Raw genomic sequence first — 144179 nt, 5'->3', positions numbered from 1 at the left:
TCTCAATTAGTTCCTACATAAGTGCCTTAAGTCTAAGCTATTCTTTAGACCTCTTGTATACATAATAAGTAACTCATCCTTGATGTTTTATACATTACATATTGAACTCAAAAGTCCTTAAAAGTTTTAAATGTAAGTTGTTACCAAAAAGAGTGCACAGCTCAATTGGAGCTTTGTCATTAACATAACCTTAAATACATAATTTATTTAATTAGTCCCAATCACAATTTATGGACATACTAAAATAGCATTTTTATACAATCACCTATAAAATCACTTATAATATTCAAATCGTAACAGTTGCAAACTTTATATCCTAATTAAAAACCTATTGTTGAACATCCTCATATTGCATATATAAATAGCTTAAAAACATTTTTAAAAACATTTTTAAAAAGCTTTCTCAATATCTGCTAAAAAAAAATTGGCATAAAATTGTATAAAAAAACAATAAAAGATTATATCTGGAGGCGCATGCGCGAGGGCTAGGTACATGGATGCCTAGAGTGTGAGCTCCGCACCCCTCGGCAATTTAAAAGCACACACACAATACAAAATGTATACATAACTTTCTCAAAGCACACGACTCCGTTAAGGAACATCCCAGGATGCCAACGAGACCAAAATCGGGCCGTCAGGCCACGGTACTCACGAAATATTTCAACAAAACGGACTCGGTGCGCAAAGACAGAGCGGGAACCCGGTCGCCATCTGCAGATTCAGAATCCGAAGATGATCGGCTACCGGAGGAAAGAACTGACCCAGGAGACACAGAATCAATCACTAGAAGAGTGATGAGGGAGTTCTGTAACGAGATGAAGGCGTATATGCATAAAGAGTTGGAAGATCTGAAAAAAGACATTAGCAGTATTGGCGCCAGAACCGACGAAATAGAGACTAAACTAGACTCCACGATCAGGGCAGTCCGCAAGACAAAACTTCAGCCAGCCTTCAGGCTCAAATAAATGAGCTGTCTTGTAAACAAGAAGACGCGGAAAATAGGGACCGCCGGAACAATATCAGTGTGCGTGGCGTCCCTGAAGAGTTTACAGACTCTGAGGACTTCATATCAAGATGGCTGACAAGCCTATTCCCTGATAAGCCCGACACGGCCCTGCACCTGGATAGATGCCATAGGGCCCTCCGGTCCAAACCACATCCTAAAGACCCCCAAAGAGACATTATAGTACGGCTACATTATTTTCAAATAAAAGAAGCTGTCTGCCAAATCTCCAGAGCTTCGGGGTCAGTGGAATTTGAAGGGGTTAAGCTCCTGGTGTTCCAGGACTTGTCACCTACAACCCTTGCCAAACGAAGAACCCTCTTCCCCATCACCAAACTACTCCGTGATAAGGGGGTACGGTATCGTTGGATATTCCCCTTCGGACTTATGGTCCTAAAAAACGGAGCAGCCCACACCATTCTCTCTCTGGATGACAAGAACCAGTTCCTGAACAAATTGGGCCTCCAACGAGATTCTACTGACCTGGTAGAAGCGGATACGTCCTCCCCTGAGCCATCCTGGAGCAAAGTGACCAATTCGGCGCGAAAATCCCCAGATAAGTCCCTTAATTGATGCCAATTAAGGATCAATTGAGTCTTAAAAGGGCAATACCAGCGGACTGTCCATTTGTCCCCGGTTCACCTGAATAAAGTTGGACACTTCAAACCTGTACACCAACACGGCGGCCATCTTGGTACACCCGGAAGCGGAGCAGTATCCTGAACCGGAGAGACTCAATCCACCATCAGCGGAGGCAGCCCACAACAGAGGAGGTACACATCGGGGACTGTGCCCAAGATGGACTATACTCAACGGAGCCACCAAGCAATAGGGACATCCCCACACACACCTCTCCGCCCCCCCCCCCCTCCATCCATCCGACCCCCCTCCCCCACGAGGCACCCACCGAGATTAGATCTACAAAAAGGGCATTTTGAGGGGAACCAGCCCACTATATATATATATAACCCCAATCTTCAGACACCTCATCCACCTAACAATATCCAGGGGGAGTTGGGAAGATGAAAGAGGGGAAATTTAGGTTAAAAATAATTATAGAAGCAGTTCTAGACGGGATATTAGGGTATCTAGATGGAAGCTCCATAAGCCCTTAAGATACTCAAACAGGGTACCCAGGGTAAATAAGGTCCAGTACAGGTAAAGACAGTCCGAACATGGACACGCCTCAGACTGTTCACCATATATTTTTCTGGAATTGTGGAATACAGGTTTCTGTTCTTTTTATTAACGTCACAGTTAACGTTATTAAATAGATATGTGTGTGTTTATATATCATTGTTTATGCAAGGCCGAGGGAGGGAGACACCCACCCCTGGCCCTTGCCATGTTGCCGATTCAGAATATCCTGTGTAACCACAGGACACTCACCCAAGTCCTTTGGAGGGGAGAAGACCGATTTGACCTGGTCCATCGTACACCAGATTCTGGTGTATGGAATTCCAGCCTTCCTTCAAAGGCAAGAGATCCATTGGAGTCTCAGACCCCACAAGGATCTCCATTGTTAAGTTTCTGTATGTCTCATCCCTTGTTTTTCCTTCCTACCCCCCCTTCCCACCTGGCCGCTCGCCGCGCAACACGCTGAAGAACACCTCAGAGGGACACCGATGTCATGGACAGATGAAGAAAAGGTAAAGATCACCTACAATCACCACACACCAAACACTAAGGTTAGAGCATTCCGACTAGGTATGCCGTAATGGGGTTAATAATCATATCCCACAATGTGAAAGGCCTAAATAGCCCGAATAAACGACATGTAGCTTTTGCTGACTATCAGCGGAAAAAAGCTGATATCATACTACTACAAGAAACACATTTCAGCATAAAGAGCGCCCCAAAATATATAGACAAAAGATTCAGACAATTCTATTTCTCATCCTCCTCAAAGAAAACAAAGGGAGTAGCAATTATATTCCATAACAAGTGTCCTTTTAAAGCAGAAAAGATAATTAAAGATAAGAACGGAAGATATATAATCCTCATAGGTTCTATAAATGGTCAAACACTATCTATTGCATCTATCTACACCCCTGGCGATTTGGACCCCAATTTCTTCACAAGCGTTTTCAATAAATTAAACAAGGTTGCACAGGGCCCTTTAATAATAGCGGGGGATTTCAACACAGCCCTCGATCCTACCATGGACAGATCAAACCCTCAGCCCCGGCAATCCAAGCATGCGTCATACACTCTACGTCAGGGTCTGAAAGAGAATAATCTCCTAGACATCTGGAGGGAGCAACACCCCACTGATAGAGATTATACCTTTTTCTCACACCCCCACTCTTCATATAGCAGAATCGACTACTTCTTTATCTCTAGCAGACTGGTTCCGCAGATCTCCCATACAGGGATCCATGATATTTCATGGTCAGATCATGCGCCTATAGAGCTAAGGTGCACCCAGCTAATTCTGGACAGACCTAGAGCAAACTGGAAACTTAATGAAGCCCTCTTAAAAAACCCTGCCACCGCCCAATTAGTAGCCAACGAAATAGATCAATTTTTCCAACTAAACCACGGTTCGGTGGACTCCTATCTATCCCTTTGGTGGGCTCATAAAGCCCCGCTCAGGGGCATACTAATTAGTATTGCGTCTAGAAAGAAAAGAGAACGTGAATACAAAATAAATTTACTACAATCTAAATTGAAAACGCTAGAGGACAAACATAAACAATCCAATAACCCCAACCTACTCAAACCAATAAGAGATGCCAAAATAGAACTAAATCTTCTATTAACATCCCAGGTTGATATATCCCTGAATTGGTCAAAGAGGAAATTTTTCGATAAAGCAAACAAGCCAGATACTATGCTCGCCAACAAGCTGAGACACAGACCCCCTAATTATAGTATACAAGCCATTAAAAGATCCTCAGGCTCTATCTCTGGCAATCCAACTGTAATTGTAGAAGAATTCAAGTCATTCTACGAGAAATTATATAATGGGGATAAAATAGTACATAACCAGAATACCGAACGATCTCGTGAGTCATTTCTCTCGAGTTCAAAGCTGCCAAAGCTGACGGAAGAGGCGAGAGGGCGACTGAGTCTTGATTTTACCATGGAAGAGCTAGATCTAGTTATAGACAACCTCAAGACCTCGAAGGCCCCGGGGCCAGATGGCTTCTCGGGCCTCTATTATAAGAAATTCAGTAAAATTTTGGCCCCATACCTGCTCAAAATGTTTAACGCGGTGTTAGCAGGACAACCCTTCCCCGAAAACATGCTCCAAGTGTCAATCTATGTACAGTAATTCATAAATCTGGCAAAGACCCATTAGATTGTAAAAGCTACAGACCTATCTCGCTTATCAACACGGATATCAAAATCTATGCTAAATTAATTGCCAATAGATTAAGTCAGATCCTACCTAGACTAATACACCCAGATCAAGTCGGCTTCATTAATGATAGACAAGCGGGAGATAATATCCGACGAATCATTGATCTGTTAGAAATAGCCAAATCACAAAAAGTAAAAATTATGGTGTTAAGTCTAGATGCAGAAAAGGCTTTTGATAGGATCGACTGGGCATACCTAAAAGCTACACTTGGAGCATTTGGTTTCGAGAATAAATTAATATCAGCTATTATGGCTCTATACACTGGTCCGTCTGCTAAAGTTATGCATCAAGGCTACCCCTCGGACATATTTAAGATCAAGAGTGGCACGAGACAGGGTTGCCCCCTCTCGCCCTTACTCTTTGCCATGTGTATGGAGCCTTTAGCGGCACATGTGAGAGAGAATCCGGATATTTCCGGTCTCAAATTAGATAATCAAACCCACAAAATAGCCCTCTATGCTGATGATGTGCTAATGGTCTTGTCAAAGCCACTCACCTCTCTCACTAACCTCTTCAGCCTATTAGATAAGTTCAACAAAATTTCAGGATTTAAAATAAACCAGTCAAAGTCAGAGGCCTTGAATGTCACCATTCCAAAACCAGAAGAAATACTAATCTCTTTAAACTTCAACTTTCGCTGGCAGCCTAAGGCGATCAAATACCTAGGGGTATTTGTCACAAGTGAATATAAATCAATTTATAAAGCAAATTATCCCAAATTAATTAAAACACTGAAGGAGGATATAAGAAAGTGGGCGAAACTCAATATCTCCTGGATAGGAAAAATATATAGCATAAAAATGAATATTCTCCCACGCATCTTATATTTATTCCAAACCCTCCCAGTGCCGTTAAATTTGAAGGAAATTAGAGAACTACAATCCGCCATTTTTACATTTATATGGGGGGGCAAAAAACCTAGAATTACTAAACAGACCCTACTGAAACACCCAACAGAAGGGGGCTTAGCAGTACCTTGCTTGATTTCATACTATCGAGCGGCCCAATTACGTCAACTCTCTCAATGGCAAATACACCCTGATTTGAAGCGATGGGTAGCATTGGAAAGCAAAGCTTGTTCCCCATTGGAACTAAGCAACCTATTATGGACCCCAAAAATAGCAAGAAAATCCGCTATACAGCAGCCGCTATCCTCAATGACCAATTCATTAGCAATCTGGGATGCTATCAAATTTAGATGCGGACTTATGTCCAAAAAAACCCTGATGACACCCCTATGGGGTAACCCACACTTTGCTCCGGGTATGCCTAGCGCTAACTTTCAAATTTGGAAACAGCATAATATTATGAGATTACAAGATCTGGTGGTAGACAACAAACTCATATCATTTGCACAAATTAGAGAAGAGAAAAATATCCCACATTCAGAATTTTATAGATACTTCCAGATCAGAGCCTTCTACAATAATTCAACCCCTTACCCACCTTTGACAACATTCGAAAAGCTCTGTCTGAAAGAGACTAACACGAAGGGACTCACATCGCAGATGTATAGAGAAGTGATCGGTTCTGGAATTAAAGTCACCCACAAGCTAGGTTACATGCTAAAATGGGAAACGGACTTAGGGGAGACCGTAGATTTAGACGAGTGGACCCAAATAGCAACAGCAGCTGCTAAGAGCTCGATTTGCACAACATTAAAGGAGAACGCATATAAGGTCCTAATGAGGTGGTACCTCACCCCACTTAGACTATCCAAATTTGTAAACGGTAGTTCTCCACTCTGTCCTAGACAGTGTGGAGAACCCGCTGATCTGTTACATATGCTGTGGTCCTGCCCCCGACTGATCCCATTAAGGAAAAAAATCATTAATTGGCTTCAGAGGCTTTTAGGCCTCGACATCCCATTTGATCCCGGTCTCTTCCTTTTGGGAAAAGCACGACAGGGCTTCACAAAAGCAACTCTTAAACTAATAGCACATTTTGCTACAGCCGTGTGGTGCGAGATTGCAGCATTATGGAAACAAAGTGAAATTCCTGTTATCCCCAAAATCCGGAATAGAATTTGGTTCGTATGCCAGATGGAAAAATTGACAAGTTTAGTCAATGACACTGGCGAAAATTTCCTAAAAGTCTGGACGCCTTGGTTGGCCCAGACAGACATCCCTGGGGTGAAGAGATCCACCGTTTTGCTTTAATAGTAGTTAGATGCGTTCTCCGGTAATGGAGTAGCCCACCGAGCAGCAGCAAATTAATCCAGACATCGGTCCCTGAAGCGTTGATCAGAGCCGCGGCCTCCCACCCTCCTTTTCCCCTCCCCATCCTCTTCCTCTTCCCCCCCCCCACCTAATTTTACTTTATGATTATTTATTATTTAAGTTTATGTCGTTGCTTATAACTCTGTTTTGATGACAATGTTTGTGTTCAGTTACCATACTGTCGCGGCCGAGTTTATTTGAGCATTTGCCCGGTCTTGGCCGCGACAGTAACCTGGCGCGCGCCGGGATGTCCCGGGCGCGCGCCGAAGCCTCGGAGGAGAGGCCCGCCGATCGGGGCTTCCCCCTCTCCTCACCGGGTCCGCCGGGTCCCCCGGAACGTCCCACCGCCGTCCTCACATCCGCGCGATACCAGGGCTCCCTCGGGGAGCCCTGGGCACGCGTACAGGCGGCACAGGCACCCGATGATGCGTGACCGCGCATCGGTGATGCGCGGCACGCCGAGGGAGTGCGGCTCGCAAGCCGGGACATATCCCGGCTTGCGGAATGAGCCACACTCAAATAAAGTGTGCCGCCTGTGTACATAGGAGATATGAATAATGCATGTCACAGTACTGGAAATAAGATGTATATATGCTATATTTTCACAAAAATAAAAAATACAAGTTATAAAAAAAAAAAAGATTATATCTGAAAAAATGTAAACAAGGGAACAAATGAGTATTTATATATAAAACTTAATTTCTCAATCATATAATAGAACCTGTGGTATAACCAATGTGAAAACAGTAAAAACACGGTCATAGGATAATTATAAAAAATGCAGTTTCCCAGATGCATTTGTATGAACGCTGCAATATCTAGATCAACATTAAGACCGGTCGGGGATAGAGTTTTTAGTCGGTAAATCCAGAACGTCTCCCTTTGTCGGAGACGCCTTAGTCTGTCACCACCCCTCCAATTCTCAGTGACCAACTCTAGTCCTCTATAGAGTAATCCTGATGGGTCCCCCCCATGGTTTTGAATAAAATGTAAGGGGACACTGTTAGTGGTCAGGCCTCTCCTTATGTTGCCTATGTGCTCCAGTATGCGGACCCTAAAACTTCTTGAGGTCCGGCCAACATACTGGAGGCCACACGGGCACTCAAGCATGTATACCACAAATGTTGTTCTACAGTTTATAAGTTGTTTTGTCTTAAAAGTTTCTTTGGTAACGTTAGAACAAAAATGTAGTTTGTCTGTCAATGCGTGTTTACATGCTTAACATTCAAAACATTTAAAGAAGCCTACTGGTTTTGGTAGCCAGTTCTTACTCTGGATTTTTGTTTCTTTCCTATAAACACTTGGAACTAGCTTATTTTTAATGTTCTCGGCTCTTTTAAAAATAACACGAGGTGCCTCTGGTAGATGGTCTCTCAATACCGTGTCTTTACACAAAACATGTAGAACACCTTAGCAATATTAGAAGAGGCATACTGACACATAGTGTGTCAAAACATTTTGCAAAGTATCACAATTCAAATACAAAAGGTCTCAAATTCACTGCCATTGAAAATGTGCAGCAACATTGGAGGGGCCGCAGCAGAGACACGGATCTGAGTAAGCGTGAGATGTATTGGATACGCAAACTTAAAACCTTAATGCCCAATGGGCTTAATGCTGATTTCGAAATAATCCCATTTCTCACTTAATACACCCACTACTCGGATCTTTTCCCCTGCTGCGACCTCTCCCTTTTACACTGTTTTCTTATTAGTATATGTTCAGTGTGTCCTTTTGGTTACTATTGAGCTATATATTGGGTCGTTTATCTATTAATTATTAATTTTAAATTAATTAATTTTTAATTTAATTTTAACTCTTTGACGTAAAATAATTAGTGTGCATTTTAACTAAATTCTATATGTTGATAGTAACTCATCCTCTCTATTTCCTCTCTCCCCCCTGCTATACCATGAGTACGCATGATCAAGTCTTTTAAAGCTCTTAATTATTTTATAGATTGCTCCTTTTTATATTGTATTTCAAATTTTGTTATTTTATTATTGTATATTGTTGCGTCGTTTTTTGACCGCTGAGTTATGTACCGGTTAAAATCGGAGAACCAGTGTGCCTATTAAATTAAACTATTTATTAAATTGATTGATTAGTTAATTATTTACCCTATATATATCCTTAAGAACCCATTAGGGGAATATTCGTTCTCCTGAGGAAGTTGTTATTCACAACGAACTGCGTAGAGCCATTCACAGTTACTGCAGCTGCCCTTTCAACTGAAGGCTCCTGAGCTGCCGAGTTCCCCCACTGCTCCTCCCCAAAGCTCCAAGACCGGACGCCGTCACCCACACAGCGGACGTGACGTCAGACGCCATCTTCCATCTGGTCTGATGTGAGTCAAGGAGAAGATCAGCTGCTAGCTGTTCCACACTGGGCCGGCACTCCCTTTGCCTCAAGTAAAATCTTACGTTAACACTGAATATGTACCTATTGTGAGTACGATTCTTAAAGTTATATTGCTGTTTTTTATATAAATTTTATTTGTGATCTGCACCATGGTCTGCCCTTGTTTTGCATGATATTGATCCTACTACATCTCCTGACGTTTGAGCTGATCTGCCTACATCCCATGCTGTAAACCACTGCTGTTATTGAAGATCCTGACCCCTTTCTACCAGGTGTGTAGATCAATGCGGTTTATTATCTGACCTGCTGTAAGTAGGCACTGCTACAGAGCCAAGATTCGTTTGTTCTATCCAGATTGTGTTGATTTGTTGCACTATTATATGTTCTTTATTTTTAATTTTTTATGGTGTATCCCTGCTATCTTCGCTCCCTTCCCACCTTGGACAAGCTTTACACAAAACATGCCAGTGTTTTTTTAAAATATTGCTAATCTTGTAAGCTTCTTCATTGTATTTTGTTATGAAGGGCACTACATAACTTATGTTGTCCTGTTTTTGTTTAGGCACCATTAATTCATCTTTACTAAGATGTAAAGCTTTAGAATGTGCTTTTTCAATCACATCGTGTTTGTAGTGCCTTTCCTCAAATCTTGTTTTCAGAATTCCTGCCTGCTCTTTGAATACCTCCAACTCTGTACAGTTGCGCCTGATTCGTCTAAATTGACCATATGGTATTTTGTTTAACCATCTGTGGTGGTGGCAACTGTTGTTTAACAGAAAGTTATTGGCATCAACCTCCTTGAAATAGGTTTTAGTTTTTATGCTATTGTCTTCAATGTAAATATTTAAATCAAGGAAGTTGATGCTCTCAATGCTCATCTCCGATGTGAAGCTAAGGTTCACGTCGTTCTCATTAATGTGGCTTAGAAAGAGGTTTAGGTCCTCTTTGTTCCCTTGCCAGATGATGAGCACATCATCGATGTACCTCCTCCATAGGACCAGGTTTGCTCTATATGGGTTGCCAGACCAAATATTGGTCTCCTCCCAATTAGCCATAAAGATGTTAGCATAGCTGGGAGCAAACCTTGTCCCCATTGCTGTGCCGCACCTCTGCAGAAACATGGACCCATCAAACCAAAAAAGGTTGTGTGACAAAATGAACTTTATTCCATCTAGCAGGAAACGCTTCTGTTCCTGTGGAATTGAAGAATCGTTCTGCAGAGCAAAAGCTACTGCTGCACAACCGTCCTCATGTTTAATTGAGGTATATAATGACGTGACATCACAAGTTACCAATATATAATTCTCCTGCCACTGTACTGTGGATAGAATGTTCAAAACCTGTAATGTGTCTTTTAAATACGATTTGGCGCTAGTGGCATATTTTTGCAGATATATATCTACATACTCTGAGAAGTTTTGAGTTAGAGACCCAATACCCGAGATAATGGGCCTCCCCGTTGGTTGTAAGCGTTTTTTATGAATCTTGGGCAGGAAGTAGAACACCGGTCTAACTGGTTCTGATTTCAGCAGATAGGTGAACTCTTTCTCTCCCAAGATTCCTATATTCCTTGCCTCACTCAGAATACATTTCAGCTCCTCTTGATAAATTTTGAGGGGTCTTTTTTGAGTCTCTCATATGTTGTTAAATCACCAAGGATACGTTGGGACTCTAAGAGGTAATAACTAGTGTCCATTACTACAACCCCCCCCCCCCCTCCTTTGTCTGCAGGTTTTATTGTATGCTTCAATCTTCATTCAGGGTTTTTAGTGCCTGACTTTCTTCTTTGTCCAAATTTTCTCGATGCTTACTCCCCTTATTAGCTAATTTGTCCATAATGAGTCTATTAAAAACTTCCAAGTATTGGCCCTTGCAGTGACTAGGGTAAAAACTTGATTTGTTTCTTAAATTTGAGTGTACAAACCTATCTTGTGTGGTCAAGTCAGTCTCTGTTCTGTCTGTTGTTTGTACAGGTTGCTCTATACCGTGACCCACTGTGTTTTTGTTGAGGAAAAAACGTTTAATTGTTAGTTGGCGCAGATATTTCTGCGCATCTATAAAAAGGTCAAAGCCACTCGGGCCCCGTGAGGGTGCAAAATTCAGATCCTTGGCTAATACTTTTGTCTATACCTCATCTAGGGCCTCATGCAGTAAGCCCCGATAAGGCTTTTTCGGTATTTTATAGCCATTTTTTGCCTTCCAGATTCAGTAAGCGCCGATAAGTGGGAATTTTTTATGGTGTATCCCTGCTATCTTCGCTCCCTTCCCACCTTGGACAAGCTTTACACAAAACATGCCAGTGTTTTTTTAAAATATTGCTAATCTTGTAAGCTTCTTCATTGTATTTTGTTATGAAGGGCACTACATAACTTATGTTGTCCTGTTTTTGTTTAGGCACCATTAATTCATCTTTACTAAGATGTAAAGCTTTAGAATGTGCTTTTTCAATCACATCGTGTTTGTAGTGCCTTTCCTCAAATCTTGTTTTCAGAATTCCTGCCTGCTCTTTGAATACCTCCAACTCTGTACAGTTGCGCCTGATTCGTCTAAATTGACCATATGGTATTTTGTTTAACCATCTGTGGTGGTGGCAACTGTTGTTTAACAGAAAGTTATTGGCATCAACCTCCTTGAAATAGGTTTTAGTTTTTATGCTATTGTCTTCAATGTAAATATTTAAATCAAGGAAGTTGATGCTCTCAATGCTCATCTCCGATGTGAAGCTAAGGTTCACGTCGTTCTCATTAATGTGGCTTAGAAAGAGGTTTAGGTCCTCTTTGTTCCCTTGCCAGATGATGAGCACATCATCGATGTACCTCCTCCATAGGACCAGGTTTGCTCTATATGGGTTGCCAGACCAAATATTGGTCTCCTCCCAATTAGCCATAAAGATGTTAGCATAGCTTGGAGCAAACCTTGTCCCCATTGCTGTGCCGCACCTCTGCAGAAACATGGACCCATCAAACCAAAAAAGGTTGTGTGACAAAATGAACTTTATTCCATCTAGCAGGAAACGCTTCTGTTCCTGTGGAATTGAAGAATCGTTCTGCAGAGCAAAAGCTACTGCTGCACAACCGTCCTCATGTTTAATTGAGGTATATAATGACGTGACATCACAAGTTACCAATATATAATTCTCCTGCCACTGTACTGTGGATAGAATGTTCAAAACCTGTAATGTGTCTTTTAAATACGATTTGGCGCTAGTGGCATATTTTTGCAGATATATATCTACATACTCTGAGAAGTTTTGAGTTAGAGACCCAATACCCGAGATAATGGGCCTCCCCGTTGGTTGTAAGCGTTTTTTATGAATCTTGGGCAGGAAGTAGAACACCGGTCTAACTGGTTCTGATTTCAGCAGATAGGTGAACTCTTTCTCTCCCAAGATTCCTATATTCCTTGCCTCACTCAGAATACATTTCAGCTCCTCTTGATAAATTTTGAGGGGTCTTTTTTGAGTCTCTCATATGTTGTTAAATCACCAAGGATACGTTGGGACTCTAAGAGGTAATAACTAGTGTCTATTACTACAACCCCCCCCCCCTCCTTTGTCTGCAGGTTTTATTGTATGCTTCAATCTTCATTCAGGGTTTTTAGTGCCTGACTTTCTTCTTTGTCCAAATTTTCTCGATGCTTACTCCCCTTATTAGCTAATTTGTCCATAATGAGTCTATTAAAAACTTCCAAGTATTGGCCCTTGCAGTGACTAGGGTAAAAACTTGATTTGTTTCTTAAATTTGAGTGTACAAACCTATCTTGTGTGGTCAAGTCAGTCTCTGTTCTGTCTGTTGTTTGTACAGGTTGCTCTATACCGTGACCCACTGTGTTTTTGTTGAGGAAAAAACGTTTAATTGTTAGTTGGCGCAGATATTTCTGCGCATCTATAAAAAGGTCAAAGCCACTCGGGCCCCGTGAGGGTGCAAAATTCAGATCCTTGGCTAATACTTTTGTCTATACCTCATCTAGGGCCTCATGCAGTAAGCCCCGATAAGGCTTTTTCGGTATTTTATAGCCATTTTTTGCCTTCCAGATTCAGTAAGCGCCGATAAGTGGGAATTATCGGCAACTTTTCATCCCGATAAGAAATTATCAGGAAACGGCTGCCGATAAGCCACTTATCGGCACTTTTTTAACCCGGCTGAATTCAGGTCGCCCCGATCAGGTTTCGGTGCTGATCGGCACCCCAGATTGGAGAGTTTATCGGGAATCCAGCCCGCCAACTAAAGTTGGCAAGTTGGTGGAGGAGAAGCATCAGCCGGGGCGACACTTAGAAAAAATCAGCCCTTTTTCCTGCCTGTGATTGATGCCGGGGGTCTCCGGAGCTGATACCCGCACCGGAGCCCCGAGACAGGAAAAAGGCATTTAAAGGCCACTTCATTACCTTAGCGGCTAACCGCTAAGGCAATGAAGGGGTTAACCCACCGTGCCAGCTTTATTGTGGGTAGCGGGTGTGGGTGAAGGGGGTATTTGGCCCTGGGTGTGAGTTTAGGACTTGCGGGGGGGTTGCGGGTGCACTTAACCCCTTCACGACCGTAGCAGTTAATACCGCTACGGTCATGAAGGGGTTAACCCCTCCCGCTACCCCCCGTAAGGCCAAAACAAACACCGTTGTGGCTAATACCCCCTTCACCCACCCCCGCTACCCACAATAAAAAATAATCACACACAGCAGCCCCACACTAAATAAATAAATAAATCTAAATAAATAAATATCTCTATATATATAAATAAATAAATAAATATAAATATATATATATATAACCCACCAAACCCCTAACATACACATATATGCACATCAATGATACTATAGGCCGGCGGGGGCCCTTGGGTGTTACCCGCAGGCCTACAGTACCAATTATGTGCCCCCCCCAAATTAATGTCTAAACACATACATACTTATAAAGAAATACCCCCCCCCCCTTAACACATACAGTATAGTAATGGCCACAATTACTATTATCCACAAAGGGATAATAGTGAATGTGGCCATTTTAAATACATAAACACCAATCAATACATTAAATACATATAGCACTTACCACCCATGTCCGGAAGCCACGATGAAGGCCATCCTCCTCTTCATCCTGCCCATGGCCCCCTCCGCTGCTGCAAAACAGACACAAGAATGAAAACATCTAAAATAATGTCCCCTAACCCCTTAATCACCATAGCGGTTATTAACCGCTACAGTCATTAAGGGGTTAACCCACCCTCACCCACCACTCTGGACACCTACATACCCTCCCACACTAACACCCACCACATGAGACCTAACCCCCCTCACCCACTACCCACAAGGGAGGCCTACCCACATACCGTTGGGGACCCCCCCCCCCCACCCCCAGTACCCACAATAAAAACAATGCAGTGACCCACAATAAGCATCATAATATTTATTAAATACATTACCCACCCCCTGTGCCCCCCCATAAATACAAGATTTATCCTTTTACAAACAGGGTTCATAATGCAGCCCCACGCGAGTCCCCGTTGGGCTGGCGGGGCACCTGACAGACCTACAGGGTACCAGCAGCCCTTTTCAAACAGGTTCTGGAGGCCTGCTGGTGGGTCCCGCCAGCACCATGGCCCCCAGGTGGTCTCCTTGGGTCACCGTGGGCCACAATTGTGTCCCCACGGTAGGCCCAAGGATGTCTGGGAGCCCCGGGTCAGACCCACAGGTGTCTGCGGGGCCTCGGGTGGTTCCCACGGGGGTCAGGGGAACTCACGAGTGCTCACTACGGGTCCGCGGTGCCCCCACAGAAGTGGGACCACACATCTTCATCCCTGCACCTACGGGTCGGCGGTGCCCCCACAGAAGTGGGACCACACAGCTTCATCCCTGCAGACTATGGGTCCGCGGTGCCCCCACAGATGTGAGGCCACCGCTTCATCCCCGCATGTGTCACCCGTGGAACCACCAGCCTGGTACCCGTGAGATACCCGAGGAGACCCGCAGGTGGTCTCCAGAGGTCCCACGCAGAACCACGGAACAAACCCTGAATGTAAAAAAAATAAACCTGGCCTATACATTCAATACATACACCTCCCCCCCCCCAACACCTACAGAACAATAATGTGCAAAATAACTATTATCCAGATAGGGATAATAGATTATTTGCCCATTATTAAAAACATTAACTAGCATATTCAAATAAATAAAGTACTACTGACCTCATCAATAAGAAGTCTCCGTCGCCAGCAACATCCTTGTCTTGCCCACAAAATACATAGCCAAAACAAAGCCAATACATTGTAATTGCATTCAGATATCAATTAACCCTTTAAACACCTTGTATTGGGGTGTATGTTGTTTATTGCAATGTTTATTGGGGGCATTTGTCCCCAATAAACATGCTTTTCTGCCTTAACCGCTTCATTGCCTTAGCGGCTATCCGCTATGGTAATGAAGCAGCATTTATGTATTTTTAATACTATTGTGCGGGAGCAGGGGGCCCCCTGAGCTGAACCGCATTGATTTGTGGCTCAGAGACCCCCTGCTTTCCGAGTTACAGGCCCCGGTTTGGGGCATCGGTTACAGTGTCGCCGCCATATTTATAGCGGGCACGTCGCGCATGGGACGCTATAAAGATGGCAGCGACACTGCCACCCGATGACACATTCCGGGGCCTGTAACTCGGGAAGCAGGGGGTCCCTGGTCCACAAAGTGATGCGGTTCAGCTCGGGGGACCCCCTGCTCACTGTACAGTATTATTAAACAAATATTCATGCTGCTTCGCTACCATAGCAGATACCCGCAAAGGTAAGGAACGAGTCTTTATTGATATGTGTGTTTTACTCATAGTGTAGATGTGCAGAGGGTCTCCAGAGCTGAACCGGTTTGGTTTTAGGTCTGGGGACCCCCTGCTTCCCGAGATACAGGCCCAGGTATCCCTCTGCTTGGTTTACATGCCGTGGTCACGTGATCGGGACCTTTAAATGCAGAAGGATACCAGCACCTCATAAAGGGGGATGTATCTCGGGAAGCAGGGGCTCCCCCAACCTGAAACCAATGCGGTTCAGCTCCGGAGACCCCCTGCACATGTACACTAGGATTAAAAGTTGTTTAAAAATACTTTATTTTTTGCCGATGTTTGCGGTGAGAGAGCGGCTTGTCTCTCTCTGCTGCAAACATCTATCGGCACCAAAGGCCTATCGGAAGGCTTATCGGGAGCCAGGCTGTATCGGCACAGGCTCATCGGCAGCTTTGCTTTCGCAGTGCTTCGGCAGGGACCGGCAGGGACCGGAAGGATCCGGCCCTTACTGAATACTGCGAGGGTAAATCGCCAAAAAAAGACCTATCGGCCACCTATGCGCCACACTTGGCGAAAATATTTTATCGGGGCTTACTGCATCGAGCCCCTAGTTTTTTTGAGCTTATATTAAAAACACCACTCAATGTGCTGGTCTTTTGCTCCCTACATTTCATTCTTCCCCTTTTCCCTCTCTGCCTCTTTTCTTTCCCTTCCCTTCTGGTGTTCCTGACACCCCCGGGTCGTCTAGGCAGGAGAACTGATTCTTTAGCTCTACTGGTGACTGGGGTGCCTGATCTAAAAAAGAGACCCCAGCCCTGTTTCTATCTGTCCGCTCCCAAATGGGGTTTTTTGTGCGACATAGTCATTCCTCCTATCCCTATACTCTCTCCTCTCTCTCCTGTCTTCATATCTCTCCCTTGATCTTTCCTCCCTGGATCGCCTTGGTGATTTATCCCTCCTCGGTAAACGATCCCATCTTGGTGAACGTTCCCGTCTATCTCGCCAATCATCACTAGGATGTCTAGAGTCCCTCGTATAATAATATTGGTCACCCCCTCTTATGCTATAATAATTGGGGTGTCTCTGTTCCGTCTCCCCTGCATACTCCCTGTCGTGTTTTACAAAACTACCCGACTGGTGATTATTACTGGGATATTTCTCCCTACCCTTTTCCTTATATTGGTGGTGGGGTTTATGCTCTTTTACATTTATATTGGTTCTTCTCTCTTCTTCTATTTTCTTTGGGGGTGATGTGTTTATAGTCTTAATTGGGCTCTTCTTGTTCTGTGGTGGGTTAAAGGATGCTTTCTTTTCCTTCCCTGCCGTAGAATTACTCCTATTTCTTTTTTTATGTTCTCTTGTTGTGGATTTGTCCCACTTTCTCTGCTTCCCATCCCTGTAGTCTTCTTCATCCCTTGTAAATTTTTTGTTCTTATTTATGAGGATATTCCTCTCTAGGGTGTCCAATTCTGTTGATAGTTTTTTATTCAGAGTATTAAAAGAGGGGCAATCCATGAGGGGCTCTAGAACAGTTTTTATTTTGTTAATCTCCAAATCTAGGTTCTTCAATGTTATGTCATGATGTGATATAAGCAGGTTCATTAAATCTATGCTGAATGTGTCAAGTATTTTTCCCTTGGATGGCACCCACTACTATTATGAACCGCCCATTTTTGTCTTTTTTGGTGAGTTTAATATCTAGCGCAAGGCGGTTATGTACCAGGATCGCGACCCCTCTTTTCTTTTTTTTAGCTGCCGCTGATACCCAGGTTCGGTACCTAGCGTCAATGTATTTTGGGGAGTTAGATTCAGAGAAGTGCGTCTCCTGTAGTAGGATGATGTCGGGGTCGTGTTGTCTATAGTCATTCATAGCTACTCGTCTTTTATTGGGGCTATTGAATTCTTTCACGTTGTGTGAGATTACCGTGAAATCCCTACCCATTGGTGATGTCATGATATTGCCCTGCGATGGAGGCTGGTGTGTCGACCGGAGTTCTCTGGGGCCTCTGGGTCCAGGATGTTTCTTGTGCTCCTCTGGTCTGTGCGGGGGGAACACAAAGGGGTACACACACAGGGAACAAATAGAGAACAGTACAAAGACAAATAAAACCTCCGGTGAGCCCTTGGGACTGTGTTCCCAAGGTCATCTGAGCTGCCCCTACTGGGGGTCCAGCCTGGGCAAGTCCGCTTCTGGTCTCACCGAAGCGTTCCTGGCCCGCAGTTGCCGGCCCAGTGGGGTCTTGCATGGGTCTCTTGGAGGTTACCCCCCACGTACCCATGTGGAGTCCCATGACGACGGTGGGTGTGCAGCCACTGCCCCCCCGCGCCCCCAACCCGCCAACATTATAAACGACTACAACCAACTTAAGCAAAAATGTCCACATAGTCCGTGAAAAAACTCAACTCAGTGCATGTCATACCCTTGTCCGGTCCCTTAGTCTATTACCCTCTACAACTACTTGCCCCCTGTGTGAAGCCCTCCCTCTCGTCTCTTCCTTTACTTTCCCCTGCGGGTGGGCTCCCCTAATCCGTGTAATGCCTGGGGGAAGTGCTGTGTTATTTCTATAAATTTAAGGAACTACCGGTGCCCTGCGAATCCCTGTCTTGCCTACTTGGAGTTTGTCTGTGCGCCGGAACCTCGCCACATTCTGATTCCCCCCGCCACCCTGTGGCGTCCCGTGTGCTCCCCTGTGACTAATAGCACCGTGGCTGACTGTGTATGCTCCGCTCCTCTTTACTCTTGTGGGGGAGAACCCCCCCTTGCGCAGCCAGCAACGGGCTAGCTCTGCTGTGCACCGGCGGTGCACTTCCGGTTCTGGTCTGCCCCATCCAAGATGGCCGCTCGTCCGCATCCGGTGATGTCCATCCGGTTCTCATCAGTCGGCTGTCGGACATCTGCGGAGATGGACGTCTTCCTGCGCTGTCTTCCTGCGCTGAGCCCTTCTTCATCCGGTGAGGTGCTAGTTAGCCCGCGAAGACTAGGAGCGCCGCCATCTTCATGGGTGTGCGTTCCACGGCCCCCTTCCGGGTTGTCTTCTGCCACGCACCGACAGGATTTCAGGTAGGTGTTTTGCCCCTTTGATTTCGCAGGCTACCGTGTCTTTTGGGGACTTGGGTGGTACTTGTGAGGTGGTGTAGGGGCTTTTTAGGAATAAATAAAAATAAACCGGCGCCAAATGGAAAGAAAAATCTGACCAAATATAGTCCAATTCAAAGGGTTGGGATGAGTTCCATGGAAGTGTCCTCAATGCAATCTCAAACAAACAAACATATAAGACCACAACATAAAAGAGAAGATAAAAAGAGAAAAAAGATCATAGTGCAACTAAATACAAACAACAAATCACTGATATAGTTTACAAATATAGACAGTAATTTAATATATAAATTAAAAAATACACATAAAAATAAACAACAACAATAGCTTGCTGGGCAGGGAACACACTAATAAAGTGATGGCATCCAGTGGGGCTAAAACTGAAACCCTACTTACAGCAATGCTGAATGTATAAGCCTGTATATCATTCACACAGCCCTCCGTGGCCTGGATGGAGAAAGGAGGTTTCACCACACCGTCAGTGTGCTGCTGCACCGCAGGGAAGCTCCTCTCCCGTGGTATCACACCGCCAGCTGCCTCACTAGTCCACAGACGTATAGGCTCATGAATGGAGGAGCACCAGAGCTCTAAACCGCCGAAGTCCCACTGGGATAGTCACGCGGGCCTCAGGTCTCGCGATACCACGTGACGTCACTGCTGTGAGCCGGGACAAGGGAGGGAAGCTCGCAAGTGCCAGGCACTGAGACAGCCGAAGCTGCTGGGGATGGGAAGGCAATTGAACAGGAGATGGAAGCCAAATAGTCCTTGCCAATAGTAATAGTCCACCCTACACGTTTCGTGACGTCAGTCACTTCGTCAGGGGCATGATGGGACATGTAAAAGTGGCAGTACATCTATACTAAAACACTGATTGAAAAATTGTCTAATAACACAATATTAAAACACAATCATATACTGTACAAGCAGACCAATATCAGTGAACAAACATACATATACTATAAAAATAAAAATATATACATGGAAATAAACACTGTATATTTATACAAACTGAAAAAAATACATAAAAGACATGGAACAAATAACCTTCTCTTAAAGAAACAGTACACACAGAATACACTCATAGGATTGCATATAACAAGAGACAATCATGGATGACTACCAATACCAGTAAACAACATGCAGCAAAGGAGGACACAACACACAGGTGTCACATAACAAATCCCACATTATTTAACCAGGCAGCTGGCGGTGTGATACCACGGGAGAGGAGCTTCCCTGCGGTGCAGCAGCACACTGACGGTGTGGTGAAACCTCCTTTCTCCATCCAGGCCACGGAGGGCTGTGTGAATGATATACAGGCTTATACATTCAGCATTGCTGTAAGTAGGGTTTCAGTTTTAGCCCCACTGGATGCCATCACTTTATTAGTGTGTTCCCTGCCCAACAAGCTATTGTTTGTTGTTTATTTTTATGTGTATTTTTTAATTATATATTAAATTACTGTCTATATTTGTAAACTATATCAGTGATTTGTTGTTTGTATTTAGTTGCACTATGATCTTTTTTCTCTTTTTTTTCTTCTCTTTTATGTTGTGGTCTTATATGTTTGTTTGTTTGAGATTGCATTGAGGACACTTCCATGGAACTCATCCCAACCCTTTGAATTGGACTATATTTGGTCAGATTTTTCTTTCCATTTGGCGCCGGTTTATTTTTATTTATTGTGCATTTTTTGGTTTGTGTCACCTATTGTTCCTGGCAGCCTTTGCCTAATATTTTAGGAGTTTATATATTTATTAGTTGTTTAATATACACTAATTTTTGTAATTTAAGCATTAGCGCTGTTCCCACTGCCCTTTCCCTTTGGCTTTTTAGGAAGCTTCTTCTAGGGGGGGAACCTCGTACCTCCGGACATTTTATTACAGGTTGTCTGCGCTGTTTCAACTGCAACTTTTGCCTCAACATAGGTAACTGAGCCAGGGAAAGAGTCCTGCAGGCTTGACTGCTCATTCCTTCTCAGAATCACTCACTTCCCGTGTTTTTTTGGAGGCGGTGACCCGGTGCCATTCTGTGTCGGGCTCCGGTTCTTGCCGGGGCCCCGGCGCCGAACCTTCCTTCACCCCCAGTTTGCGGAGAAAGTCATCGCCCTCTTCTGGGTTTTTCATGGAGATGGCCTTCCCGCCTCTAATGACCATCAGGCCAAACGGGAAGGTCCATCTATATCGTATGGCTCTGTCACGGAGGACCTTCGTGACCGGCTGAAGCTTCATGCGCCGGGCCAAAGTTATGGGGGACAGATCCTGAAACAACTGGAGGGTGACCCCCTCAAACCGATAGGCTCCCTCTCCTCCTGCCTTTTGGAAGATCGCTTCCCGGGGGCGGAAAAAGTGCATGCGGGCGATGACATCCCGCGGCTGGGCATTTGCCACCGGTCTGCTCTGGAGGGCACGATGACACCTGTCCATCATTAGCTCCGCCGCGGGGATGTCAGGTAGCAGGGTCGCCATCCAGCAGGTGAGAAAGTCCTCCACCTCCGTGATCTCCTCCGGGATGCCGCGTATGCGAACGTTGCTACGGCGATCCCTGTTCTCGGCATCTTCTTGTCAATCCGCCATGTCAGAGATCTGTGCCTGCAGGTAGGAAGACCGCTTCTCTGCCTTCTTGATGTGTGCGGAGGTGGTCGCCATCTTATCCTCCAGGGCCCCTGTCCATTCACCAAAACACTGCACCTCTTTCTTAATCTCTTGAATCTCGGCCCGGAAGAGCGACTTCATCCTGTTATACAGGTGGTCGAAGTCACAGCGCCGCACTGGAAGTTGCTCAGGAGCCTCGTCCATAACCTCCTCGCGGTCGGACCCCGAGCCCGCGGCAGAGCCCGGCGCCATTTCTAGCTCGGCATCTCTTGCCGCAGAGCGGCTGAGATATCTTCTTAAATCCCCTGTGTTTTTCTTTTTATTTGATTGTGGAGCCATCTCTTCTGAGTCTTTATTGAGTGTGTAAAATCTCTGGTTCAAAATTTCGATTTTTTGGTGGTTGTATTTGCTTTTAATCAGTGGCGGGGGTGGGAGCACACGGCTTAAGCAGTTAGTCTCCTCACCATCGCGCATGTGCCTCCGCCATAGGCTTTTAATGGCGGGGCTCCGCCGTTGAATTCAATGGGGTTCCCCGCCATAGACTTTCAATGGGGAGACGCCGCCATTGAAGTCTATGGAAAAACCAAAAATCTTTACATTTGCCCACACTCCGTCTGGTTGTTCGGAGAGGACTGGGAATGGCCATGCATTCATGCCGGAACCTTGGCTACATGCCACCCAAATCCCAGCCCTCTGGTCCTCCCAGAACCGGAGATATGGACTTCCACTTTTCACCATTTCGGACTTAATAGGAATTTTATTCCCAGGTGCCCAAGAACCTAAGATTCCCATGCCAATTGTCATTGAACTTGAACCAAGTGATAAAGCTCTTTTCAAATACATTGTATCCGCTTTTGCGGTCTGCGGTTTGGATGGCTGCCAACCTGTTCCTGGAGATCAGCGTCGAGGAATCCCCATTGAAGTCAATGGCCCCATTGACTTACAATGGGAAACCGCCGCTCCTCCTCTCGGACGCCACCTGCTGGTCGTCGCTGGAAACAGGTCCAAAACCGCTACTTCTGTCATTGGAATGCATGGAGCTCCAATGGCGACCTATTGGACTCTGCAAAATGGTGCCTGAAAAGGCAGGAACATGGAACAAAGAGCTATAAACACTAAGTTAACCTTAACCCTTTCCCTCCCGCATCAATCCCAGTGTATGTGTTGGTGCAAACACTGGAACAGAAACAATAAATTTTTACAGGGGAATATACATTAGGATGCTGAAGCAAGGTAAAAACACAGTACTGGACCACAGTCCAGTTAACCCCTTGCTTCCCAGGTGAGAGTAGGGGGTGGCCAAATGGGGTGTAACCACTTTAATCCCGGGCCAAACCCCCTCTCCCATGACAATATCGACACAATATTATTTTTTATCGTCATTATATCAATGATCTGCTGTTAATTTGGAAGGGAGATAGTGCACAACTAGATTTATTTTTCAAATATATAAACAATAACACATATAATTTACAGTTTACTCATTCTTTTGATCAAAATCATATTACGTTTTTAGACATTTATTTGTATGTTGATATGAATCTTTGCATCCAAACAGATCTTCACCGAAAACCCAATGCCCGCAACTCTCTCCTTATGGCTAATAGTGGACACCATAGGCCCCTACTTAGGGGCATACCAAAAGCCCAATTTACCAGACTGAGAAGAATTTGTTCAGATCAAGAGACGTTTCTTAGACAATCTAGGAAAATAATATTAAGATTTAAAGCAAGGGGTTACAGTGACGAGGTGATCCAATTGGCATTTGAGAATGCATCAGATATGGATAGGTTAACCCTATTGCATTCTACAAAAACTAAAAATGATAAGAAAATGTATACTAATAAAGACAGCAATAAGTTTACACAAGATTCTGTACCTTTATTTATTACTAATTTTAGTAAACAGGCATATCAGGTTCGCAACATTGTTGAAAAACACTGGGGCGTCCTGAGATTGGATAACGATTTACAAAAGCTTACAGCTAAAAAAACCTAGATTTGTCTATCGTAGAGCAAAAACCATTGGTCACTACGTTTCCCCAAGCTTATTAAAGACTGAATGAATTCCCGTAAAAAACCAAGGCGCCTCGAGACTTCCATAAATGTGGGGGTTGTTCGGTCTGCAGATATGCTAAACCCATCACCTCAGTCAAAAATGTACACACTAATACCACACAAAAAATCAGTTCCTTTATTACCTGTAACAGTAATTATGTTATCTATTTATTAAACTGTATATGTGGTAGCATTTATGTGCGCCGCACAATCCGACCCTTAAAGATTAGAATAAATGAACATTTAAGAACCATTAGGAAGCAAGACCCTACATTTCCAGTATCTCGACACTTTGTCAATCAGGATCCACAAAGAATTTCTCCTTCAGTGCTGTGGAATATATTCCAGCACTTATTAGAGGAGGAGATAGGGAAAATATACTTAATCGTCGTGAGATGTACTGGATCCACACACTGGGGGCTATGGCCCCTTTTGGGATCAACACAGACTGGGAGCTGAAACATTTCCTCACTTGAAATCATGCTTCCTAATACTTCTTTCTCTTTGGAGTCACACTCTCCAGTGTTGAATATATATCATCATCTCTGTGTTACTTTTATATATATAAATATATATATATATATATATATATATGAGGAAATAATGTTGGGTGAGAGCTTATGTAACATATGATTATATATGATCGCTGCTAAATGCTGATGTATTTTATATTTCATTTCATGTATAGACTCATGGAGATTTACAACTTATAACCTACTATCTAATATATATATACATGTATCAATTATGACATCAATTACTGATAGTATAATAAGCTCATTACTGACTATACAACTATTGATATTTGCTCTTCATACATAGTTAATGTATATTCAAACATAGAGATCCAGTCAGGGTAAAGATCCTGGTTGGACAAGAAACCCACAATTGCACTCTATGAGGACAAAACAATAGGTGGGACGGAAATATAGTCCCAGGCTTGTAGCCTATTGTGCCAAACGACGCAAAACAAAAAAGCTTTATTAAGACATACTAGGGGACAAAAGCAGGGAATGTAGGGTATAAACACAAGTGTATTTAAAATTAGGTGGTGGTGACAATGAGTAGAGGAAGAAGGCTCCTCCAAAGCCCACCATGGAAACTCTCATAAAGGAGAATATGTCTCAGAATACATATATGGTGTCAACCATGAAATATATCCACAGAGATACACAGAGGTTCCTAGTTTGGAGCTCCTAATACACTGACAGTATGTCAAATAGCTACCTACAAATAAGTGGGAGTACTGACATAGTGTAGCAATTCATGTGTGTGGTAACATAGCCCAGGCTGCTCAAAATACTGCTCATGTAACGCGTAGCTCACTACAAACGAAGCGCGACCGAGGTGCTGAGGTAAGGAATTGAGAAACGCCAACCCACAGCCACGCGGGTGCGTCTAGGATGTAGATTGGTCATGCAAGCCGGATCAGGGTTATAGAGTGCAGAGTAGTCGTATATACTTGCCAGGTCAGGATTGGAGAATAGCGGATCGTTGGGGTACTTTGCCAAGTTCAGGATTGTAGAAGAGCGGATCGTCGGGGTACTTTGCCAAGGTCAGGATTGTAGAAGAGCGGAACGTCGGAGTACTTTGCCAAGGTCAGGAGCGGAGAGAAGCGGAGTCCAAGAAACTAGCTGGGTTCAGGCAACAAAGGGTTAATCAGGCAGACAAGGCAAAACAAGGTATCAGGAACAGTATGCAGCAAGGCACGGCATCACACTGACTATGCTCAGCAAAGGTAAGCTGAAAGTGCAGGGTATATATAGGAGGAGGCTCCAATAGCAAGCAGGAGTGGAACCAGGAAGTGAATCGTCATAGGCTGCTGGTACATACAGGTGCGTCCAATGATGCAGCCGATCAGGTAGGAGGTTGCTTGCAGCCTGCACGTGTCAAAGGGTTCAGATAGTGGGACTTGGAGTGTGTGATACTCCCACGCCGGTTCCTTGAGACATCAGAGCGGGGGCAGAGCCTGGAACGCGCGTCACTGCCATGCTGGTGTTGTTTACCAATAGAGCGGGGATGGAGCCTACTGCGCGCATCAGCGGGGAGACTAGACGAGCGCCCACGATGTACAGCCAGGTGAGGGACGCTGGAACGCGAATCCTCACAGTACCCCCCCCCTCTAGGAGCGACCTCTGGGCGACTCCATGAAGGCTTATCCGGAAATTTGGAATGGAAGTTACAGATCATCCTGGAAGCATGAACATGATGACTAGGAACCCAGGATCTTTCCTCTGGGCCGTAACCCTTCCAGTGTACCAAATACTGTAATAAGCCTCTTGAGAAATTTGAGTCCAGAATGGATTGTATTTCATACTCAGGTTGGCCTTGTACCATATGAGACGAAGTGGGAGGCGAATGAACCGAGTGAGTATTCTGGACCACTGGCTTAAGCAACGAGACGTGAAAAACGGATGGGATCCGCATAGAAGGAGGTAACGCGAGACGATACGCCACGGGATGAATCCTTTCTGAGATAGAAAAAGGACCGAGAAATCTAGGTGCAAACTTCATAGACGGTACCTTCAGCCTTATGTTCTTGGATGAGAGCCAAACCTTGTCGCCAATCTTGAATTCCTGAGCAGGTCTACAGTGGCGATCAGCCTGGGTCTTCTGCCTATTGGTAGCAGTCTTGATGTTTGCCTGAACCTTTTTCCAAAGATCTTGCAATGCTTTAATTCTGTCGTCTGCTGCAGAAACTCCTGATGCAGATACAGAGAGAGGGAGTGTAGAAGGATGGAACCCATAATTTACAAAAAATGGGATTTCCAGAGTAGATCCACTTTGTGCGTTGTTATGGGCGAATTCTGCCCAGGGCAAAAGTTCAGACCAGTCATCTAGAGAATCTGAAACAAAACATCTTATGTATTGCTCTAGGGACTGATTGGTCCTTTCAGTCTGACCATTCGTCTGTGGGTGGTACCCGGAGGAGAAATGTAGAGAAATGCCTAGTTGTAGGCAAAAAGAACGCCAAAAGCGAGACACAAACTGAGAACCCCTATCAGACACGATAACCAGGGGTACTCCATGAAGTCGAAAGATCTCTCTGATGAATACATCGGACAGTTTAGAAGAATTGGGAAGACCTTTGAGAGGTATAAAGTGGGACTGTTTAGAAAATCGATCCACGACCACCAGGATCGTATTCATGCCCTTGGATACTGGTAAATCCCCAATGAAATCCATGGACAGGTGTGTCCATGGTCGGTTGGGAACAGGAAGGGCTGGAGAAGTCCTGAAGGAAGATTACTGGGAGTCTTAGTCCTGGCACAAGTTGGCCACGCGGCTACGAAGTCCTTGACATCTTTCTGAATCCCGGGCCATCAAAACGTTCTGGAAATCAAATCTAAAGTTCTCCTGGTACCTGGGTGACCAGCAGCTCTGGAGGGGTGGCTCCATTGGAGAACTTTCCTGCGGTGCGTAGGAGAAGTATACAGAAGACCCTCTGGAATAATGAGATTTGCAGGGGTGTGATCTTGTTGTCGTACAATATCTTTGAGAACGTTGAAGGTGGTTGCAGAAAGAATCCACTTAGCAGGGAGAATAGGCCTTTGTTGGTCCTCGGATTTATCGTCCGAAGAGTTGTCGGGAAAGGGCGTCAGCCTTGACATTTTTTGTTCCAGGCAGATATGATATTATGAAATTGAATCTTGTAAAGAATAATGACCATCTGGCTTGACGGGCTCCAAGACAACATGCCCCTTCGATGTATAACAGATTTTTATGATCTGTTAAGATAGTTATGGGATTCTCAGTGCCCTCCAGAAAATGTCTCCATTCTTCTAATGCTAATTTCACAGCCAGGAGTTCCCGATTCCCGATATCATAATTGCACTCAGCGGAAGAATTTTTTGGGGAGAAAAATGCACAGGGATGCAATCTGGATTGAGGATTCTTCCTCTGGGAAAGGACAGCACCAACACCGACGTCTGATGCATCTACTTCTAGGGTGAAAGGCAGTTTAGGATCAGGATGGGTAAGGATAGGTGCAGAGATAAATGCACTCTTAAGACGAGAGAAGGATTCAATGGCCATGGGAGGCCAAGAAGTAGGGTCAGCTCCTTTCTTGGTCAAGGCAGTAATAGGAGCTACCAATTAAGAAAAGTTCTGGATAAATCTACGATAATAGTTCGAAAATCCGAGGAACCGTTGAAGGGCTTTGAGAGTGGTGGGTTGAGGCCAATCCAGTACCGCTTTGACCTTAGCAGGATCCATAGTAAGTCCAGTGTTGGAGATAATGTATCCAAGGAAAACGGTGGAGGCTTGGTGAAATTGACACTTCTCGAGTTTGGCAAAAAGTCGGTTTTCTCGTAGGCGAAGAAGTACCTGCTTTACATGGGACACATGTTCTTGTTTGGATTTGGAGAAAATCAGAATGTCATCTAAATAAATGATGACAAAAAAGTTGAGAAGGTCCCGAAAGATTTCGTTGACAAAATCCTGAAACACAGCTGGGGCATTACACAGACCAAATGGCATGACTAAGTACTCGTAATGTCCATCTCTGGTGTTAAAAGCTGTTTTCCACACATCACCCTGGCATATCCTGATGAGGTTGTAAGCTCCACGTAGATCCAACTTAGAGAAGATATTGGCGCCTTGTAGGCGATCGAAGAGTCCAGATATAAGAGGAAGAGGGTAACGATTCTTAAAAGTGATTTTATTGAGACCCCGGTAGTCGATACAAGGGCGTAAAGATCCGTCTTTTTTCTTCATGAAAAAGAAACCGGCACCCGCAGGAGAAGTAGAGTTACATATGAAACCTTTCTGGAGATTCTCAGTAATATACTCTCGCATGGCCTTGGTCTCAGGCATGGACAAAGGTTAGGAAGCCCTTCTGGGGGGAGAAGAACCCAGGAGTGTAAGGAAGCAGGAGTCACGCCGTGCACGGCGTGCTCCTTACTCACCCGCAGCTCTGTCTGGGCCTCCCGCGGCTCGCAAGGACTCCTTCCCCATGGCGCCAAGTTCCGGTCCTCCTATGCGCGCGCGCACGTCTACTCTCCTCTTCTGCCCTCGGTTCAGGGCGTGGGTCCGCGCACGCAGCTACAGATGCTGCCACAGGGAGGCGCGGCAACACAGGGGCGCACCAACCCTTTAAAGAGACAGTACCCCTTTTTCAATGCCACAATACAATTCACCAATACTTCTAGGATTTATAGCTCCTCCTCCAGGAACTCATCTAGACCTATCCCTGTCTCAGCCTGGCCCATTCGCACACGCCCACCTTGCTACTCGGCTATTGGTTCCTCATACCTACATATACCCTCCAGATTCATTAACTCGTCGGCTGAGCATAGAACCAGTTGTTTTCATCACTCTCTGCCTCCCTAGTTCTGTTTCACAGATTCCCTCGTGTACCGGACCGGCTTCTGCTACGTCTTCCTGCACCTCTGGCATCCCGAACTCGGCATACGGCATCACGACTCTCCTCATCTCTGGCATTCCGATTCTGGCTTACGGTAAATGACAACGTCTCTCTCTCTAACCCTGGACTTGGCTTCCGCACCCTCTACCATCCGTACCTCTCCTACCCCGATCCCGGAATCCCAGACCACTCTTCAATCAAGACGTGCCCTCGTAGCTGTGGGTGGCGTTATATCCTATCCCACCTCAGCACTGCGGTCCCGTCTCATTTGTGGTGAGCACATCCTGACATTATGCTCAGCCCAACAAACATGGACCCCGCTGAGGTGGAGCGCACTATTAATGCCCATACTGCTCTTTTTACCAGACTAGAGACTTATCTGGAACAAGCGGATAGACGGACGGATGCGTTGCAGCAAAGTGTTCACTCCCTTACGGTTCAAGTTCGAGCTCTCACTCGGCAACTGTCACCCGGAGCTTCCCCTGCACCTGCAACTACCTTTCCCACTCCTCCGTTTGCCCTGGAACCTCGTATTCCTCCTCCCAAACACTATGCTGGGGATCCCCAAGGATGTAGGGGCTTCCTTAACCAATGCCTCATCCAATTTCGTCTCTCTCCCTCTCGTTTTGTCTCTTCCATTTCCAGGGTCGGCTATATCCTGTCTCTGCTCACCGACCAGGCACTGGCATGGGCTTCTCCCATCTGGGAACAACAAGGGCCTCTCACACAAGACATCGATCTCTTCGTCGAGGAGTTCCGAAGAGTTTTCGATACCCCGGCACGGAAATTAACGGCAGCTTCGGCTCTTCATCATATAACCCAGGGAGATCGTACCGTCGCCGGGTATGCCATGGAGTTCCGCAATCTTGCTGGTGAGACGGGTTGGAATAATGAAGCACTATCTTCTGCGTTTTGGCAGGGTCTGTCTGAGTCCCTGAAGGATGAGCTCGCGGCGCGGGACCGTCCTACTGATTTGGAGGAGTTAATCGCCCTGGCGGTTCGAGTAGATCAGCGTCTACAGGAACGAAGATACGAACGCTCTCGTTACCGACAACGGGTGTCAAGACACCTTGCTCCTTCCTTCATTCCTCCGTTACCCCCTACCGAGAACATTCCGGAACCAATGCAGTTGGGGGGCAACAAGTTGTCTCCTGCCGAGAAACAACGTCGGCGCAATGCCGGCCTCTGCATGTACTGTGGCAACTCCAGTCACACTCCCCTGAAGAAGTGCGCATGCGCATGAAACGCGTTGGGCAGATTTGTATTTTGAGTGTGGCAGAGGACTGGTAGTGACTGCGGGAGCCTTGCAGCCAAGTGAAAGGAAATTCGGCGATTGCACCCACCTCCTAGCAGTGGATTTCCGGATTCAGCTTGACAGACAGCACCAGGAGCTCCACGAGATCCGTCAAGCCGCGTGGTGTGACGCGCTTCCGGTCACGGAGAGAGAGAGGTCCCTGGAGGTCTGAGGACTGAAAAAACGGAGCTGCTGCCGGTTACCATCTATCCTTGCACCCCTGCTTATGTCCTGTGGCAGTCCTGTAAGTAGGATTCCGGTTTTACCCACCGGATCCCACGTGTGCTACCTCATCATTTTCATTTTAACTGTGTTAATAAACACTTTATTGTAGGATTAGTCAGCCTTGCGTGTTTTATGTAGTGTTTGTCTTGTCCTGTTTGTCCTGCATGTTTGGTTGTTTGCATACTGCACTATGATATGTTTTCTTTGTCTATTTTTTCTCCCATGCACATACATATGGAGTCCAATCATTGAAGACAAGCTGTGAAGATACTACTGCAGCTATCTACTATTCTGAGACTCTTTCAGTGCTGGACATTAGTATCACCTTGGACTAATTGGCGCCGGTCTGTATTGTTTATTATTTGTTTTGTTTTTCCAACCTGTCTTGGAGTTGGTATCACCTGGCAGCCTAAGTTTATTATTATATATTTATATTTTATTGTGTGCACTATCACATTATAATATTATTGTCACTGCACAAGATTTTTTAGCGCTATATACACCCATTTTTTTCTTAACTCCAGTCACACGTTACCCCAGTGTCCTCACAAGCCGGGAAACGCCAACTCCTAATGAAATCCAGGAGAGTTTCGTTGGGAATTCTCACCCTTTCTCCTATTGTCAAGGACGTACTTCCCACCAGGATAATGTTGCCTATAACACTGTCTGGAGAGGGGTTTCACGCTCAAGCGCGAGTGTGTCACGGCTGTGCTCGCCACAAACCTGGGTCGGACCGCGTGGCTGAGGTGGGGTTGTAAAAGCACCGACCTTAGACCGCGCAGGCGGATCCGGATAGCGCAGTTCGTAGTCGTACGTAGCAGGATCAGGATAGGAGAAGACAGCATCGTCGGTGGACACGCCAGGGTCAGGACTGGAGACATCAGGGTAAACGTTGTTCAAGCAGGAGTTCGGCAACAGGTAGTCAGGAGAGCCCCGCTTCAGCTTAGGAGCGCGGGAGTGGCTTCTGCGTGTGCGGCGACCATGGCCCATGGTACTGGTCTCAGAAGGTGGTAGACAGACCAGAGTAGCACACCGCCTAGCTGCACTGGTAAACCAGTGCTTCAGCGCAAGAGTCCTGAGCGGGCTGGGGAATCCTCCGTTTCAACGCAGGAACCAGGACACGGCCTCTCTAGATTAGGGAAAGAGTAGGCCCCAGGAACCAGGAAGCTGAAGATACACAGGGAAACCTCCGCTTCAGTGCAGGAAACCAGGAACAGACCGCTGCGTGAATATAGCAGCCGATCACAGGAAACAAGGAGCTGAAGTAACAAGGAGAGTACTCAGCTTCAGCACAGGAAACAGGAACTGACCGCTGCATGAGACTAGCAGCCGGTCACAGGAACCAGGGAGCTGAAGACAACAAGGAGAGTACTCCGCTTCAGCACAGGAACAGACCGCTGCGTGACACTAGCAGCCGGTCTCAGGAACCAAGGCGACAGACAAGACAAGGCTTATGGCAGAACATAGAGACATCCAGGAAGGACTATGCTCGGCAGGGAGCATTGTGGGAAAGCAGTACTTAAAAGTCAGAGAACCAATGTCAGAAGGGGCGTGTGGCAGTATTGCTTTGGTGAGTGAATCCAGGCTGCAGTAAATATCCGGGAAAGTGTTCCAGGACTGCACAAGTCTGCAAGTTAAGGCAAACAGTAAACCGAGGAGCGGATTCCTTACAGAGTGTTCATTGATTCCGGGTCCGCTGGTAACTTCATCGATGAGACTTTCGCTAGGCGAAACAATATTTCGCTTATCACCAAGAGGACGCCAGTAGGTCTGGAGGCCATTGACTGTCGACCTCTACAACCGGCATTTATCACGCTACAGATGGTGCCTCTCCTAATGCAGTTCATTGATCTCCATACGGAGTTCCTTACTCTCGATGTGATACACTCTCCCTCGGCTGAGCTGATTGTGGGTCTTCCTTGGCTTCAACTCCATAATCCTCGCATCGACTGGACGGATCGGGAACCCATTCAGTGGGCCACTTCGTGTGCCAAGACCTGTACCAGGATTTCCCAGAGGATTGGTGGGTTGTCTACCCTGCCAGAGAAGATCGATTCTCTACCTTCTGAGTACTGGGAATTCCGTGATGTGTTCGACAAGGCATGTTCCGAGATACTACCTCTGCACCGTCCTTTCGATTGTCCCATTGATCTACTTCCTGGAGCACCTCTTCCTAGAGGACGATCCTATCCGCTCTCTCTCCCAGAGACGAAAGCCATGAGCACCTACATCGCTGAGAATTTAGAAAGGGGTTTCATCAGAAAATCTTCCTCCCAGTTGGTGCAGGCTTCTTCTTCGTCAAAAAGAAGGACGGTTCTCTCCGTCCATGCATTGACTACCGGGGGTTGAATAACATCACGCGCAAGAATCGCTACCCTCTGCCCTTGATTCCCGAACTATTTGACCGTCTCTAGGGAGCTACTATCTTTTCTAAATTGGATCTGAGAGGTGCCTACAATTTAGTAAGGATACGAGAGGGAGACGAGTGGAAGACTGCCTTTAACACCCATGACGGCCACTACGAATACCTGGTGATGCCGTTCGGACTGTCTTATCTTTTCCCAATCCACTCAAGAACACATCAAACACGTTCAACAGGTGTTGTTACGCCTTCGGGAGAACCATCTCTTTGCGAAATTGGAGAAATGTCAGTTCCATCTCCAATCAGTGGCGCTTTTGGGTTACGTTATTTCTGATTCCGGTTTCAATATGGATCCAGAGAAACTTAAGGCGATTTTGGACTGGCCTCGCCCGACCACTCTCAAAGCCGTGCAACGCTTCCTGGGTTTTGCGAACTATTATCGACGTTTGATCCGCAATTTTTCCTCTACAGTATCTCCCATAACTGCTCTCACTAAGAAAGGTGCAGATCCTTCATCATGGTCTGAAACCGCCATACGGGCATTTGATCTGCTGAAAAGGGCTTTTGTCTCTGCGCCCATCCTCACACACCCGGATCCTAAACTTCCATTTACCTTGGAGGTAGATGCTTCTGACATCGGGGCTAGGGCTGTTTTGTCCAAGAGGACATCTCCCTTAGCCAGACTGCACCCGTGTGCCTTCTTTTCGAAGAAATTTTCATCTGTAGAACGGAACTACGATGTCGGGAACCGGGAGCTTTTGGCGATCAAATTGGCATTAGAGGAGTGGAGACATTTCTTAGAAGGTACAGAGACACCCATAACCATTCTTACAGACCATAAGAACCTTCTCTATCTGGAAGGGGCACGTCGTTTGAACTCTCGGCAAGCCCGCTGGGCATTATTTTTTTCACGATTTAATTTTCTTATCTCCTTCATTCCTGGCTCCAAGAATCTTAAAGCGGATGCTCTCTCTCGACAGTTCCTTGCTGAGGACAAATCTGAAGAGCAGCTAGAGACAATCATTCCTTCTAGATGTATCTTGTCCGCCAACTCCTTTGATATTATGGGCAAGATTCAATCCGAACAATCCCAGACTCCTATAGGGCTCAAAGTTCCGGAGGGAAGACTCTACACGGCATTCCAACACCGCAAAAAGGTTCTCGAATGGTGCCATTCTTCTAAATCTGCAGGACATCCGGGGATACGGAAGACCAACGACCTGGTTCAACGCACCTTCTGGTGGCCAGAGAGGGCTAAGGATGTAGAGGAGTTTGTCAAAGCGTGTGGTACTTGTGCTCGCAACAAGGTACCTCGGGTCAAACCAGCAGGCCTTCTTCTTCCTTTACCCATTCCAGATCGTCCCTGGAACCATATTTCTATGGACTTCATTGTAGAGCTTCCAGACTCCAAGGGAAAGGATATGATTCTTGTGGTCATTGATCGTTTTTCCAAACAGACACACCTGGTGCCTTTGAGGGGTCTTCCGAATTCCTCCCGCCTTGCAGATATCTTCATTCAGGAGATTTTTCATCTTCATGGGGTGCCAGCAGCCATTGTTTCGGATCGCGGATCTCAATTTGTATCAAAATTTTGGAGTGCCTTTTCCCGAAAATTGGGGATTTCACTTCAATTCTCTTCAGGATACCACCCACAGACCAATGGGCAGACGGAAAGGGCCAACCAAAACCTGGAACAGTATCTTCGATGTTTTATAACCGATACGCAGCAGGATTGGGTGGATCTGCTTCCTTGGGCCGAGTTTGCTCTTAACTCTCTTCGCAATGATTCCACTCAAGAATCTCCATTTTTTATTAATTGTGGCTTTCATCCTTCCCGTTTACCCTTCTCCTCCCTATCCTCAGAAGTACCAGCGGTGGACAAGCGCATCTCCCGGCTGAAAGACTTATGGACAAGGATTCAGGAGAACTTAAAGGTAGCCACAGGGAGACAGAAACTCCAGGCAGATCGCCTTCCACGTCAAGTACCGGAGTTTGCTCCAGGAGACAAGGTGTGGCTTTCTTCCAGGAATATCCGACTAAAGGTTCCTACCATGAAGCTTGCTCCCAAGTTCCTCGGTCCCTTCCCCGTAGTTAGGAGGGTTAATCCTGTGGCTTACCATCTACGCCTTCCACCTTCGATGAAAATACCTTCGGTGTTCCATGTATCTTTACTTAAACCAGTATTTCAGAGTCCTCGCTTTTCCAAGAATACTTCTCCTCCACTTCCTCTTACGATTCAGGGTCAACAGGAGTACGAGGTCCAGTTTATCTTGGATTCCAGGATTTCTAGAGGAGGAGTACAATACCTGGTTCACTGGAAGGGGTTCGGACCTGAGGAACGTTCATGGATTCCCCATCGGGATCTTCACACACCTCGCCTTCTTCAGGCTTTCCATCATAGGAATCCCTCCAAGCCTTGTCATGGACGCCGGAGGTCGCCCCTGAAGGGGGGGGGTACTGTAAGGAAGCAGGAGTCACGCCGTGCACGGCGTGCTCCTTACTCACCCGCGGCTCTGTCTGGGCCTCCCGCGGCTCGCAGGGACTCCTTCCCCATGGCGCCGAGCTCCGGTCCTCCTATGCGCGCGCGCGCACGTCTACTCTCCTCTTCTGCCCTCGGTTCAGGGCGTGGGTCCGCGCACGCAGCTACAGACGCTGCCACAGGGAGGCACGGCCACACAGGGGCGCACCAACCCTTTAAAGAGACAGTACCCTTTTTCAATGCCACAATACAATTCACCAATACTTCTAGGATTTATAGCTCCTCCTCCAGTAAAATATTTCAAAATAGAAATGGCGTGGATCAAGAAAAAAGGCCATGCAAACTTAAATCGGAGTCTCAATTCTGAGCTTTTGAGAAAAAGACAGGAAAAGAATGTACTCTTAAAATTATCCTGTGACCTGACTTTATATGAGATAAAATGGCTGTCATTCCTCACACCCCTAAAAAGAAGCTGATAACTGAAATGCTAAATTATAAAAAGGTATATAAAGCACTCTCTGTTTCTGAGCCCCTATTAGTCCTTTATATTTGCGCATGAGAATATAATGTATTGAAGTCACTACATGCTGTTTGTGTATATTTGTGTATAGTTTGTATTCTTTTTTTTAATAATATTATGCGGGATTAACCACTTTGCAGCAGTTCTAGCATCAATTTTGGTATACTATGGTTAAAGCAGCAATACTACTTTCCCCCCATTTTTCTTCATTTTCTTTCTTATTTTTATATGTAAAACGTGACAATGTATAATTCTACATTCTTACGTAAACTGGCAATCATTTGGTGCTTCTGTTATAAATCTGTACACATCTTGATTGTGTGCCTATCAAAATTGCCGCTTCTAATTTTGTACTGCAGTTTGTGAAATGCTGCAGCGGCAATGTAACGTTATATTACTAAGTGTAACACATTATTAGTACAGATTTCAGAGGAATAGACAGTTTGCTGTTTGGAACACAGTAACAGATCTATTTGTGATACTTTGTTGCCAATGGGCACAACTAAAAAAAAGGTGTATGTCAGAGCTTGTTTCAAAAGTGTAAGTGGATGTGACTTTCTAAATGGTTGCTATAGCAAGGATTATCAGTACATTAAAAAACAAATAATAAAGAATAGCATTAGGAGTTAAAAAAAAAGTAAGACGGTATTATCTAATACTACAGAACTGATGTATTTAAAATAAAACAGGATCTTTAAAATTTTCTTCTTTAAAAGAACTACATGAGCTTTGCAAAAAGAAAAAAAAAAAGAATAACTTTTGTTTAAGGAATGAACACGTGCACAATATGTTTTCCCAAATATATGTACCAAAATATTATAATTTATTCAAATATTAAGTAAACATGGAATACATTTTGCAGGTGCTGAATAAAGGAGTGTCCAAGAGAAATTATTTAAAAGTTGCTTTTTAAAGGAAGAATACGAAAATAAACATTTTATAAATATGCAAAATATTAGAAATCTGAAATGTGATATGTTCATTACTGATATGCATTTAATGTTGCTGAGCTCAATAAAATATTTCTAAAATCAGGTATTGCTTGCATACTGTCCTGAGGCAGAAGAGTTTACAGCAAAAGCTAATTATGTCTAAAATATGGTTTCATTCACAATTATCAACTATGCTGAATGATTATAATCAGCCTTAAATAAGCTATTGTAAGGAAGCAGGAGTCACGGCGTGCACGGCGTGCTCCTTACTCACCTGCGGCTCTGTCTGGGCCTCCCGCGGCTCGCAGGGACTCCTTCCCCATGGCGCGCGCACGTCTACTCTCCTCTTCTGCCCTCGGTTGAGGGCGTGGGTCCGCGCACGCAGCTACAGACGCTGCCACAGGGAGGCGCGGCCACACAGGGGCGCACCAACCCTTTAAAGAGACAGTACCCTTTTTCAATGCCACAATACAATTCACCAATACTTCAAGGATTTATAGCTCCTCCTCCAGGAACTCATCTAGACCTATCCCTGTCTCAGCCTGGCCCATTCACACACCCCCACCTTGCCCATACTGCTCTTTTTACCAGACTAGAGACTTATCTGGAACAAGCGGATAGACGGACGGATACGTTGCAGCAAAGTGTTCACTCCCTTACGGTTCAAGTTTGAGCTCTCACTCGGCAACTGTCACCCGGAGCTTCCCCTGCACCTGCAACTACCTTTCCCACTCCTCCGTTTGCCCTGGAACCTCATATTCCTCCTCCCAAACACTATGCTGGGGATCCCCAAGGATGTAGGGGCTTCCTTAACCAATGCCTCATCCAATTTCATCTCTCTCCCTCTCGTTTTGTCTCTTCCATTTCCAGGGTCGGCTATATCCTGTCTCTGCTCAATGACCAGGCACTGGCATGGGCTTCTCCATCTGGGAACAACAAGGGCCTCTCACACAGGACATCGATCTCCTCGTCGAGGAGTTCCGAAGAGTTTTCGATACCCCGGCACGGAAATTAACGGCAGCTTCGGCTCTTCATCATATAACCCAGGGAGATCGTACCGTCGCCGGGTATGCCGTGGAGTTCCGCACTCTTGCTGGTGAGACGGGTTGGAATAATGAAGCACTATCTTCTGCGTTTTGGCAGGGTCTGTCTGAGTCCCTGAAGGATGAGCTCACGGCGCTGGACCGTCCTACTGATTTGGAGGAGTTAATCGCCCTGGCGGTTCGAGTAGATCAGCGTCTACAGGAACGAAGATACGAACGCTCTCGTTACCGACAACGGGTGTCAAGAAACCTTGCTCCTTCCTTCATTCCTCCGTTACCCCCTACCGAGAACATTCCGGAACCAATGCATTTGGGGGGCAACAAGTTGTCTCCTGCCGAGAAACAACGTCGGCGCAATGCCGGCCTCTGCATGTACTGTGGCAACTCCAGTCACACGTTACCCCAGTGTCCTCACAAGCCGGGAAACGCCAACTCCCAATGAAATCCAGGAGAGTTTCGTTGGGAATTCTCACCCTTTCTCCTATTGTCAAGGACGTACTTCCCACCAGGATAATGTTGCCTATAACACTGTCTGGAGAGAAATTTCACGCTCAAGCGCGAGTGTTCATTGATTCCGGGTCCGCTGGTAACTTCATCGATGAGACTTTCGCTAGGCGAAACAATATTTCGCTTATCACCAAGAGGACGCAAGTAGGTCTGGAGGCCATTGACGGTCGACCTCTACAACCGGCATTTATCACGCTACAGACGGTGCCTCTCCTAATGCAGTTCATTGATCTCCATACGGAGTTCCTTACTCTCGATGTGATACACTCTCCCTCGGCTGAGCTGATTGTGGGTCTTCCTTGGCTTCAACTCCATAATCCTCGTATCGACTGGACGGATCGGGAACCCATTCAGTGGGCCACTTCGTGTGCCAAGACCTGTACCAGGATTTCCCAGAGGATTGGTGGGTTGTCTACCCTGCCAGAGAAGATCGATTCTCTACCTTCTGAGTACTGGGAATTCCGTGATGTGTTTGACAAGGCATGTTCCGAGATACTACCTCTGCACCGTCCTTTCGATTGTCCCATTGATCTACTTCCTGGAGCACCTCTTCCTAGAGGACGATCCTATCCGCTCTCTCTCCCAGAGACGAAAGCCATGAGCACCTACATCGCTGAGAATTTAGAAAGGGGTTTCATCAGAAAATCTTCCTCTCCAGTTGGTGCAGGCTTCTTCTTCGTCAAAAAGAAGGACGGTTCTCTCCATCCATGCATTGACTACCGGGGGTTGAATAACATCACGCGCAAGAATCGCTACCCTCTGCCCTTGATTCCCGATCTATTTGACTGTCTCCAGGGAGCTACTATCTTTTCTAAATTGGATCTGAGAGGTGCCTACAATTTAGTAAGGATACGAGAGGGAGACGAGTGGAAGACTGCCTTTAACACCCATGACGGCCACTACGAATACCTGGTGATGCCGTTCGGACTGTGCAACGCACCAGCAGTTTTCCAGGATTTTGTCAACGAGATTTTTCGGGACATTCTTAACAAATTTCTTATTGTTTACCTGGATGACATCCTTATCTTTTCCCAATCCACTCAAGAACACATCAAACACGTTCAACAGGTGTTGTTACGCCTTCGGGAGAACCATCTCTTTGCGAAATTGGAGAAATGTCAGTTCCATCTCCAATCAGTGGCGTTTTTGGGTTACGTTATTTCTGATTCCGGTTTCAATATGGATCCAGAGAAACTTAAGGTGATTTTGGACTGGCCTCGCCCGACCACTCTCAAAGCCGTGCAATGCTTCCTGGGTTTTGCGAACTATTATCGACGTTTCATTCGCAATTTTTCCTCTACAGTATCTCCCATAACTGCTCTCACTAAGAAAGGTGCAGATCCTTCATCATGGTCTGAAACCGCCATACAGGCATTTGATCTGCTGAAAAGGGCTTTTGTCTCTGCGCCCATCCTCACACACCCGGATCCTAAACTTCCATTTACCTTGGAGGTAGATGCTTCTGACATCGGGGCTGGGGCTGTTTTGTCCCAGAGGACATCTCCCTTAGCCAGACTGCACCCGTGTGCCTTCTTTTCGAAAAAAAATTCTTCTGCAGAACGGAACTACGATGTCGGGAACCGGGAGCTTTTGGCGATCAAATTGGCATTAGAGCAGTGGAGACATTTCTTAGAAGGTACAGAGACACCCATAACCATTCTTACAGACCATAAGAACCTTCTCTATCTGGAAGGGGCACGTCGTTTGAACTCTCGGCAAGCCCGCTGGGCATTATTTTTTTCACGATTTAATTTTCTTATCTCCTTCATTCCTGGCTCCAAGAATCTTAAAGCGGATGCTCTGTCTCGACAGTTCCTTGCTGAGGACAAATCTGAAGAGCAGCTAGAGACAATCATTCCTTCTAGATGTATCTTGTCCGCCAACTCCTTTGATATTATGGGCAAGATTCAATCCGAACAATCCCAGATTCCTATAGGGCTCAAAGTTCCGGAGGGAAGACTCTACACGGCATTCCAACACCGCAAAAAGGTTCTCGAATGGTGCCATTCTTCTAAATCTGCAGGACATCCGGGGATACGGAAGACCAACGACCTGGTTCAACGCACCTTCTGGTGGCCAGAGAGGGCTAAGGATGTAGAGGAGTTTGTCAAAGCGTGTGGTACTTGTGCTCACAACAAGGTACCTCGGGTCAAACCAGCAGGCCTTCTTCTTACTTTACCCATTCCAGATCGTCCCTGGAACCATATTTCTATGGACTTCATTGTAGAGCTTCCAGACTCCAAGGGAAAGGATACAATTCTTGTGGTCATTGATCATTTTTCCAAACAGACACACCTGGTGCCTTTGAGGGGTCTTCCGAATTCCTCCCGCCTTGCGGATATCTTCATTCAGGAGATTTTTCGTCTTCATGGGGTGCCAGCAACCATTGTTTCGGATCGCGGATCTCAATTTGTATCAAAATTTTGGCGTGCCTTTTCCCGAAAATTGGGGATTTCACTTCAATTCTCTTCAGGATACCACCCACAGACCAATGGGCAGACGGAAAGGGCCAACCAAAACCTGGAACAGTATCTTCGATGTTTTATAACCGATATGCAGCAGGATTGGGTGGATCTGCTTCCTTGAGCCGAGTTTGCTCTTAAATCTCTTCGCAATGATTCCACTCAAGAATCTCCATTTTTTATTAATTGTGGCTTTCATCCTTCCCGTTTACCCTTCTCCTCCCTATCCTCAGGAGTACCAGCGGTGGACAAGCGCATCTCCCGGCTTAAAGATTTATGGACAAGGATTCAGGAGAACTTAAAGGTAGCCACAGGGAGACAGAAACTCCAGGCAGATCGCCTTCGACGTCAAGTACCGGAGTTTGCTCCAGGAGACAAGGTGTGGCTTTCTTCCAGGAATATCCGACTAAAGGTTCCTACCATGAAGCTTGCTCCCAAGTTCCTCGGTCCCTTCCCCGTAGTTAGGAGGGTTAATCCTGTGGCTTACCATCTACGCCTTCCACCTTCGATGAAAATACCTTCGGTCTTCCATGTATCTTTACTTAAACCAGTTTTTCTGAGTCCTCGCTTTTCCAAGAATACTTCTCCTCCACTTCCTCTTACAATTCATGGTCAACAGGAGTACGAGGTCCAGTTTATCTTGGATGCCAGGATTTCCAGAGGAGGAGTACAATACCTGGTTCACTGGAAGGGGTTCGGACCTGAGGAACGTTCATGGATTCCCCATTGGGATCTTCACGCACCTCGCCTTCTTCAGGCTTTCCATCATAGGAATCCCTCCAAGCCTTGTCATGGACGCCCGGAGGTCGCCCCTGAAGGGGGGGGTACTGTAAGGAAGCAGGAGTCACGCCGTGCACGGCGTGCTCCTTACTCACCCGCAGCTCTGTCTGGGCCTCCCGCGGCTCGCAGGGACTCCTTCCCCATGGCGCCAAGCTCCGGTCCTCCTGTGCGCGCGCGCGCACGTCTACTCTCCTCTTCTGCCCTCGGTTCAGGGTGTGGGTCCGCGCACGCAGCTACAGACGCTGCCACAGGGAGGCGCGGCTACACAGGGGCGCACCAACCCTTTAAAGAGACAGTACCCTTTTTCAATGCCACAATACAATTCACCAATACTTCTAGGATTTATAGCTCCTCCTCCAGGAACTCATCTAGACCTATCCCTGTCTCATCCTGGCCCTTTCACACACCCCCACCTTGCTACTCGGCTATTGGTTCCTCATACCTACATATACCCTCCAGATTCATTAACTCGTCGGCTGAGCATAGAACCAGTTGTTCTCATCACTCTCTGCCTCCCTAGTTCTGTTTCACAGATTCCCTCATGTACCGGACCGGCTTCTGCTACATATTCCTGCACCTCTGGCATCCCGAACTCGGCATACGGCATCACGACTCTCCTCATCTCTGGCATTCCGATTCTGGCTTACGGTAAACGACAACGTCTCTCTCTCTAACCCTGGACTTGGCTTCCGCACCCTCTACCATCCGTACCTCTCCTACCCCGATCCCGGAATCCCAGACCACTCTTCAATCAAGACGTGCCCTCATGGCTCTGGGTGGCGTTATATCCTATCCCACCTCAACACCGCGATCCCGTCTCGTTTGTGGTGAGCACATCCTGACAGGGAGTAGTTCAATGGGGCAATCGTACGGACGATGTGGGGGTAGTACCTCAGACTTAACTTTATCGAAGACGTCGCTGAACTCTGCATACTCGTCAGGCAAAAGTACCCTTTCCTTTGCCTCGGTCGGGGTAGTACCACAAATGCTACTGGATTTAATGATACAGTTCTTGGTACAAAAAGAGCTTCATTGAATGGGATCCTTATTTAGCCAATCCACCCGAGGATTATGAATCTGTAACCAGGGAAGGCCAAGGATTACTGCTACGGAAGGCGTATGAATCACATTAAATTGGATGTCCTCCAGGTGATCAGTACTTGTCTTGAGATTAAGTACCTGGGTCTCCAGTAAAATAAAGGCTGGATGAAGCAGTCTTCCATCAATGGTCTCAAGTCCAATAGGTTTTTTCCTAGGTATGAGGGGGATATTGTGACGTTCAGCAAAGCCTTGATCTATAAAGTTGCCCCCAGAGCCGGAATCGAGAAAGGCCTGGGTGGAAACACGAAACCCATTCCCAGAGAGAGTGATGGGAAGAAGGATTCTAGAAGGGTTATCAACAGAAATAGGAGAGAGAGAAATGGTTCCCAGTGAGACTCCCCTAATTCTCATGGGAATTTCGTGTTTTCCTGGCTTATTGGGACAAGAGTAGGCCAGGTGTCCAGGTTGTCCACAATATAGACACAGACCCGCATTCAGGCGACGTTGTTTCTCTAATTTGGAGAGACTCGTACCTCCCAGTTGCATGGGTTCAGAAGTATCCATTGAAGGAAATTCCGTCATGCTCACCTGGACCGGAGTGATTCTGGATGAGGATGATCTGTGGTGTACTCTCTCTGCTTTCCTTTCCTGAAGACGGTGGTCCACTCTGATGCAGATGGCGATAAGGTCATCCAGATCCGTGGGACGGTCGAAAGTCGCCAATTCATCCTTTAGGGTTTCAGAGAGGCCCCGCCAGAATGCAACAGACAAAGATTCATTATTCCAATCCGTCTCTGCGGCCACGGTTCTAAACTCAAGTTCATATTTTGCCACAGGACGATCACCTTGGGATATATAGAAAAGGGCAGAAGCAGCAGATACTTTGCGACCAGGCATGTCGAACACCCTACGGAACTCCCCGGTAAAGGCTCCGATGTCCTGAGTAATATCAGACCTTCGTTCCCAGATAGGAGAAGCCCAGGCAAGTGCGTCATCTGTGAGGAGAGAAATAATGTACGCCACCTTGACGCGTGGAGAGGTGAAGCGGGAGGAGTTTATCCCAAATTGAATGAAACATTGATTCAAGAACCCCCGACATTCTTGGGGTCCCCTCCATAACGGTTGGGCGTAGGTAACCGGGGTTCGTGGAAGGAATGAGGAACGGACATAACTTCCCCAGGAGTGGCAGAACTAGGAACAGGCCGGGATTCATGTACACTGGCGACACACTTTATTCGAGCTCGGCTAGTCCCACGAATTCGGGTATACCCGGGTGTATTGAGGTTTGTGACTGTTTTCTGCCCGAGTGCATTGAGTTATTTTCCAGGCAGGGATTGAAGCATTTTATTCCAGCTGGCTGCAATACTGCACAGTATATATATATATACTGCATTACAATTCATGAATTTATGCCATCTGGTAGACACGCGAAGCATTGCAGCCTATTAAATCCTAATCATTATCATTTAACAGATCAGCCGCCCATCAGCCAGGCATGAACCCAGGCTGGGAAAGCAAATGCAACGGGGCTTGTCAGAGGTGAGGAGTGGCGCATTCCAGGTATCTGCCAGGTACATACCGGGTATTTGCTCGAATAAAGTGTGTCGGTGCAGTACAGAGAGAGCGAGAGTTTTAAAATTCTTCTGGATAGTTTGCATATGATGGTCATAAGATGCAAGTCTTTCCTCAATGTTAGACAAAGCGTTGGCGTGCGTGCTGAGGACTCTTCCTACCTCAGCGGGATCGAAGTTTGTGTGGCTGATCATACTGTAACGCGTAGCTCACTACAAACGAAGCGTGACCGCGGTGCTGAGGTAGGGAATTGAGAAACGCCAACCCACAGCCACGCGGGCGCGTCTAGGATGTAGATTGGTCATGCAAGCCGGATCAGGGTTATAGAGTGCAGAGTAGTGGTATATACTTGCCAGGTCAGGATTGGAGAATAGCAGATCGTTGGGGTTCTTTGCCAAGTTCAGGATTGTAGAAGAGCGGATCGTCGGGGTACTTTGCCAAGGTCAGGATTGTAGAAGAGCGGATCGTCGGAGTACTTTGCCAAGGTCAGGAGCGGAGAGAAGCGGAGTCCAAGAAACTAGCTGGGTTCAGGCAACAAAGGGTTAATCAGGCAGACAAGGCAAAACAAGGTATCAGGAACAGAATGCAGCAAGGCACGGCGTCACACTGACTATGCTCAGCAAAGGTAAGCTGAAAGTGCAGGGTATATATAGGAGGAGGCTCCAATAGCAAGCAGGGGTGGAACCAGGAAGTGAATCGTCATAGGCTGCAAGTACATACAGGTGCGTCCAATGATGCAGCCGATCAGGTAGGAGGTTGCTTGCAGCCTGCACGTGTCACAGGGTTCAGAGGGCGGGACTTGGAGTGTGTGATACTCCCACGCCGGTTCCTTGAGACATCAGAGCGGGGGCGGAGCCTGGAACGCGCGTCACTGCCATGCTGGTGTTGTTTACCAACAGAGCGGGGACGGAGCCTACCGCGTGCATCAGCGGGGAGACTAGACGAGCGCCCACGATGTACAGTCAGGTGAGGGACGCCGGAACGGCGAAGCCTCACAGCTGACATATAAGTTTGCAACCAGGATGTTTACCCTATGTTCATATATTCTCTACCCTATACATCATGAGATTTTTATGTAAATAACGGTATCTTTGGAGAGCGATAAGCATTTTGTGTGTTTTAATGTATATTCAACACATTTTTAGATTTGTACACATGTGACCTTAATATTTATGTTACCTTGATTGTGACTTTATATTTATAACTTTAGTATTATTATTCACACTCCCTTTATTTTTCTATCCAAGTATCAAAAAAAATTATTATGATACTTATATCCATTTCACTTTTTACTGCCAGATTGCTGCTCCTTATATGTTCCACACTGTTATGTACTTGTTCTCACAACCATAAGTATTTCTACAACTATAACAACGTCTTTTTTGCACTGTAGTTTTTTAATTTTCTCTTACCCTTCAGTAATATGTATTGTTTTATTTATTATGTTTGTCTAAACAATGTTTTTGCAATTTATTTGTTTACATGTATATACACATTTTTGGCCATCCACTAGGAGTCACTACTGACTCTACCTCCTTTGTGGAGGACTGGAAGGCTTTGTTTGTACCATAGAGCACAATGCCATCTACACAATTAAGTACCCGGTTGTTGCAAGGTATTTAAAGCATAACACCATAACCATTGATAGAATACTCTTTGAGGAAGCGCTATTTTAGCGCGAAACATGTCAGAGGCATATCCCCTGCGCCACCATGCTGTGCACCCCCATAAAGAATAATTTTAATTCATTTGCTTAGCCCCAGATTGTTTTCTTTTTGGACCGGCTGTGCTTCACTTTTTCCACAAAGATTCTTGCTTACAGTAAAAAAAAAGCCTCAAAGGGTTGGGGGAGTGGATGGATGAGTCATTTTCATGGTTTGTGAGAGGTGTCGATAAGAAGTTGAAATCCTTGAGCCTTCTAATTGAATGGGAAGTTATACACGCATGCGCATTAATAATCAACAAGGTCCCAGGTCCCAAAGAGAATTACACGCAGGCGCAGAACTGCGACAGTAGGCTTGGGAAGATTAAAGCCACAAAGCCAACCATTTGAAAATGAATGGTTTGTGAGAGGCGTCGATAAGAAGTTGAAATCCTTGAGCTTTGTGTGTGTGTGGGGGGGAGGGGGGGGGGAAGCTGTATGATGGATTACCTGTAGTTCAAAGACATATTTTAAACAGGAGAGCATAATGTTTTGATCCCAACACCCCCAAATAAAAATCACTGTACTATGCCACCCACCTCGTAAAGAATGTGCATGATTAGTGTAAAATTAAAAAGCAACAGCACTGATTGATTCTCATAATATCCAGAATTGCTATGCAAGCCCATGTCGATAAATGAAAAAAATAGATATTTGTAATACTTGATTCTCATAATATCCAGAAATGCTATGCAAGCCCATGTCGATAACCGAAAAAAATATATATTTGTAAAACTTGATTATCAGAATATCAAGAATTGTTATGCAGGCACATGTCGAGAAAAGAAAAAACAAAAACAAAAAATACTTTTATTTTCAGACTACTGTAGAACTTCTAATTGAATGGGAAGTAATACACGCATGCGCATTAATAATCAACAAGGTCCCAAAGAGAATTACACGCAGGCGCAGAACTGTAAGAGCAAGCTCGGGAAGATTAAAGCCACAAAGCCAACCATTTGAAAATGAATGATTTGTGAGAGGCGGCGATAAGAAGTTGAAATCCTTGAGCCTTCTAATTGAATGGGAAGTTATACACGCATGCGCATTAATAATCAACAAGGTCCCAGGTCCCAAAGAGAATTACACGCAGGCGCAGAACTGCGACAGTAGGCTTGGGAAGATTAAAGCCACAAAGCCAACCATTTGAAAATGAATGGTTTGTGAGAGGCGTCGATAAGAAGTTGAAATCCTTGAGCTTTGTGTGTGTGTGGGGGGGAGGGGGGGGGAAGCTGTATGATGGATTACCTGTAGTTCAAAGACATATTTTAAACAGGAGAGCATAATGTTTTGATCCCAACACCCCCAAATAAAAATCACAGTACTATGCCACCCACCTCGTAAAGAATGTGCATGATTAGTGTAAAATTAAAAAGCAACAGCACTGATTGATTCTCATAATATCCAGAATTGCTATGCAAGCCCATGTCGATAAATGAAAAAAATAGATATTTGTAAAACTTGATTCTCATAATATCCAGAAATGCTATGCAAGCCCATGTCGATAACCGAAAAAAATATATATTTGTAAAACTTGATTATCAGAATATCAAGAATTGTTATGCAGGCACATGTCGAGAAAAGAAAAAACAAAAACAAAAAATACTTTTATTTTCAGACTACTGTAGAACTTCTAATTGAATGGGAAGTAATACACGCATGCGCATTAATAATCAACAAGGTCCCAAAGAGAATTACACGCAGGCGCAGAACTGTAAGAGCAAGCTCGGGAAGATTAAAGCCACAAAGCCAACCATTTGAAAATGAATGGTTTGTGAGAGGCGGCGATAAGAAGTTGAAATCCTTGAGCCTTGTGTGAGTGGGGGGGAGTGGAGGCAGCTGTATGAAGGATTACCTGTAGTTCAAAGACATATTTTCAACAGGTCACCATAATGTTTTGATCCCCACACCCCCAAATAAAAATCACAGTACTATGCCACCCACCTCATAAAGAACGTGCATGACTAGTGTAGAATTAAAAAGCAACAGTACTGATTGATTCTCATAATATCCAGAATTGCTATGCAAGCCCATGTCGATAACCGAAAAAAATATATATTTGTAAAACTTGATTCTCAGAATATCAAGAATTGTTATGCAGGCACGTCAAGGAAAGAAAAAACAAAACAAAAAATACAAAAAAAAATACTTTTATTTTCAGACTACTGTAGAACTTCTAATTGAATGGGAAGTTATACACGCATGCACATTAATAATCAACAAGGTCACATGCGCAAGAATGTAAGGCCACGCTCGGGAAGATTCAGACCAGAAAGCCATCCATTACAAATGGATGGTGTGGGAGAGGTGTAGATAAGAAGTTGAAATCCTTTAGTCTTGTGTGTGCTGGGGCGAGGGGGAGAGTGCTGTATAATGGATTATCAGTTCAAATAAATATTTTCAAAACGTCATCATAATGTTCAATGCGCCGAAATGTGATACTGTAACACGCTTATGCGTTTCAACAATGTTCAAATTAGACATACTGTACAGTACACGCATGCGCATAATATAAAAACAGTATGAAAATAAGTAAAAGTATTGATTACTAAATAATACATATATAATGTGATAATTTTATAGTCGAAGAAGACGCGACGTTATATTTTTGTAATACTGTATAAATCTTCCAATTTACAATTACTGTGCGCGCACGCACAGACTTGCAGAAAATGTACGGCTGTACTATAGGTTGAATTGCTATTACACTTGTAAGACAACAGCTCGCGATCGCCTGCCTGAGTTTTTAGACAGTATTGCAGTATTGCGGCCAGCGCTAAAAATCCAAGCGCTAACATATCGCTAACATATCGCAAACCGCTCCGGAAAAAACCCAAAACATACCGCATCTGGCCGCAGTTATCAGAGCGACGCCGCTACGGCCGCATTAGAATAAAGGCGGCAGCAGCTGTATTACTTTTTAATTGGACAACATCACTTATCTTTTGCACCACAATTATTTTCTTTTTGATGGGCATTTCTACCTCCAAACACGTGGGACTGCTAAGGGCAGTTGTTTTGTGCCATTTTACGCCAACCTATTTATGGGTTGGTGGGAACAGTCCCACGTGTTTGGAGATCGAAACCCATATAGTCACAATATAATGCTTTACAAGCATTATATTGATGACCTGCTTCTCATTTGGAAGGGCCCCATCACTGATTTAGTTCCCTTCATACATTATCTCAACAACAACACTCTCAACATTTCTTTTAATCACTCTTATCATGGACATCACAGTCAGTTCTGGGACCTGTACCTATTCATTGATATGGATGGTACTATTAAAAGCGATATTTATCGCAAGGAGCATTCGCGTAATGCATTGCTTCACGCTAACAGCTGACACAACAAATCCCTCTTCAAGGGTATACCACGAGGAGAGTTTCTGTGTTTACGCAGGAACTGTTCTGCTGGGGATGATTACCTGTTAAGGTCTGCTGATTTGAAGGAGCATTTTCTGGATGGAGGCTATGTCGCTCAGGATCTTAATGATGCCTTTGAATATGCTTTATCTAGGGATAGGAGGGAACTCATTAGCATGACCAATGCTAAGTCAAAGAGTAGTTCCAATTTACAATTGGATACTGATGTCTAACAACCACCATATTTTATTACTTCATATAGTGGTCAGGCTATGGCAGTTTCAGCCATTATTAAAAAACATTTGTCTACTGTATGCTTACCCTGGATCCCCAGATTAAACATTGTATGCTTACCCTGGATCCCCAGATTAAACATTTAGCCATTCAGAGCCCTAGGATAGTTTTTTTCTAAATCTCAGACTATAGGCAATTTGATATCACCTTCCATGTTCAGTACACAGTCTTCTAACAAGTATGGGCAAGGATTTTTTCCACAATAGAAGGGCTCACACAAGTCTGGACGTTGCAACATACTGTATGTCATATATGCAAAGGACACCCACTTTTGAAAATATGGAGAGAACTAAATCGTTCTCCATCAAAAGTTTCATCACGTGTCAAACAGATTTTGTTATATATCTTTTGACATGTGGATGTTTGAAACAATATGTTGGATTGACCACACGGCAGTTGAAGAACCATGTACAGGAACATGTTACACTGGTAGCCAAGAAAGATGAGACTCATCCAGTGTCTAAACACTTTCTGTTATGTCAGACAGGTTCACTCAATCAGTTTAAATGTACCGCCTTAGAACACATTCCCATGTTGAAACGAGGTGGTGACAGGACTAAGATTTTGCATCAGAGGGAGGTCTTTTTGATCTTCACTCTAGGGACACTCCAACTGGTTGGACTGAACTCTGAGTGAGATCTCAACTGCTTCCTATGATGCAGAACCATTTTCATGTTATTTCTTCAAGGCTGCTCCCTTTTTTCTATATACTCTATATTTGGTAGCGATACCATTGTGCTAGTTCAGCTTGGTTATATTTTTCAATCCATCATCTATTTGTCTCTTTACACACCATTTTCGTCATTCTTTATTACTATTTGATACTTTAAATATCATAGATTATTGGGTGTTTGATTTGAATGCAATCCAGTTATTTTTCTATGAATCTATATGCATTTGTATTTTATTGTGATATACTACTAATGACGGACACTTATTACTATTTTATAAATGTGTTGAGTGTTTTTCTTTACAAGCAATCATTGGCCTTTGCTAAAGATATTCACTTTCATTACCAGCCATCCCTTTGGCTTACCATATTTCTCAATTACTATGGGGTCTAAGACTTGTATAGATTATTTTTTCATTGGGAATGTTACTATAGTACTGCAGAATACTTTATGGCTCTTTATATTATGATTTATGTCAATGTTCCAGACCAGGGGTATTAGCTTAATCATCATGGTAACAGATTTCATTATCTATATCTTATTGCTGTTGAAACATTAATTGTAAGCATTTATATATTGATAAGTCTTATTGATCTAATCCTGAGCAATATGGTTCTGCACAATCATTATCTCTATCTTGATATGTTTCCAGCATCATGTTTTATTATGGTTCTTTTACAATAATCAGTACTTATTATATTGTTTGATGCACAATCAATTTCACCTGATTGTGTTTATCTTAATTGTTCAGCACCTATATAGAGTGCTTGCTGACCACATTTGTTACTCATTGAGAAAGACCAGTCATTGGTTGAAACTCATTGGAGGTTTTATACTGTTCCCTTTTTTATGCTGCAATAAAGATTTTTCATTTTTTTTCTACACTGGGACCATGATTTTTCATTTTGTTTGATCAAGCAAGTGATCAGGATCAGTTTGTGAGTGCCCTGGAGCCTGTCTCTTTCTGTACCCAGCATGTATCTGGGTCTTGTTGGTGATTGCCCCAGATTTTCCAAGGCAGGTTTTAGAATACTCGTCAGCGCACCTGTAGCTAATAGCCTATACTGTATAGCCCTATTTAATGTGGCTTATATAAATGATACTCCACAGATTTGCATCTACTTTCATTGTACAATTTATGTACTATTAAACTATAGAGAAAACCCCTGCTACTGCTTACAATTGTGAGTTAATAATGATGAGTGTAGGTGCTAATGGGGCAATGTTGGAATGATGAACAAAGGAGAAAAGAACCCCAGTAAAGCACTCATACACTGTGTGGAGATGATGGTGTAGGTTTAAAAACTTGACTTTATTAGAATCATATTAAAACAATGGGGATTAATATAGGATTAAACTATGTTTCACTATGCTTAATTACCTGAGGGATATGATAGTCCCTAGGTAGGTAGTTGTTGTTTAGTGTTGCTTGAGTACACTAGCCCCCAGCCACCTATGTTAGGAAAGTCTGGGGGAAAGCTGGAATGAGGGATAATAGTTACTATCCTTATATGGAATGCCAAATTATATACTTGTAGTGCATTTGGTGCAATAGTGTTGAAATGACACTGCTAATGGTTGATTGGTTACACAGCCTATGGTTAGCAATTGAGTGTCATTGTAATCTTGATACGATAATGCATCTATGTTGCCTTAAGGTTAGATGAACAGTATAACAGTACTGCCCTAAGGATGTACATCAACGGTAGCTCTAGGTCATGTTAGTAGAACCTGTAACTATAGTTGGTAATGCACGGTAATAGTTATAGTATAATTTGCACTTCTAAGACCTGTTGCTAACTGCAGTAGGTGATAGACTAGATAGAACACCGTATAGACAAATGGTGGCAGTTGCTTGACAATCTGCCCCAGACCTAAAAGGGTGTGCTATTTATCCATATAAGATTGTGAACTGACTTGATTAGTAGATTTAAATGAACATAATCTCTGATATAGCGCACCATGTATACACTGATTGCGATACCTGAAAAGCCCTGGATGAGGGGTTAATCTGCAGGGTGTAGTGATGTAAAGCACCAGTAGGTATATATATAATAATTGAGCTCACCAATTGTGGGATGTGAACTATACCTTACTAGCCCTGAGTGGAGCTACTCTGCAGTAGCAGTAAATGGTATTGATTTGTCTATACGGTGTTCTATCTAGTCTATCACCTACTGCAGTTAGCAACAGGTCTTAGAAGTGCAGTACATTATACTATAACTATTACCATGCATTACCAACAATAGCTACAGGTTCTACTAACATGACATAGAGCTACCGTTGATGTACATCCTTAGGGCAGTACTGTTATACTGTTAATCTAACCATAAAGCAATGATGAAAACGTTGTATGGTGCTCTAAAGAATACAGCAAACACTACACATGTCTTGATTGTAGAAAAGTGGATTAACCCAATAACGGATATAGATATGAAATGTCCAAAAGATGCATGTAAACACTACAATCCCACAATGCACGGTAGTAAGGATGTTTGAGTAGTAAGCATCTATAAAGGAACAATCATTATGAATAAAGTCCAGAACTATCCTGGAGAGACTCACATGGGAAGGTGTCCACGATGAAGAGTGGGTCCTCAGGTATCCAGGTGTCCACGGGTTAACTGTGCCTCCGCCTGTTGAAGAGCAAATGTAGCAAAAAGGGGAGAAAACGGAGCACTAGATCCACGAGGCTATGCCAAAAAATGCAAGGATGCGTTCCCACAGTGCAGGCTTATTTAATGGTCAGATACAAAAAAGATACACACCAACGCGTTTCGGACTACAACAAGTCCTTTCTCAAGGTGAATAAAATACTTACCCCCCTGGAGTGTTATTTATATGAATTACCTGCACCTCTGTGCCAATCGCGGCACTTCCGCATTGATCACGTGATCGGAGCGTCAAGCGTCATTGCGTGGTGGTGCGTCATCTCACGCATGGGGTATCGCGCCTGGACACACACAGGACCTAGTCAGGGAACGAGTGAAGCATGAAGACGTGACCACAAGTGCCCTGAACTGTGTCTCATGCCTTGCCCAATGCGAGAGTCCCAGCGCGTGAATGGGTGTGACGTCATCACGTCACGCTAGATGAGGGATGATTGGGAGGTGTAATTGAAAAAAAACTTGAAAAAACTTTATTGAATACACACACTCCAAAGGGGGAACATCAAGGTAAACTTAATGAAAAATTAAAAAGACATGACAAGTGTTATAAAAAGACAAACGTTTAAAAAAACAATAACTGTTTAACATTAATTAAATGAACAACCTTTGATATTGGGTATTGTTATCAAAATATCATGGTAACGATGGGTGTGCATGGGGTTGAGTGATTACACTTAATGTATACATTAGTATATGGCAAGAAAACATACAAAATATATTCACTAATTTAGGTTTGCTTTTTAGAACAACCCCAATGCCCCTAAGGAAACTGACATAGGACTGAATGGGTGACAAATTGTTAATGAGAATTGTACAATCCTGATCTTAATTCGAATAGGGTTATGTACATATTGTGCATTAAGTAATAAGATCTAATATAAACCTAGTTGGACATCAATACTTTACAACTTGATTTTGGTCACTCTGTAGGAGGGACAATCTGTGAGGTAGTATTTGAAATATGTAATAATTATCAGGGTTGTGCAATGTCTCTATTATATGGCACAAATATATTGAATAACGGAAAATTAACATTTTTATATTTTATGCACAGTCCCTGAAAATCAATTCCATAATGTTTCAACATTATTCTCGGACAATTATATCTAAGCAACAACACTCGAAGGAGCATACATTTTAGGTATTAGAACAGGTTTTATGTGTCGAACAAGAGAGATCCTATATCCCAATCGGAATTTAAACCGTGAGGGATCCGTGTCTGTAAGGTGAAAATCCAATATAGTTCTCTCTTGTTCAGAACATTCAACCTATTGCCCCCTCTCGTGGGGAATGGTACATGTTCTATACCTTGGCAGGTTAAATTGTTAACATTGCCCAAGCTACAATGTGTGAAATGATTGGACACTGGGTGACTGGTATCTTTTTTTGCAATAAGGCGCAGATGTTCTAATATACGAACTTTGAGACATCGTATAGTGCGGCCGACATACTGCTTGCCACAGCCACATTTGAGCAGGTACACCACGTGTGGTGTCACAATTAATGAAATGTTTCAACCGAAATTTGTTTTTAGTTTTAAATGAAATGAATTCAGTAGTTTGATTCATAAATTTACAAATTTTACATTTTGAACACTTATGGTTACCCAGGGGTGACCTATTGACAGGTACTAACTCCGAAGAGAACATGCTTGCAGAGACATAGTTAGCTATTGTTTTAGCCCTCCGAAACACGAATCTAGGACCCTCCTCATAAATAGAGTGTAGTATTGGATCTGCTGCCAACACTGCCCAATGTTTTTTGACTATGTGTTTGATAGTCATTGCTTGATTACTGTGTTGAACAATAAAGTATGGTGATTGGGAATGTTTCATTTTTCTATTTTTACTCCTGTCCAGGAGATCCTCTCTACTCATCAAATTAACTTCTTCAAATGCTTTATTAAGATCTTTCTTATTGTACCCCCTAGCTTCAAAACGACTCATCAGGTCAAGGGATTGTATGAGAAAATCTTCATTTTTTGTACAAATTCTTTTTAATCGTATTAGTTGGCCTTTTTGAATGCCCCTAATGAGTGATTTAGGATGGCAGCTGTCAGCACGTAGCAGTGTATTACGTGAGTTTGATTTCCGATAAACAGTGGTGGTGATATTTTTGTGCATATCAATAAATAAAAATAAATCTAAGAAGTGAATATGGTGAAAGTCATAATTTGCCGTGAATTTTAGATTTAAGTGATTATCATTAAGGTGCTCAATAAATAATAAGAGTGAGTGTTCATCCCCATTCCAAATAAAGATAAGGTCGTCAATGTAACGTTTGTAAAAAGTGATAAGGTGTCTAAAGGGATTTTTTTCCCCAAACACGTGGACCGACTCCCACCAACCTAGGAACAAGTTTGCGCAGGAGGGGGCAAAACTTGTCCCCATGGCGGTACCACGTGTTTGTAGAAAAAAATCCCCGTCGAACATAAAGTAGTTGTGGGTTAACAAAAAATGTATCGCATTCAAAATAAAAGTGCTCTGTGCCGGTGGTAAATCTGAATGTTGTAAATAAAACCTGACAGCTGCCATCCCATGTTCATGCAGTATAACTGTCACCCAGTGTCCAATCAGTGTGATACCAGTCACCCAGTGTCCAATCATTTCACACATTGTAGCTTGGGCAATGTTAACAATTTAACCTGCCAAGGTATAGAACATGTACCATTCCCCACGAGAGGGGGCAATAGGTTGAATGTTCTGAACAAGAGAGAACTATATTGGATTTTCACCTTACAGACACGGATCCCTCACGGTTTAAATTCCGATTGGGATATAGGATCTCTCTTGTTCGACACATAAAACCTGTTCTAATACCTAAAATGTATGCTCCTTCGAGTGTTGTTGCTTAGATATAATTGTCCGAGAATAATGTTGAAACATTATGGAATTGATTTTCAGGGACTGTGCATAAAATATAAAAATGTTAATTTTCCGTTATACAATATATTTGTGCCATATAATAGAGACATTGCACAACCCTGATAATTATTACATATTTCAAATACTACCTCACAGATTGTCCCTCCTACAGAGTGACCAAAATCAAGTTGTAAAGTATTGATGTCCAACTAGGTTTATATTAGATCTTATTACTTAATGCACAATATGTACATAACCCTATTCGAATTAAGATCAGGATTGTACAATTCTCATTAACAATTTGTCACCCATTCAGTCCTATGTCAGTTTCCTTAGGGGCATTGGGGTTGTTCTAAAAAGCAAACCTAAATTAGTGAATATATTTTGTATGTTTTCTTGCCATATACTAATGTATACATTAAGTGTAATCACTCAACCCCATGCACACCCATCGTTACCATGATATTTTGATAACAATACCCAATATCAAAGGTTGTTCATTTAATTAATGTTAAACAGTTATTGTTTTTTTAAACGTTTGTCTTTTTATAACACTTGTCATGTCTTTTTAATTTTTCATTAAGTTTACCTTGATGTTCCCCCTTTGGAGTGTGTGTATTCAATAAAGTTTTTTCAAGTTTTTTTTCAATTACACCTCCCAATCATCCCTCATCTAGCGTGACGTGATGACGTCACACCCATTCACGCGCTGGGACTCTCGCATTGGGCAAGGCATGAGACACAGTTCAGGGCACTTGTGGTCACGTCTTCATGCTTCACTCGTTCCCTGACTAGGTCCTGTGTGTGTCCAGGCGCGATACCCCATGCGTGAGATGACGCACCACCACGCAATGACGCTTGACGCTCCGATCACGTGATCAATGCGGAAGTGCCGCGATTGGCACAGAGGTGCAGGTAATTCATATAAATAACACTCCAGGGGGGTAAGTATTTTATTCACCTTGAGAAAGGACTTGTTGTAGTCCGAAACGCGTTGGTGTGTATCTTTTTTGTATCTGACCATTAAATAAGCCTGCACTGTGGGAACGCATCCTTGCATTTTTTGGCATAGCCTCGTGGATCTAGTGCTCCGTTTTCTCCCCTTTTTGCTACATTAACCATAAAGCAACATAGATGCATTATCGTATCAAGATTAAAATGACACTCAATTGCTAACCATAGGCTGTGTAACCAACCAACCATTAGCAGTGTCATTTCAACACTATTGCACCAAATGAACTACAAGTATATAATTTTGCATTCCATAAAGGATAGTAACTCTAATCCCTCATTCTAGCTTTCCCCCAGGCTTCCCTAACATAGGTGGCTGGGGGCTAGTGTACTTAAGCAACACTAAACAACAACTACCCACCTAGGGACTATCATATCCCTCAGGTAATTAAGCGTAGCGACACATAGTTTAATCCTATATTAATCCCCATTGTTTTAATATGATTCTAATAAAGTCTAGTTTTTAAACCTACACCATCATCTCCACACAGTGTATGATGCTTTACTGGGGTTCTGTTCGCCTTTGTTCATCATTCCTACAATTTATGTACTCCATCTAAATGCATCCATGACCCACCACTGGGGATTTTATCTATTTTTCCAACACTGTATATATTTACACATACTGAGTTCAATTATTAAATAAAGCTTTTTTCTTTTTTTTTTTTAATATTCTGGCATGATCACTTTTCTATGGGCATACATTTTGTTACCATTTTGGAACTGGACTTGCCCAGATATAGGACACGAGTTCCTTTACTGAACATTATTAGATGACTATCTGTCTCTGCTAAAATACATATCTTTGTGGGTGAGTGCATTTTTTGGGAAAATTCTTTTTTGATCCCCTTGGATCATTTGTTGTATATGTTCCATGCACTAACCTCCCTAATATCTGACTCTCTCACTTTGGTATCATATGACACTGGTAGTATTTCAGAAAATGCTACCTTGGAGGTCCATCATTCTCTAACTTTGGCATTGGTACCAACATGTACCAAGACCACCGGGTAAGCCCCAGCCCCTCTCAACCCCCAATAATCTGTCTACCCGATCTGCAATGTGTCGAACTCGAGCCCTTGGGAGACAAAAAACTGTTCGGTTCATGCGGTCATGGGGACAGATTGCCCCTTCTACCTTCCTAATAATGGAGTTCCCTACAACCACAATCTTTCTTGGTCTCTGAATATCCCGAGTACCCTCTGTGGTGGAAGAACTATTTCCCTGACTGCTAGAGGAATCAGTCTCCCCCAGCCTTGCAATTCCTGGCCGACACTCCCAATTTCTTCACTCAATATGGCATAGGGATGGGTCAGCTCAGAACTGGCCTGCCTTCCTCTTCCCCCTGCTTCTCCTTCTAACTGTTACCCAGCTACCTACCTCTGCCTTTTCCTCACTCACAGCGCCACTATTTGCACCACTAGTCCTAGCCAGGGCCTGCTCAGTGAGCACTAAACTCCTTTCAAGATTGTCAATGTCCCTCAATATTGCAAGTTTTCTCATAAAATCAGCATTATGAAACTCTAAAGAGACCACTTGCTTACACTTCTCACAGCAGTATGCTTTCTGGAACACCTGCTCCAACTGCACTTACTGTACATGTGGCAAGTTGTGCATTGAGTGGCTTTGTCAATCCTGCTCATTGTTGCGACTATGGAGTTATAAGTGCTAACATTTCACTGTACTTCAACATACTATACCTTGATAGATCAAATCTGGTCAGAAAAAAGATTTGATAAAAATTAAATTTTTATTTCTGAAACACTGTTAGATTTATTATAGCGGCACAGAGAGTATATCAAATGAGATTAATTGTTACTAATAATTTAAGCAAATCATTAACATATTTAAAATATTTGAGATTTAAGAAGTCTGATTAATAATTCAAAAGAAAAGAGCCCCTAATGCAGCATTGATGCTAAATCAGAAACAAACATGTATTATAAATTGGATTTCCTTTAGTACATTTTCTTTTTTTCCCAAGAATTGCAACAGTTTTGTAACACTGATACTTTCATAAATAGGCAAACCAAAAAGTGTAAAAGGGCACTTGTAAAATGGGCTATAACAATATATGCTTGCAAAAACACCCTAGCAGGCTATATCTAGTGTAGATAAATGGGTGTGAATATAAACAAAGAAATCCACAACAGTTAGTGCAATTTCTAAAATGTTAGGTAAGTAACAGGAGATCACGTCATAATCTGTGATCACACATGGTAAAACAATAGAATAACGTGAAAAATACAATTGTAAAGCAGCTCAAAACCCTTATGAAAAACCATTTCAAAATGTCTTCTATTTGTGGATAAATCTATGAGATGAGTGGAGCGCAGTTTAACATTAAAAAAAAAAAGACTGGCAGAATATGGTGTAATACCCTGATATTTACCTGATTAACTGACATTCGATCACCGCACGGGGGTATTGACCGACCTCAGCCTTAGACAGACTCCACGCTCTTTTAAAAGAGAGCCTGAGTCTCTCGGCTATGCTTCTGTGACATTTGGGAAATGTGGTAGGGAAAGATATATGTATGCACATAGACCCCCATGTATAAGAACGTATTACACCGGTTTCTGCTATTCTTCTATTTCTTGGATCTGAACCTGCGCTCCCCTCATTCTGAAGATTTTCATTAAAAGTCTTATTGCTGAATAAAATAATATAATATACATCTGAGAGACATGAAAATAAATGTTATGCAATTACTTTCTCACGTTTACTTTAGTCCTTTTAAGCTTGTTTCTTTATGTGTATTAGGTGAACTTGCCCAAAATAAAGTATCATACTGTATATTACGAAGTATGCAGTTTTTTTTGTTCACTACGTAGACGCTCTGCATTAGACGTATGTATTATCTTTGTATAAGGAAAGGTGGTTTAAATAAAGAAATACTGTAGAAAAGGAATGTATCCACTCCCAGCTAATATTCTTGCTACTGTACACCCTATATCATTTCATAATCACTATGTGATTCTTGCTGATCCCTATAAAAGTGTTGCTAAGGATTACACTTGTGTTTAGTTTGCATACTTCATACAGTAGTTTCAGCAAAGTTCTGGTGGCTATTTTGTTCCTGGAGAAATGCAGATTAATTGTAGATTGTGATAGATTTTAAGGGATGAAGAAACCTACCGTATAGTGTAACTTAAGGTTGTCTTGCTCACATACAGTACTGTTTTCTTAATTTTGCACCCCTAAATCATAATGGTCATTTACTCAGTCTTATAATTTCAAGACATTATGTTTCTCTAAATTACAGCTTGTTTTTAATATTACTTTGTGTGCCTATTTGAGATCTTTATCACCTGCTGTTGGGTTTTTAACACATATTCAAGTTGTAAAAATACCTGGGGCAAATTGAAATAGGTACTTGTGTCTGAATGGAAGAAATATAGTTTTTGCAGTTTTAAAAGTTTTAGCATTAGGGGGGCTTAAAAGAGGACAGCAAATGTTTTTTTAATTACCTCCTGGGGTATCTCACTCTTTAAAATTTGCAGGGCCACATTGTATTGTGGGAGCAGTTTAACTGTGTTTTCCTGGCAAGGTAAAAAGCTGCAGGTTGTGAAGCGCATTCTTCACACCACACTGTATATCCTGCAGAATTGCCACTGTGTATCCATATGGGCTTCTTTGGCATGCCACATTCTGTGCCTGACTGTTACATGACACTTACAGTACAATAATAGCTGAGTGAGAGTTGCTGAAAGTAATTAATCCACAAGCAGATGTACGATTCAAAATCAAAATGTGGACACGGGTGTTAAGTGAATTAGCATGTACAGTATATAACTAGATTAATCACAAGGACATTTTTAAATATAAATTTATTTGCAGAAAAATAAAAAAGGCTCCCAAAAAATTTGATACTACCAATGAGTGCTTTCTCCCTATTTTTGTATATACTGTAGTCATTATACATGACAAACAAAAAGTAACATATATAAAAGTATTGGCAATCCAAATGTTGTATTTCATAATTGGGAAACCCATATATCTAATGTAAATGGTTAAATAAGTCACCCACTAAATAGATCATTTCAATACCACCTATAAAAAATATTTACAAATGATTATGCTATTACAGGTTTATGGCACAGTACTTTATGTGTAACAAAGTAGATAATTATGCACAGGAAGAGCCTCATCAAATTGCATTACATTAATAAAATGACAAAAAAAATAATCATTTTGATTTATTTAAGTATGCAGCAATGTGGTTAAACAAATAAACTCTGTCAGTGCTCAGAACATGCACTATTTGACCTTAGTAAAGGCATTATCTTCTTGTACCCCATGTAGCATACTACATGCCTAACGGGTCCGTGTCCTAGAACATCTGGGAAACATTAGGAAAGGCATCCAGACACACAATGTCTCTAAACACTTTAGTATCCATCAGCAGGCAATGACCTCCAAGGTAGTATTTTCTGAAAAACAGTACTACTAGTGCCATGCGCTACCCCAGGGAGACAGTCGGAGATTAGGAAGTTTAATGCATGGCTAAGAAAGTGGTGTAGAATGGAGGTTTCTGGGTTTTTAGAGCACCGGGACCCCTTTTCTGAGAGGTGCAATCTTTATGCTAGGGACTGATTGCACCTGTGATGGTGCTCATCTGAAATCACGAAGAGGACCCACGGGGCTGAGGTAGGGATGCAGAATAACCAACCAGAGCCCAGGTACAGAGTAGGGTTAGAGTATCCATAGTCGGTAAGCAGTCAGGAGGTCAGGGCACTGTCCCATAATGCTCAGGCAACATATGGACCCCGCTAAGGTAGGGAGGTTGCTATCCCTCTGTGGCCAAATCCTGGATAGGCACTCCTCCTCATGACAAAGTGGGACACTGTAATCTCATTGATCACCTCAAACTTGCAAATCCTTGCCAACCATCCTCTTCTTGCACACCCGGCTGATTCTACATCTGCACCTACCACTCCGCTTAAGCAAGCTAACCATTCATTCCAGGAGTCAAAAGATGAATTCTCCACCATTCATATTTCAAGGTCACGTACACCTCTTACTGTTTCCTCGGTAGTAAATTCTGTAGCCGTGGATGGTTCTAAGACTCCTAATTCAATGTCTGATGTACCTATTAGTGAATCTAGGCATCCTGTTTCAAAATCAAGCACCCCTTTCTCTGACTCTCCTGCAGTACCTGCTGTAACCCTTGCTAGTATGGAAAAATAATATTTGTTGTGATTAAAAAAAGTTGGTACTCTACTCTGGTACAGCACTATTGTAGAATATGCACAATTTGTCAGGTACACGAGGTGGGCAAAGCATTAAAAATCACACGCGCGTACACCTGGAAACCTGTGGTTTCCAGGTGTGCGCGCACCTCCATCCCTCTGTCACCACTAGGCAACCATTTTTGTTTTCTTTATGCCATTGCCCTGGTGGCTGGCGGCCGTGGACCCGCAAAAGGGACAGTGACTGCAGAGCAGGCAGGACAGAGACAGGTCCGGAGCAGCCTCACTACCCCCTACCCACCTGTACGCAGAGAGCCAAGAGGAATGCAAAATATGAATTCTAGACCTGAGGTTTATTAATGCCACATCAACACGAAAAAGGGAAAAAATAAGAAAAAACAGGGGTCCACTAAAAGGATTTGCTCTGATATTAAAAGACTCTGGTCCCTTTTAAACGTTCAAGCAAGCAAACAACAGTTGAAGGTGAAGTCTGGCAATCGCGATCTGGTGGTGTGACGTCACAACGCTGAGACACCTGCTGGAATGCAGGGCTGACACGTGGAAGCAGGAAGACGCCAAGGACACGAGGACTGTATGCGCATCAGTGCCCATTGTGTTAGCGCCTGCGGACGCATTGTCCAAAGTACCTACCATCTGAGAGGGAAAACCAGCACTTTATCGTACATTACCCTGTATGAGGGTCAACATGTGAGTGTGCATCATTAAGTTTATTATTTGTACATCAATACAGTTTGAACCCTCTATACTATCCTGTTCTTGTCTTTGTTTTCATGATTGGGAATGGCTGTCTACTACTAACAATTCCCTGACAAGCTGGTAATTTATAAGGCATTCCCCCTGAGTTTGGGTGTCAAGGCTTGTTTACTACACTGGAATTGTGAGTGTGCATTTTTTGGGGAGTTTTGTACATCTACTCCTCCCTGCTGTGTCCATACAGGATTATTGTGTTTCCTTTTCATGCACCCACCGATGACTTGTGCTCCCTGAGTTTTTCATTACCATTGTCTATAAGAACCAAGGAGAGAGGTTCATCGAAGGTCGAGACGTTGTCATCAGGTTGTGATTATATTCTTTTTTATTCCATTCACTGTATCCCTTCCTTGTAAAAGTGTTGCACTTCCTACCACCAGAGCGCCTGGGGTTTTTCTGTTTCAGAACCAATTTCTCTGGATTTATTATTTATTATGACAAAACCTTTGCCAAGTATTTAAAATGCAGCAAAATTTTCACTGCGCATATCACCCTCAAAGCGCAGGTGCAGTGGAAAGACAGAATAGTATTCTCAAAAATAAACTTGCAAACTTTGTTCAGAGACTAATATGAAGTGGCTCAATGCACTTCCCCTTCTTCTTATGAGCATACGTTAAACATGTAACAGAAAGACTGGACTGTCTCCTCATGAGATTTTAATGGGGAGACCTATGAGGCTCCCAAGTACTCCTCCCATTCCAACACATTGCCAAAGTCTAACCATTGATGATGAGACTGTTTCTTATTGTAAATCGTTTCTGATTTCTGTCAAAGCATTTCATTCACAGATTCTCGCAGCCTTACCACACCAGGCCTAGGAAGCTTGCCACGATCTGCAACCCGGTGGCTGGGTCCACATGAAGGTCCACAAAAGAAAGGACGCATTGGTACCATACAGAATTGGTACATATCAAGTCCTACTCATGACCAGCACCCCAGTGAAATGCCAAGGCCAAGATACATGGATACATGCTTCCCATTGTAAGAGATATTCACCACCAACAACGCAGAGCATTTCTACATCACCTGCAAAACCTGAGAGGGCGTCGCCTCCTAGGTCCACAGATAAAGAACTTCCCAGAACCTCCCCGAAGAAGGAGTTGAGGAACCTCAGATGCAGCAGCAATACAATCCTCGATCAAGGAAAGACAAGTGAAAGACTATATAATTCATCATGGATCATCCACACCAACCAAAGTTCTGCCCCTGGGACTTGGAACGATGGATGCCTGTAATTGCCATATTTACAGCCGGCACTCTCATGGATATAGCTATCATATATGTTGATTACAGAGAAGATCCATGTATGGGAATATGGCTAAAGGCACCACATATCCCTTTAACATGACAGGGAGAGGCAAGCCATCAGTGGATGCAGTATAAGAACAGTTATCTCCAGGCAACACACACATATGCTGATGTGCTAAATGTCTCCAACTGCTGGGTGTGTACCCATTTTCCCTTGGACAGACACGGGGGTATACCAATGCTTCCAATCCCATGGACACCAAAAGATATCTGTGAAATGATCGCAACCATCATACGAACTGACTATAATGTCAGCAACTACCAAAGATAATAAACTTCCTCTACGTACAGTGGCGGCCGCCTTTAACCTCCTGCTGTCGTTTCCCGCGATTTTTAAAATTGCGGGCAGATGCGGCCCGTTTTCGGCCGTTTTGTGCGTTGCGGGCGCTTTCAATGTTAAGCGCCATTAGCGCTGTCTGGTCAATGCGGCTGACGCGCGGAAAACTACGTGACAAACAGAGAACATCCCCGAATTTTTACGGGTATGTAGGAGGTTAAAAGGGGCCGCGGCTGTAACCCCAACTTTGACATTATTGCAAATAAAGACAGGATCATGTGGGATACATAACTTCAGCTATGAGACATCTCACCAATTTGAATGAAACAGCACTTGTTTTTGAATCCCGGAGATATAAAAGGTCAACATCCCACCAACCAATACCTATTGTCAAAAAAGACTAACTACCTTTTGTCTCTCACTCACAACATATTTGATCATTATTATGCGCACTGTTGACCAAATAAGAGACCTTGCCAATCTGATGGAACAAATCAGCAATGACACGACAGATGCTTTGGGACAATTACTGTAACTATAGAAATGTCTGTTATGTGAACTATAGCCTTGCAAAATCGAATGGCATTGGACTATATATTGGCAGAAAAAGTGGGAATGTGCGCTATCATAGGGAATACCTATACCCAATAACAACAGTACCATTCATGACCTAGTTCAGCATATCCGAGATGCTGCATCCCAACTCAATACAGAAGGATGGACTTTCCCGATTTCGTTTTAAAATGTAATTTCGTCATGTGTAATGTGGCTTAAACAGTTTATTATTTTTGTGATTCGGCCATGTTCAGCATTATTACAGTATATTATAGCTGTTATTTAGCTTAGGATGTTGTATGTGCGCTCATCTTCTCCGTTTGAAGTGATCTCACAAGGAAATGAAGAGCTAGATCGTCGACTGGTGAAAGTATGTAATAAGTTTGGGCACAAATTTAATTTGGCCAGAAGGATACAGTTTTGGTGAAGAAGTAATTAAGAAAGTTAAAAAGGAAGTGAATTATTGGATGATGCCTGGTGAATGTTGAAATGTTTTCAGAAAGTGAGCGAGAAACGAAAGTTAATTTCATATAATGAAATTGAAAAGTTAATAGAAATAGAAGTCTAAAGTTCAGTGCAGCTTATAAACCTCAAATAGTGAAATTATGGAAGAAATAATATTTTTACATTATTTCTATGCATAGCTATAATAAGGTTTTTGTTTTCCATAGCTATAAAACGAGTCGTGCTTTGTCTTTCATTGTGTTATGGGCTAAGTGAAAATGTGTGTGTAACTATTTCTTCCCTTCAAACTTTCTTAAATGCTTAAACTGTAATTTTGTTGTTAAGCTGGGCCTCTCGTCTTATCTACTAACTCTCACTTACATAGTCAGATGTACCAGCTGTCGAACTTGAGAAGAATGTGCTAGCTAGGACCTGAATTTTCCTTTTTGCTTAATTGCTAAAATATATGAATTGCAATTTTGTATAACCGCAAGAAAAACCAGATAAAGAAAATTAAGATGTCCAGTGAAGTCATATGAGCTGACATTGTGATATTAAATATACCCGCTACTTTTCCTGGTATCAGATATCTTACTTAGAGCCTATAGAACAGTGCCTTTGTGTTAGGTCAGACAGCATGTTTTGAGTTAATATTAATGTACTCTTGTAAGTGGCCGCTGCAATAAAGTTTCTCAACAGATTGCTTTTGCCTAAATAATAAGTGTGGAATGAGTGTTTTTCCACGACACTAGTTATAAAGCCCCAGATTTAAAAGCAGGTTCCCCTTTTTCTGACTCTCCTGCTGTACCTGCAGTAACCTTTACTAGTTATAAGGCCTTAGATTTAAAAGTAGGCTCCCCTTTTCTGATCCCCTCCAGTACCATCAGTAGCATCAGTAATGGTAGTCTCCCCTTCCCATCCCTCATGGAATAGGTCAAGAGGTCCCTGTACCCTGCGACCAGATAGAAGCTCGAAGGGAGAGAAGCCAGTAAATTCTTACGGTACCTCTCGGTATGCAAAGAGCAAATGTTGCAGATGAATCTCCCAGTCTTTTCCTTCAGCCTAAATGAATGCCTGAAGCATCAGCTTCAGGGTACCATTAAACCTCTCACATAAATCTTTTGTCAGGGGGTGGTAAGGGGTCGTACGCTGGTGCTTCACTCCGCACGAATCCCAGGGACACTATAGCAATTCAGACATGAATTGTGACAATTGATTACTTAGAATCTCATTAGGGAATCCTACTCTAGAGAAAATAACTATCAATGCTTTGGCTACTGCACTAGTCTCAATGGTGGCCAGTGCTACAGCCTCAGGGTACATGGTGGCAAAATCCACCACTGTGAGAATGTAACACTTGCCAGTCCAGATAGGGATCTTCAGAGGTCCCACTATGTCCATGACTACTCTCTGGAAGGGTTCCCCTATTACCTGTAGTGAGTCCAGGGGTGCCTTCACAAGATCACTTGCCTTACCTACTCACTGGCAGTTATCACAGGACCGGCAAAACTGTCACTGCCCTTGATGCCCCCGGCCAGTAAAAATGCTGCAAAAGCCAGGCTCTCATGCGAGTGACCCCCTGAAGCCCCGCTAGTTGAATGGAGTGGGCTACCTGCAATAACTGCAGCCTATACTCCCTGGGTACCACTAACTGTCTTCTACCAGTCAACACTCTATCTGGAGCAGTAGAATCACGCTCTCTACACAAGAGCCTTTGGTGCCATAAGAACCGAGCCGACCCACTCTCAGACACAGACTCGGATGTCTGAAGTCTCATTCCCTCTAAGCTGGGATCAGATCGCATGAGTCCCTAAACTGTGCCCCCAGCTCCGGCCACTCTCCCTCAGTCACTAAGTCAGGTGATGGGGAAACATGCAAAAGAAAATCAGTACAATGTCGCAACTCTGTCTGGCTTACCTGCCTGGTCTCCTCAGAGACCTCTGGAGCTGGTTGTCCCAAATGCAGGGGGGCAGCGAGATCCTCAGGTGGCAGGGGTACAAAGGCTTCCCTGCCTGGGCAAGTGCCCTGCTCTTTTCAAATCTTATCTAATCACTGCAACCAGAGCAACTTCTTCAGCACATGAGCAAATAAGATCCCCTAGGTCATTACCAAGCAGCACCTCAGTATCCAACTCAGGTAAAACACCCACCTTCCTCATGCCTCGACCAGCACCCCAATTGAGAAAGACCCGGATGACATGGATTGACCCTGAACCCCCGTCTGGCATGGTCACCTGCATCCCTGTTCCCAGGTTTAGATCCTCTGGTCTCCCCATATCAGGTTGGACCAGAGTAACAGTGTCACTGGAGTCGAGCAAGCCGGCTGCTTTACGATCTCCGATGGCCAATGGTCTTAAATGCTTTTGCCGGACATCGTTGGATTGTAACCCGACAGTTGCAATCTGATGCACCCACATCTCCACTGCTGGGCCACTTTATGCATGTGTAGATTCCCCCATCTGAGTCCTCTCCTGGGCTGGCTGGATAACTGCACTCTGCTCCAGGACAACTGCCATTCATCCCAGTACATGGGTACTTGAGCCCTTCCCTGCTACACAAAAAATAGTCTTCACACCCCTGTCGTATGACACTAAGGGCATCATGCAGTAAGCAGCGGAAAGGCAATTCTCGCCACTTTCCCGCCAAAAATGGCTACCCCTATTCAGTAAGGGGCGAGAAAGTGGCGAGAATAAAAAAAATCCCAGTTTTGTTGGCGGTTTTTTTTCCCCGCCGGTGGCGAGGCGAGAAGGCACTTTCTGCCTAAAATAGAAACATTTTCCGCCACACTGTATTCTAGTAGTGGCGAGTAGCTTATCTGAGCTATTCGCCACTCTAGAATGGCGTTTTTATGGCGAATCAGCCACGCAAGAAAAAGTTGGCAAGTTGATGGTGAGAGGCTGCTGATGAGTGGCGGATCGGCACTTAGAAAAATTTCTGGCCTTTTTCCTTGCTGGGATTGATGCCGGTGGTCTCCGGAGCTGAAACCATTAATACCAGCACCGGACCCCCCCGGCATGCATCCGAGGCAGGAAAAATGCATTTAAAGCCTACTTCATTACCTTAGCGGCTAACCGCTAAGGCAATGAAGGGGTTAAACAGCCGTGCCAGGTTTATTGTGGGTAGCGGGGGTGGGTGAAGGGGGTATTTGGCCCTTGTTGTTTGTTTAGGGCTTGCGGGGTGGTTGCGGGTGCGCTTAACCCCTTAACGACCGTAATAGTTAATACCCTACTCTGATTGGTTCTAGTACCATGTGACAGGCTTTCAATGACATCATATCCATTATTCCCCAAGCCTCTGTCACATGGTCTACTAGAGCCAATCACAGATGGGATGGAGTTCCCACGCTCTGATTGGCTGCCGTACCATGTGAGGCCGGCCATGTTTCTTTTAATGACGTCATCTTAAAGGCAATTGAAGCTAAGCCATTCTGATTGGCTGTGCTTTCATTGCCTTTACGTGACGTCATCATTTTTTTTTGTATCGGCCAAAACACATGGTTTTCACGGCCCAATCAGGGCCATGGAAACCATGATGAAAATGTGACGTCATAGGCCTTTAAAAGCCTATGTCGTCTCATTTTGAAGCCAGACGCCGAGGAGGAAGGACCTCCGGGAAAGAAAGAAGACCAGGGCGTGGCCGCAGACGTGAAGAAGACCCCGGAAGAAGATAGAAGAAACAAGAATACAGATGAAGATGGATTAGAAGTAGAAGACCCCTGAATTGTCGTGTTTTATTATTTTAATATTTATTATTTTCTGGTTTATTATTTTATGGGTTCCTGTTCGTGGATTAGTTCATGAGTAAGCTGTTCAACGGGAGTCGGTGAGTGGGTCAAGTAATGGTAAGTGAACTAAAGAAATGTATTTAATGTAACTGTGTTTTTTGTTGCTTTTTACATGTGTTTTTTTCTTTTATTGTACATCATTTCTTGCCACTGTATGTATGTATGTATATATGTCTAGAGAGATATATACATACAGGGTAAGAAATGATATTGTTTTAAAAGCTTGCTTTGCACTATTTTAAATGATTGTGGCTATGCTGCTATGCATAGATGTGTGTTCAATGTATTTTATAATTAGATAGATGTAATTTGTGGGCTTCTATGCTGTACTTTAGGTAATGGTGAGGCTTGCTTTAGTATATTGTAATTGTTGGTGTCCTATTTTGTATGATGGTAACTTGTTCTCTGTAACGGTTGCTATAGTTAATTGTGTAATTGGTATGGATGCTATTTTAATTGTTTTGGGATGTAATTCATGTATGTTAATTGATTGATGGTGACTTTATTGGATTTCATAGTATACTTCTTTTGATGTAATGCTATTTTATTTGAAATATTGTATTGTTAACATTGATTTGCTGCGTCTACATGTAGCTTACATTTTATGCAGCATGTATACAATGTAAATGCAATGTTTTATGTGGCATTTGAGACTTTGGATTGGCATTTGATGCTTTAGATTGGATGATTACATTAGATTTGTTTTGGAAATGGCATTGTATTTCATTGAGGATGTTATGGATAAGTGGTATTTTTATTGGAGCATGTTTTTGTTAACCCTGACACATTTAGTTGTATATTGGTTCATCAGGTGTGTATATATATATACAGTGTTCGACAAACCTATACATTTACACGCCCCGGGCGAGTGGATTTAACATTGTGGCGAGCTCCTATTGGCCCAAGCAGCACACGTGTGGTACTAGGTGGCGAGTAGATTTTTTTGTTCGGCGAGTAGATTTTTTGGTGATTTGTCGACCACTGTATATATATATATATATATATATATATATATAACACACAAAAAAGGAAGTTGCTCAACACCTAATATTAAAGGTTAAATCAAGCCCCCAGATTAATACTGACTATAAGAGTAAAATAAAATATAAACCTCAAATTAAATCAGTTAGAAAAGTTATAGAGCTTGTTGGTGCTAGAGAATAATAACAACTATATAGAACACACAAATGAAAAGGACAAAGACAACCCCCTTATTAGCACTCTAAATTACACCTAAAGAAAATCTACTAATAAAGATTATATTGCAAGAACCAGATGCACTGCAGAGTCAGAAAAATGAACAAGTTTTTATTGGAATAACAGCAAGACACACTAACTTAAAAACATGAATATACTAAAGACAGCCTAACAAAATATATGTATCAAAAATATATTGGATAAAAGGGGGACTGTTAATCTAGTGAATGAATTCTATTTTACCTCAAAAAAACTAAAATGTGTCTAAATGAATATAAATTGTAACACAGAAGTTGTTTAATATAACCCTTGGAGGTAATACAAAATATTATAAATCCCTACTGGCATGAATGCCTAATAGAGAGATATATGATGGATTGTGGCATGGAGGAAAAGTATATGATCAATGACCCAGTATACAGCCAGGAAAAATAATATATTACCAAAAATAAAGGGGGAAGAAAAAAGCAAACAGGGAAAAAAATGATATAAAAATAATAATCATACCCTGCCTAGCAATTCCCCAAAAAAAGAAAACAATGAGAACTGATGCAGCAAACAAAAAAAAAAAAAAAAATTATACCTATTAATGACATGCTAACAAACAGAGTCATACAAATGGAAAATACAGCAGTGCATAGCACTGCAAGGACAAGTAATGCCCAGACAGCAAAGAGAGTTAATACTCAGCTGTAGCAAGGTTGCATGAGGCATGTGTCCATCAGATTGTAGAAGGTTTGTTCCAATGTTTGTGCATAGCAAAAATAAAGAGAATCAAAAAATGCTGCAACAGATCCTTCACAAGTCCATCCAAATAAAGATTACATGGGGGCTGTCAGAGAGTAAACACTCAACGCGTTTCACCCGTCGGTGGGCTTCTTCCCGGAGTGGTAAAATTTAAAGTGCAGGCGAGCAGTGTTATATAGGAGGAGAAGTAATCAGTTGCAGCATTGTCAGTATTTCCTTATCCAATAGAAGATGCTGGCCAAGTTCAATTGCATCACACACACCAGTGCAAGTAATAATGTAATTACTTAAGGTAACAACAGGTTAAACAGGTTGAACCTATATATTAGCAGTGGTGCGCAAGTGCTTATCAACTTTGCTAACAGCAGCCAGTGTCACCATAAAAAAGCATATAGGTAGCCTAGATCACAGGCAATAAGAGATAAAAGATCCCTTAGAAACTAGTAAGGCTGCTATAAACATATTGATCATCTGAACTTGATCACTGTCATTTCATTATGCACAAGATCGTAGACAGAAGGCAGCAGTCATATTTCAGAAAGTACTTGTACTGCTGCAGAGTCCTAAGTTGTATACATCGCTACTCATCACAGTCTCAATTGTGTCAGCAATACATTACTACTAATGTTGGTTTAACAGTTTCTAAAGACATATCTAGACTTATATCAATTATTACATAGCACTGCATCTTGATAGGCAATGATCCCATCACAGTGCGCATGTACTTATCAACTTTGCTAACAACAGCCATAGTCACAGTAATAAAGCATATAAGTAGCCTAGATCACAGGCAATATGAGATAAAAAAAATCCCTTAGAAACTTGTAGGGCTGCTATAGACATGTTGATCATCTGGAATTGATCTCTGTCATTTCATTATGCACAAGATCAAAAAACAGCAGTCATATTTCAGAAAGTACTTGTACTGCTGCAGAGTCCTAAGTTGTATACATCGCTACTCATCACAGTCTTAATTGTATCAGCAATACATTACTTCTAATATTGGCTTAGCAGCTTCTAAAGACATATATAGACTTATATCAATTATTGCATAACACTGCATCTGGATAGGCGAGGATCCCATCACAGTGATGACTCTGAAGCAAAAGTTGTGCAAGATCAGACGTCAGTAAGATATTTATCTGATGACGTCATCAGCCAATCACATCAAGAACTGGCGTGGATGCAGGTATCAATTCATATATCAGTGCACTGACAAGAAAAGGACATGCATGTTAGTAGAATAGAGTTACATTAAATTTAAAGCTATTATAAAGCAAATTGCAAAATTGATGAAATGAATAAAAGAGTAGATGATCACATTATAGCATTAAAAATAAATCAATGATTTAAAAATATAAATAGTAAAACAGAGAGGAAAATGATGCATAATTATGTAATTTAAATTTGAGAGGTTGAGGGCATGCTTCTTCACTAATTTCCAACGATTCATTGGTCCTGCAAGATTTCATATGTATACAGTTTCAAAAATAAGCTACAGAAACATAGCAAACCCTAAGGAATCGTTAAGTCCCATAGGTTGCATAGTGTTTAGGAGAACGATCCAGCGGCATTCCTTTTTAAGGAGTGCTTTCTCCAAATCCCCACCTCTAATGCCTAGGGCCACTTTATCAAAGGCAAATGCTGTCAAGCACGTACTGTCAGACGAATGGTATTGTAGGAAATGTCTGGCTACAGATGTTATCTTTTTAAATGAGTCCAAGTCCCGTTTTGCGGTTTTGATATTTCTTGTATGTTCCAGGACCCTGAAGCGGACTTCATGTGTAGTCATGCCAATATATTTAAGGTCACAGGGACAAGTTAAACAGTATATCACACCCTTGGTCTTACAATTAAGGGTGTATCCAATATTACAATATGGAAAATAGCTGAAGCGCTCAAATGCAGGTATATCTAAAAATGATAATAAGCCAGACCACTGTACCAGGGTACTAACAATTGATATAGTACCTATTGTGTCATATAATGGGTACTATCCTCCTGAAGACAGGTGGTGTGTGGTGCACAGGTGGTGTGTGTGTATAGCAGCGAACACCTATGTGTTAAGTGCATATGCTTGAGAAGTGACGCTGATACAAACACAATCAATATTATATATAAATCAAAGCATATGCACTTAACACATAGGTGTTCGCTGCTATATATATCATTGCAGGATTGCTGAGTCTGTGACCAGTTAAAGGCTCACTGAGTAGGATACGGTTACCTACAGTCTGCATATATACTCCAGAGGGGTTAACACCCTGACTTGCAGCATCCACTGTCCTGTCAAACCCAGGAATATTACATTTGGGTTTGTACAATCATACATTCATCTGACATGGTTGCACGTTATTGAATATTTAATTCATTTTTTTAAAAACATTTAGTACATTACGTTTGGTAATATATGTTTTAAGTAAATGTATTAAAAGTTAGATTTTATAATATGTAGGTGTGCAGTTAGTGAATTCTTTAGGGGACTCATTAATTTGGTGTTCCCCTTCCCCCTCTTTTTGCCTGATTCACTTTTCAGTTCACAGTTTGCACCCACATTTACAATTACCATTATTATTATTTACCTTCTCACTTTACTCAATTAGTGTGGCCCTGTGATCACTCCATAACCCTCCCTTTGTACATAAGACTGGCCAATGCTTCTGAAGGATAAGCTGGAGATCTTTCCACCTGTCATTATATGTACCAATAAAACGTGTTTTGGAGTCCTGAGCCTTCATTTTAGGATGTAATAATGTAATGCGTTGGCTATTTGCACTATGCTGATACCCAGCATGAATATGTTTACTGCTATAGCCTCTGGATCTAAATCTTGTACGCATCTCAGCAGCCCTAGACTCGAAGCAATCCTCGGTAGAGCAATTACGCTTTAACCTCAAGAATTCGCTGCGAGGAATGCCCCGAATCTGGTGCTGCTGGTGAAAGCTTGAGGCATGCAGGATTGAATTTGTAGAGGTAGATTTTCTAAAAATATCTGTACCAATACCGCCACTCTCATCAATGTAGATCCTGAGATCCAGAAAATCCACCGATTGAGTGCTTGATTTGCAGGTAAGTTTGATATTAAGTTTGTTGTGGTTGAGTACATCGACGAAACTCCTAAGCTCCGTAGCAGAGCCCTGCCAGAGAATAAGAATATCGTCAATGTATCTCAACCACAACAAAACATGCATAGTAAGATAAAGATTTTCCTCACAAAATACCACCTCCCTCTCCCACCAACCCAAAAATAAGTTTGCATACGATGGGGCACATGTAGCCCTCATCGCCGTCCCTCTTATCTGTAAATAAAATCTACTCTTAAACACAAAATAATTGTGATGTAATATAAATGACAAAAGCTGTAAAAGAAAATTAGTGAGATTTGAGCTAAATGAAGACATTTTCAAAAAGAATTCCACTGCACATAAGCCATCTGTGTGGCTTATGGAAGTGTATAAAGCTTCCACATCACACGTGACAAGAATAGTATTGGCATCTGCCATGACGCCATCCAGACGAGAAAGTACGTCCATAGTGTCACGTAAGTATGACGGTAAAGCTTCCACTGCTGGGCGCAAGAAAGGATCCAGGAATTGACTGATGGGCTCACAGAGACTGCCAATACCAGCCACAATAGGTCTCCCAGGAGGATTAGTCATATTTTTATGAATCTTTGGTAACAAATATAGAGTTGCCATACTAGGGTGTTTTGTAATCAGGCTTTCTCTATTTTTGTTAGTTATTGTACCCATTGCACAGGCTTCACTGAGAATAATGTCAAGCTCTTTTTTGAACTTTTCAGTAGGATCAGCACTCAGTTCTGTGTAGCAATTGCGATCTCTCAATTGTTTGAAAGCCTCACGCTCATACTGAGACTTTGGCCACACCACTACATTGCCACCTTTTTCAGCTGGTTTGAACTCGACCGTTGTCATTTTGCCAAGTTCTTTCACAGCACGCCATTCCTGGAAAGTAAGATTTTTGGCCCCTGAGCGTTCAGTTAGTTTCAGAATATCATTGGCCACCAGGGATACAAATACTTCTATCTGTGGGCATGTCTGAAATGGTGGGCAAAATGTGGATTTGGGTCGAAATTGAGCTAGAATCTTGGACTCACTTGGGACAGGGTCTTCATCTCCTACAAATTCTGTTGACATATCGGAGATAAGTTGACGTTCCCTCATATTCCAACCATCATCTCCTTCCAAGTGTATGGAGGTATCTTTGCTTTTGGAATAGAATTTCCTCAGAAGAAGTTTGCGGCAAAATAGGTGTAAGTCCTTAATCCATTCAAACTTATCCATAGTTGAAGTTGGAGCAAAGGATAAGCCCCTTTTAAGGACATTAGTTTGATCCGCCGTCAGAGTAATATCTGACAAGTTCACAACTATCAATTCTTCTGACTCTTGGGATACCGTCACTTTTTCTTTGTTTTGTAACCATAACGTTGCCTGTCTCGCAGACGTCTTGCGTCCCCTCCGAGTCCTCCTCCTGCTTTGTCCTGTTGGCCACCTCTGCCTAAAAAAGGCGCTCTGTAGTTAGATCCTGCTCCTTGTGTGGCATCCGTATCTGATGATTCTGCTTCAGAAGAGGTGAAGCCTCTGGAGATATCAGCTACATCAGTCTTAGAAACATTTCTTTTGCCATGTTTTTTGCCCCTTTCCCAGCGGTAAACATTGTTTGCTTTGTAATCAGCGGAATCACGTAAAATTTTTGTCTTTTTGACAGTTGTAATGTCCTCCTCATATTTTAACAGTTCCAGCTCTATTTTAGCAATTAGATCTGTTGTTTCAGTTTCCATATTTTTCAATGTTAACTCTGTTTGTTCTGCTATGTCCTTTAATACACTTTCATCATGTGCAATTAAAATATGCATCAACTGAAAGGAACAGGTACTAAGTGTATTTTCCCATTGTTCCTTTAGTTTAACATCATTGAATTGGAATGCCGGGAATGTCTGAAGTCTTAGACCCCTTGGTATTAATTTATTGAAAATATACTTTTCCAAGGCGGTCTTGTTCCACCATACCCTCAATCTTTTTTGGGTAAGCAATTTAAGTGTGTGCATATTGTCCTTATCTTTGCTGGTGGACACTATTACTTCAGACGGATTATCCTCATTTAAAATTGAGAAAATCTCATTAGCACTGGCTAACCGCCTTTGATCATTGCTGCTAATATTCATTTTCTCAGTCTGCAGATGCACCTGGGTCTAACAACCAATCTTGCAATAATGAGATGGAGCTAACAAACCATAAGCTAAGAAAAGCAAGTAAGTATATATATGCAAATACAATTGTATGCTCATCTGCATGTCTTAGGCAGGTCTGCAACCCCACCTTTCCCCATTATCACCCAGCATACAGCACTTCCACTGCAGCAAGGGATTCTGGGAAATGACATGCAAATGAGCACACAGTGTCACTTTTTGCCTCAAAAACCATTTTTAACATGGTTCCCTATAGGCTTAAGCTTGCTGCATGGTCACAGCTTTGAGCACAGCCAGGGTTAAGGTGCATACCCAGAAAACCACCCACAGACAGCTGTTTTGACCTTGATGGGTCTCATCAGTGTGGGATTGATTTTAACTGGATATGCATAAGAGGCTATGGGATAGGCTATACCATAATACTGAGTTAAGTTATGGTGAGTAAAAAAAGTGACAAAAACCCTCCACAGGAAAGCAAATATGCAAATACAACTGTATGCTCATCTGCATGTCTTAGGCAGGTCTGCAACCCCACCTTTCCCCATTATCACCCAGCATACAGCACTTCCACTGCAGCAAGGGATTCTTTTGTATTTGCATATTTGCTTTCCTGTGGAGGGTTTTTGTCACTTTTTTTTACTCACCATAACTTAACTCAGTACTCAGTATTATGGTCTATATATATCTATATATATCTATATATATCTCTATATATCTCTATATATCTCTATATATCTCTATATATCTCTATATATCTCTATATATCTCTATATATATCTATATATATCTATATATATATATATTTTTTTTTTTTATTTATTTTTTCTCTTTTTTTTTTTTTTCATGATGAAGCCACTGTACAAAGGAATGTGTGAAGGGTGGGTATGTGGCCAGGATGGCTTAACCCCTTAATTACCTTTGCGGTTAGTACCCGATAAGGTGATTAAGGGGTTCATTGATATGTGAATGTCATTGCAATGTATTGGCTATGTATTATTTATTCAACGGACCACAAGGATGATGCTGGCGACGGGGCCTTCTTATTGAAGAGGTCAGAAGAATTTTCTTTATTTTACTATGCTAGTTAATGTGTTTAATAATGGCCAAATAATGTAATATCCTTATCTGGATAATAGTTATTTGGCACATTATTGTACTGTATGTGGTGGGGTGGGGGGAGGGGGTATTGGCCCCAAGGGTATGTGGTAGGACTCCCTTGTAGGTAGTGGGTGAGGGTGGTTAGGCCTCAGGGGTTGGGGGGTAGTGGGGGAGGGTATGTGGCTGATGGTGGGTTAACCCCTTAATGACTGTAGCGCTTAATAACCGCTATGGTGATTAAGTGGTTAGGGGACATTACATTGGATGTTTTTATTCTTGTGTCTGTTTTGGAGAAGCGGATGGGGCATTAGCAGGATGAAGATGAGGATGGCCTTCATCGTGGCAGCCAGACATGGGTGAGTGCTCAGGGGACCCCTGCTCACTGTACAGTATTATTAAAAAAATATTCATGCTGCTTCGCTACCATAGCAGATAGCCGCAAAGGTAAGGAACGAGTCTTTATTGATATGTGTGTTTTAGTCATAGTGTAGATATGCAGAGGGTCTCCAGAGCTGAACCGCTTTGGTTTTAGGTCCGGGGACCCCCTGCTTCCCGAGATACAGGCCCCTTTAAGGGGTGCCAGTATCCCTCTGCTTTGTTTACATTCCGGGGTCACCTGATCGGGACCTTTAAATGCAGAGGGATACCGGCACCTCATAAAGGGGCCTGTATCTCGGGAAGCAGGGGGTCCCCGGACCTGAAACCAATGCGGTTCAGCTCCGGAGACCCCTGCACATGTACACTATGAATAAAAATGGTTTTAAAAATAATTTTTAACTTGCCGGTGTTTGCGCCGAGAGAGCAGCGGATCTCTCTCTCTGCTGCAAACACATCTCGGCAGGGGACGGCTTCTCGGCAGCTTCTCGCCAGGCAGCCGTCTCGCCACCGGTTACTAGCCATTTTGTCAAATGTGGTGGCGCATTCATTCGCCAGGGATTCGCCCCTTACAGCATACAGCGAGTTTAACACGCCAAAAACATGGCTAATTGCTAAACTGGCTAAAGCATTTTTTCGCTGCTTACTGCATGATACCCTAAGTGTTCATTTTTTTAATTGTTTCTATTAAATTATTTCTTGTACTGGATTGCGCTATGGATGCTTTTTCTCTTACCCTGATTGGTGAATATCCCTGAGTGACACCGTATGCTATTCTATCTGACTGAAGTTCCTGCATTTTCCATACACCAGAGTGAAGCTCATTGCCACTGATCTCTGAAATGCCTTTATTAGATTGCCACCACGTGAGTCTCCATTTGATCGAGTATCTAACACATTTGATGGTTACAAACTATATTTGCACTATGTTTTATTAATCTTTTATTACATATTGAACCTGCGCTCCCCAACACCTTGAGGCTATCAATGTTTGAAGTGGATCCAACAGACCATCCACTTAAAGGGTTTTGAGCTGCAAATCTCTTTATTTTTCACATTATTCTCTAGCCATTTTCACATTATTCACATTATTCACTAGTCACTTTATGATTACACATTATTGCACTTTGTTTAAAGTTTTTATGATATATTCACATATTGATGGCACTATTTTATGCCCTTTATCACTGCGCCGCCCTCATTTGCACTTTGTTGCACTTTGTTTTCTCACGTCACAACCCTGGCATCTTCTGGTGGCTTTCATCTCCGATGTTCAGCAGACTTACTATCACCCACTTGGTAGCCCTGGTAGCCTGTCGGAACATTGGTTCTGAAAGTCGCAGATCATTTAATGTGCACAACAGTATATACTATATTCAACACGATGTTAATAAAAATATACTTTTATATATCCTACAGTATGTTTCTGGGTATGGGGAAAATAATAGAAAGCTGTACTTTATTTTCTACTAGCTTTTATTCCCCACACACTATCTACTGTAAGAGACTTGCCTGGACTCTAAGAGTCCCCTCACAACATTATACTTATGGTGTGAGTGCCCATGAATCCCAATACAGATTCTGGGCTACCTGGGCATTAACCGGGTATCCCCCTTAACCTAGGTACCCCTCATAGTTACAGGGACACTTTGCATCCCTTTCCCCCATTTACCTTTCTTGGGCTGTGCTGAAGCAGGAAACCCTAGCAGTGAGTCATGCAAGCATTTTCAAGGGGAGATATTGTCGGGACAATGTGACTACATGTATCCGAGAACCAAGCATGATTCCTGGATACATTTCTAGGGAAACCGACAACTCCGGACCCCAACTACCTAGGCACATTCTGACAACAATTTCTCTGCACAACTCCCCATGAAATTCATACCCTAGCAATCCCTGCTACTATAATGGGAATCCCTGGAAAGCCAAGAACACATACATTCTTTATTAACGCATAATATACATTACACATGCACAGTTGCTGGACTCAATAGCTGAAACCTTTGAACCCTAATATTCGGATCAGAGGTAACCAAAGCCGGGCTTGACCTTTATTAAGAGCCCAGTTACCCCCTCAATGCCAGAGGGAGTTCTTCATTCTTTTCTTCTTTCTTCATTCTTTTCTTCTGTCTTCTTTACTTGTACAGTAACCCGACAGGGTGAATGTTGTCCTGTCGGCTTCATAAACTCAAATGAGACGAGACAGGCCTTATATAAGGCCTGTGACATCACATTTGAGTGTCAAATGTTACAGCCCCAATCTGATTCGCTCGTGTACCACATGACGGGGGGTTTAAAGGATGTGACATCACCTTAAAGGGAGGAAAGCCACCCAATCAGGAAGGCTATGCTTCCCTCCCTTTAAAATGATGTCAACAGGAAAAAATGACTGCCATCACATGGTAATCAAACCTATCCATTGGGAGATGTACACCCCCAATCTGATATGTTGTAGTACCATGTGACAGCTTCAATTTTTTTTAAGAATGTGACATCATCAAAAAAGGGACGGACGTCACATTCTTAAACAAAATGTCTGTCATCACATAGTACTACAACCAATCAGATTGTGTATCCCCCAATCTGCCATTTGATTACAACTAAAGAGGAGAAGACTGAAGAAAAGAAAGAAGAAAAGAAGGAAGAAGAAGAAAAGAATGAAGAACTCTTCAATCAAGATTTGACCATGGACTTCTGAGCATCGGCTGTTGAGAATCATTGCATCGAGGGTCAAGAGTTGGTGCTCGCGTATGACGGGGTGAAGACATAAATGGTAAGAAAAACATTGATTGCATTTTATTTAATTGCATGTTTTTTTCTTTAGGTTTCCCATTGACTGGCAATGTGTTTATCTATGCCCCTTTCAGGCTATAGATAAGCACAGTGACAAGCAATGCATTTTTGGGCAAATGCTTGTTTTTATTTAATTGCTATGTTTTGTATTTTGTGTTTTTTTTTAAGGTTGTCCATTAATTGTCAGTTTTGCAATCCATGTCCATATATTGTGGGCATGGTTTCCACAGTCAATCAAAGGCTTTATTGTGAAATGCTTGTTTTATTTAAATGTAATGTTTTTTTATTTTATTTTTTTTTTGTTTGTTTAAACCATGGCCATATTATATGAGCATGGTGTACCACTGTGCCAATCAATTGGTTTATTGGATTTTTTTTTTTTTTTTTTTAATGAAATGTAAAGTATTTTATTTGGTGCTTTGTATTTTATTGGTAGATTGCCCATTCATTGCTATAGTGGCAAACGATGGTATTATTATGGCCATGGTTTAGCAATGTGCCAATCAATTGGTAGCAGGGGGTGGTGGGTGGTGTAGTTGCCCCGGGGAGGGTGGTTTGGCATCCAGGGTGGGTAGCTGGGGAAGGGGGGTTAACCCTTTAATTACTATTGCGTTTACTAGTGGTCATTAGTTTGTTTTTTTATTGTACTGTTGTTGCCAATGGAAGACATTGACATGGAGGACAGTGATGAGGACAGCCTTCATCCTGGCAGGGGTAAGTAGAACTTTTATTTACTTTTTTTCTGGCTGATTAATGTTTTATTTTTAATAGGCAAATGATCTATTATCCAGGTCTGGATAATAGTTATTTTGCCCATTACTGTACGTGTTGGGGTGGGGGTTGGTAGAGAGGGTGGGAAGTAGGGTGCCCATTCATTGCTATTGAGGATATCTTTGTTCCCATTGAGGGCATAGGTAACCACCTTGGCAATCAAAGGGTGTTTTGACTAGTATTGTATTTTAATGTTTATTGAGGGTAGCGGGGGTGGGTGAAGGTGGTATTTGGCCCATGTTTATGCCTACTGGTGTGTAGCGGGAGAGGCTAACCCCTGCATTACCTTAGCGATAGTAACTGCTTTGGTAATGAAGGGGTCAACTACTCCCAGAAGTCCTAAACACCAACCATGGGCCAAATACCACCTTCACCCACCCCCACTACCTGCAATAAACTTGGCACTAGTTTATTGCCTTAGCAGTTAGCCGCTAAGGTAATGAAGCTACCCGTAAATATATTTGTATTGCTTTGGATGGACACCGGGGGTTTCTGGCTCTAGTATCAATACATATCAGCCCCGGAGACACCCGGCTTCAATCCGATGCAGGAAAAATATCTTTTTGCTCAATCAAAGGATCCGGGTATAAATGTGTTAAAAGTGCTGGTCTTCCGTGACAGGCTTTTTTTTCTATTTTCAGCTCTGATTGAGCCTATGGTATAACATCCTGCGGGATCCTATAGCATAGCAGGAGACTCGAAAGTTGCGAGCTCCCAAAGCAAGAGGAGCATACACATGGTTCACAAGAGCATGAACACATACAGTTTCCTTTTGTCCCTTAACTTTGTGCCTGCGGGTGAACATGGAAAAGCGAGCAGGTCAATTCCGGACCTGGGATCGTGCTTGGATCGTTGTCCAGTGTGAAGGTTATGGTTTACCGATGCTGGTCGGTCAAAGGTGCAACTGGAGGAGGACTTGGAAAGGCATGAAGACGACATTGCTTTCTCTGAGGGCACGGAGCCCATAGCTGCAGCAGCAGTGATCACACTTCAGCCCAGGGTACAGGAGGTTATTCCAGCCGCAGAGGGAGATGGACATGGGGAGGGAGATGGTGCTCACCAGGATAATGGTGAAGGACTGGTTCTTGGGAGTGCGGGAGGGATATTCCCCGTGGCTACGGGACTCGCCACCCCTGGAATCACAGCACTCCTTGCCTCATGGGGAGAAATAGCTACAGCAGATGAGAGGATTTGGATGCTGGCAGCAGTACACGGTCAAGTGTCCCCTCAGTCCCATATGATCAACGGGGAGCAAGCAACCTCACAAGTGGACCACCACAGTTTTAACAAGTTTGTATGTGGCACCGATAAAATCGACGTTTTTTTCACTGATTTTGAAACCCAATGTCTAAGATACTGGGTCCCGCATTTTTAGAACCTTTATAAAGAATTACCTTTGTATCATTGATCTGCACCATAGGTACATTTCTTTGTCTTCACATCTCACCACTACAATGATATCTGAGTTGGAGTGTATCAACGCCTGTGTATAGAAGACTGAACATATTCCAGTTACCTACACTGGCGACACACTTTATTCGAGCTCGGCTAGTCCCACGAATTCGGGTATACCCGGGTGTATTGAGGTTTGTGACTGTTTTCTGCCCGAGTGCATTGAGGTATTTTCTAGGCAGGGATTGAAGCATTTTATTCCCACTGGCTGCAATACTGCACAGTATATATATATATACTGCATTACAATTCATGAATTTATGCCATCTGGTAGACACGCAAAGCATTGCAGCCTATTAAATCCTAATCATTTTCATTTAACAGATCAGCCGCCCGTCAGCCAGGCATGAACCCAGGCTGGGAAGGCAAACGCAGCGGGGCTTGTCAGAGGTGAGGAGCGGCGCATTCCAGGTATCTGCCAGGTACAAACTGGGCATTTGCTCGAATAAAGTGTGTCGGTGCAGTATTGTTGCCCATATACTACTTTCATGTTGTGAGTAGGCTGCACACACGAGCCAAAACATCCTGTGAATTGATTCACATTGAACTTTATTGTCTGCACTTAGATTGTTTTTCTGTTGTTGCTTTTTCCTACATGCTCCCCCTGGGTTGTGAGAAAAAATATCTACCTTCTGAGGACCAGTGAAGACAGTCCCTGCTAAAAGGTTTAAGCAGGGAGTTGCAACGTTTATATTTATCACGTTATTTGGCACTATTATAGTCACAAAGATCACAAATATTGTATTTTTTATAGTTTATCACTTTATAGTTAGTGATCACTACCAGTGTTTAGCGCCTGTTTCTGCACCATCCCTTCGTCACATTTGTCTGTTTTCTGGTGTTCGGCTGCTTACTGTTAGCTAATTCTGTTTAGTGATGGAAACTTCCAGTGGGAATTCTAATGTTTTTTCTAAGAGATGACTTGGAAATGGGAATTTTGATACGGTACTAGAGGAAGAATTAAAAGTGGATGATAATATGGGCAACATAGTGGAACTGGAATTTGTGAAATTAGAGAAATTATTGGTAAAAGACACTAGGAAATGGCTAGATGTCACCTTTTTAGAACAATATAGAAATTGTAAAAGAATTCCTAGGGGGTTGAGGATCTCTAAAAGTCCCTCCTTTGATTTGGAGGACAGTGAATTTTTAAAAACGTGGAATGATATTTTAGATAAATGTTCGCAAAAATTAATAGATTTGATTATTAAACAACAAAAAATTCACTTTAAAAAATGAGATGAGGAAAAAGATATAATTAAAGAGAAACTCACCCCACTAGAGAATACATTGGAATTCAAAGAAAAAGATAAAGTTATACAAAAGAAACTTGATACATTAGTGAAAGAAGTAGAAACGGTTAAATTGCGTAAATTCAAGCGCGATGAAGACGATTACTGTATAATAAAGGTGAGCAAAGGACATGGAATAAGAGTAGAAATTTTAGGAGAACTTGGGAAAACGGGAGAATGAATCAAAGGGAAAATATGGATGGCTATGGACATCAAAGAAAATATTTCCCTAAAAAAAGTAAAGAAGATGATAGAGAGAGAGAACCAACTCCAAAGATAGAAGGATGAGAGAAGATTGAGAGAAACAGAACACGCGTTCTCATACAGATAAACCTACAGTATCTATCCAACAAAATCAGGCCTACAGGAGCGAGAGAGGGCTAACCCCCTATAACCTATAAATCAGGATAAGCAAGATAAAAGAGAGAAGGAAAGACTATCTAAATCCAACCATTCCCCAGACACAAATAACCATCAAGATAATTCACTTGATAGGAGGGATAGAGGTAGAGATACTTTTTTTAGGGGCGGAGGGATCTTCCACTTTGTAGGACTTGGGGAATCAATCCCGCCCCCCAGTGGAGAGAGAACTGAAGGGATCAATAAAAAGAGGTCGACATTCAGAGGGAAAAGGGGGAGAAGAAGAGCGGGAATACAAGAGGAGCACAAACTAAAAGGAAATAATATCTTCAATTTGAGCTCTATGCCTTTATCAGATGCCCAATGTAGTGTTATTTCAAAGGGCCTCACATTCGCGCCAATGAAGGGACCCAGCAACTTTGACCTATTCATTGACGCGAATACATTTCTCTGTAAGCTGACTATAAAAAGATACTTTTTAGGAAGAGAACTTCAACAAGGATAGAGGCTAATGTTCCACCGGTGGTTTTACAGGAAAGACACATAATCCACACGGATCTAAAACCTAGGTCCACTTTCTATCCCCACTTTGCAAAGGGCAATCATCTGGAGGTTTTCTTCCAGATGATTAACAATGATTTTGAGAATTTGGCACAAAATTGAACCAAACTAAAAAATAATTTAAAAAGAAGAAAAAGTGGCCCTGAAAAACCCATTGAGAAGGAGAATCTGGTTATGAAGCAGGCAGAAAAAAAAGGGGGCGGGGGGGTCATCCTTATTGACAGAGTGGATTATGATAGGGAATCCCATAGATTATTAGGGGACCAAACACCCTACATTAAGCTTAGATCGAATCCAATCAGACAGTTTACGGAGAAACTCAAGTGTCTTTTAGATGAAGGGAAATAGCTAGAAATACTTAAGGACAATGAATATACATTTCTATATAATGACAGGTCAAAACTGCTAGTATTTTACCATATTCCAAAAGTTCATAAAAGTTTAGCCAATCCCCCGGGCAGACCCATTGTCTCGGGGATTGACTCACTTACGGCGAACCTGTCATTGTGTATAGATACATTTCTCCAAAAATATGTGGTGCAACAAAGGCCATATTTGAGAGACACAACGGATATGATTAATATTCTGAGTAAGGTCAAATGGGAACAACATTATTTAATGGCCACTTGCGACGTACTGTCGCTTTATACATTAATAGAACATGACAAAGGATGTGAGGCTGTCAAAAGGGTTCTACAAAGGGATGTGGATCTCATGGAGTTATAAGTTAATTTTATTATTGATGGGATCAGGTTTATCTTGAACCATACCTTTTTTTGGTATGGGGATGAATACTACCTGCAAAAGTGTGGAACGGTGATGGGGACAAGATTCGCCCCGAGCTACGCCAACTTGTTTATGGCTGTCTGGGAAGACAAGAAGATCTGGCAAGGCGATAGACTCGGGACGGACCTGGTCCTTTGGCATCGTTTCATCGACGACATGTTTTTAATATGGAGGGGGGCCAGGAGGAGCTAGAGGGTTTCCTGGACTCTTTGAATGTGAATGAGAGCAACCTAAGATTCACCAGCAATTTTAGTGAGTATAACGTAAAATTTCTAGATTTAGTGATCTTCATAGAGGAGGGAAACATCCAAACAAAAACATATTTCAAAGATACCGACAAAAATAATTACATATTAAGATCAAGTTGTCACCTGCCCAGATGGATGGACAACGTTCCATCTGGGCAGTTCACACGAATCAAAAGAAACTGCAGTGATAGGGAGACATTTCACATGCAAGCTAAAAAGCTGAGAAGCAGGTTCGTGGAAAAGAAATACAAAGAAGAAAAATTAGATGAGGCACTGTTATGGGTGGATTCATTCAATAGAGGAGATTTGTTAAAAACCAAAAATAAAAAATGTCTCAAGAAATGACCAATTTGATTTTGCTTTCCTCACAAATTATAGTAGTGAAGCAAATGAAATAAAAAAACATTGTTAGTAAACATTGGGGCATTCTTAGGAATGACCCAATTGTGGGCAGAATCATTCTGGAAAAAACAAATTTTATCTTCAGGAGAGCATGTAATCTCAAAAATAAATTGGCACCTAATGCATTAAAAAAAGAAACAACTAATCCCACAAACTGGTTTCAACAAAGTAAAGGCTTTTTTGGCTGCAGTACCTGCAGAGCATGTCAGTTCAAATCGATGAATAAAACAGAATTCTGCTCTAATATCACTGGGGAAAAAATCCAGGTAGAATCATGCATCACGTGTAGAACAGACCATACTATCAATATGCTCGAGTGTCCATGCAAATTACAGTATACAGTATAGGCAAAACTGAAATACCAGTCAGGACAAGAATAATAGAACATCTAAGCAGATCTAAGCAGCATAAAAAGAAAATTAGTCACGCACAGCGTTTCTACCCACTTTTTGGAAAAACACCAGGGAGATATGAAGGGATTAAAATATATGGCCATTGAATCCGTGAAACAACATTGGCGAGGGGGAGATAGAAATCTGGAATTGATAAAAAGAGAATCCTTCTGGATTCATAGGTATGCGAACCCTCTCCCCAAGAGGATTAAATATGGAAATAGACATTGCACCCTTCCTGAGATAATCATTTGGTTCTAACATTGCCTTTCTCTCCTCTTTTATCCACTCCTGTTCTTTATAGGAGATCAACACGTCGTCACTTTATTGTAGTATGTAATTCATCATGTATATTTTGATTATGTGTAAAGGTATTGCATCTTCCCCACACATCGTTATAAAGTATATTATTCATCATGTATTTTTATTACACCATCGAAATGTTGTAATTGACAACACCACCACAGTCATGTTGTAATTCCTAAGTTGTCCATCTGAAAAGACTACTTTTTAGCACTTGTGTATTGGGTGTCTCTCTTCTGTTTCCAACTCTACCTGTGAGCAATTAACCTAACCGTTTGTTTGACTGATAAAACATACTCCCACCGGGATATCATTCTGCAGGGAGATTCTATTAACCTATAAATCCAAACAAAATAAACAGAGTTAAACAAATAATACCTTATACTATTTTGTCATCCTTATGGGACGCCACTTACACAAACATAATGGAGCATACATTGTAACTGAAAAATAATAAAAACCTGTAAAAATAAAAAGTTCAAAGTTCGTGTGTTGAGGCTGGACTTTTTTGCCTATGACCTTTCTCCCTTGATGATTAGTGATCAGAGAGTATTGTGTCCATGAAAACACTAATTTTCAGGTGCTATGTCTTTGTCTTTATTAGCTGTTTGTGCCTAGGCTGGCACTATTTTGACGTGCGTGATGTGTATCCATGATGATAAGCAAATTTTTTACTGCAATGCTGGTGATGAGTATTATTTAAATGGCCTTTTCATCTGGGATGAAGAGCATGCTTGCGTAGAAAATGCTTGACCATTAACCCGTCTCGCGTAGGTGCACTTTCAGCTTTAACCTGTGCCTAGAGAAACTCAAAAATATATATTATTTGCATGCAATACTTATTAATTGTTTTATTACCAATAACATGATCCTTAATTCGTTCCTTTGAACTACTGATGGTCATAACTCATCCCATAAGTGTCTCAAAGGGAGAGAATTTATACCTAGAAATAAATTATTGTATTAATATGGTTACTACTATTATTAGCATCCGCATATAAACAGAGATATCCTGTATTAATGCTCCTCAAATTTTAAAATAAGCAACCAATATGGACTTGACTTTGCCACAATCCAAGTTCATAAAACTTGGTACCTCAGCCTGTGCCAAACCAATTGCTTCCATAATCAACTCTATCCTATCTGCAGGCCATATCCCTAAGACCTGGAAAACTGCCAGAGTTGTCCCAATCTTCAAAAATGGGGACAAAAACACTCGAACTACAGATCAATCTCTCTTCTCCCAATACAGACTTGCTCTCATTCATACCTAACTGCCATCTGCCATTTTCTCTGATGCAAATGGTGTCAACCTTTTAGTCATTTAATACTAACTAACCTTAAAACTCGCCCCACAAATCAAGCATCCCAACAGCCTGCACTCATGGCTATTATCCCACACCCACAGTCACTCCTGGCTTTCACCTCAAACACTCCACTGTAACAATTCTGCTAAAAATGTGAAATGCCCTGTTTTTAATGTATACCCTGTTCACTTATGCAACTGCACTTGCAATTATATATCCCCTGTCCTTTAACTCTATGTCCAGGACATACCCAAAAACAAATAAATGGTTACAAAATTATACATTTGGCAGATATGATATATCCCTCAACATAGGGACGGCTTGCTACCTGCTTTGCTGTGACATCTGCAAAGGTATTATTATTATTAATTTTTTTTTTACCAGGGGCCTGTCAGCCCTGTTAGTATGGCAGCAACCTTTATTACTGCAATAGCCCTTGGAGTTAACATTGCTTCAAATAAATTCTGAACCTGCTGTGCATTGTGTATTATTTACAACATATCAAGTTCTGGATCCTCTATAGGGATCTCAGAGAGTCCTTCAACAACCTATGTATCTCCCCTCTTTTGTTCATATATTATCTATATAATTATGTGAACACAAATACAAAAATAGTTATGAAAACAGGTTGCTTGATATATAGCAGAATTAAACTGGTAAATAGATTTGTATGTGTAGCAACTATAAAAATATTTACTGCTTGTGTTAAAAGAAAAAGCCTGCAGTAGGTCTTTTAACAACTGTAGCATTAACAATAGGGATTTAAATTACAAATATACTGTTTAAAGCGCTAAACCTAATGCTATTACTACAGTGCTGTGCACTTACTAAACTGAGCTGCCTGGTGATCTACTGAGACATCTCTTATATCTCTAACTTATTAAATAAACACAAAAATAGATGACATAACCCGGCGCTAATATATGTGAAAAAACAATGAAAAAATGAAAAAAATGAAAAAAATAATGTATATATAGTCCCAAATGGTGCCAAGTGATGAAATGATAGTTCAATGGTTACAACCTTAAAAGTCCGGTTGGGCACAAACTCAGTTCACAGTTCATCAAAACAGATGGTTCTTCTCATATGTTGTACTTGATCCTGCATATTAAAGATATCAAGCAGAGAACAAACATTGCGCAGTATATTGAGACAAACAATAATATTTCCAAATGATGATGTATATCTGAATTGCCTACTTACTAGAAGTAGCTAGATCACGTGCAGGGGAGAGAATCTGTTCTTTAAGCCTTCTTTCCCTGGAAGCCTCTTGATGTCGCACGAACCCCTCGTGGTGTTCCTGGCCTCCGTGGGTATAGAAGGGATATTTCTGCAGCCCCTGTCTTCAGGAATCCTGTACCTCTTACTCCGTTTAGGGAACAAAAAGAAGGACAGAGGATTGCGCAGCACAATAAATCTTTAATGGCACTTGCCCAAAACCACGATAAAATACTCACAAAAGGAGGTGAGTTAAAATACAATAAAAAGGTAATAAAAAGGTGCTCGGCCCAGCACACACACACAGCCGCCTGAGTCACTGGTAGTCCGCTCCGGTACCGCGTGTACCTCGCGTGTATCCGGCGCTCTAGTGTGACGTCACTGACTTCCGTAAGACTCGCGGCTGGGATGACTGGGACACTGCTCCTTAGGCTCCTCCCTACGCGTTTCGTGACGGGGAACGTCACTTCGTCAGGGGATCCCCTGACGAAGTGACGTTCCCCGTCACGAAACGCGTAGGGAGGAGCCTAAGGAGCAGTGTCCCAGTCATCCCAGCCGCGAGTCTTACGGAAGTCAGTGACGTCACACTAGAGCGCCGGATACACGCGAGGTAGACGCGGTACCGGAGCGGACTACCAGTGACTCAGGCGGCTGTGTGTGTGTGCTGGGCCGAGCACCTTTTTATTGTATTTTAACTCACCTCCTTTTGTGAGTATTTTATCGTGGTTTTGGGCAAGTGCCATTAAAGATTTATTGTGCTGCGCAATCCTCTGTCCTTCTTTTTGTTCCCTAAACGGAGTAAGAGGTACAGGATTCCTGAAGACAGGGGCTGCAGAAAGATCCCTTCTATACCCACGGAGGCCAGGAACACCACGAGGGGTTCGTGCGACATCAAGAGGCTTCCAGGGAAAGAAGGCTTAAAGAACAGATTCTCTCCCCTGCACGTGATCTAGCTACTTCTAGTAAGTAGGCAATTCAGATATACATCATCATTTGGATGTTTGTCTCAATATACTGCGCAATGTTTGTTCTCTGCTTGATATCTTTAATATGCAGGATCAAGTACAACATATGAGAAGAACCATCTGTTTTGATGAACTGTGAACTGAGTTTGTGCCCAACCGGACTTTTAAGGTTGTAACCATTGAACTATCATTTCATCACTTGGCACCATTTGGGACTATATATACATTATTTTTTTCATTTTTTTCATTTTTTCATTGTTTTTTCACATATATTAGCGCCGGGTTATGTCATCTATTTTTGTGTTTAATTAACAATAGGGAACCTGTAATATAATAAAAATCCTGAAATCCTGAACAAGAGATTTCCTTTTAAAATAGACAAATAATTTTGAACTCTTTGCAAAGTGCTGAGCACACGGCCAGCATTAACTTTTAAAGACACTCTGAATAAAAAAAATAAAAAAAATTCAAAGCGCTTTTTTTTCTTTTTCTGGGCAAACAGCCAGTTGTTCCAGGCTTTTCGCCAGAAACCTCAAAGTATGGATAGCAAATAACAGGTTTCGCTGTCTTATTAATCCCTTGCGCAGGGGATTGTAACATTAGTTTAATGTTAAATATGAAGCTTTCCACGCTGTCCTAAAACTGCATTTTGTATGGCCTTTCAAAAATTAAATAACGGGAATATTTCAAATTACTTATAAACACCAAATCTATGCCAACAAGAGCATGCAATATTCTTCCACTCATTCCCCTGAATGCCTTCTTAAAGAAATCTCATATTCCTGCAAACTTCCATCAATACAATTTTATGCTATCCCGTTTTAACTCTGCCCTCTCTTAAACTAAAACAAAATCTCTTCAAACATGCAACAGTTATACCATGACTCAAAAATAGCAAGCTTGATCTTACTTGTCTTATATGGCTTCTACACTGCTTATTTAACGGAGACAATTCTCACTAAAATAACTGATGACCTCCATGCTGCTAAAGACAGATATCATTACACTCTGCTCATATTACTCAACCTCTCTGCAGCATTTGCCATCACGGACACCCTCCTTTGAAGCGCTATGCACATTAATGGCGTTATATACATATATAATACAATATATTAATTCAAACAGTGCTTGTGAGCTTTTACCAGCCTTTTTAAACAAAAACATTCCCAAACATATCTTAATCCTGTAGAAATAAAATTGAAATGTGTTATCTTACTGGTTTACACAATACAGGACACAACACAAAAACGTCTCTCATACACAGCCAGCCAACTTCACATAAATAAACAGATGAGAAAACAGTTCTACATTACCTTGTTCTCATAAATAAAACTGCTTAAGCACAGAGCTAGTTAATTTTAATGTGAATGCTTCACATTCTTTAAACTGTAAGGGAGAGGCTGTGCCCCTCCTTTCGTTAAGATAGAAATACCGCAAACGAAAATAATTTGTCCGGTTTAAAAAGTTTCCCCCTGGCCAGGACGAATAAACCTTTCAAACTATAACCAGGGACAGAGCTGAATATACTCCCTTTTTGTTGTGAGGTATTTCTCTCCTATATTCGGTGTACACCTTTTTAAAACCATTTCATCATGAGCAACTAATATTCATATTATTATTTTTTTTGTAAATATCTGCAAATGCATGGATGGCGACCTATACACACATGATAATCAGCATGACCCACAGTATCTTTCACACAAGAAATCATTTAGGACAAATTCCTCAGGGTTACAAACAAAGTCTTTTACATAAGGTAGCGTTTTTTTTTTTTTTTTTTTTACAGAGACCTGCACTCTGAGCCCCCACGGGCGAAATAGCACTTCCCTGCTTCTGACTGATAGTGGCCCACTCTCTGCCAATGACCAAAACCACCACAATTAAAACAGACACCATTATTCTGAGCTATTCTTCCTGATTGATTTCTCAAACCAGCATAAACCATTAGTAGCTTATAGAAAAACAGCTAAATTATGACAAATAATTGCAGATAAATAATAATACAATTCTTATACTTTACACAATATACAATGGTCGTTCAACTAGATCAGAGATAACAGTTCAGTCGTACACAAAATTTACTGTACTCTAACCAAAAATTTTGTCAAGGGACTCTAACCCAATCCACAGTCACAAATCAGAAATTATCTGGACTCGAACCAGCATAATTTAGGCACTGAATTCCCAGAGGGGGAGTGAAACAATGTAAAAATCACACATACTCACTTGCCGCCTTAGTGAATTCCACTTCTGGAAGCCAAGGGTCTCATTCTGGATCGGGTGACACTGGTAATATAATACGGATAAAATGTATATCTCGTACCTATCCCAGTGAGACCCAATCCCACTTCTAGACACCAAAACTGAAGGAAAAACTTCTTTCTTGGCTAGGCTTCAGAACTGAGAGGAACCTTTCCTCTGCCAAGAAAGCTGAAGGCCTTGTGACTGGATACACATCTGCACCATTTGCAGACGACTTCCCAGGAAGCTTTCACGCACTGCAACTTGTTATCTCCAATTTTTCTGGAACTTGCAGGCCCGGGAATAAGAAAGAAATGAAACGTAACGCAAGCCAGGTTTCAAATCTTTTGTCTCAATTTATTACTCATAGGGTAATTACTTTTATACCAGAAAAAGAAGATACTGATTAGAGGCGTAACATAAGCGTAGCATAGGCGTAACCTGGGTGTGTCTTGGGTGTAGCTTTGATTAGAGGCATGATTTAGGGGCAGGACATACTGTATTAGTGGCATGATTTTGGGATTTGTTTCTCCCAATACAAGCAATGTCTGAATAAATAGCTTATTCATTGTCTGTTATCAAAAGAGACCTTGAATCTCTTGCAACTAAGTTATACAATTTTGCCTCTTTCAGAGAACCAGTCTTTTGTATATTTGACTAAAAGAGCAGGAAACTGACAATACAAAAAGTATCTTAGCTTAGCAATATCCTGAGCAAGGAGAAAGGAAATGTAATTTGACAGAAACTGAGTGCACTAGGAATTATATTTCAGCAAAAGGCTGACTACAGAATCTTAACTGGTTATGAACAGACAAAATGGATACTTAACTCAAGTGCAGATTCTGGCCTGTCCTAGTGGTCCTAACAATACCCTGATGTGTCCATATTATTTCAATATGTGCCTACAGGCACTTGTTTTATATTATTGCTTTCAATCATGTTGCCCTGATTTTTATCCCCCCTTTTTGTTTCTCCTATCCTCCTCCCCCAGGCTAGCTCCTGTGGGTTTAAATATATAGTTAAATGTTAGGAGTAGACTATAGTCTTTATTGACAATATGGAGTGAGTGCACTTACAGTATAACTAAAAAAAATTGAAAGTAGCACTCTTTGGGATATCATCTACCCGTTTGATTTAATATTTTTATTATAGTAATGAGAACACATTAGTAACACCAAGTTTTCCATACTCACGGATCTATCAAGGGTTAATATATAGAAAAAATTTCAATTGCGTATGGTATATAAATGTATGGAGGGAGGGGGCGTCATACTCATGACAAAGCCAAACACTCTATTGGCGAAACGCATAGAGTAGGACCACAGAGAGGATTGGTGCCGAGTGACTGTCCATCATAGAAGCCTTACCGGAAGTGATGTGATGCCCTGGAGACTGCGACGGGGCTGAGTTACCAACGCTGCAAAGAGCGATCAGGTGGCAGACAGGGTGAGCTACGGCAGTATCCGATCTGTTCTCTATTCACCAATGAGTGATATATGCTGTTTTAACACTATTTTATTGTGAGTGTGCTTTTTTAGAACCTTTATAAATAATTACCTTTGTATCATTGATCTGCACCATGGGTAAAATTTTTGTCTTTACATCTCACCACTACAATGATATCTGAGTTGGAGTGTATCAACGCCTGTGTATAGAAGACTGAACACATTCCAGTTACCTGTTGTTGCCCATATACTACTTTCATCTTGTGAGTAGGCTGCACACACAAGCCAAGACATCCTGTGAATTGATTCACATTTAACTTTATTGTCTGCACTTACAGTAGATTGCTTTTCTGTTGTTGCTTTCTCTTCTGGCTCCCCCAGGGTTGTGAGAAAACATATCTATGTATTGGGGTTCCAGAGATATGGGATACCCCAAAAGCTGTAGCTGGGAATTGAGGGATATTCTCAGATACAGCCAAGCACATTACTCTGCCAAACTCTGACTCTGAAAGCGTTATTACGACTCACCACCAGGATCCCTGCTGCAGCCTCATCCAGAACTGGTAAATGGGTATGAAGGTGTTAAACTATATCTGCAGCTATACACGGAGTCCATAGTGTAGCAGGGGTTCCCCAGTATAGCTGAGGTACCCCGATGCATGCACAGGTACCCTGAACCTGATATAGGGGTTCAGGGGATGCTCCAGCTAAGGGATAAAGCTGAGCATGTTTGCAGTGTGTAAAAGTTTTAAAAGTTTGTTTTCTAACGTGTGCCAAGAATGAGTTTAGTGAGAGTGGGTGAATTGTACTCTCACTCCATCCCTGACACCAGAATAAGAACTTACATCATTTAGCACACAGAAGACAGGATACAATACATTTTATTAAATGGCTATATTTTTAATAGGTATATATATTGATAACCTGTACATGTGTAATGCGTTGCTCACCACAAACGAAGCTCAACCGTGGTGCTGAGGTAGGGGATTTTCATAACGGCAACCCACAGCCACGCGGGCGCACCTAACATGTAGAGTAGTCGTTCAAGCCAAGTCAGGGTTATAGATTGGAGAATTGTTAAGGTATTTGCCAAGTTCAGGAGCGGAGAGGTTCGGATCGTCGTAGTTCGTAGCCAGGTTAAGGATTGGAGAGTATCGGATAGTCAGGGTACATAGCCAGGTTCAGGATAGGAGAATGTCGTATCGTAGGAGTACTTAGCCAAGGTCAGGACTGGAGAAAGGCGAATAGTCGCACAAGCCAGGTCAGGAGTGGAGAGAAACAGAGTCCAAGGTGCTAGCAGGGTTCAGGCAACAAGAGGTTAATCAGCAGACAAGGCAAGGCAAGGATACAGGAACAAGGATGTGGCAAGGCACGGCGTCACAATGACTATGCTTAGCAAGGAATGGGAGCAGACTGAGGGTATAAATAGGAGGAGCCTCCAATAGCCAGCCAGGGCGGAACCAGGAAGTGAGAGACGATTGGCTGCTGGTGCACACAGGTGTGCCCTATGATGCAGCCTAATCAGGGTTGATGGTGGAACTGCTCACGCGCCATCCCGCGCGTGTCATGGAGGCCAGGGGGTGGAGTTTAGAGTGCGCGTCACTCCCACGCCGATTCATGAAACCAGAGGGGCGGGACAAGTCGTTTGCCGACCCGCGCACATCATGGAGGTCACGGGGAGGGGTCCGAATCGCGCGTCAGCAGGGAGTCTGGCCGAAAGTCCACGTCGTGTGACAGCGATGGTGGCGTGGTCTGAATCCACGGGCGGTTGAACAGAGTGCGCAAGGTCCACGTGTGTGCACTTACTGGGACAATGAAACCACGCATCCTGGGTATCCGTCATGGAAGGCTTGTTAGGGTGAGGAGATGGTCTGCGACCGCCAGGATGGCAAATCCTCATAGTACCCCCCCTTTAGGAGCGACCTCCGGGCAACTCCACGATGGCTTCTCTGGGAATTTAGCATGGAACATGCGAACTAGTTTGGCTGCGTCGACTCGGTGGCTCAGGATCCAGGACCTTTCCGCCGGCCCGAAACCTCTCCAATGTACCAGATAGTGTAGCGAACCTCTGGAGATCTTAGAGTCAAGGATAGATTTGATCTCGTATTCAGGTTGTCCTTGAACCATGAGGGGAGAGGTGGGAACAACCGGAACTGAAAAGGCATTCTGGACCACCGGTTTGAGCAAAGAGACGTGAAAAACAGAAGGAATCTTCATAGAAGGCGGAAGAACAAGACGATATGCCATGGGATTGATCCTTTCGGAAATCGCAAAGGGTCCAAGAAATATCGGCACAAACTTCATCGAGGGTACCTTCAGCCTGATGTTCTTGGATGACCACTGTTCTACAGAGAGCACCTAGTCTACTCTGATCACACTCCTTTCTGGCCGGTTGTTTTGTGGTGTATCTATATAACATAAATGTAACACCATAATTACTCACCGGCAACTATATATCCTATATACCCTTATTCATTAGGTCACTCGTTCAAGTGATTTACAGTGTTTGCTATCTTGTATATGTATTCCCTGTACGTATGCACCTCCACATAGATCCTTTACAAGGACTGTGAATTAGTATGTTAGTAGCATTTCCTATTAGCACACATATATCCTAAGATCCTGAGCCTATACGGTTGTCAGCATTGGGATCATTTACTCACCTTCAGCTTGTCATTTTAACAACCTTTATTTTAATTGGTTGCCTATAATATAAAAGATTATGTTGTAATTCCTACACAAATCACCAGAGGGTGAGCTTGAGTGCTACAGTTGGGTTCTTTTTCTCTCAGTTATATACTCATTATTTCCCAACAGCACCGCTCACTATTACCAATATTGTGGCAGTAGCAGGGGCTCCCCTATTGTCTCCGTTCCTGGTTGACATCCAGACCTTGTCGCCAGGTTTAAGGTCCAGAGCAGGTCTGCGATGGCAATCTGCCTGATACTTTTGCCTATTAACCGCCTGCCCGATGTTGACCTGAATCTTTTTCCATAGAACCTGGAAGTCCTTAATTCTTTGATCCGCCGCTGAGACCCCTGATGAGGGTAACATAAGAGGAAGAGTAGAAGGTTTGAAGCCGTAGTTCACGAAGAACGGTGACTCAAGAGTAGAGCTGCTTCGTGTATTATTGTGGGCGAATTCTGCCCAGGGTAAGAGTTCCACCCAGTCATCTTGGGAATCCGAGGTAAAGCACCGAAGATACTGTTCCGGGGACTGGTTGGTCCTCTCCGTTTGACCATTGGTCTGTGGGTGGTATCCCAACGAGAAATTGAGGGCGATACCTAGCTGAAGGCAAAATGAGCACCAGAAACGAGAAATGAACGGGGATCCTCTATCTGAAACTATCTCCAAGGTTACACTGTGTAATCGGAAGATCTTCCTGCTAAAGATGTCAGCTGATCTGGGAGTGTTGGGCAGACCCTTGAGTGGTATGAAGTGAGCCTGCTTCGAAAAACGGTCTACTACTACGAGAATGGTGTCCATACCATTGGAACTAGGCAAGTCTACAATGAAATCCATTGACAGATGTGTCCATGGCCGATCTGGAACAGGTAGTGGTTGAAGGAGACCTGCAGGAGGTATCCTGAGAGTTTTAGTCCTGGCACACATAGGGCACGCAGCTACAAAAATGTTAATGTCCTTTTGCATACCTGGCCACCAAAATGTACGAGAGATGAGGTCCAAGGTCCTATTGGTGCCAGGATGGCCTGCAGATTTGGACGAATTACTCCATTCCAGAACCTTCTTACGGTGTGGTGGTGAAGTAAAGAGATGGTCCTTTGGAGGCAAGATGCCAGGAGGGATGTGGCTTTGTTGACGGACAATTTTCTTGAGTGCTCCAAATGAAGTGGACGAGAGAATTAATTTGGGTGGTAAAATGGGTTTTTGATGATCTTCAGACTTATCGTCCAGGGAGAATTGTTGAGAAAGAGCGTCAGCTTTAATATTCTTGGATCCGGGAAGGTAGGAAATTATGAAATTAAACCTAGAGAAGAACAGTGACCATCTGGCTTGACAGGTTCCTATGTGGCGTGCACCTTTGATATAAAGCAAGAACTTATGATCCGTGAGGATGGTTATCGGATCTTCAGTTCCCTCAAGCAGATGTCTCCATTCTTCGAGACCTAGCTTAATGGCCAGAAGTTCCCGGTTCCCAACGTCGTAGTTGCATTGGGCCGGAGAATTTTTTTTTCCGAAAAAAATGCACAAGGATGCAACCTGGACAAGGAATTCTTCCTTTGGGACAGAACAGCGCCTACCTAAAGGGTAAAAGGAAGCTTGGGGTCAGGGTGAATAAGAATGGGGGCGGACACAAAGGCTTTTTTGAAACGGGCGAAAAAACTGGAGTGCAGCAGTAGACTAAGAAGCAGGGTCTGCTCCCTTCTTGGTCAAATCCGTAAGAGAAGATTTTTTTGGGATAAATCTATGATAATAGTTTGAAAAACCAAGGAAGCGTTGTATAGCCTTCAGGGTAGTAGGTTGAGGCCACTCTAGGACGGCTTTGACCTTGGCGGGATCCATGGTGAGTTCGGAATCGGAAATGATGTAAAGTAGGAATGTTGTTGATGTTTGATGAAAATGACATTTCTCCAGTTTGTCAAAAAGTATGTTCTGACGTAAGCGAAGGAGCACCTGTTTCACGTGTGAGATGTGTTCCTGTTTAGATTTGGAGAAAATTAAAATGTCATCAAGATAAACGATTACAAAAGAGTTGAGGAGATCTCTGAAAATTTCCTTTACGAACTCCTGAAACACGCCTGGGGCATTGCACAGACCAAAGGGCATGACCAAGGACTCATAATGTCCGTCTCTGGTGTTAAAAGCCGTCTTTCATTCATCACACTGGCGGATCCTGACCAGATTATTAGCACCACGTAGGTCCAACTGCGAAAAGATGTTAGCTCGTAATCGATCAAACAGTTCGTTGATAAGGGACAAGGGATAGCGTTTTTTTACGATAATCTTATTAAGGGACCGGTAGTCTATGCAAGGATCCGTCTTTATTCACAAAGAAAAACCCTGCACCCACAGGAGAAGTGGATTTCCTGATAAACCCCTTCTGTAAGTTTTCCGCAATGTATTCTTTCATTGCCTTGGTCTCCGGCATAGACAACGGGTAAGAAGTACCTCTGGAGGGAGTAGTGCCTGGAAGATGATCGATAGGTCAATCGAAGGGGCGGTGAGGGGACAGAACCTCCGATCGGACCTTATCGAAGACGTCCTTAAACTCAGCGTACTCGTCGGGCAATTGTACCTTCTCTTTCTACTTCTCCTGCTTCTCGGACACGTTGGTACCCCCGATACTACTTGCCTCCAGAATGCAGTTCATGTGGCAAAATGCCCCCCATTGGATGGGTTCCTTGTTGAGCCAATCAACCCAAGGGTTGTGTATCTGTAGCCAGGATAGCCCGAAGATCACGCTGATAGAAGGAGTATGGATAACATTAAATTGGATTTGCAGAATGTATATGGTGCATAGATTGTATGCATCATATATGCAATGTAAATGCAATATTTTGATTGTCATTTGAGGTTTATGATTGGTTGGTTTATGATTGGCATTTGAGGATTTTGATTGGAATATCAGATTGGATTATTAAAGGAAATTGATTTTATTGGAGTGTGTCTGTATGGAGTGTTATTTGTAGTACAGCATGTTTTTGATAACCCTTCTACATTTATTTGTATATTGGTTCATCATGTGTGTGTATATATATGTATATATATATATATATATATATATATACAGTGTTCAACAATCCTATACATTTACACGCCCGGGGCGGGTGGATTTAACCCCCGGGCGAGTAAATATTGGCCCAAGCAGAACACGTTTGTTTTTTTAAATTTCCCCCCGCTCGCGCTGAAATTTTCCCTGCTCGCGCTGATTTGCGCGCGCTCCCAGGCTTTGCGGGCGTGCGGCCAGGCTCTTTATGAGCCCTCCCCCAATGAGCGGCCATTCTTTCTCGCCGGAGATCTATTGCAGAGTAAGTACTCTCCAATCTTCCATCTTGCGGCCCCTCTGCTCCTTCCCTGCAAGCCCCCTTACTCCCTGCTTCCTGCGCGGGGCAGGAAATGGTAGTGGGGGTGTTCCCCCTCTTCTATACCTGTCCCGGCTTCCCGCGCGGGGCAGGTGTTCCCCCCCTTCTCTCCCTGGTCCCAGCTTGTAGTGGGGGTGTCCCCCCCTTCTCTCCCTGTCCTGGCTTCCCGTCGATCCCCGCGGGGCAGGAGATGGTTCTGCATGAGACCTCTGGAGACCACCTGCGGTCTCCTCGGGTATCTCACGGGTACCAGGCTGGTGGTTCCACGGGTGACACCTGCAGGGATGAAGCGGTGGCCTCACATCTGTGGGGGCACCGCGGACCCGCAGTCTGCGGGAATGAAGCGGTGGTCCCACATCCGTGGGGGCACTGCGGACCCATACGTGCGGGGATGAAGCGGTGGTCCCACATCCGTGGGGGCACGGCAGACCCGTAGTGAGCACTCGTGAATTCCCCAGACCTCCGTGGGAACCACCCGAGGCCCCGCAGACACCTGTGGGTCTGACCCGGGGCTCCCAGACATCCTTGGGCCTACCGTGGGGACCCAATAATGACCCACGGTGACCCAAGGAGACCACCTGGGGGCCATGGCGCTTGGCGGGACCCACCAACAGGCCTCCGGAACCTGTTTGAAACAAGCGGCTGGTACCCTGTAGGTCTGTCAGGTGCCCCGCCAGCCCGCCAGGGACTCGCGTGGGGCTGGTTTATGAACTCTGTATGTAAAAGGATAAATCATGTATTTATGGGGGGGCACAGGGGGTGGGTTATCTTTTTAATAAATAGAATGATGTTTAATGTGGGACTGTGTATTGTTTTTATTGTGGGTACTGGGGGTGGGGGGGGGTTCCCCAACGGTATGTGGGTAGGCCTCCCTTGTGGGTAGTGGGTGAGGGTGGTTAGGCCTCACAGGGTGGGGGGTTAGTGTGGGAGGGTATGTAGGCATCCCGAGTGGTTGGTGATGGTGGGTTAACCCCTTAATGACTGCAGAGGTTAATAACCGCTATGGTGATTAAGGTGTTAGGGGACATTACATTGGATGTTTTCATTCTTGTGTCTGTTTTGCAGCAGCGGAGGGGGCATGGGCAGGATGAAGATGAGGATGGCCTTTATCTTGGCAACCGGAAATGGGTGAGTGCTATATGTATTTAATGTATTGATTGTTGTTTATGTATTTTAAATACACAGGGGGGTGTATGTTGTTTATTGCAATGTTTATTGGGGGCAAATGTCCCCAATAAACTTGCTATTCTGCCTTAACCCCTTCATTGCCTTAGCGGCTATACGCTTTTGTAATGAAGCAGCATTAATGTATTTTAATAATATTGTGCGGAAGACGGGGGTCCCCTGAGCTGAACCGCATTGATGTGTGGCTCATAGACCCCCTGCTTCCTGAGTTACAGGCCCCGGTTTGGGGCATCGGTTACAGTGTCGCCACCATATTTATAGCAGACATGGCGCGAATGGAACGCTATAAAGATGGCGGCGACACTGCCACCCGATGGCACATACCGGGGCCTGTAACTCGGGAAGCAGGGGTCCCTCGTCCACAAAGCAACGCGGTTCAGCTCAGGGGACCACCTGCTCACAGTACACTATTATTAAAAATACATTCATGCTGCTTCGTTACCGTAGCACATAGCCGCAAAGGTAAGGAACGAGTGTTTATTGATATGTGTGTTTTACAGATAGTGTAGATGTGCAGAGGATCTCCGGAGATGAACCGCTTTGGTTTTAGGTCCAGGGACACCCTGCTTCCCGAGATACAGGCCCCTGGCTGGAACATCTGATTGATGGGCCAATCAGATGTAAGCGTGGGGTATTTCAATGCTACGTGGATTAATCATTTATTATTCCCTGATGAAGAGACCGTAAGGTTTCAGAACGCTTTGGAAAAGGTTCGATCAGTTGTATCTCATTGGACTCTCTACTCCACCACATCGGGCTTACTCGGCGACTGGAGAAAAAGATCGCGACGCGAGTTGCAGCGTCGCTCCCCAGTGACGTCACAAACCCGGAAGTGCCAGATCGGTGGGCTGAGAAGCGTGTATCCAGCCAGTGTATGAACTTAAACGAATTTGTGATACCACTCGTGTACTGTACATCACGAGTTTATTGGACTTTCTAACCTTGCGAGTGGGACTATCCAGGTTCTACTTAATCTGATGTGGGACCGAGAGACCGAGAGACCGAGAGACCGAGAGACCGAGAGACCGAGAGACCGAGAGACCGAGAGACCGAGAGACCGAGAGACCGAGAGACGGGGAACTGCTTACACCATCACTGATGACATCCGATTTGGTGTTCTGTCTGGTGCATGGGTAACATTAACCCTTGACATGCCTGTTTAATTTTGTTTTGATGTATGCACAATACTTACCCTTATTTGTTGGTTATTTTTAATATATCTTTTAATACACTATGAGAGTTGTGCGCTGTGTTTTTTGTGTATTTGTCTAAACTTGTAGGGGGTGTTTTGAGCCATCCCTGGTATCACAGCTGCAGACGCTCCATTTGTTCAGTGCATTTGAGGTCACGTATTGATTTATACATTTATCACTGATTATCACTCCACGTAGTGTATTGTTTGTAGTTGCGCACCTATTCTCACTTCTAATACCTATGAACCTGCGATGAAGTTAGATGCACCCTTCGTGAAGTCCACTGTGATGCCTAATATACCCGATTCTGTGATGAGGATAAATGCACCTGTGTCGGGTTTCCCATCAGCACCTGATGACCTGATGTACACATTGAGTTGTCCTTCCATCAAGGTCTCCCTGAAGAGCCTGGAGAGTTGTCCGGAGTCATTTCTGATGCCTATGCTCCTGCAAAATCTGGAGTGTTTTCCGTAGGAAACCGTGAGTCGACTTTCCATCAGGGACACCCTACTAAACCTGGAGGATCTACTGGCTTCTTTTCTCCCGCTGTGAAGACTAGCGCACTTTCTTCTGTTTGTCCACCAGTAGCTGATGTGTCCGCTGCCGAGTCTATAACCTCCTCTGCAAGTCAAGTTTACTGCTCATGGATTCTCTGGCTAATGTTTGATGCATCCTGACACTCAACTGTTCCGAGAGAGAATTGAATCCTTCCGTCAACCTTCTGATGGACTTTTACAGCCTGAACCTGTGGAGTACTTTCTGCCTGTCAACAGATCACCAGACATGGGCCAGCCCGAATCGGCCTTTCATCATGGTCTCTTTGAAGAGCCTGTAGGATCATCCGGAGAATGCTCTTGAGAGGGGGGAGTAATATCAGGAATAGCCCTAACATAGTGTCCTAAATCTCCCTCTCAACCCAGTTCCTTTCTCTGTCCACCATGTGTGCTGCTGTTTTCTGTATGCTCTGTGGTTCCTCTGTCTGTCTGTCTCCTCCTAGTGCTCCTGTCCTCTGTCCTTATAGTTTCCTGTTTCCTGTTCCCCCCTTGCCTTTGTTTTGTGTCCAGACACCCCTGCCCTGATCCGTTTCTGTATTGAGTCTGGTACTTATTAAAGCCCCTTGCCTAAAATCTAGCTTGTTCCCGTTTGTTTCCTGCTCCCTGCTCCCTAGCCTAAGTTCTTGCTCCCTGTTCTCATTTCCTGCTCACCTGCCTAGTTCATGCTCCTGCCTTCCTGTTACCGACCCCTGCCTGAACCCCGATGATCCTGCTTGCTGCCTGTCACCGACCCCTGCCTAGACCCCGATGATCCTGATTGCTGCCTACCACCGAACCCTACCTGTGACCCAGATGATCCTTCTTGCCGCATGCCACTGACCTCAGCCAGGGATCCCAACAATCCTTGCTTCCCCTACCCACTCCAGGAGTCTCCCTGTGACACTGTGGGATCTTCCTCAGAGGCTATAATTTGTGATTGCGGTGTCCATCTTTAAATAGTCCTTGATTAACTGATGCCACACCGCAAACAGGTGCAAAATAGCAAAGTGTATACTTAAGTCCTAATTGGATACAGACTAGAAAGGAACTGAATATACTGGAGGCTACAATGATAAAGAGAAGATAATTACTAATACAGACAAGCAGAAACCAATAAACAGATCTACTACATATTGCAAATCTTATGAGATGTGAATTTATAAATAGAGCACCAGGGGAAAAAATTATTTTATAGTTTAATATAGTGTAATAATACATGCCTACCCTAGGGCTTAAAGTATATATCTCAACATCTCAATATAATATAAATGTGCATTAAAAAATGCAAATTCATTTTTAAAATCCAAACAAAAATTTGAATACATTTGTATTGTAACAAATACTCTGATACAATTTGAAAAATGGAACAACAATGAAAATGAAGAAAATAAATAATCCACTGGAGATAAATAATTTGTAGTCTAAAATTGTATATTTAAATAACATAAACCTAAAGGGTATATATATATATATATATATATATATATATATATATATATATATATATATATATATATATAACAAAACACATATAATCACAGCACCAATATGATAAGTATTGAAGAGGTTAACATTAACTAACTAGATACATAGAGATGCAGTGACTAGGGACTTAATTACAGAGCAATTGCAAGACAAAACAGACACAAACAAATAATGTATAAGACAAGGAAAACTGAGCAGGAATGGGAACAGGGAAACAAAGGGAAAAAAACACAAGGAAGGGAAAGCCAAAAGAATAAATGAAATAAAATAAATTAACCTTGAAAAATAATAAAAACACTGGAACACCTGAGCAGCTATCCACAGGAAGCAACCACCTTCCACTATTCTTCCACAAGACAAAGAGGGACAGCGCGGGCTCCATAGTGTAAATAGTTAAGGCTTTATTAATCACAAGCTAAAATCAGTTCACTCACAGCATTGAGGTAGGACATGCGCATTGAACAAGAACACCAGTCATCCGTAGTATCTCTGTCAGTCAGGAACTAAAGTCTTGTGGCTGCATACGTGTAAGTCTCTTCCTACAGCTAGGCACCTCCGTGATGTGCATCCACTCAACGGCCCCACAGGTGAAGCGGCACATGATTACTTGGTTCCCAACTTTTGTGTTTCGGAACCAAGTAATCATGTGCCGCTTCAGTTGGGGGGCCATTGAGTGGACGCACATCACGGAGGTGCCCAGCTGTAGGAAGAGACTTACAGATGAATGCCCCAGATTAAGTCTTTCAAAGATGAAACCGGTAGGGTGAGGGTGTCTGAACAGATCTCCCTGTCTGCCTGAAGTAAGGACATTTTATTCTCCTGCCTGTACTGCAAAGCCTTATTCAAGGCTATTGGGACTGTGTAGTTCACTTTCAACCAAGGAAACTTCAGTGACTGTGAACACAGGGTGTAACCTGAGAGGAGTTCCTGACATCACCAGCCTCTTTGCTGCAGTCACAGAAAGGATTTTAACCTTACATGCCTGTTTATTTCAGCTACTGCTGCGCCCGCCTTTATCCTCCTACATGCCCGGATAAATGTGGGGTTTTTCTCAATTTCTTCCGGAGTTTCCCGCGCGGCGGCCGCATCATCAGATAAGCGCTAATGGCGCTTATCATTTAAAGCGCCCGTGGCGCAGGAAACCTGCCGGAAAAAAGACGCGTGTCTCCCCGTTTTGAAAATTCCCGCGGTGGCGGCCGCAGGAGGATAAAGGCGGCAGCCACTGTACATTGTAAGTACAGTAGCCACTTTTCTTGTGCTTTATTTATATGATAAAACGTACTTCACTATATTGGCATTTTTCTCTTTCATAGATCATATCTCGTCCTGGATACTTATAATATTATTCAACGTATTTATCCCACAGGTGTTCGACATTTACCCACCTGTTGTCTCTGATTTGCACCTTTTGTATTTTGTCTTTTTTGTATATTATTGGTGGTGTGTACATCCATTACATTACGGCAGCACTCATTTGACACCATTTTTACTATTGTTGATAATTAGATTTGCTGTATATATTATATATATATATATATATATGCAAATATAGCTGTATGCTCATCTGCATGTCTTAGGCAGGTCTGCAACCCCGCCTTTCCCCATTATCACCCAGCATACAGCACTTCCACTGCAGCAAGGGATTCTGGGAAATGACATGCAAATGAGCACACAGTGTCACTTTTTGCCTCAATAACCATTTTTAACATGGTTCCCTATAGCAAAGGGCAGGGAGGGTGGGGGCGAAGGGCAGGGAAGGCGGGGGCGAAGGGCAGGGAGGGCGGGGACGAAGGGCAGGGAGGGTGGGGGCGAAGGGCAGGGAGGGTGGGGGCGAAGGGCAGCGAAGGTGGGGGCGAAGGCCAGGGGGTGTGTGAGTAAAGGGCAGGGCCGGAGGGGGCGAAGGGCAGGGCCGGAGGGGGCGAAGGGCAGGGCCGGAGGGGGTGAAGGGCAGGGCCAGAGGGGGTGAAGGGCAGGGCCGGAGGGGATGGGTGCGAAGGGCAGGGAGGGTGGGGGTGGGTGTGAAGGGCAGGGAGGGTGGGGGTGGGGGAGAAGAGCAGGGAGGTGGGGGTCGAAGGGCAGGGAGGGTGGGGGCGAAGGGCAGGGGGGGTGGGGGCGAAGGGCAGGGGGGGTGGGGGCGAAGGGCAGGGGGGTGGGGGCGAAGGGCAGGGAGGGTGGGGGCGAAGGGCAGGGAGGGTGGGGCCGAAGGGCAGGGAAGGTGGGGGCAAAGGGCAGGGGGTGTGTGAGTGAAGGGCAGGGCCGGAGGGGGTGAAGGGCAGGGCCGGAGTGGGCGAAGGGCAGGGCCGGAGGGGGTGAAGGGCAGGGCCAGGGGGGGTGAAGGGCATGGCCGGAGGGGGGGTGAAGGGCATGGCCGGGGGGGGGGGGTGAAGGGCATGGCCGGGGGGGTGAAGGGCCTGGCCGGGCCGGGTGAAGGGCCGGGCCGGGGGGGGTGAAGCGCCGGGCCGGGTGAAGGGCCGGGCCGGGGGGGGTGAAGGGCCAGGCCGGGTGAAGGGCTGGGCCGGGTGAAGCGCCGGGCCGGGGGGGGGGGGTGAAGGGCCGGGCCCGGGTGAAAGATCCCTACCCCTGAGGTTACTTACCTCGCACCGGGCCGCGCTCCTCCTCGGGTTCCTCGGCGGTCTCCGTTCCCCCCGGCGAGGCGGAGCTGAGACGCTCAGGTGAGGAGGTAGTGTGGGAAGCGGCCCGTACAGCTCCCGACTGAGAGAGCCGGAGCAGCGCTCGCGGGGATGGTGAGCTGGGGGCGCGGCCTCTAGGCCTGAAGGACCGTCATCATCACTACAGATCATAAGGTCCAGGAATTCCATACTGCTTTTACTCCACTGTGATGTAAGCTTGATGTTATGCCCACCATGTTGAGGACATCGATGAACATTACAAACACTGTGGCAGAACCCTTCCAGAGAATGAAGATGTCATCAATGTACCTCAACCATAGCAGGACATGATTGGTAAGATGGGTGTCCTCATCAGCAAAGACTACCTCTCTTTCCCACCACCCCAGAAAGAGATTTGCATAGGAGGGAGCACACGTAGCGCCCATCGCCTTGAAGAAAAAAAGAGTTCTTAAACACAAAATAATTGTGTGTAAGAACAAATTATAAAAATTGCATAAGGGTGTCGACAAGGCTGGAACTCAGGTTCTGCATTGAGAGAAAGTATCTGGCGGTGTGCAATCCATCCTGATGTGGAATACAAGTGTAGAGACTTTCCACATCGCACGTCGCCAGAATTGTATCCCTGTCAACCACAACCTGGTCCAACCTTGACAACACATCCATCGTATCGTGAATGTACGATGGAAGAGTTGTTACAGATATACTGCAAGAGAAAGTAAGCGCAAACCCAATAATATATCACAAATAAATCACAAAAAATGATATCACCAAGAGGAGATGCTGCTGGTGTGAGGAATTTCACAATCCCTCAATAGACAACAGGAGGAGTACACAGAGCGCAAGAACTCCTCTCGTAGGTGAATGGTAGTTCACGGGAATCAGAACAACATGTGTTAAAAGAAAAGAGAAAATATCATGGTACAATACAGTTTAATAAACAAAAAATCCTTAGAGCAGTGAGCTCCAGTACACTCACATGCTCCACGATCATAAAAAGCAGTTTAACCATCTCAGGGTTAGGAGCGACGCCAGCAGTACAGCACACACAGCTACACATGAATCCTCTGGATAGGAACAGTCTCCTCCGCATCCGAACAGCGTCTGACGTCAAGGGACTTTCTCGGCTCTTCTCCAATGGTAAGGGAGGTAGCAGGATACGGAGTCACCATCAGCATTGTGGTCTTCACAGCGGCAGAACAGCTGGTTCACAGGAAACGGCAAGAGGCTCCAGATGGCTCCACACAGCTAACGAATCACTGCGCAATTGCAAATAACCCTACGCGTTTCATCCGGGTATTCGGACTTCTTCAGGGGTGTATGGATACAGACTAATCTCACAGCATTAAATAGTCCCCAAAAGGGGAGGGGAAAGGGCGGGTGCAATAACATCATAGCACAGGCCATGCCCACAATGCAGAAATGTAAACATATAGATAGCAGCCAAATGTAAAATGGACACAAATGGTACAAATAAGATATAATGGTACATGTGATTTATATAAAAAAAATATATATACACAAATAAAAATACATAGATAATACAATAAAGATCCAAGTAGAACCTAAGTAAAGTCAAAAAAGAAAATCAGCACAAGCAGTATGATAAAAAATGCATAATAAAAATGGCATACAATAAAAATCAACATATAAAAAAATAGCATATATTAAAAATTAATGTAAAACGGAAAATGTGAATATATGTGTCAATACAGTAAATATACAAAATCACTCTAGAAACACACACATAAACATTAATGTAAAAAAGAAACCAGATCAATATCGATGTTGAGACCCCCTGGCTTAAGTGTACGTAATTTATGTATCCAGAAGGTTTCTTTTTGTGAAATCTTCTGGATACGATTGCCTCCTCTCCAATGTACAGTAAAGTGACCAAATCTATGCCTAAATAACTCAGACCCTCCGGGTTTGAGCCATGGAACTTTTTGAAGTGCAAAGGAACACTGTGATTTTCCAAACCATTCACAATGTTTCTTATATGTTCCAGGACCCTCACCCGGAAGGGTCTGTTTGTGCGGCCCACATATTGTAGACCGCATGGGCATTGTAATAAGTAAACCACAAAGGTACTTTTACAGTTAATAACATGGTCAATACTGTGTACTTCTTTGGTCACATGGGAGGTAAAATGATTGGTTTTAGTCAGGCAAAATTTGCAAGCCTTGCAACTGGTACACTTAAAAAAGCCTTTTGGTTTTTGGCTTAGCCATGTGTCCCCCATCGACAGAGGTCTGAGCATAGTGGGAGCAATTCTATCCTTAATATTACAAGCCTTGGTATATACAACCTGTGCCCTATCAGGTAGAAAATCTTTAAGGAATTGATCACCCTTTAATATATGCCAGTGTTTGTTTAAAATTTGTTTAAATTTAAAATGTTCATTATTGAATTGAGTGATGAAGGGAATAAAGTTGGACTTCATCTATTCTCGAGGAATATGTTTTAAAAGTAGACTTCTATCGCTTTCTCTCACTTTTTTTATTACAGTATTTAAATCAGTGGGTGTATAGTCCTTCTCTAAAAATCTTTGTTCCAACATAGCAGACTGTTCTTCAAACACCCCAAGGTCAGTACAGTTCTTGCGTAATCGCGTGAACTGGCCTGAGGGGACATTCAAAGCCTAATTCGGATTGTGACAGCTCTTTCTACTAATATAAGTATTACAGTCGACCGATTTAAAGTGTGTTTTACTTAAGACCTTCATATTCTCTAAATAAAGGACAAGGTCAAGGAACGCAATACTAGATCGGTCGGATTGATGGGTAAATTTAAGATTCATATTATTCTCATTCAGGTAAGTTATAAAATCTTCCATCATCAAACTGGAGCCATTCCATATGAAAACGATATTGTCTATATATCGATTCCATGACACCAGGTTCATACCAAATTTGTTGGAGTGGAAGATACAATCCTCTTCCCACACACCCATAAATAAATTAGCATAACTTGGCGTGAACCTGGGACCCATGGCAGTACCCCTGGTTTGTAAATAAAATGTACTATCGAAAGAGAAATAGTTGTGGTTTAAAATAAACTCTATACCTTCTATAAGAAAGTCAGTTTGGTCTTGTACAAATTTATTTGACTGTTCTAAAATTCTTTTGATGGCACTACATACCTCAGAGTGATCTATTATGGTATACAGCGAAGTAACATCAACAGTACACCAAATGTAACTCTCTTTCCACTCTATATTTTCAAAAATGTTAATTACATCAGTAGAGTCTCTCAAAAACGAAGGTAAGGTTTTAACAAAATCCTTAAGAAAAACATCTATATACTGAGGCAAATTAGAGGTAAGGCAGTTGATCCCGGAAATAATTAAATGACCCGGAGGTCTGTCCTTGTCTTTGTGCACTTTTGGTAAAAAGTAGAAAATAGGGATTTTAGGAAATTTATGATTTAAAAAATTGAATTCATTTTCACTCAAAATCCCAGTATTTTTACCTTTATTTAACAGAACGTCCAAATCGTCCAAAAAAGATTTGGTGGGGTCGGAGGGTAAAATGGTGTATGTACTATGATCACCAAGAATTCTAAGTGATTCCTCTAAATAGTAGTCTCTGCTCATGACTACTGTACCACGTCCTTTATCCGCCGCTTTTATCACCAACCTTTGTCATTTGCCAACTTATTAAGAGCCAAAATTTCTTTTGGTGTCACATTACTCTTACTTTTGGAGTGATTAGCTAAATCCTCAAAATCATTAATAATGAGGTTATAGAAGGTATCTACGAAATTACCCTTATCGAATTGTGGAAAAAAAGTAGATTTGTTTTTAAGTTGTGTATGACAAAAATCAGATGTTACAACTTTAACAGAAGGTGTGATTCTTTCATCAATTTTGGGCAAATCAAATTGCCTTTTTAAAAAATGCCTTTTTAATGTAAGCTTCCTCAAGTATTTATTCGCGTCAATGAACAGTTTAAAAGCATCTGGTTTAACAGATGGCGCAAATTTCAAACCTCTAGAGAGTACTTGTAGATCTGGTTCAGTTAAAATAGTGTTACTAATATTAAAAATTCCTTATGTGTCTACTACTTTGCTTTTTTCTTTAGTATGTCTTCCTCCTCTGGTTCCCCTCCTGTACTTTCCTCTCTGGTTCTCTTTCCTTGTGGGGTCTGGGGATTTTTCTCCTCCAGGGTTATGAACCAATTCTTGTGCTCCCAATCTTTCAGGGCCTTCCTCCATGGGAACAGAAGCTCCTCCTCCCTCTACTTGGATTGTTGTCCTTTCTCCAAAAAAGAGGCGGAGGAAGAGGAAACTATCTCTTTTGTATTGTCTTTTTTATGGTGTTCCTTGTTTGGATAAATCTGCTTACCACGCTTATTTTCTGATTCTCTATCCTTATAATGATTTTTATTATCATATTTCTTTCTATATGAACGAAGGGATTTAGATCTATCATAATAGCGTGTTTTGGGTGTGGTAGGTCGAATTTCTACATCTTTACTTCTACAACCTTAGGATCTAAAATTACACTTTTAGGTTTAGACCATTTACGAATAGTACCATTATCGTAGTCTAATTTATCTCTCTGAAATTTTTTCACTTTAACAGAGATAACTGTAGAGTGCAATTTATCTATCCTGTTTTGTAGTTTGTCATCTTTATCTTTAAAACTATTACTATCCACAAATGGTTCTAGTTTAGTTTGAAGATCATTAATTGATTTATCCAAAGTATCTAAAAATGTTTTATGGGTGGAAACAAGAAGTACCATTAGTTCAAAAGAACAAGTATCAATAATAGTGTTCCATTTATCTAAAAAAACTTGATCAGTTAAATAACAAGTAGGCTGCTTTGAAATGCGCAAGCCTCGTGGAATGCGTTTGCATTTTAAATATTTCTCTAAACTTATCATGTCCCATAATTTCCTTAAAACACACAACGTAGCACACCGCTCACTTTTTTAACAATTTTTAATGCTTCGACCTGTGTCTAGAGATTGACACAAATGAGTGCAACCAATGTACAAAATCTCATAATTAGGACTGATAGAAAGAGCCCGTGATATAGTCACGAGTGCCTTCAGAAGGGTACATTTTTGGTGCACATCACACTAACAATTTTTATTTTATTTTGTGAAATATATACAGTGAAAAATCAAGGTGAACCTAAATCTAAAGTGATAATAAAATATTAATAAAATAGACACGCAGTGCTATCTGCTGTTAAAAACCACTTGTATGTACCAATGGTAATAGTGACTTTGCAACAGTGTGAGATGTGCTGGATACAAAATTACACCACTAATATTGTCCTCCTGCTGTATACAATATAGTTGCACCACTCACAAATACTAGTTGTTGTCACTCATACAATAACATCATAAAGCCAGTACTAAGCATGTACCAATGGATAATAGGATTAGCACAATCAACTGATCATAACCAAAGGCCACAAACCACAGATTGTAGGGTCATACACAGAATAGCCAGCATGCAGCATGAATTGAAATGGGAGGATGCACTTGAACGCAGTGGGAGTCCCTCAGCTGTTAGGCTATCATATGAACGCTGTTTGCTATCAAACAGCACAGCTCCAACATCGCTATCAACTTGTACTGGGGGTCCCTATATCTAATGATATAACGTGTGCATAATCAATGACCAGTTGTCATCCTCCTTGCCCATGCAGAGAATAAATCCAATAGCATATACTTAGCCTAGTAACCGATGCTGTTTGTGCGCATACAATTAGCTCTTCCCAGACCACATACACTCGACCGGCTATCACTCAATAATAAAGTTTAGCACAATCAGATGATCATACCATAAGGCTATTGACCACGGAGTGCAGGGTCACACACCAAATGACCAGCATACAGCATGAATTGAAATAGGAGGATGCATACAATGCCGTGGGAGTCCCTTAGCTGTTAGGCTATCGTATAAACGCTGTTTGCTAACAAACAACACAGCTCCAACATCGCTGTCAACTTGTACTGGGGGTCCCTATCACTAGGGATGTGACGTAAGCATAATAAGTAACCAATTTGCATCCTCCTCGCCCATAAGAGACGGAATCAATATCATGTACTTAGCTTAGTAACCGATACTGCTTGGCCGCATACAGACAACTCTGCTCAGACCACAATCACTCGACCGGCTGTGGCGAAATCAGCTGCACCACGTGTCAGTGACGTCACCACGTCACTGAGCCCACGTCCTACGCGTTTCTCTCCAGGCGGAGCTTCGTCAGGGGCAGGTGGATGCCGGGACTGCAACACTCACTGCATATTTATAGTCAATACTACGTGCATGAGGCTGTGTAAGCAATTACAATTAATCACACTTAGCGATTATGTTAGCCATAAAGTAATCGCCGCGTGAGTGTTGTTAGTTCCCGTATGAATGATAAAACACTGTATAACCTTTTAATGATTGACATAATAAGGGATGGTCATATTGATACATATTTTGTAATGAACCCAGCACATATTGTGAATAACAGTATAATAATGTAACTTGGTATACACTGAACTGATCAGTGGTTCACCATGAAAAGGATGAAGCAAGTCCTAATCTATCAGCATTGTTATAGAGAGTTCAACAGTATGAAAAAATGACGAATAAGTCAATGGACTAATTCCATATGGCTACTCCTAAGCAAATACCAAGAGATAGGGGTGAGAGATGGTCTAGATTGTCTGAGAGACATACCCATATTGTAGAAAGCTGCCTCCATTATATGGATGAATGGTCAGAGGTGAGGTTGATTGACTTAGATAAAGGGGGTAAAAGTGAAGCCCTCATTAAGGCCAAGTGGATATAAAGTCTTTAAAGGATATATCCACTCTGCTTCTCGTTGTAGGAGTTTGCGATCAATGTCACCTCCTCTGATGGTATTCTTGATACGGTCTATCCCCATAAATTGTAAACATCCAAGATTTCCGTTGTGCATAGAATTAACATGGCGTGCTACAGGAGTGTCGGCTTTATTAGTGACAGAGTTGACATGTTCCAACACAAGTCTGCGTAGCTCGCGTGTAGTTTTGCCTACATATCTGCGTCCACAATTGCAATCAATAAGATAAATGACATTGTAGATCTTACAATTCATAAAGTGTCTTATTTCAAATTGTTTAGACCTGTCAGTATTGTCAAAGGTTTTAGTGATAAGCAGATATTGGCATGCCTTACTGCTACCGCATCGAAAGCATCCCTTTGGTGGATTAGGTAACAATGTTTTTGATGTTTTAAGTTGATGATGACTATGCACTAAGGTATCTTTTAGATTTTTAGACCTTCTACTTGTAATGCTTGGTGTATCCTTAAGTACAGCAGAAAGGTCACTATCTGATTTAAAGATGTGCCAATGTTTGGACAATATTCGTTTGACCTCATGCCATCTCTGACTGTAAGTGCCAATGCATCGTATTTGGGTGTCAGTTGCTTTTACATTTTGGGCAAGTAGAGAGTCCCTATCACATTGTAAAGCCCTGTTGTATGCCCGGTGTAGATTTTTCAAGGAGTAGCCTCTATCCAGAAACCTATTTTTAAGATCTAAAGATTGTATTTTAAAATCTTGTAAGGTTGAGCAGTTACGTTTTAATCGTAAATACTGCCGTGTTGGTATACCTTGAATTAGGGGTTCTGGATGCTGACTACTGGCCAATAGCAGGTTGTTCGTGGAAGTTGGTTTTCTGAACACTGTTGTTTGGATTTTATTACTGGAATCAATGGTGATATTTAAATCCAAGAATGTCAATTTGGATTGACTGTATTCAGAGGTCAAACGTAAATTTAGGGTGTTAGTGTTAAGTCGCCCAATGAAATCAAGCAAAATATCCTTTGGTCCGCTCCAGATCAATAGAATATCGTCAAGAAATCTGAGAATTTGTTATGTTCAGCATAGCCGCAGTGTCTGGTCGATAGGAAGTACTCACAGGCACTAATGCCAATGATATGCCGAATGCTAGTGTATAATGATTCGACATCAAGCGTCACCAACCATGTGTCCTCATCCGTTGTTATACCATTTAATCTTAGCAGGGTATCCTTAGTGTCTTTTATGTAGGATGGTAATGTCAAGACAAAAGGTCTTAAAATTTTGTCAAGATATTTACTGGTGTTCTCCGTCAAGTTATTGTTCCCAGACACAATGGGCCTTCCCGGTGGTTTGTCTTGGTTCTTATGTACCTTTGGGAGTGTGTAAAACGTGGCTATTGTTGGAGTTTTAATATGCATATATTCATACTCTTTTTTGCCAATATGCTTATTATCCAAGCCCTCCCTTAGAACTGCGTACAACTCCAATTTAAATCTATTTGTAGGATCTCTATCCAAAAGTTGATAGGTTTGCTTGTCTTTTAAAATGCATTTGTTCTCCTTAACGTAGTCGCTTGTATTTAACACTACAATGTTCCCACCCTTGTCAGAAGGTTTTATTGTGAACACATCAGTAGAGGGTCCTTTTACAAACTTTAGACCGAAAAGCAGATTTACACCCCTTATGAGTGCTTGTCCCCAAGTAGAAGTGTTTACAGATTTAGTGACCAAAGACTTGGAAAAAATTAAACCAAGACATCCAAGAAATAACAATATCACTAAAGCTGAAAAGAAAGCATTAGATGAGTTAACTGCATGCGATAACATCACAATAAAACCTTCTGACAAGGGTGGGAACATTGTAGTGTTAAATACAAGTGACTACGTTAAGGAGAACAAACGCTTGGATAATAAGCATATTGGCAAAAAAGAGTATGAATATATGCATATTAAAACTCCAACAATAGCCACGTTTTACACACTCCCAAAGGTACATAAGAACCAAGACTAACCACCGGGAAGGCCCATTGTGTCTGGGAACAATAACTTGACGGAGAACACCAGTAAATATCTTGACAAAATTTTAAGACCTTTTGTCTTGACATTACCATCCTACATAAAAGACACTAAGGATACCCTGCTAAGATTAAATGGTATAACAACGGATGAGGACACATGGTTGGTGACACTTGATGTCGAATAATTATACACAAGCATTCGGCATATCATTGGCATCAGTGCCTGTGAGTACTTCCTATCGACCAGACACTGCGGCTATGCTGAACATAACAAATTTGTATTACATCTCCTCCAATTTGTGTTAACACACAACTATTTTTTATTTGATGGCCAAATCTACCACCAGACCCAGGGCACAGCAATGGGAACATCGTGTGCACCAACATATGCCAATCTGTACCTGGGCTGATGGGAGGCCACGACCGTCTTTACAGATGATAACACAATATTTACTGAGCACATAGATTTATGGCTCAGATTTATTGACGATATTCTATTGATCTGGAGCGGACCAAAGGATATTTTGCTTGATTTCATTGGGCGACTTAACACTAACACCCTAAATTTACATTTGACCTCTGAATACAGTCAATCCAAATTGACATTCTTGGATTTAAATATCACCATTGATTCCAGTAATAAAATCCAAACAACAGTGTTCAGAAAACCAACTTCCACGAACAACCTCCTATTGGCCAGTAGTCAGCATCCAGAACCCCTAATTCAAGGTATACCAACAGGGCAGTATTTACGATTAAAACGTAACTGCTCAACCTTACAAGATTTTAAAATACAATATTTAGATCTTAAAAATAGGTTTTTGGATAGAGGCTACTCCTTGAAAAATCTACACCGGGCATACAACAGGGCTTTACATTGTGATAGGGACTCTCTACTTGCCCAAAATGTAAAAGCAACTGACACCCAAATACGATGCATTGGCACTTACAGTCAGAGATGGCATGAGGTCAAACGAATATTGTCCAAACATTGGCACATCCTTAAATCAGATAGTGACCTTTCTGCTGTACTTAAGGATACACCAAGCATTACAAGTAGAAGGTCTAAAAATCTAAAAGATACCTTAGTGCATAGTCATCTTCAACTTAAAACATCAAAAACATGGTTACCTAATCCACCAAAGGGATGCTTTCGATGCGGTAGCTCTAAGGCGTGCCAATATCTGCTTATCATTAAAACCTTTGACAATGCTGACAGGTCTAAACAATTTGAAATAAGACACTTTATGAATTGTAAGAGCTACAATGTCATTTATCTTATTGATTGCAATTGTGAACGCAGATATGTAGGCAAAACTACACGCGAGCTACGCAGACGTGTGTTGGAACATGTCAACTCTGTCACTAATAAAGCCGACACTCCTGTAGCACGCCATGTTAATTTTATGCACAACGGAAATCTTGGATGTTTACAATTTATGGGGATAGACCGTATCAAGAATACCATCAGAGGAGGTGACATTGATCGCAAACTCCTACAACTAGAAGCAGAGTGGATATATCGTTTAAAGACTTTATATCCACTTGGCCTTAATGAGGGCTTCACTTTTACCCCCTTTATCTAAGTCAATCAACCTCACCCCTGACCATTCATCCATATAATGGAGGCAGCTTTCTACAATATGGGTATGTCTCTCAGACAATTTAGACCATCTCTCGCCCCTATCTCTTGGTATTTGCTTAGGAGTAGCAATATGGAATTAGTCCATTGACTTATTCGTCATTTTTTCATACTGTTTAACTCTCTACAACAATGCTGATAGATTAGGACTTGCTTCATTCTTTTCATGGTGAACCACTGATCAGTTCAATGTATACCAAGTTACAGTATTATACTGTTATTCACAATATGTGCTGGGTTCATTACAAAATATGTATCAATATGACCATCCCTTATTATGTCAATCATTAAAAGGTTATACAGTGTTTTAGCATTCATACTGGAACTAACAACACTCACGCTGCGATTACTTTATGGCTAACATAATCGCTAAGTGTGATTAATTGTAATTGCTTACACAGCCTCATGCACGTAGTATTGACTATAAATATGCAGTGAGTGTTGCAGTCCCGGCATCCACCTGTCCCTGACGAAGCTCCAATAGGAAAAAAACCTGGCGCTTACCTTTAGCTTAATATATGAGGTGTGCTTACAATGTGGCAATAAATTAGACCACGGCTCTATGACAGATGCTTTGAGCCAGCATGAAGTTCCCCTCTGCTTCAAACCCAGGGAAGGGTTAATCCGGAACCCTTTCAAAGATATAGAGACATACAAGCAATGGGGGAGCGTGGGATTAGAATAACATTTAAGAATAAAAAACAATAAAATTATTGTGGTTACAACAATAATGCTGGGGGTTGGTGAAAATACTAAAGACACTTACACGGCCATGTGCAAGTAGACACGGTGATGTGGTTTCTTTTAGCAATTCCAGTCACTCCCAACAACAAGTATGGGTGGTTTCAAGGGTTTAAAATAAATATATAAATATATCTGTACTCACACGGCCGTGTGTGAGTCTTTGCAGGAAGTTGGTAACTTTGGGGTTAAATTAACCCATCTGCATCTCCCCCCAGTGTAGACTCTTCTATGTCTGCAACCAACGTGGGGTTCTAACCCCGGTCTTGGGCATCAGATGGGGACTCTCCCCGGTGGTGGTAGTAGGGGGGGGAGTAGGTAGAGAAAGTGAGGCACGTTGTCAGTAGGTTTTAAAACACATTTATTAGTTTTAAAAGCAATTGGTAAAACAAGACTCACATACATACATAGTGGTTGGACCCCTGGCCTCCTCGTGCAGTCCAGGATACAGTTTAGGCAGCCGTTTATGCAACTCACGCGTCCGTGATGCAGGAGAAAAAAACTTTTTCTCCTTGTCTGCAATGGCTGCCTGGTTGATCCGGCTACGGGAGCCACGTTGGGCCAAATTCAGCAGGAACTTTAGAGCTACGCGTTTCGCCGAGTCATCGGCTTCCTCAGGCTCATATTCTGACGTGGAGGGGGTCTCTGAGTTTTATAAACCCCCTGTGTAATCAAAGTTTAATTGGGGCGGGCTGTGTTTAATAAAGCCCTAATTACAACGTTTTATTAATGAGATTTACATATTGCATGTTCTGTAATCATACTGTCTTGCCTTTTAAAATTAGTTTAAGCTAAAACGTTCTTGTATACTTAAATTGATATCCCTATCTATCGGGGTTAGTAGATGACTGCAGTAAAATACATACTTGTTAATTATTTAATGAGATAATTTTGTCAGAGTATTATCAAATCTATTTTAGATTTAGATTGTTTTTTATTCTTAAATGTTATTCTAATCCCACGCTCCCCCATTGCTTGTATGTCCCTGACGAAGCTCCGCCTGGAGAGAAACGCGTAGGACGTGGGCTCAGTGACGTGGTGACGTCACTGACACGTGGTGCAGCTGATTTCGCCACAGCCGGTCGAGTGATTGTGGTCTGAGCAGAGTTGTCTGTATGCGGCCAAGCAGTATCGGTTACTAAGCTAAGTACATGATATTGATTCCGTCTCTTATGGGCGAGGAGGATGCAAATTGGTTACTTATTATGCTTACGTCACATCACTAGTGATAGGGACCCCCAGTACAAGTTGACAGCGATGTTGGAGCTGTGTTGTTTGTTAGCAAACAGCGTTTATACGATAGCCTAACAGCTGAGGGACTCCCACGACATTGTATGCATCCTCCTATTTCAATTCATGCTGTATGCTGGTCATTTGGTGTGTGACCCTGCACTCCGTGGTCAATAGCCTTATGGTATGATCATCTGATTGTGCTAAACTTTATTATTGAGTGATAGCCGGTCGAGTGTATGTGGTCTGGGAAGAGCTAATTGTATGTGCACAAACAGCATCGGTTACTAGGCTAAGTATATGCTATTGGATTTATTCTCTGCATGGGCAAGGAGGATGACAACTGGTCATTGATTATGCACACGTTATATCATTAGATATAGGGACCCCCAGTACAAGTTGATAGCGATGTTGGAGCTGTGCTGTTTGATAGCAAACAGTGTTCATATGATAGCCTAACAGCTGAGGGACTCCCACTGCGTTCAAGTGCATCCTCCCATTTCAATTCATGCTGCATGCTGGCTATTCTGTGTATGACCCTACAATCTGTGGTTTGTGGCCTTTGGTTATGATCAGTTGATTGTGCTAATCCTATTATCCATTGGTACATGCTTAGTACTGGATTTATGATGTTATTGTATGAGTGACAACAACTAGTATTTGTGAGTGGTGCAACTATATTGTATACAGCAGGAGGACAATATTAGTGGTGTAATTTTGTATCCAGCACATCTCACACTGTTGCAAAGTCACTATTACCATTGGTACATACAAGTGGTTGTTAACAGCAGATAGCACTGCGTGTCTATTTTATTAATATTTTATTATCACTTTAGATTTAGGTTCACCTTGATTTTTCACTGTATATATTTCACAAAATAAAATTAAAATTGTTAGTGTGATGTGCACCAAAAATGTACCCTTCTGAAGGCACTCGTGACTATATCACGGGCTCTTTCTATCAGTCCTAATTATGAGATTTTGTACATTGGTTGCACTCATTTGTGTCAATCTCTAGACACAGGTCGAAGCATTAAAAATTGTTAAAAAAGTGAGCGGTGTGCTACGTTGTGTGTTTTAAGGAAATTATGGGACATGATAAGTTTAGAGAAATATTTAAAATGCAAACGCATTCCACGAGGCTTGCGCATTTCAAAGCAGCCTACTTGTTATTTAACTGATCAAGTTTTTTTAGATAAATGGAACACTATTATTGATACTTGTTCTTTTGAACTAATGGTACTTCTTGTTTCCACCCATAAAACATTTTTAGATACTTTGGATAAATCAATTAATGATCTTCAAACTAAACTAGAACCATTTGTGGATAGTAATAGTTTTAAAGATAAAGATGACAAACTACAAAACAGGATAGATAAATTGCACTCTACAGTTAACTCTGTTAAAGTGAAAAAAATTCAGAGAGATAAATTAGACTACGATAATGGTACTATTCATAAATGGTCTAAACTTAAAAGTGTAATTTTAGATTCTAAGGTTGTAGAAGTTGAAAGTAAAGATGTAGAAATTCGACCTACCACACCCAAAACACGCTATTATGATAGATCTAAATCCCCTCATTCATATAAAAAGAAATATGATAATAAAAATCATTAAAAGGATAGAGAATCAGAAAATAAGCGTGGTAAGCAGATTTATCCAAACAAGGAACACCATAAAAAAGACAATACAAAAGAGATAGTTTCCTCTTCCTCTGCCTCTTTTTTGGAGAAAGGACAACAATCAAAGGAGAAGGAGGAGGAGCTTCTGTTCCCATGGAGGAAGGCCCTGAAAGATTGGGAGCACAAGAATTGGTTCATAACCCTGGAGGAGAAAAATCCCCAGACCCCACAGGAAAAGAGAACCAGAGAGGAAAGTACAGGAGGGGAACCAGAGGAGGAAGACATACTAAAGAAAAAAGCAAAGTAGTAGACACATCAGGAATTTTTAATATTAGTAACACTATTTTAACTGAACCAGATCTACAAGTACTCTCTAGAGGTTTGAAATTTGCGCCATCTGTTAAACCAGATGTTTTTAAACTATTCATTGACGCGAATAAATACTTGAGGAAGCTTACATTAAAAAGGCATTTTTTAAAAAGGCAATTTGATTTGCCCAAAATTGATGAAAGAATTACACCTTCTGTTAAAGTTGTAACATCTGATTTTTGTCATACACAACTTAAAAACAAATCTACTTTTTTCCACAATTCGATAAGGGTAATTTCGTAGATACCTTCTATAACCTCATTATTAGTTATGAGTCATGAGCAGAGACTACTATTTAGAGGAATCACTTCGAATTCTTGGTGATCGTAGTACATAAACCAAAAGAAATTTTGGCTCTTAATAAGTTGGCAAATGGCAAATGTTTGGTGATAAAAGCGGCTGATAAAGGACGTGGTACAGTAGTCATGAGCAGAGACTACTATTTAGAGGAATCACTTAGAATTCTTGGTGATCATAGTACATACACCATTTTACCCTCCGACCCCACCAAATCTTTTTTGGACGATTTGGACGTTCTATTAAATAAAGGTAAAAATACTGGGATTTTGAGTGATAATGAATTAAATTTTTTAAATCATAAATTTCCTAAAATCTCTATGTTCTACTTTTTACCAAAAGTGCACAAAGACAAGGACAGACCTCCGGGTCGTCCAATTATTTCCGGGATCAACTGCCTTACCTCTAATTTGTCTCAGTATATAGATGTTTTCTTAAGGATTTTGTTAAAACCTTACCTTCATTTTTGAGAGACTCTACTGAGGTAATTAACATTTTTGAAAATATAGAGTGGAAAGAGAGCTACATTTGGTGTACTGTTGATGTTACTTCGCTGTACACCATAATAGATCACTCTCAGGGATGTAGTGCCATCAAAAGAATTTTAGAACTGTCAAATAAATTTGTACAAGACCAAACTGACTTTATTATTGAAGGTATAGAGTTTATTTTAAACCACAACTATTTCTCTTTCGATAGTACATTTTATTTACAAACCAGGGGTACTGCCATGGGTCCCAGGTTCACGCCAAGTTATGCTAATTTATTTATGGGTGTGTGGGAAGAGGATTGTATCTTCCACTCCAACAAATTTGGTGCGAACCTGGTGTCATGGAAATGATATATAGATAATATCGTTTTCATATGGAATGGCTCCAGTTTGATGATGGAAGATTTTATAACTTACGTGAATGAGAATAATATGAATCTTAAATTTACCCATCAATCCGACCGATCTAGTATTGCGTTCCTTGACCTTGTCCTTTATTTAGAGAATATGAAGGTCTTAAGTAAAACACACTTTAAATCGGTCGACTGTAATACTTATATTAGTAGAAAGAGCTGTCACAATCCGAATTAGGCTTTGAATGTCCCCTCAGGCCAGTTCACGCGATTACGCAAGAACTGTACTGACCTTGGGGTGTTTGAAGAACAGTCTGCTATGTTGGAACAAAGATTTTTAGAGAAGGACTATACACCAACTGATTTAAATACTGTAATAAAAAAGTGAGAGAAAGCGATAGAAGTCTACATTTAAAACCAATTCCTCGAGAAGAGAGGAAGTCCAACTTTATTCCCTTCATCAATTCAATAATGAACATTTTAAAATTAAACAAATTTTAAACAAACACTGGCATATTTTAAAGGGTGATCAATTCCTTAAAGATTTTCTACCTGATAGGGCACAGGTTGTCTATACCAAGGCTTGTAATATTAAGGATAGAATCGCTCCCACTATGCTCAGACCTCTGTCGATGGGGGACACATGGCTAAGCCAAAAACCAAAAGGCTTTTTTAAGTGTACCAGTTGCAAGGCTTGCAAATTTTGCCTGACTAAAACCAATCATTTTACCTCCCATGTGACCAAAGAAGTACACAGTATTGACCATGTTATTAACTGTAAAAGTACCTTTGTGGTTTACTTATTACAATGCCCATGCGGCCTACATTATGTGGGCCGCACAACCAGAGCCTTCCGGGTGAAGGTCCTAGAACATATAAGGAACATTGTGAATGGTTTGGAAAATCACAGTGTTCCCTTGCACTTCAAAAAGTTCCATGGCCCAAACCCCGGAGGGTCTGAGTTATTTAGGCATAGATTTGGTCACTTTACATTGGAGAGGAGGCAATCGTATCCAGGAGATTTCACAAAAAGAAACCTTCTGGATACATAAATTACGTACACTTAAGCCAGGGGGTCTCAACATCGATATTGATCTGGTTTCATTTTTAAATTAATGTTTATGTGTGTGTTTCTAGAGTGATTTTTTATACTTACTGTATTGACACATATATTCACATTTTCCGTTTTACATTAATTTTTAATATATGCTATTTTTTCATATGCTAATTTTTATTGTATGCCATTTTTATTATGCATTTTTTATCATACTGCTTGTGCTGATTTTCTTTTTTTTCTTTACTTAGGTTCTACTTGGATCTTTATTGTATTATCTATGTATGTTTATTTGTGTATATATATTTTTATTATATAAATCACATGTACCATTATACCTTATTTGTACCATTTGTGTCCATTTTACATTTGGCTTCTATCTATATGTTTACATTTCTGCATTGTGGGCATGGCCTGTGCTATGATGTTATTGCACCCGCCCTTTCCACTCCCCTTTTGGGGACTATTTAATGCTGTGAGATTAGTCTGTATCCATACACCCCTGAAGAAGTCCGAATACCCGGATGAAACGCTTAGTGTTATTTGCAATTGCGCAGTGATTCGTGAGCTGTGTGGAGCCTCTTGCCGTTTCCTGTGAACCAGCTGTTCTCCCGCTGTGAAGACAACAATGCTGACGGTGACTCCATAGCCTTACCATTGGAGGAGAGCCGAGGAAGTCCCGTGACTTCAGACGCTGTTCGGATGCGGAGGAGACTGTTCCTATCCAGAGGATTCGTGTGTAGCTGTGTGTGCTGTACTGCCGGCGTCGCTCCTAACCCTGAGTTGGTTAAACTGCTTTTTATGATCGTGGAGCATGTGAGTGTACTGGAGCTCACTGCTCTAAGGATTTTTGTTTATTAAACTGTATTGTACAGTACCATGATCTTTTCTCTTTTCTTTTACCACATGTTGATCTGATTCCTGTGAACTACCATTCACCTATGAGAGGAGTTCTTGCGCTCTGTGTACTCCTCCTGTTACAGATATTCGTAATAAGAAATCAAGGAAACGGCTGATGGGCTCTGAGATCCCCCGTATGCCAGAAACAATAGGTCGTCCTTGGGGGTGGGAAAGATTTTTATGTATTTTGGGCAGCAAATACAGAGTTGGAACTACTGGATGTTTTGAGACCATCCCATCATAATTACGTTTAGTTATGGTTCCAATTGCGAGTGCTTCTGCCAGCATCTTGTCTAACTTTAGTTTAAATTTTGAAGTAGGATCACCAGGCAGTTTTTGGTAGCAGGTTCGATCTCGGAGTTGTTTGTTAACCTCTAATTCATAAGAGGTTTTCGGCCACAAAACAATATTGCGCCGCTTATCGGAGGGCTTAAATTTGATGGTCTTCATTTGTTGCAAACTCTCTATTGCCAACCATTCAGCCTTGGTAAGGTTGGTATTGTAGATTTTCTCTGGCAATTGTGATATAGCATAACTCACAAGTCCTGAAAATACTTCTATATGTGATGAGGTCTGTATAGGTGGACTGAAAACTGACGTGGGTCTAATGTGGCTTGCAACAGCCAACTCATTCACCTTAGAAGTACCACTATCATCCGCTTGTGAGAGTAAAATATTGAGAAAACGGTGATCAGCAGGTGTTAAATCAGAGGTGTCGGATTGGGGCGTAGTTTCTTCCCCTGATTTGAGATAATATTTGTACAGGAGGAGTTTCCTGCAAAAAAGTTGCAAATCTTTAGTCCATTCGAACTTATCGCAGACGTGAGTGGGGGAGAAAGATAGGCCTCATTCCCCACACACTACATTGAATTGGTGTGAGTTGAATGTCCGAAAGATTGACAATTGTCAATTTGTCTTCCGTAGATATAAATGAGGTTTCTTTTGTGCCTTGTAACCATATAGTTCGCGGTTGCGAAGGCTTCTTTATTCCCCTCCTTGTTTGTCTCTTGGTCCCCTGCGACCCCTGCCTCTGAATAAAAAAGGGGGCGTATAAAGGTTGCTTTTTCTGAGCCAGATGCCAGTGTACTATCGTAATCTGATGAGTCTATATCCGAGGTCGTCATACCAGTATGTCCTCAGATGTAGCCTGCCCTGTTTTTTTATATTACCGTTTCTTAATGTGTTTCGGCTGATGCCACTTATACACTTTACCCTCTTTGTAATCGGCATAATCTCTAGCGAATTTTTTGGCCTTCAATGCTTTAATATCCTCCTCATACTTAGACACCTCTTGTCCTAAATGTGAAATACTTTTCTTGTACAAAATGAGAAATACTTTCTGGATTTAAACTGCTTAATTCTATTTTAAGGTTTGCAATTTGTGGTGCAATTTCCTGCAGAACAGACCTATCATGTATAATTAGGGTATCGATTAATTATAGCGAGCAAGTTGTAAGAGATAACTCCCATTTCGCTTTCATCTCATCATTCAGAAATGGAATAGCAGGGAAAATTTGTACCTGCAAACCCTGTGGGATAAAACTGTTCTGCAGGTATCTCTCTAATGATATTTTGTTCTACCATGTGTGCATTTGCTTGATCAGCAATACCTTCAAAGATTTAATCAAATCTATCTCTGTACTGTCAATCACAGGTATGACCGCTAAATCTATGGCATAATAAACGGAAAAATAACATCTGCGCTTGCAATTCTCTGTTCCTCCTTGCCATCAAAATCCATGATGAACAAATCTTTAAAAAATATATACAGCTGCGACCACCTTTATCTTAAGGCGGCTGTAGACGCGCCTCTCTGATAACCGCGGCCAGACGCAGTCTGTTTTCCTTTTTTCCGGAGCGGTTTGCGATATGTTAGTGCTCGATTTTTAGCGCTGTCTGCAATACTGCAATACCGTCTAAAAACTCAGGTGGGCGATCGCGAGCTGTTATCTTAAAAGTCTAATGCAAATCAACCTACAGTACAGCCATACATTTTCTGCAAATATGTGTGTGCTCGCGCAGTAATTGTAAATTTGAAGATTTATACAGTATTACAAAAATATAACGTCGCGTCTTCTTCGAATATAAAATACTCACATTTCTACAATATATGTATTATTTAGTAATCAATACATTTACTTCTTTTCATACTGTTTATTTTATGCGCATGCATGTACTGTACAGTATGTCTCATTTGAACATTGTTGAAACGCATTGGCATGGTACAGTATCACATTTCAGCGCATGAAACATTATGATGACTGTAAGAGATTTGTGCAGAGGTATGCAATGGAGACCGTTTACAAGGTGAAATTAAAATAAGGCTTTATTGCGCCTGTCCCTTTTAACACAGCAAAACATATGAAAGCAAGAAACGCCTAGACCTGTTTGAGGGCTAACTTACTTCCCCAGTCCCTTTCTCCAGGGCTGTAGGGATAATCCCATTACCACCTTATTCCCCAAAGTCTCAAGAGATACCTTAAAGCAGGTGGCCCTTCATGTCAGTCTCTGGTAGGTTCCTGGGTCCCATGTGTCCAGGAATATAGGTCTTTGGGTGTCTTGATCTCAGCAGACCCTTTCTGCTCAAAACCTCTTTCCTCTTGTCAGCACACTTGTGTACTGAGGAAAATCTCCCTTCCTGTCTCAGAGGCAGGCTTTTTCTGACACCTCTAATCAGCCAGGTGCTGGTCAATTAACCAGCACACTGCTGGATTAGAGGCAAGTTTTATGAACAGGGTAAGTCCCCTGTTACATACCTCCCCTGTTTGTGGGAACCTCAGGCTTGCCACGCCCAAAGCCCATCCTTCCACTGTCATTCGATATATCTCAGTGACTTGACTGAGAGTGGATGGAGGAGGAGAACCCTCAGTCACGCTGGGATTGGAGCCCTTCCTCCAGTTTAGTAGTTGTCTCCTCCAGAAGGTGCTTGAGATCAGTAGTCCTCAGTCGCTCAAGGAGAACTTTTTCCAAGTCCAGTCTTTCTACTGACCACGTGGTCATGAGCTTACCCCTGTGTCGGGCGCTCCTCTTTTGTAGGCAGACTGTATGGTGACAGTTGCAGAGCATTTATGCAAATCGCTTTCTCTCACCATCTTTCCCATGTACTCCACTTTAGCACCAAATGTCCATTTCATGGTATCACAAGAGCGCCCAAGAACAGCCACTTGAGCCCTCAGTTCTTGAAGCTGTCTTCCTGCACTTTTCCAATTCAATGTAGTCGCCAGTTCAGCTTCTTTGGGTTTGAGTTTCGATTCCAGCTCCATTTCCAGAGAATGTCCTATCTTTTCAGCTTCCTCAGCTAAGGATTCTTCTGGCTTTGATGCTGCACTCCTACCTCTGGTTGTTGCCTGTTGGACAGTTGCAGGTTTGGCTAGTGCTTTCTTATGTGGCTCAAACTTCATAATCTTGTTTTGAAGGTGAGTGGCGTCCCCAGCTCTCACTGTACCCTTGTCCTCACGCGCCTTAGTTACTGTGAGATACCGATGCTTGGGCAGAGCCAATACTTTTTCCCGTATTGGAGGCATCTGTAAGTTACTGGTCTGCAGAGTCTCACTCTGTTTCTTGAGTGTTTCCTGCCATTCTCCTTTCAGGGTCTTTATTTCTTCCCTGTGCTTTCTCTGAGCTTGCTTCCACCTATCATTCATTATTTTGTGGAGCACTGTGAACGTCTTCGCTTGGACCGCAGATACTCATCTCAGTTTCTGGACCTTTTTGCGCTCCCTCTTGTACCGAGTCACCTGGCCTCTAAGCTTAGCCTCTAGTGATGCTTTGGTGATGGTCAGGGTAGCCTTAAGTTTATCATGCTGCTTTGCGAGGACACACCGGGTAATCAGACTTCTATTTCCTTATCAGCCTACAGATTTTCTTCCTGCAGAGTTCGCTGCTTCTCCTCGGCATTCTGGAGGTGTGTACAGTATGCAGACCTTGCAGTTGGTTCTGCAGTCAGTGCTCTGCTTCAAACTTTTCATCCTCCAAAAGTTTCTTTATTTTTTCAAGCTCATGCAGCTATTCATTCTTTTCATTGACGTGGTCTGTTAAATCAGAATTTTCTTCTTTTAGTCTTAAATTGTCTCTTTTTGCAGTCTCTGTAATATTCAGGGCCTCCTTGTAGTCCCCCTTCCATTTACGCACTTTGGCTTTGAGACTCCTGGTCTCCTGGCGGGAGACTTCCATCTCTAGATTGAGGGTCTAAAGCTCCTTCTGAGAGACTTTAAGATCCATATTAAGACTGAGGATAGTTTTTTGAGAGATGTCCAGTTCCTTAGTGAGACTGTGAAGTTCCTTTTTAGAGACTTCTTGTTCTGTGCGACAACTGCTGATCTCTTGGTGTGAGGCATCCAGTGTTGTGCGGAGAGTGTGAACCTCCTTCTGGGATACGTCCACCTCTGTCCGGACACTGTTGACCTTTTGTTGTGAGGCCTTCAGTTTTAGGCGAAGACTGTGAACCTCTTGCTGAAAACTGTAATCTCCTTCCGTGCCAACTCATACACTGCTTCAGATTAGCAATCATTCTATCGGATTGGCTCTGCTTTTCATCCATGGCGGTAATAGTAGCGTTTGCAGTACAGCCGCGGCCCCGTTTATTCTCCAACATCTCTCAATTTTTTCGGGGATTTTTTCCGAATGCCACGCTCTTCACTGCATTTCACCACGTTCATGCCGCATTCATGTTGCATTCACACCCGCAGTTGATGTGTTTATTGATAATGGTTCGGATTTAATTGGTTGCAATTCTTCGCGTATCCGCCAGATGGCAGATATTCATGAATTGTAATGCGCATGCGCTTCAGTAATGTGTCCACTTGCAGGTGTTTAAACGAATACCACAGTGGTCCATTGTAAATTGGCCTTGGGACTGAAAAAGTTACAATAATGTATCAATTTAGGCTTATCATATTAAAAAAAATACAAGCACAGTGTCTGGTGTTTTATTGTCCTGAGAGTCCCGACATTAGTGCACCACCGCAGTCCGTGTTCCCAAAACCCAACAGAACATACGCTTATTTAATATGGGCTGCGATTAATGCAACAGATGATAAGATGGCAACAGTTGGTCAAATGTATCAGTATTTTATTGAAAACTATGACTTTTACAAATTTTCACCAGATGCTCATGTGTGGAAGCGTGCAATAAGGAAAAAGTTATGTATCGATCCATGTTTTTTTCGTATTAATCCCGATGTTATTGGAGGGTATTGGTGTGTATCACCGGATTTTTCCCGTATCTATGATCATGGAGACTTCAAAAGGCGAAAGGTCATGTTAAAACCAACTAAGAAACGACAGTCGCAGGCAAGCAATGCGCCAGCACCAGCTTCCAATAACGGTCTGACCGTCAGTGAAAACCTGGTGACCGACAACCCTTGCTGTCTGTCCCCGCCCGGATACCTGCAGCCTGAGCCGAATTTCGCATACAGATTCCAGGAAGCTTGCATGTACTAAGCGATTTCCAGCCTCATCAGCTGACTACAGGTGTAGTAGTCCCGCTGTCACCTGTCAACTACGTGTATAATCAAGAATACGGGACTGGCAGTGGCTCGGGGCCAGAAGATTGGCAAAGTCTATGGTGAGTAATGTTGCCGTATTTTATTCTGTTTTTTAAATATCAATATCAATGCACAGTCAAGCGATTCTCCTGTAAGCAATATCATTGGCTGAGCAGCTTCTACAGTAGATACTGAACAATTGGTGGAAAGCGAGGCGCATGCGCATTGGAACCTTCTTGAAACGCATATGCGTGTCATCACATCGACAGCAGGCACATGCGCATGTGAACAGGAGACGCCCCCCGAGATAATTATCGGTGGGACTGACTGTGGGAACTTCTTTAGGGGACTGACCATTACAGTAAAACTTGTACTTTTGTTTTTCCTCAGAAAAGATAACTTTGTCATCTCATGCGGAAAACGGCAAATGGAGGGATTTAAAAAACCACGCACCGGAGTCTACAGTTTAGTGGCCATTGTTATTGATTAGGATAGAATACGGTAGGTGAGAGCTTCATAGAAAACCTGAAACAGTACTGCCGCGGCCCAGTTTATTCTAACATTTACCCGGTCTCGGCCGCGACAGAAACCGGATGCGCGCCGAGGTGTCCCGTGCGCGCGCCGGAGCCTTGGAGGATCGGTCCTCCGATCGGGGCTTCCCCCTCCCCTCTCCAGGTCCGCCGGGTCCCCCGCAGCCCCCCACCGCCATCCCCCACATCGCGGGACACCAGGGCTCCCTTCGGGGAGCCCTTGGCACGCACGCCGTGCGCGCACGCTCCCGATGAAGCATGACCGCGCATCGGTGACGCGCGGCACGCCGAGGGGATTCAACATGAAAGCCGGGAAATCTCGTGGCTTGCTGCTCTAGCCATGTTCGAATAAAGTGTGCCGCCTCTGTATGCTGTTGTTTACAGACCATATACAATACTTTTTTTTATATATACTGTATAATAAACCCGAAAAAGAAAAAGTATGCATTTATTCTACATGTATTCCAGTACATATGTGTATTCTATACCCGTACAGCATGTATTGTTTTAATACTCTTATGATGTACAGTAATGAGCATGCCTACAGTATAAAAGGAGACAATGGAACAATTTAAAACAAATCAACATTTTCTTTTATTGGTGGAGTAAGTACAAAAACATTTATTTACAAATACAATTTAAAAACATTTAAAGTGTACAGCAATTCAAAACATTAACAGGTGTATGGTTTACTGCTAGTGAATCAGTGATAGAAGGAACACAGGGCACAACTGATTTTAAATCCAAACATTTAAAAATTAAACTACAAAAGTTTAAAGATTACTTAATTCATTTAAAAAAACAAAAGTTTAAGAAAATAGTGGCAGATTACAAAGATAACACAGTATATCTCTGGAAAAAAGCAGATAGACGCTCTAATCTTCAAACGAGAGCTAAAATAACAGCTAAAAAACAGACGGCCTTCACAAGTGATTCTGATACTGCTTCATCAGCTGAAGGTGCAGCCGCCCAAACCCCAGGGAGATCTTTTGTAGACAAAGGAAAAGGACAGACATCAAGACCCAAAGACGCAAAACAAGGAGGGGGGGGGAGAGGGTCTAAGAACACCTCCGGTCCTACATCCGCGATAAATATGAGTAAGCAAAATTTGATTATTAATCTGTCTTCTCATCAACTAACAGCAATGGATGTTTGTGTGTTATCCAAAGGTCCTTCCTTTGTCCCTACAACAAGGCCTGATCCCTTTGATTTAGAAATACAGTAGAACTGTTTAAATTGGAACGAAATTTAAATTTGAAATCTTTCTTTTGCAGTAAATCCACAGATCAGCAGACCCTTCAGTGGCAGCAACAAGGACAGGTAACCCCTAACCGGTGTAAATTGAAATCAAGGTTCATCGCACCCTTTAAAAACATGGGTGTGAGTGTGTTTATGCGCCTCATCAAAAATGATGTGAAACAATATTTTAAACGAAAACATTATATAAATTTCAACTTGACGATTAAACAAAAGGAGGCATTAAAAAATCTGAGGGAAAATAATAATATTATTTTTAAAAGAGCAGACAAGGGAGGAGCAAGATTATACAATGTATAAAATAGAGGCATTGAGGCAGCTAGACAATCATGAATGTTATATTAGACTTGATCATGACCCTACATTAAGGTATCAAACTGAAGTTAAAGGCATTATTCAATTGGGATTAAACAATTTGTGAATACAGTAGATGAGGAAACAGTTAATTTTCTAACAATGAAAAATCCAAGACGACCCGTTCTTTATTTACTCCCTAAAGTTCATAAATGTTTATTAAACCCCTCAGGAAGGCCTATTATTTCTGCCACATGTTCCATCAACCAACCATTGGCAGTCTATATTGATATTTTCTTACAACCGTTGGTCATTAAGAGCAAGTAATATATACAGGATACTTTTGACTTTTTGGAAAAAATACGCAGGGTGCCTCTAGAAGGTAAAAACATCATTATGGTTACAATGGATGTGACAAATTTATACACTATATAAAGATGGATGGAACTGTTCCATGAAGAGGAAATAATTAAGATTTAGATGAAGATGAAGCCTTAAGATGAAGTTTATAGATTCCATAAGGAATTTAGCCAATTCCACAGACATGGTCTTGTCTTGTTCAAGAGTTGATGCAATAGCCTCGCAGCCCTTTTCATGTGATATTACAGTGTAAAGTGATGTAACATCAGCCGTTACTAAAATGAAATCTTGATGCCATTGAATGTCCCTCAAGACCTGCAAAATATGAGTAGTATCCCTTAAATAGGAACGTAATTGAATCACATATTTTTGCAGATGATGATCAATGAATTGTGATAATGATGAGGTAAGAGATCCTATGCCGGATATTATTGGACGGCCGGAGGGTCTCAGAAGGTCCTTATGTATCTTCGGGAACATATAAAAGATGGGGATTCTCGGATGTGTATTATAAAGAAAATCTAATTCTTTGTCTTGTATAACACCATCCTTTAGAGCCTTCTCTAGTATAGTTTTTAGTTTACCTTGATACTGTATTGTAGGGTTACTATTTAGTGGAAGGTATGTGTTCCTATCCCCTAGTATACGTTTTGACTCTTCAATGTAGTAGGGAGCATCCATTACCAAGCAACAAGTCAAAAAATGAACAACAGTTGAACAGTCACGCAAATTCGATCCCCACCAGATTGTCCTTCCAGGGCCGATGCCTTGTATGACGCAAAATGCCATTAATGGAGTATCGAACGATTTTCATTAAAAGATCTGAAATTGAAAAATAGCGCCGCAATTCCTCCACAATAGTCCTTAAATTTTCAGGAAGCGCCCTTTTTTCGCGATTTCATTCGTAGTTAACATTTTTGGCGCACCCGCTGTACACCAAGTAGGACACGTAGTACTTAAAATTTAACATGCCATACTTCTGGGGTAAACCAGCACTCATCACCCTATATTTCTCCCTGAGTGCCGGTGGCAGCTCACGCAGGATGATGTCGGGCACCGTATCGATGCAAGCGTATGTAGGTTGGGTTCTGGAAGCGGGTGTGCTTCTGGTAGTGGGTGTGCTTGTGGCGGCGGGCGAGGGTAGGTTGTCTGGGAGGAAGCTTTCCTCCTGTCTTGGTCGCCGCGTTGTCTCCTGGCGTGGTCTTGACGGGGTTGTCATGTTATCCTCCTCCTCAACGGCATACATGTACACAAATTCTTCTGGTGGAGGGGGTGCGCTTGGTGTTGGAAGGCGGTCGAAGGTCCCATTCATCACATCCATGCCACCCTCCTGCTCCGGCGTCGGGGATACAGGGGCATGAACACTGAGCAAATTATGTATCCCTGCTATGTCAGTCTCTATCTTCTCCATCCGTCGATCCATCTTCTCCATCCATTGATTCATCTTCTCCATCCGTTGATCCATATTTAGCATGGTCTCTAAAACCAGATCTATATTTGCCAGCACAATAGAGTTCCCGGGGATATCCACACTTAACCCATTCAGCATGCAGTCTAACGAGCTGGTTCTTGTGCATGGCGTGCTGTGGACATCTGGGTGGATGGGTGCTACGGAGGATGAGATGGGGTTCCCTGGAGAGAAGCGGCAGTGTCGTCGAAGAAGGATGGAGGAGGTGACCTGTGGATTTCCGGGAGAAAAGCGGCAGCGTCGTCGAAGAGGGATGGAGAAAACGACCTGTGGATTTCCTTGCGAGAAGCGGCAGTCGTCTAAGCGTAATGGAGAAAGTGACCCATGGATTTCAGGGACACCAGTGGCAGCGTCGTCGAAGAGCAGTGGAGAAGATGGGCTGTAGATTTCCGGGAGAGCAGCGGCAGAGACGTCGAAGTGTAATCGAGGAAGTGGCCTGCGGGTTCGATGGGTTGGTTGCTATTTGTTTTGCCTTGAGTGTACATCACTGAATTTCTTCTTGACATACTGTAATAAGGCTTACGTGTATTAAAACCCTTAGCCTTTGGGGTCAGCAGAAGGTTTTCTTTATTAGCCTTAGCCTGTCGCTTTGGCCTTGGCTTGGAAACGGCTGCCGCCTTTCGCTTTTTCTGTGTGATAGGCACGGCAGAGGTGAGTGGCTTCCTGCGTCCGTAGAATCGGGGTTGATCCATGGAAGCAGATGGCACAATGCAGTATCTGGACAAGGGCAAGTTTAGATACAGATCATCGAGTTGGAGGCTATGCAAAGTGTGTAACCTTTTATGCATGGCGACGAGGTACAGGTGTTAAAAGTGGGCGTACTCTAATGAGAGTCATTAATGTATAAATACACCATCCATTTTGTGGATTCACTGCACATTGAATACACATTGACTAAACATCGAATATACATTCTTGTGCTTGTATTTCTTTCTACTCGCAGCAATGCCTGTTAAAAAGATTTCAAAGGATCTCAGCATGAGAATTAAGGAGATGTACTGCTGCGGCCAAGTTTATTCGAGCATTTGCCCGTTCTTGGCCGCAGCAGTAGCCTGGCGCGCGCCCGAGAGTAACGGGCGCGCGCCGAAGCAGCGGAAGAGCGCCCTCCGATCGGGGCGCTCTCCCTACCGCTGCCGGGTCCGCCGGGTCCCCCGGAACCCCCTGCCGCTGTCCCGCGATCGCGGGACACCAGGGCTCCCTCGGGGAGCCCCTGGACGCGCATGCAGGGGGCGCACGCTCCTGAAGACGCGTGACCGCGCGTCTATGACGCGCGGCACGCCGAGGGGCGGCCACTAGCAAGCCGGGAAATCTCCCGGCTTGCGGTACCGGCCACACTTTAATAAAGTGTGTCGGTAGTGTACACGAGCGGACAACGAATTGCAGATTTCCAACGCTGGTTAGCTGCTTCTGGCCTCATTGTGCCATCAACCACCGTGTGCTATCATGCACAGGGAAAAAACAAACAACACACGAGGACACCAACGGTAACTAACGCGTAAGTATATTTATATAACTACTGTATATAATACAGTATATCTATTATTGTTTATATTGCTGCATATTAATAGAACTGTATAGTATAGATCTATCTAATTTTATAGTTATTTCTGTATATTTATATAACTACAGTATATAATACAGTACATCTATTATTGTTTATATTGCTGCATATTAATAGAACTATAAAGTATAGATCTATCTTATTTTATACTATTTTTACTGTAAATGATGTTCTGTACTTATGGCCTACTGCACTGTAACTTAACGGATTGTTGTTTTTCTGTACACTGTAGGGAGACAACTCTTCTGGTCGACAAAATAAGTGAAGAGAATGATGAGAAGAGTGCCTTAGGGGTCAAATACACTCTGCAGCAAAATCACAATCTCACTGTATCCGAGACCAGGTTAAAGAAAATGAGACGCAGAATTGGATGTTTAAAACCAGAGACAGAACATGAAACACAGACAGAGCTCAGTGCACATCCAGTGAAACCCATACACGGTACAGTGCCTAAATATATATGTATAAATATCTATTAAATAAAATGGTTTTTTAGTTTAACATTTTTGGCCAAAATTGTTGTAAGACCCTGAGCCACTGCACGGCAGACCACATTCTTCAGGGGTCCCCAACACTAATATAAATTCTTAATAGCCTGTGTAATACCAGGAAGAATGATTTATAATAAATCTGTCAATATTAGTTGCAAAGTTCTAAGTCTGATTGAAGCTTTTAATAACCTGTACATTACCAGGAAAAGCACTCTATATTAGATTTGTCACAACCATACTGCAAGCAAGCCAGTTCCCCTGAGAGTGGAAGATGCTATGGAGTGAGCTTTTAACCATTTAAATGTGGGAGGGGGTAAGCTTCAATTAGGTAGGAGGTTGCCACCCTCCAATCAGCTAAGACTAGCTGAACAAGAATTGTAAAACATACTGGACACCTAAAAAGCTCCTATTGAACCCCCAAAATAACCACAACATATATATAAGCATATGAGTGTCACAGAGAAGTGCTACTGAGCATGGCAATATATATTTAAAACCAGAGACAGAACATAAAACACAGACAGAGCTCAGTGCACATCCAGTGAAACCCATACACGGCACGGTGCCTAAATATATATGTATAAATATCTATTAAATAAAATGGTCTTTTAGTTTAACATTTTTGGCCAAAATTGTTGTAAGCTCCTGGGCCACTGCACGGCAGACCACATTCTTCAGGGGGCCCTAACACTAATATAAATTCTTAATAGAGTGACCAGTAGGAGTGGACATACCCAACTGTAACTAAACCTGTAATGGCAAAGAAAACCCCCCAAAATGGCGTCTTTGGACTTACCTGGCAAAGAAGGGGAGAAAGCGCAGCAAGAAGCATGGCGGCTGCTGTTTTGGCGGGACAGACTGGTAAGCTGAGTGAGCCCGCCCCCGGCTGCGACCGTCCCTGCCCTCATCCGGCCCCCGACTGACAACTCACGGCCGCGTCATCCGACGAGTTCCAGAGGCGACGCGGAGATCCGGATATCCGGCGGAGAGGCTGTCCCACCGGAAGTGTGTCGCAGGATGGGTTCCGGCTCCCCCCAGCGGAGGCACGCGAGCTCAACTGCCCAAGAGGGGTACAGACGCCCAGCGGACACTGAGGGAGGACGGGTAGTCAGCGTGTGTGAAGGGGAGTCGAGCAGAGGAGTCTGTCACCCCAGAGCATCCCCGGAGCAGTGGGGGAAGGGCGCGACAGGAGGGAGAGATACCCAGGAGGCAAGGGGGAGGAGGGTTGAAGGAGATGGAGGCCTAGCACACAAGGCAGGAGGAGTGAAACCAGCAGCCACCTGGGCAGGACGCAAGCAAGGGAGAGGGCAGGCTAGTGGAGGAAGCAGGGGGGTCACAAGCAGAATAGAAGGAGGTCCATTGGTGCAGAGGGGGGTCGGCTCCGTGGGTCCCCAGTTAGGCATTACAAACAGGCCAGAACGCGGCAGTTAGGTTCGAATACTAATAAACACACTGAGACATGTAGGTTTGGGGATTTAAGGGTCGCCTGAAGTTAGACCCAGTTGGGGGAGGAGGTGGCTGCGTGAGGATGTTTAGCAGTAGCCAGCGGGTTGTCGGGAGTCTGTCACCAACCCTGCCCGCAGGCATGTGCTTCTGCGACAGGGAGTTGGGCCCAGCCCACTCCCCTGTTAAAGCCCCGGAATCCCATGGTCCGCAGGAGGGACTACGGCGCTGGACTGGGAGGGAGGAAGGTCCAGTGGGAAGGATTTACTTCCAGGCATTTACCCTGGGGCCCTTTGGGACCACCAGGGTACTGTTTATGTGTTTATTTGTATGTTGTTTCCCTTGCCTTTCCCTTATGTCTTTCCCCACCCATGTCCCTGACCCCCGAAGAGAGGGAGTGATCCCCAGAGCAAGACGTCATCACGGACAGCACCACCAGCGAGGGATGCACCCCCCGGGTAAGCACCTACACCGCATCTGCCTTAGCTTTCCACACAACATACAAAAATGGTAGTAACATTTATCTTCCAAAACATTAAAGGGTCCAACAGCCCAAAGAAATGTAAGGTAGCCTTCTCTGAATTCAGACGCAGAGGGGCTGACGTGATTTTCCTCCAAGAGACCCACTTTAGTACACACAGCAGCCCTGGTTTCTTAGATAAAGGTTACAGGCAGTTTTTCCTGGCCTCCGCTAAAGAGAAAAAGAAAGGGGTAGCCATAGTATTCAACAATAAATCCCCCTTCCAGCTAGAGAGGGCAAAAGGGGACAGCAAAGGGAGATATCTTATCTTGGTGGGACTCCTACAACTATGTAGAGTAACTTTAGCCTGTATATACGCGCCCTGCGAGAACGATCCAAAGTTCTTTGAGGAGTTCTTTCAGGTATTGCAAAGGTGTGCCGTGGGAAATATAATCCTTGCAGGGGATTTCAACCAAACAATAGACCCCCGGCTAGATAGATCACCGCAGCAGCAAAAGCCTAGACACACAGGGAATGGGCCACTGCTGGAGGGCCTCAAGCAGGGGAGCCTGGTAGATATATGGAGGGAACAGCACCCCGGGGAGCGGAGCTATACTTTTTACTCCCACCCTCATGACAGTTACAGCAGGATTGACCACTTTTTTGTGTCTAGTAGAATGGTCCCACAGATATCCGACTCCAAAATACACGACATTACGTGGTCGGATCATGCATCAATAGAGCTGAGATGCACATACATTAGGCCTACTAGCCCGGGAGCAAACTGGAAACTTAATGAATCACTGATTAAGATTCCTGAATTAGAGAAAAAGGTTAAAGAGGAGATCAGACAGTTTTTCCAGACCAATCTAGGCAGTGTGGAGTCCCACACAACCCTGTGGGAGGCTCACAAAGCCACGATGAGGGGGGTGCTAATTAGCATAGCAGCGAGAAAGAAAAAACAGAGGGATGCCAAATTGACACAGCTATATAAGTGGTTACATGAGCTCTCTGCACTACATAGCCGATCAGGCAGAGGAGATACCCTTAAGGAGCTGAAGGATGTAAGGACTGAGCTTAACCTCCTCCTCACCTCCAGGGCCGAGAAAGACTTGAGTTGGACACGTAGAAAATTTTATTAGAAAGCCAACAAGCCGGATACAATGTTAGCCAACCGACTCCGTAATGGGCAGCCAAATTACAATATACAAACAATTCGAACAAAGTCGGGGGAGACATCCTCCAACCCTAAAGTTATAGTGGAAGAGTTTAAACAATACTATGCTCAGTTGTACAATGGGGAGAAAGTGGTCCACAATGTAAATACAAGGCGCAGACTGCAGGAATTCCTCGCAGAGGCTACTCTGCCACAGTTGGGCAGGTTGGAGAGCGAGGCGATGCAGAGTGATTTCAAACGTGAAGAATTGACAGCAGTAGTCAAAAGCTTGAAGTCTTCCAAGGCCCCGGGCCCAGACGGGTTCTCTAATTTATATTATAAAAAATTAATTGGAATACTAGCCCCACACATGCTCAGGTTATTTAACGGGGTCCTGGTGGGAGAGCCTTTCCTGGCCCAGATGCTCCAGGCGTCAATCTCCTTGATTCATAAGAAGGACAAAGATCCCACAAATTGCCAAAGTTACAGGCCGATCTCATTGATAAATTCGGATGTTAAAATCTATTCTAAATTACTAGCCAATCGTTTAAGTGTTATCCTGCCTAGGCTGATCCATCCGGACCAGGTTGGCTTTATTAGAGATAGACAGGCGGCCGACAATTCCAGAAGGGTAATAGATATAATTGACTTTGTCAACGCCAGCAAGGTTCGGAGTTTGGTGTTAAGCCTGGACGCGAAGAAATCCTTTGACAGGATAGACTGGCCATATCTGGAGACCACGCTTGGGGCATATGGTTTCGGGGAAAAGATTTTGAGGGCAATAAAAGCACTATACACGTCTCCTGCAGCGAGGGTCCTGCATCAGGGCTTCCCCTCCGAGTTGTTTCCAATCAAAAGTGGGACGAGGCAGGGGTGCCCGCTCTCGCCCTTGCTCTTTGTCTTATGCATCGAACCGCTGGCTGCACACATACGCAGTAATAGGGACATAACGGGGATCCAAATTAACTCACAGGAGCACAAATTAGCGTTATACGCTGATGACATTATTTTGACAATCACCAAACCGCTCACCTCTCTCCCCAACCTATTTGCGCTCCTGGGGCTGTTCAACCAGCTCTCAGTTTTTAAGATAAACCAATCGAAGACTGAGGCGATGAGCTTGAACATCCCCGGGGATATGCAGCCCAGGTCCATCAAATACCTAGGGGTGAATGTCACAAAACAGACAACATCCCTATATCAAGCAAACTATCCCAGTCTGATAAGGATCCTAAAAAAGGAGCTACGGGATTGGTCAGCATATGGTATCTCATGGTTAGGCAGAATTTACAGTGTTAAGATGAACATTCTCTCCAGAATACTGTACTTGTTTCAAACTCTCCCGACACCAGTAGTAAGATCCGAGATTAAGGGCTTACAAAATTCAATAACTGCATTTATTTGGAAGGGTAAAAAACCACGGATCAAAGCAGCAATTATGCAGAAACCTAAGGAAGCGGGGGGTCTGGCAGTGCCATGCTTGTTGTCCTATTATAAGGCAGCTCAGCTGTGCCAAATTACACAGTGGCATGGGGACCCGGAGCTGCGTCGGTGGGTGTCACTGGAGAGGGAGTTGTGCACCCCACTAGAGCTCAGGGATCTCATCTGATACCCGAAAAAAAGAATTAAAGATATAAAAGATCCATTGACATCGGTGGTCAACTCACTCTCTGTCTGGGAGGTGTCCAAATATAGCTACTCATTGACCTCTGAACACACATTAATGGCCCCTTTGTATGGGAATCCAGATTTTGCTCCTGGTCTAGAGGGGAAGAATTTTCAGATCTGGAGACAACGGGGGGTGCACAGACTAAAGGACCTGGAGGGCAGCAACACCATCAAATCATTTGATCAATTGAAGTCAGAAACAGACATTCCTAACACAGAATTTATTAGATACCTCCAGGTCCGGGCATTTTACAACAAACACACGGTGAGACCACCCTTAACAAATTTTGAAAGGCTCTGTGTGCGGGGAACAGACACACGGGGACTGATTTCCACTCTATACAGACAGGTGGTCGGTACTGACAAAGATGCAATAACTAGACCCAGATTCATGAGCTTATGGGAATCAGACCTACAGGTAACACTAGAGGACGAGGACCGGACGGAAATATTCAAGGCGGCCGCTAGCAGCTCTATCTGCACGACATTGAAGGAGAACTCATATAAGGTATTATTGAGGTGGTATCTCACCCCAGTCAGATTAGCTAAATTTATTAAACATGCTTCCCCGCTCTGCCCAAGGCAGTGCAGGGAACAGGGGGATCTGGTACACATGCTGTGGTCCTGCCCGAAGCTTATGCCAGTTTGGCAATAGATTCAAGATTGGCTACAGAGGATCCTGGGCCTCCAAATTCAGCTAGATCCATGGCTGTTCCTCCTAGGCAAACCCACTGATGAAGTATCGAGAACGGGGAACAAATTAATAGCACATTTTGCAACAGCTATGCGGTGCGAGACCGCAGCATTGTGGAACCAGAACGCAATTCCATCAATAGACAAAATTAGAAATCGAATTTGGTTTGTATGCCAGATGGAAACGTTAACGATACTGGCGAAAAATGTCAAAAATTCTGGCTGCCTTGGCTTGCTCAGACGGATATCCCGGGGCTGAGCAATGCCACCATCTGGCTTTAATAGGACAAAATGAGTTCTCCTTGGATGCACAGACAAGGCGACAGAACAGACACAGAGGACTAACGGTAGCCCCTCCCCCTCTATAGGGAGCTAGGTCTCAGCAGCCTCTAAACCCCAATATGCGGGAGTGCCACAACACCAAGGGCCGGTGGTGACTGTCTGACAGAGAGATCCAGGAAGAGAATGGGAGCGCCTTCTCGACCCCCCCTCCCTCCCCCCTCTCACCTCCCCTTAACCCTCTACGTGTCTATGTCCTGTCATCTTCCCTTCCCCCTGTCTGTTAAATTTGGTATGTCTGATGTTGAGTCTGTCCACCAGGACAATGTAATGTAATATGTTGGCATGATTTATACTTGGAAATAATAAACAGAGAGTTGAAAAAAAAGAAGCTACAGCACAGATTGAATATCGTAATATCAAGATGGTTTAGGCAGGCTTGTGGAGAAAATAAACATAAAAAATGACGAGAAAAAATATATATATATTTTTTTTTGGTCACTCACTCTTGAACTTCGCAAGCAAGCAGTGGTGAAGTTATAGACGCATGCGCAGTAATCATCAGCTATGTAGCTCCCATCCCAATGAGGATTACATGCAGGCACAGAGAGGTGATGCTCGGCTAGGGACAATTAAAAGCACAATGACAAGCTTTAGAAACAGAATGGTTGTGGAGAGGTGTCGATAAGAGGTTCAAATCCTTAAGCGAGCCTTGTGTGTGTGTGCGTGGGGGAGGGGGGTACCGGGTACAGCTGCATGAAGGATTAGCTGTACTGTAGTTCAAAGACATGACATATTTTCAACAGACAGGTCATCATAATAATTTGATCCCCACACCCCCAAATACAGAAAAAGCACACAAATCAACCATGTGCAGTCAAACGCACAGTGTCGCAGTCAAAAGCTACAGGACAGATTGAATATCGTAATATCAAGATGGTTTAGGCAGGTTTGTGGAGAAAATAAAAATAAAAAATGACGAGAAAAAAAAATATTTTTTTTTTGGTCACTCACTCTTGAACTTCGCAAGCAAGCAGTGGTGAAGTTATAGATGCATGTGCAGTAATCATCATCTAGCAAGCAGTAATGTGATTGAAACCAGAAAGACACACATTCAAAGGAATGGTGTGGGAGAGATGTACTGTACTGTAGATAAGATAAGAAGTTGAAATACTGTAGTGCAGTAAATTAGCCTGTGTGTGTGCGGGGGCGAGCGAGGGGAGAGCTCTGTATATGCCGAAATGTGATACTGTTACAGTACACGCCTATGTGTTTCAACAATGTTCAAATGAGACATACAGCACTGCACATGCATGTATAAATATGCAAATTTACAATTACTGCGCGCACGCGCAGACTGTGTACTGACGTACTGTAGGTTGAACTGCTAAAGTATTAGACTTAGAAGACAAAAGCTCGCGTACGCCCCGCTGAGTTTTTAGATGGTATTGCAGTATTGCAGACAGCGCTAATAAAATGCTAATATTACGAGCGCTAAAATACCGGAAAATATTCCGGAAAAAAAACCATACTGCATCTGCCCGCGGTTATCAGAGTTGCGCTGCTACGGCCGCACTAGGATAAAGGCGGCCGCAGCTGTATCTAGCGCAGTCTTGAGATCGTCCAATTCTGTAGCTTCATGTTATTTTTCAGTAGCTCTGCGTAATCATCTTTCTTCAGTTTCAAATGTTCCCGGAGCAGATCACAGTCACGCCTGGCAATTTTCAGGCATCTTCAGGGCTGGTCAAGGTATCATCACTCATTGGTTCCGGCTCCGCTTCCCTGGTATGGTTGGTTGAGGGTTTCTCACTATTAGCACCGGACAGACACTTCTTTGGGGTACACGACTTCTACCTTGGCCCCTCTGGATATTCGGTCATCCGCGGGGCGAATTCTCCATTTTCTCTAGGCTATAGGGCATTTCGGACCCCCTTTTCCTCCGCGGGATCTGCAGATGTGCCTGTTCCTTCCACGGTAAGTGAAGACCCTTTTTTCCCCCCGCCTTTTTGTTTTTGATGACTCCGTCCCATCAGGGATACTGGGGTCTCCGTCTTTATTTGAAACTTCAGCAGTTTCACTGTATCTGCCATGGTTGCCTTGCAGTTGCGTTAGGTGGCGTAAATATTCAGCGATCTGCTGTTCCCGCTCTTCCTCCTGCCGATCACATTGGTCATCATAGAGAGCGGTCTTTTTGGTTCTTACCGAGTTCAGACACCCCCACCATTCTTGGGATGTTCTGTGGGTGTGATTCGGTTCGGGTTCCCCGTAAGAGATGTCTTCCTCTTTATCAGACTGGAAGGGCCACTCTTCCGTGGGGTAGGGTTCATTATAGGAACGCCGCATCTTGT

This window comes from Ascaphus truei, chromosome 4, assembly GCF_040206685.1.
Source record: "Ascaphus truei isolate aAscTru1 chromosome 4, aAscTru1.hap1, whole genome shotgun sequence".
NCBI lineage: Eukaryota > Metazoa > Chordata > Amphibia > Anura > Ascaphidae > Ascaphus > Ascaphus truei.
The sequence above is the reverse complement of the archived record's forward strand: the minus strand, read 5'-3'. Positions refer to the sequence as shown.